General features: G+C 44.2%; 1 protein-coding gene across 2 annotated transcripts; it reads left to right on the top strand.

The window, feature by feature from the left end:
• Nucleotides 1–9,824: 9,824 nt before the first annotated feature.
• On the top strand, nt 9,825–102,962 carry FBXO30 (F-box protein 30). 2 transcript variants are annotated; one of them, XM_069606721.1, is made up of 4 exons: nt 9,881–10,053; nt 27,840–27,915; nt 44,559–46,635; nt 101,657–102,962. In XM_069606721.1, the coding sequence occupies exons 3-4, from the start codon at nt 44,572–44,574 to the stop codon at nt 101,858–101,860; spliced, it is 2,268 nt and encodes a 755-aa protein (XP_069462822.1). In that variant the 5' UTR covers nt 9,881–10,053; nt 27,840–27,915; nt 44,559–44,571; the 3' UTR covers nt 101,861–102,962. The 2 variants fall into 2 exon arrangements, with proteins under 2 accessions (XP_069462821.1, XP_069462822.1); XM_069606720.1 differs by lacking the exon at nt 27,840–27,915 and having other exon boundaries at nt 9,825–10,053.
• The last annotated feature ends 41,217 nt before the right edge of the window (nt 102,963–144,179 follow it).

Consider the following 144,179-nt stretch of genomic DNA (forward strand, 5'->3'; position numbering starts at 1 on the left):
GGGGTCTATGTGGAGCTTGATGGTTCGCCCTTTCAGACACCCGATGCCTTGAAACAACTTCTTATGTTTTCCTAGCAGGTTGTCAAGATTGTCCTGTTGGAGCCCGAAGGTGAAGTGGATCAGCTCTAGCTTTTCTGCTGTCCTGCAGCTCATCAGCATTTCGCAGCCGGCGTCTACTACATAGATGCGCGCTCTGTAGTTAGTGTTTTTGTGAGCAAAGTCCGACTTGAACGATCCTTGTACGGGCAATGGTTTCTTGCTTCCGTAGGCACATAGCTGAACTTTTTTCCTCTGGAGCGTGGGTTTCGGGCGGAGTTTGTTGAATGCCGTCACTGGCATGACGTTCACAATTGCGCCGGTGTCGATGACTACCTTCAGGGGTGCTCCGTTGGAAAGAACTGTGCACGATGGTCTTTTCCTTTTACGTGCTCGATGTGGTTCGATTGCTGAGATCAGGTGTACTCTGTGAATCCGTCTACTTCCTTTCTTCCGTCTAGGTTTGTCTCTTCTCTCTGGGGACGAGTCGTCATCGCTGTCGTCGCTGCTGCTCCTGTCCGGGGATCTTTGGAGGTCGTCGACGGCTCTAGCTTTACCTTTCCGTTCTTGTTGGCGGGGGAATTCTCTAGGCGCGAACTTTTTCCTGCGATCTTGTGAGGGCTGTTGTGTTGTGTCATTTTTGTTCGGTGGGTTCAAACAAACTGCAGCGTAGTGGTTAAGGCGATTGCATTTTCTACACGTGGAACCCCATGCTGGGCACGAATCACCTTTGTGCCATGGGCCTCCACACCATTTGCAGTTTCTGTCTCGCCCTTGTGTCGTGGTGGGCCTTTGGCTTTGTTTCATGCGATTGCTCTGATGCTTGGAAATGGCTGCAACGTCTTCCGTGGGTTTGGGGTTGTCTAGCGGCAGTCTTTGGATCACAGCTTCCATGATCGCTACTTGATCATCCGTTTGTTCACGGAGGCGTGCCATTTCTAGGATGCGTGAGAGACGGATGTTTTTCTCGGACAGGATGGCTCGTCTTAGTTTTTCTGAGGATATCCCGTTGATGATCTGGAGACGGATGGCGAACTCCTCATCCGGGAACTCGCAACCTACTGCCATTTCTCGTAGGCGAGCGTGGTATTTGTCTACGGTCTCTTTCTCGTGCTGCCTCGCCATGCAGAAATGAAAGCGTTCGTAGTCTGGGTTGAGGTCAGGTTTGAACATATTCGTAAGTGCAGCTTTGGCTGCGTCATAGTTGTTGACGTTGCCACGGTTTGGGGTAGCGTTGAATAGGCGTAGGGTGGCTGCTCCAATAGTGAGTAGGGGGAAAATGCGCCTCTTTTTCGCTATGGTAATGTCTCTCGCATCTAGATGCATCTCAAATTGTTGTAGCCAGATCTCCCACCTAATGGCTGCACCAGTGGTAAAGGGGTCGAATGGTGGCATAAAAGTTGTTTGTGTTGGGTCTGGAGGGTCCAGGGTGAGGCTCCTCCTGGATGACAAACCTATGCTGGCTCTCGTGGGGCTGGTGTTTGGGCTGGACATGTTTTAAAACGCACCTTGCTGTATTGTACTTTTGCTTCTTCCTTGCGAATTTACTCCTTACTTGGTTTTAGGGCGTGGTAACTCTTGTGGTGAGGTGGGTCTTGTGCTCTTGGTTCTCCGCATGTGCGGTGCCTGGAGGTGTTGGAGGAAGAGATGCTTGCTGTGCGTTAGCTTGTTGAGTTTCCTCCACTGCTTCCCATGGAGATAAAGGAGTCCTAGGAGTGGTTGTGTAGACTTGTGGCATGCAGGAGTAGTGGTTCGTGTGATGCACCTGCACGTCATGGGGTCGTCGCGTGGTCTCCCTGGAATGGATTGAGAGGAGAAAAAAAAATCTATTCCTCTGCGTCGGTGAGCGGATGAATGATACGCGGCACCGCATGTGTTTTGGAATGCGGGCCGATCCCGCTTCGTCGCCAGTGTGATGTTACGAGCGGGGGCGGCTTGGTTTGGAAACGGGCCCTCACCGCTCGTAACGTTCGGGCCTCTATGGGCCCCCTGTCGCTGCTCACAACGCAGCAGAGTCGCCAGCATACAAAAAGACACGACCACCGTGATCGGGTTTCAACTCCGGACTGGCGCCGTGACGCCAGTTCCGGTTAAAACTTTATTCTTCCTTCCGTGTCACGTGACCTCCGTCTCGCGGGGCACGTGACACCACAATAGGTACAACCTCCCAAGTGGAAGGCAATCCCAAGAGGAGTGTGGTGAAACAAGACAGAACCAGTGAAAAAACTGCAATGCCGCAAGAAGAGAATGCAGAGAGCAGTTGACCACAGAGAGAAAGACCAGGAAGGTACACCGGCTACTTGATGGAGTAAGACAAACCTTGTACATCAAAAGGAGGTATGTAGAGTAAAGGACTCCCAGGAAGTCCTGTGCCATGTCTTGCAGGAACCACTGCGAGATTATGAGCGGAGTTTCCCACTCAGGACATTATGAGAGCGGCAAGCCAGAGAAAGGAAGGGTGCCCAATGCTCTCTCCAGTAACCTCCTGAATACGGACCCTTGACTTACCTTAAATACATGAACTGCCAGCAGAACTAATTTAGCATTACCACTTATTACTGCACTGTATATGCTGAGAGGTACTTTGGGGGTAAAGTCAGTTATGTGTGCTATGTAAATAAAAGAGTACTAACTCAATCTCCTGCCTGCGTGTGATCATTTACATGATCACAACACCAGCTCAATCCCCCCGTGATAAGCGTTTCTATTCACAAGCAAATAATGTATTACCTCCACGTCCACTCTTCCCCGTCCCAGTACTTACTTCATGAGGCCCCTGCCTCCGACACACAGGACCTTCTTCTATTTCTTTAAATTCCTATAACTCCTCCCCCACATCCACGTCACTCAGTTTAATTTTTCCTGCCTCCTGCAGGTTGGACTTTTTCTTCCCGGTGCGGGGCACTAGGGAGCACCGATTGCTGGCCCCCTGGGGGGGGGGCTGTGTGGCGGGGCCCTCGGCTCCCTCAGGTGCGGCGCTGCTCCTGGGCCACCTGCGGGGCTTGGGGTCACAGTTGAGCGGGATTGCCTCGCTCGGTTCCCTTGCTGGGCTCCGGACCGCAGCGTGAGCATTGTGTCCCGGGTCCTGCATGGCCCGGGGGAAGGTAAGGAGAGGGGAGGACTGGGCTTGATGTTTTTCCCCTCTCCTCCTGTTTTGGCCATCTTGATTCGACTTGGCAGTATGGGCTAGCCTTCCCTTTTGTTGTGTGGCCTCTCTGCTTCTTGTCGTGGGGTGACAGTGGCAGAGAGTCTTTGAAAGTGCGGGGGCTCTGTTCTGTCACAGGCATGTCACATACCACCCGCTCCTCAGACACAAACAGCACAGGATGCACCGGATGTTAGCTGCATTCTCTGGGGGAAGGTAAGGAGAGGGGAGGACTGTGCTTGATGTTTTTCCCCTCTCCTGCTGGTATGGCCATCTTGACTCCTTCAACATGCCGTTTCCTTGTGCTTTATGTACACATCTTTGTTGGAAATGATGGCAAGCACTTGGCAGTATGGGCTAGCCTTCCCTTTTGTTGTGTGGCCTCTCTGCTTCTTGTGGGGTGACAGTGGCAGAGAGTCATTGAAAGTGCGGGGGCTCTGTTCTGTCGCAGGCATGTCACATACCACCCGCTCCTCAGACACACACAGCACAGGATGCACCGGATGTTAGCTGCATTCTCTGGGGGAAGGTAAGGAGAGGGGAGGACTGGGCTTGATGTTTTTCCCCTCTCCTCCTGTTTTGGCCATCTTGATTTGACTTGGCAGTATGGGCTAGCCTTCCCTTTTGTTGTGTGGCCTCTCTGCTTCTTGTCGTGGGGTGACAGTGGCAGAGAGTCTTTGAAAGTGCGGGGGCTCTGTTCTGTCACAGGCATGTCACATACCACCCGCTCCTCAGACACAAACAGCACAGGATGCACCGGATGTTAGCTGCATTCTCTGGGGGAAGGTAAGGAGAGGGGAGGACTGTGCTTGATGTTTTTCCCCTCTCCTGCTGGTATGGCCATCTTGACTCCTTCAACATGCCGTTTCCTTGTGCTTTATGTACACATCTTTGTTGGAAATGATGGCAAGCACTTGGCAGTATGGGCTAGCCTTCCCTTTTGTTGTGTGGCCTCTCTCGTTCTTGTGGGGTGACAGTGGCAGAGAGTCTTTGAAAGTGCGGGGGCTCTGTTCTGTCGCAGGCATGTCACCTACCACCCGCTCCTCAGACACACACAGCACAGGATGCACCGCATGTTAGCTGCATTCTCTGGGGGAAGGTAAGGAGAGGGGAGGACTGTGCTTGATATTTTTCCCCTCTCCTGCTGGTATGGCCATCTTGACTCCTTCAACATGCCGTTTCCTTGTGCTCTGTATACACATCTTTATTGGAAATAATGGCAAGCACTTGGCAGTATGGCCTAGCCTTCCCTTTTTGTTGTGAGGCCTCTCTGCTTCTTGTCCTGGGGTGACAGTGGCAGAGAGTCTTTGAAAGTGCTGGGGCTCTGTTCTGTCACAGGCATGTCACATACTACCCGCTCCTCAGACACACGCAGCCCAGGATGCACCGGATGTTGGCTGCATTCTTTGCGTGCAGCCTGTGAAAACGGCGCAGATTTGGACGCGTCTGCAAGCGGCCTGAAGGGTACCGGCCTGGCATAGTCTCCACTTCGGGTTTGAGTCTCTGCGGTGCTGACTCGGCATTTCATCCTTTCTAGACCCACGCATTGGAACGATTTAGAGCTTGGGGCTACCAGCTACTGGATACAGGGCTCAAGCAACCTCTCAGTAATGTGGCGAGTTAGTGGTGTGTTTGGATCTGTGCTAGCTATGGACGCAGAATCCTTGTCCTGTCCTCTTCCTCTGAACTGCACGAGGGAAGGTCAAAGGAAATGATTTTCTTTTCCCTTGTCCGGTATGGAATTATAGAAAATGCATCATGGAAGTAATGGCCATTCAGAGGGTTCCCAGTGTCTCTTCTTTTAGGACCTAGGTCCCCCGGTGCTGACGTGTTGCTTTCACACCTCCTCTCAGACTTGTGGGAAGTGATATGGCACATGGTGGCACATGTCTGTGCTTAGAGGGGTTCTCAGAGCCCCTGGTGCCGGTGGAGGGGGATGTCACTTCAATGGGTTTTTCCAGTGTAGGAATACCCCAGGTGGGGGGTTGCCTTTGATGTCTGCTATCCGGGATGGATTGCTTTGCCCTGCTTTGTGACAGTACTCTGCCCTTTTTGACGCCAGCCTGGTGGATCCTCTGTCGGCTGGGGGGGGCCTGGTCTGCTGGACTTCTGGGCTGTCCTGTATCTTCCTTTTGATAAGTCGGATCTTTTTGTGGGCTGACAAGCATGCTGTTATATTGTGGCGCAGGCATGCTTCAACGTCCTGTGATTTTCCTCTGGTGCAAGTGCAGTGACTGGCGGTTTTCCCTGGCTCCTCGTCTCTATCTTCTCTGAGGTGTATGGGACCGGTGGGGTTCGGCTTCCTGGGTAATGGGCTCCTTCCGGTGGGGGGTATCGGTTGCAGTTCCTGTCTCCTCCTGTCCAGGTTTGCATGGTTAGGACTTTGGTACCCAGCTCACGGTCCAAGTAGTTGGCCATGGGATCCGTTCTCTAGGAAGGATTGTTGTGGGTTACTGTCTTGCCCGTTCCTCTCCCTGTTCAGGGTCAAGCTTTCTACTTGCGGGTGTTCCTGGTCCCTATGCCTTCTAGGATGTGTCACCTGCTTATAGGTCTCAAGACCCTGCACTGCTTGTCTGGGGAGAGTGTACTCTGGATGTTGTGCAGGGGGGGCGCTTGCTGGCTGGTCTGGGTTCTCAGAAGGCAGTGTGTCTCGGCTCGCCTGTTGCTGAAGTTACGGGGCACGTGGCGTCTTGTGTTTTTTTCGGTTCCTTGAGCCCGTCTTCGGTTATGTCCCCTGGTGTCTTATACTCTCTCCCACTGGTTTCCGACGTCTCGGCTTTCGTAGTTGTGTTTTCGGTGTCCCCAGCGCTGCGAGTCTCCCTGCTGTGGTGGCGGGGGGTTTCAGGTCTACAGGCTGAGGTGTGCATGGTCCATCCTCCTGTGGCCTCTCTTACTACCGACGCCAGCAGAAAGGGTCTACATTGGGGGTCCTCTCAGCTCAAGGGTTGTGAGATCTGGGGAGAGCCGGCGATCATCCAATTGGCAAGAGTTGTGCCATTGTCCAAGCTCTGGTGTACTACAAGGAGTTGCTGGACGGTCGGCGGTTTTGATCCGATCGGACAATACGACGGCCTTGGCATATGTCAACTGCAAAAGGGGTTCCGGCTGTTCCTTGAATGCTCTGGCAGCGCTGATAGGCACCTGGGAGAAATCTCATCTGGTGTCTCTGGTGGCCTCACGTATCAGAAGGGTGGACAATGTTCAAGCGGATCTTCTCAGATGCCGGTTTTCACTCCTTGGCGGAACTGGTCCTGTTGGCCCAGGTCTTTGCAGTGACCTGTGTCAGATTAGGGTCCCCGGTTCTAGACCTGTTTGCATCCCTGGCCTCAGCAGAAGTTCGCCTCTTCTGCTCTCGGTTTCAGGCCGGGGGGATTGGGGAGTGGACGCCCTCTCTGTACAGTGGCCTTGGGGTTTTCCTTTATGCCTTTCCGCCTATTCCCCTTCTGCCCCGGGTGGTTTGGCGCATCAGAGTGTCCAGGGTGACTGTGTTGTTGTTAGCTCAGTTCTGGTCCCGCCGGAGTTGGCTCCCCTCTCTGTTGGAGCTTCGGTCCTAGGAACCTTGGCTGATTCCGAGGTGGCCGTGTCCCCTTCAAGGGGATCTGCGGTTGGAATTCCACTGGATGCATTGGGCAGTGTGGCTATTGCTCAGTCTAGGTTGATATCTCAGGGGTTCTCAGATCCTGCAGTTGAGTACATAATGGATGCTCTTAGACCCTCCACTCTGAAGGTGGTCTGATAAAGGGCTTCCCCCTTGGGATCTCCCTCTTGTATTACGGTTCCTTCAAGGGCCTCCTTTTGAGCCCTTTCTCTGAGATTGATATCAAACATCTTACACTGAAATCTGCTTTTCTTATTGCCTTCGCTTCTGCCCATAGGCTTGGGGAGATTGGGGCTCTCTTATGTCACCCTCCTTTCCTGAGGGGACTGTCAGACTCGGTGCTGCTGAGGTGTGGTCCGAAGTTCCTCCCTTAAGTTGTGTCTCGGTTTTCATACCTCTCAGGATCTGGTTCTCCCTGACTTCTTTCATGATCCGAGAATGCATGAGGAGGTGGCTTGGCTTAACATTATGTCCGGCGGGACGCATACTTGCCAACCCTACCGATTTAGGCGGTAGGATAACGCTTTTTAAGCAGTCCTACCGCCTACCGACTTCTGTGGCTGCACTGCAGCCTTTTCAGGCCTCTGTCTGAGACCCCAGAGCACTGGGGGCGTGACGGCCCCATTTCAGATTTTGATTGATGACAGAGGCGCTGGCGTGCGCGGGCGCACGCCAGCGCCTCTGTCATCAATCAAAATCTGAGATGGGCGGCCGTCACGTGACTCCGGCTCTGCCCAGCTGCGCACCAAGCAAGGCTTGGTTGTGTGTCAATATGTCTGCATTAGTGGCAGTGCCTGCAGTGCCGTCAGTGCCATCCTTCGGGCAGTGCTGGTCACAGTGCCTATTCTCACTTTGCTGAGAACCAACGCAGCCTCTTGTTCGTCGTATGTCCACCCTCTATCTAAACGAAACGGCGCTGCTTGCGGAGTCTCAGCTGGCTGAAACGAATACGGCCTGGAGAAGGAGGCGTGTGAAAGGTATTTATTTTTCAAAAGAAAAAAGTCATGGCATTAAAGACATAAGGAGCTTAGAAACCCATACTGCAACACTAGCAATGCTCCTGGCAGTTAGTTTGTGGCACGCCTACTATTTCATTGTGTAATGGGGAGACTCAACTATGTAGACTAGTGTAAAGGAATGTGTTCCGACGTTGTTCAGAGTTCAACCTGCACTATAGGACTAAATATGTACTGCAGGAGCTGCCACTTCAGAGTAGTCGCAAACGTTGCCTACCAGCTCTGTGTGGATTATCTTCTGTGAAGTTAGGTAATTGAATTTGGTGATAACTTACCATTCACAATTATACATTTTAAACATTTGAGACTCTTCCATGTAGTGCTGTTTGATGGGTTGTGCATTTTGGGACACTCCACTGGTGCGAACAATGTATGTTTTGTAATTTTCTGTGATGTCAGTGTTATGCTATGTATTATTTTTGAAACTTGAAAAATCCTACATCTTTTTGGTCACATAATGTTGGCAAGTATGGGGACGTGTTGGAGTATTTGGCTAGGTTTGCTTTTTCCCACCAATCTGATAGTCTTCTGATTGCTTGTGGTCCGGCTGGGGCTGGGCAAAACGCATCTGTGGTTTCCATTTTCCGATGGTTCCGGGTTGTGATCCCAGTGCCTATATGGCTTTTGGCCTGCCTGTGCCTGTGCACGATCAGGGGCGGTCCGCCAGGGGTTTGGCGGCTTCCTGGGCCGATGCAAGGAGGGTTTTTCTCTGCAAGAGATTTGTATGGCTGCCGCCTTGGCTGGTCTAGGGATTTCCATCAACCGCTATGGGTTGAGTTTCTCCCACTCGGGGGGTTGGTTCCTTCGTGGTTGGAGTTTTATCTGTGGGGATGTGAATTAAGAGTTATCGTGGGTGTGTTTGCTGCACTGTTTTTAGCTCTGTTTCTCATTGGGACCTTTTCCCCGTTGCTGCTTTGGTATACCTCATGAAGTAAGTACTGGGACGAGGAAGAGTGGACGTGGAGGTAATGCTCTGATTACTTACCGGTAATCTTCATTACTCCTAGTCCTACTCTTCCTCGTCACAGTACTGACGACCCTCCTCACCCTCTCTGCGGGGAAGGTCCCATGCTCTGGCTTGGTAATATGAAACTGAGTGACGTGGATGTGGGGGAGGAGTTATAGGAATTTAAAGAAATAGAAGAAGGTCCTGTGTCGGAGGCAGGGGCCTCATGAATTAAGTACTGTGACGAGGAAGAGTATGACTAGGAGTAATGAAGATTACTGGTAAGTAATCAGAGCATTCTCTACGCATTGTGTAAACCACTTTAAAAATGTTCACTGATTTTTTCACTAATTTACATTTTTGGGGTAAAAAATACATGCCTGTGTAAAGTGTTTTGGAAGCCGTTTGCTTAGTCAATCCCTTAAAAATGCCTTCTTTCATTTAAACAAGGGGGTAGTTGCTTGCTCGACGGTACCTTCCTTTCTTATTCTTATTGTATTCGAATAGTCTTGGCGGTTTCACCAAATGTAATCTATTTGTAGGTCAGCATATGCACTAGTAAAGAGGATTTTTTTTTTACAATGACACTGCACACTGGAAATGCCTTGCAGAATTCGAACCTATCACGGCCTGCCCCCACCTTCTCCAAGCGTTTATAATTTACCTCCGGAGTCCGGGCTCGTGAGACTCAAATGATCTTCCCAATTCATCTCGAGACACTATCCCTCTCACATACTAGCATTGAAAACCCAGAGATGTGTGAGTTACTCTTGCTTAAGTCTTTATTTTTCACATAAATCACGTTCCTCTCTGTTTAAGAATCAAACTTGATATATATTGTACTATTTTAAGATGATATAATACATTTTAATAAGTAAGATCAAGTTATGATTTTTTAAATAAAATATTCTTAAATAATACACACTGTTGTAGTATTTGATCTGAAACTATTCCTAATAATATAGGAAAACTCCCATTTCATGGATAGCGCGCGTTAAAAACCCCTTTTGAAATGGCCACTTTGTTGACATTTCGAACGCCGTGTTCACGTTCACATCAAGCGTCTTCCGGGATTGCCGAATGTTTCCTCTTGTCTACCACTTTATGATTGGTTGATAGTTGTTCCTGCAGCGTGCTGACGCAATGCGCAGGCTGCCTGGAAGTTCACTGTTTTGTTCACTGGGACTGTGGTAGCTGAGTTGTCCCGGTTGGGAGTACACAGCAAGCGGTCCTGTATCTCAGGGAAGAGGGGACTGTTCAAAGTTGGCTGGTGTTAGGAGGAGGCGGTGGTTATGGACTGTCCGCTGTGCTGGTAAGTGCGAGCTATGCGCTCCCGACTCTGGTCGCAGGGACTAGGCTTCAGGGGGATTGAAAGTTGACTGACTCTGTCCCACCTGGAGGTCGCTCTTCGCCACCTCTAGTCTGCAGGAGACCTGTCAGCACGAAACTATTGAGTGTAGGGGCGCCCGGGCAAATGACTATCATCTCCTGGCCATAACTACGTTTTGAAGTCGAGCAATGCTGGGGATATTTCCTTAATGGGAATCTTAAAGGCGCTTGCTATTGCTAATATACTGTTCACTTACAAGTTAACAGGATATTAGTAATGGCAAGCGCCTTTTAGTAATTTTAACTATTAAAGTTGCGTCTTTCATTTACATCTTGTCCGCGTGTTAACGTACAAAATGTAAATGAACGACTCAACTTTCATAGTGCCAACTGAATTAGTTCTAGCTGCTTCTTCGCTGAAGAAGAGTGCAGCGAGCCGCGCAACAAATTGGACTATTCCTTCTAGGCGCATCCAGATTGACGAGGACAGAAAGACCCCCGGGCTTCTATAACAGATGCTGTAGAGCAAGTGTTCACCCCACTGAGCCTCTTGGCACTTCGGACATAGAACAGATGTTCATTATTAACCAACTCTTTGGAGCTTGGTATATTGAACTGAGAAGGATGAAGGTTTGAGTGGACATCAGTCTTTATTAGAATGCAGTAATGCCCAGATTTGACAGCTGGCAAACATTAATACCCGGCAAGAAAAAAATGAGGCGTTTGGGACCTATGGGGTTTATTATGGTCCAGACTTTGGGCTTCCGCAGCTAATGCATTGACGGGCTGGGCAATTTAAGAAGTTTGAAAAAGTATAAGTTGTTGTTTTCTTGACACGCTTTCAAAGTTAAACTGTCGTTTTCACTGGGCTAAATTCGCGCACATTCCAATATTCGCTTCCTCTGTGCCTTGCTGAGTTAAACGCCGTGATAGGAATTTCAAAACGTGGGTTCTTACTGAAGAGGACGGGCACTGAAAAGGACCCATGTAGCGCATTGCCGAGAAATAAGCGTTCGCCTGATCCACATGGATGGACTGACAATGTCACAGATGGGTAGATGGATTCAAAGCCCAACAAATGGACGGCAATATTGATTGATATATGCATCAAAATATCAGTTGTTTAATGACCCATACATTATAGTTGTACATTATTCTCAGTAATGTATGTGGATTAGGCAATTTCCATGAATTCATAGTTGCTCCTATGTGTGTGTTTTCCTCTAGGGTTACCTACTTATCCAAAACACCCCAGGAGGACAGGACAGTAGGAGTGTAGCCTCGCAGCGGAATCAAACTTTGTGCGAACGCCCTGCTTGCTCATTTACCCTCCTCTGTTTAGCCACTCTGCAGGTGCAGAGACGCTAACTAACGGTGCCGTGAATTACCACTCGGATCCCTAAATATTTACACACACACGCACACGCACACACGCACGTACTGTGGTCTAATACCACATTTGTTTTTGGTCCGTTATCATGAATCGTTTGGCGCAATGTTGTATCATGTCACAAGAAATTGCCTAATATAATATGTAAATTACAACAAAACATTCATCTCCACAAACATAGCCGCTCAAAAGTCAACTGTTGTGTATCTTTGTGCTGGAAACAAAGTAGGCAAAGCACACAACCCCGCCCAACGTAAAGTATATCGTGCTTCACACATGTTCATGGTTACCTGCTAAAGGTAACACATCTGCCAAGCGAACTGATTGACAAGTCGGTCCTCATCGCAAAGTTAAACGACGTTTCCGGAGCATCGTCCTCTTTTCGAATTTCTGGCAGGCAGTGGGGCTGCAGCTAGGTTCAGTTAAAACATTCTCTGCAAGACCACACATACAGCCCTGTGTCGACCGCTGTGAAAGTAAAACGGTGGCACATCTCCAATGCACTGGTGCAGGGACGGCGTCAGGGCCTTCCAACCTTTTCAGTTGAAGGGGGGAAGGGTCTCGAGCCTCGTAGGGTGAGTTGGTGGGGGGCAAAAAACGACCCCCAGGTTGTGATAAAACGTTCTTAAAGCAATATATCCTTGTCTGTTACCTTTTTGTTCTTACCATCCAAGCTGTGTTTGCTGGAGCCCTTCTGGCCATCACTTTCCTTTGGGTATAGAGAAGAAGTGTTATCACCTCGTTGCCTGTTTAACACCGGATTCTCCACGGGCATTTAGTGTTTCGGCTCCCTGCGTGTTGTCTTTCTCGTAATAATCAGCGGCTATTACCCCCGCCTGTATTTCTTTCATTCCATTATACAGTATGCACCCCATAGGTGCCTCAGGCTTGTTTTCTGCTCTAAGCAAGCATGGCCTCCCACCATCTTGTTGAAATGGGACCCCACACCTCTTCAGCCGGCCTGCTTATACGGATTTCTTCAAGTCGGTGTGGGGGCTGCATAGAAATATCCACACAACTGCCCTCCTGTTTTTTGAGTGGGGGCACCATACTGCACACTATTGGGATTGTCTGTGCACTACTGCGCGCTAACGTAACTGTGAACGTTCACTTGTGTTAACAAATAACTCTTTATCTTTGGTTACATTCAGTTGTTGACTTTAATACCCAAGCTTGGGTGTGGTGTGTATATATATATTTTTTTTCTTGGGACGCAATGTGAGTCCTTGGGTTGGCAATGAAAGTGTACAGAGTCACTGCCAGCTCTCGGTCTGCCTGGAAACCGCCTCCTGTCTTCTAAACATTGTTATGAAATAGTCCGCACATGTCCCTGGCAGCTGCAGCAGCATCAGGCACTCTTGTTGCTGGCGAATGGAGACAAAAATATTTCTTAGTGTAGGAGCCCCTCCCGCCACCTAGACCATTTGTGGGTGTGAGATCAGTCACGCTAGCCTCGCACTCCCTTTGGGAATCCCCTGTGCGACCTAAAGTGCTGTGCGCTTTCCACCGCATACGTGTCACTCGTAACCACTGAAATACTGTAGGTCCGATGTTTGAAAGGTACTTTCCTTTGTGCCTAGGAGATGTTCGGATGAAGGCCGACCCTCCTTCTACCCCACCGTTGGACGGAGCGTTTTTACCCTAGACTTTTAAAACAAATCTTAAGTATCCCAAAGATGTATTTCCTTATCAGATCTCAATGTTAGAACTTGAAATGGATACTACGGAGGATGGACAATTGTTTCACGACCCATTCGCCCCTTGGATTTGAGATTCTTTACCCCAACCAAAACAAAGCTGGATGCTGGACATGATTTAAACAGATGACGCTAAAACCCTTCATTACAGTATCTCAAACCCCAATTTTTAGTTTGGGATATTAGGTGGCTCTTGCGTTACCTATAAAATGAAACTATTGCACAAGTGTACAGATGGGGAGAAATGGCATGTGGAGGGACATGCCGCTCTTGGGTTTTCATTATTTGCCCAAATATTGACTGGTCATGGTCCTACTAATCCCTATGGCTATATTCTCCCAGTTCTGCCCCGTACCGCCCAAAAAAAGCCATCCACGTTCATTTGAGCTCGCTTTAATCAAGCCTAAGCATCAAACTTTGTTCTCGAGTGTTTTTTTCAAAGCAGTCTTTGCGAGTTAATTACTTATTTGGAGCTTTAAAACAGCTACTGGTGTGATAAAAATGTCTTAATGAGGTCTGCCTTTCCCCACTCTAGAAGTACTATGCCTGTCCTTCACTTAAGCCCTATTCAGAACAAGCATTGGAAAAGGCAACCGTTTTGGCTAGTGTATTAGGCGTTTGCCAGGCACTGCTATCAGATGCCCAGGTACTTGTACATTTTGCACCTGATACAATCAATAGCCAGTTAATGCCACTACGGCAGTGCATGCTAAGTGCCTTTCCCATGCCCAAACGGTTGGCATTGCCAATGCTTGTTGTCTGGCTGCATAGTTTCAAATCTCTTGGCAAGGTGTATTGTGGGGGAGGGCACAGCTGAAAGTGGCTCTCAGATACATAGTGCCAGCAGATAGTCCGCCTGTCAAACGTCGTTGTGTTTCTCTGTGCCGTGCTATTTAATTGGTGATTCAGTCATGGGCGTAGCTTAGTAGTAATTGAGGAGGGCTGGTACTGAGATTTTACCAGTAAAATATACGCTGTACCCGACTGATACCGACTCTCCAGTTTATAGCAATTTTGCGATCCCACAAAATGCTGTGAAAACCGGCCGTTTTGTGCAAAAACAGTATTTTTTTTAAAAAAAAATTACAATTTTTTAAAAGTAACCTGAAAAATGACTGTTTTAAAAAATAATACACAGGGTGCCAGTTTCTCAACTTTTCATTTACACAAGAAATGAAATGCGCTAACAAAGCTCTTCACTTGCGCCCCAAAAAAGTGCAGCCCAATCCACAAGGGACACATGAATGGGCACATTTTATATGCGCGCCCATTCAGATGGCCTTTTTCACCTCCTTAATCAAATAAAGTGGCGTTTCTGTCAATTTAAAAGCGCATCCCTCATTTCCAAGCAAGATGCACTTTTAAATGTGCAGAAATTCTAGGCAACCCTACGCGCACGGGATGTGGGGCTGCCACTGCATGACAGGGTCTTTCCTGACCCTGTCATGCATTTCTTTTAAGGTCTGAACCGCTGCTCTGTCACTTGCACTTCTGTTCCTCAAACAGGATAAGAAATGCATTTTTTTGGGTTGCATTTTACAGCAGCAGGCACCTGGAGGGCCTGTCCCTGTGAAAGGCATTGGGAGCTTGCAGAACACTGTCGGGAGAGCGATTCTATTCAAAGTACTGCCCATTTTGATGACAAAAATCTATCGAATGTTACAATTTGACCTATTTCGTCCAGTACTATTCGATAGATTTTTATAAATACTGAACATGTGTTGCGGGGGTGTCACCCGCTCCCCATGTTCAGTATTTTTGGTCTAGGGTGGATGCAGAAGTGTTTTCCCCTTTTTCCTTAAAATTGGAGTCGGGGACAGAAAAAAAAGAAAAAGGGACCCTGCGGAGTCGGATCCGACCCGCGCTAGAGGGACGGATCTGGCACCACAGGGTTGCAGGGGATGCGGCAGCGACCAAGCAGTTAAGTAGGGGAGGGGGTGGGGTGGTGGTGAAAGGTACATTTTGGGTTGTTTGGCTGAAGTGCAAATCAATTTGCAGCGAAATTGACTACGGTCAATTCCGCCGCAAATAATTACACTTCGGTCAAACAACCCAGAAACCATTCAAGGCAGCTGGCCAGCGCACAATTTGCGCTACAGCTCAAGCCTGTGGAAATGCGCAGGTCACCTTTGAGAATAAGGTGACCTGCTCATTTCCAAAAATGGGTTGTCTAAAAATAGCATATCCTCCGTTCTTTTTTTAAATGCCCATTATTTGAGGAACTTAGTCAAAATCTACATTTAAAAAAAATGGTTACACTATGAGAGCGAGGGAGAGTGATGCGTCAGATGCAATTTGTGATAGGCAAGAAAGCAGAGGGAGAGCAGTGGGTCAGAGGAGGAAGCGCTGCACAAGAGAGCAGAGGAAGCAGTGATGCGGTGGGCCAGAAATCTGAGAGCGAGCAGAGGTACAGAAAGTAGAGGGAGCATGTGGTCAGTGAGCCAGAAAGCAGAGAGGAAGCGGTTGGCCAGAAAGAGGCAGTGGGCTGCAGATTTGGAAAAAGGATGAGGGAATTACTCTGCTCATGAGAGGCCTCCTCCTGTCGTTCTAAATCCTCGACAGAGGACGTCTTTTTCGGCAAGTTTCAAAAATGGATGCGTTCCGATCCCATGAAGGAGTACTTTCGAGGCTTGTTCAGGGAGATATACCCGCCTGTGCCGACTGTCCCTGCTGCGATTCCTGTGCCCCCACCGGTGCCGCCCTTACCGGCTGGGCCTCCCACAACTCTTCCACCCCTGCCTCCGTTGTCCCCAGTGGACAAGGCTATTGTGGTGCCGGATGTGACTCAGCCTGACCGGACCTGTCGGACGATGTTCAGGGCGATCAGGACCGCAACGACCAGCCCCGCTCTGTCAGAGCTTTTCATGACAGGGTGCTGGACATGTCTGTTGGATGTTCCAGTACCCGAGGCACCCGCTCCACAGGAGGGTGTGCTTTTGGGAGTGTTCACCTTATCTCCTTCTGAGCGTACCGGCTTGTTCTTGCAGAAGGACGTTTTGGCCGAGGTCCGTAAAGTTTGGGAGAAACCACACTCTGGACTGTTTGTCAAAACGAAGATTGACATGCGTTACGGGCTCTCTTCTTCGGAAGAGGTGGCCTTGGTGTCGTGTCCGCCCCCCTCCTCCACGGTAGTGGCTGCAGCCACTTTGCAATCCAGACCTGCGCCATCTTCTTCTACAACGGCTGCACAGGTTCTGGCCAAAGAGGATAAGCTTCTCGACTCCCTTGGGAGGAAGATTTTCGCTAACTTAGCCCTGCAGCTGCGTCAAGCCAATGCGGAACTAGTGTTAGCACGGGCGAATATGAAAATGTGGAAAGGTCTGTCGGAGTTTATTCCCGCTGGAAGATTTCAAAAATGTCAGTGTGTTTGTCGGGTCTCGGCACCGGATCTGCTGAAGGCTGCGGCTCATCACGTCGACACCTCGGCCCGGGGCCTTATGCTTGGTGTGGGTACCTCTCGTCAGATTTGGCTGCACACCGCCAAGTTCTCCAAGGAGGTGCAGGATAAGGTTTTGGTCCCGCCTTTCAATGCAAGGAGCTCCTTCATTCTACAACAGATGTGGAGCTGACCAAAACTAAGGACAGCACTCAGACCGCCATGTCCTTGTCTATCCTGGTAAAACCTCCTTTCAGGACACAGATACTTGTCAAACACTCGGCCTTCCTCTGGCTTCAGGGTTTTTATTAGATCGGAAATCCCGCAGGGTTGACACCGTTTTGGGAAATTCCCGCCAAAGGCAGCAACGGAGCCGGTTTTTCTCCCGCTCCTCCGCCTCCTCTTCAGGTTCAGGTGGTGCTGCCAGTGAAACCAGCAAAATGAGGGTTTTCTCCGCTTGCACGAGACCCCAGCGGGAGGCGTGGCAGACCATCACAAAGGACTGGTGGGTCTTGTCAGTCGCTCAGGTGGGCTTCTGCTTACCCCTTCCCCTACCCCACCCCACCCATCAATCCTCCCTTCCAGCAGTTGGGGTCGGCATCCCTCACAACCGGGATTCAGAAGTTACTGGATCTCAGGGCGCTGGAACCCGTTCATCTAGGGGAGCGAGAGGAGGGAGGGCTTCTATTCCCGGCTGTTTACGGTGCCCAAACCCAACCAGGCTGGCCTGCGCATCACCCTAGACCTTTCCCAGTTCAATCTCTCTACCCCAAGGGAAATTCAAGATGATCACGCCCTTTCAAAGTCCTCGTTACAGAAGGGCGATTGGCTCAGCGTGGGGGACCTCCAGGATGCGTATATGCATATCCTGATCTGGAATCCACTTCGGAGATACCTACGGTTTTCCGTGGGGGAGGAGCACTCCAGTTCAGAGTGCTCCCTTTTGGCCTCAGCTCGGCACTGCGTGTCTTTACGAAGATGTCTGTCGTTTATTGCAGCTTATCTTCGGCTACAGGGTATCCATGTTTATCCGTACTTTGACGATTGGCTGCTGCGCAGTCCTTGTCCGCTGAAAGCCACGAGCAATCTTCAGTCCCTCCTCCAGCTCCTGTTTCACCTTGGGCTGTCGGTGAACTGGCAGAAATCTTCCATGATGGTCTTTCAGGACTTAACTTTCCTGGGTTTTCCTTGGAACACGATCGACTGCAGAGTTTACCTGACCGGGGACAGAATGGCGGATCTGTTGGCCACGTGTCAGATGTTTACGCAGTCGGAGAGCATGTCGGCCTGGTGGTTCCAGAGGCTTCTGGGTCTCATGGCCTTGTGTGTATTGACTCTTCCCCTTGCTTGGCTGCAGATGGCTCTTCGGAGTTCTTGGCGTCAGGCTGTGGATACGGACTCCAAGATAATATCGATTCCGGCTTTCATGAGAGTGGACCTGGTGTGGTGGTCGTCTCTCAGCAACCTGTCGGTAGTTGCGGGTTTTCAAGAACCCGCTCCGATGGTGATGATCACGACTGACTCTTCCCTTCTGGGGTGGGGTGCAACGTTGGATCTTCTTCAGGTCTCTGACCTTTGGTCGCCCAAAGACCAGTTGCTTCATATAAATCTGGAGCTTCTGGCGATCTTCCAGGCGCTCAAGGTGTTCAGGCCAGTCAATTGTCAACAAAGTGGTTTGTGTCTGCACGGACAATGTGGTGTCCATGTTTTACATCAACAAGCAGGGGGGCACCAAGTCTAATCCTCTTGTGGATATGGCCATTTAGATTTGGGAATTGGCGGTTCAGCATGGTGTCTGGCTGGTGGCAGTAGACATCCCAGGCCAGCAGAACGTCACGGCAGATGCCCTCAGCTGACAAACAATGGTCAGCTACGAGTGGGAATTGAAAGCGGAGGTCCTCCCAAAGATATTCCTGTGTTGGGGCACTGCGGAAGTGGACCTCTTCGCAACATCGGCAAACAAACTTCCTCTGTATGCCTCCAGAAATGGGCTGCGAGCCTCCTCTCTGGGAGATTTGCAAGCTGAAGAACACATTGAACTGTTCTCTTCTGCTCATAGCTCTGTGGTGGCCAGCCAGGTTCTGGTTTTCAGAGCTTCAACATCGATCGGTGTGTGCACCAATCAGGCTTCCGCTAGTTCCAATCTGCTTCACCAGAGAGATCGGCAGCTGTGGCACCCCTTCCCACAATCGTTCAGCTTGGCGGCATGGTGCCTGAGTTCATATCTTGAGAACATCTCAACCTGTCTGCTGACAACATACATATTATTCAGGCAGCTGGGAAGCCCTCGACGAGGTCTCTGTATAAGAGCAAATTGGCTTTGGTTCCGTCACTGGTGCTTAGCCAAACAGTTGGACCCCAGGGTGGCTACGATTGACACAGTGCTGTCCTTCGTCTCTCAACTAGCAGAGTCGGGCATTCATGTTCTGTCATGCAGGACTTATATTTTGGCTGTGGCCGCCTACCTATCCACGGACCAGTGCTCTTTCTCACTGTCGGATCTAGTGATTAAACAGAACTTTCTGGGTCTAATGCGTCTTTACCCTCCTGTTCGTAAACCGCATCCGACGTGGGATCTGAATGTGGTTTTTACGGCTTTGTGCCATAAGCCTTTTGAACCAATGGCTACGGTAGATCTTAAGCACCTTTCATGGAAGGTGGCTTTCTTGGTCGCCGTTACTTCGGCAAGGTGTGTGAGTGAGCTCCAAGCTTTGTCGGTTAAGCATCCCTTCTTGGTTTTCCACAAGGATAAGGTTGTCCTTAGGACAAATCCTCCTTTGTTACCAAAGGAGGTTTCCGATTTTCATCTAAATCAGTCAATCTCGCTGTCTGTCTTCTTTCCAAACCCGGCTTCGGAAGCTGAGAGGGTTTTTCATTGCCTGGATGTTAGAAGAGCTCTTAAATTCTATCTGGACAGAACTTCTGAACTTGGGAGTTCTCAACTTTTGGTGACCTTTGGTAACCCGCAAGGCAAGCAGGCATCCAAAGCGACTATCTCCAGATAGATTGCTGACTGTATTACGGAGTCTTACACTGTTTAGGGTCTACAGCCTCCTAAACGGATTAATGCACATCTGGTAAGGGGCAAGGCAGCTGCTGTTATGTCCCCTGGGAGACTACTCCCAAGCGGCTACTTGGGCCTTTCCCATCGGCTTTTTGTAAACATTACTGCTTGGACTTGAGCTCCAGATCTGATGCTCAGTTTGGCCAGGCTGTGCTGGAAACCTTTTTCAGTAAGGAGGTTTCCATCCACCCGTAGTTCCTGTGAGGAGTGCTTGGGAATCTCCCAGAAGTATGTAGGAAAGGGGACGGGACGCAGGAGTATAACAAGGTTACTCACCGTAGTGACCACCTTACTCCTAGTCCTTAGTCCCCTTTCCCCCATACGCCCGCCCGCTGCTCCCTCTAATAAGTTTCCTCTATTATTGCTTAAAGGTCTCTGACCTGACGATAGGAAAGGACTGATGGGTGATGCGCTGGGCGGAGCGAAGAAGGGTGGGGTTCGACCACGTGCAGTACCCCGCGTAAAAAGAGAGGAAGGGCACATTTTTGAAAATGTTGATGCTTTTTTACAAAGTGCTCCGGTCCCGTCCCACAGGACGGTGGAATGTCCCATAAGTATGAAGGAAAGGGTGACTATGGGATAGGAGTAAGGTGGTCGCTACGTGGAGTAACCTGGTTAATCTACTATAAACTGTTAATGCTAAACAAACAACAATTTTTAAAATCCACCCGTTACACTGCTGCTTTTTAATCTGTCTCAGTCTGTAAATTTTGCAATTACCATGTGATTTTTTTTTTTTTTTCTTTTTTTTTTTTTTAACTGACCTGCACGGCAAAGGAGTTGGAATGTTATAGTTATTGATGTCTCTTCCCTACTCGCCAGGAGAATGCATACAAAAACATCTAAAATTTGAATAAAGGGTATCGTGTGCATATATTTAATCTTTAGAGAGGGGCACTCCACTATGTGTTCTTGTTTGCACTGATTACATACCTCCCACCCCTTCCATATCTTGAGATTTTGACCTGATCTTTTCAATCGCTCCCATAGGTAGTGCGTTCATTCTGAACCAATCACTGGGTCTGCCAATGCGCATTAGGATGGAATTTTACCAAATAGTCTGGGATGGTTCCCATAGCTTTGTCTGAAGCAGACCCGACTGATCAAGTTTACAGCCACAAACCTTCTCAATGGTGTTTTATCCAAACCTTTCTGAACAAGTTCTCCCCACCCTTCCCCCACCCCACATAGTTCGGATTACGAAGTCACCTGCTTACACTCAGTCAAGTAGTTGATTCTAGTTTTTGCAGCTGAAGGAAAATAAGGCCAGCACCTGTTATAAGCATGACAGTGGCCTATTCTTATGCAGGGCCCTAGACAGGACTTAATTGCTCGCTTACTATCCTTCCTCTTCCCATCATTCTCAAATCCCTTTACATAGCCTGTCCTCTTCGAGCCTGGCGCAAGCCTAGTTACAAGTTGCCTTGCCACATTCCAATATTTTTAAAAATGTTATGTTAGAGTAAAGGAATTCATACCCTCACTCTCTACCAGACTTTCTCTACACCTGCCCACCCTCCCCTCTTGGCCCCACTCTCTACGTCACCCACCCATGCTCCCTCACTACCCCAGTTTCTCTACCCCTACCTCCCCCACCCTCTTGCCCATCATTGATGGCACCCTCTATCAAATGCTTCCTTCTTTGCTCTATTCCCCTTCTCATTCTATTGCAAAATTGCACCCCTCATTGCATCCTCCTTTGAAACCTTTCACTCTCCTCCTTGCACCCTGGTGTCTATAAATGCAAAGAAAAGCAGTAAACTCCAAAACCTTTGGTATTGCTGCTTGTTTTTGTATAAGAATCCTTCCCTTTGTGAAGGCGAGTAAAGTTTTTGAGAAGGCGTTTTAGTGTTGGCAAGTGCCAATTTTGAATGACTTTACTTAATTTGCAGTATGTGGTCACACAGGCTAATCGTGATTCATTGTCCTGTTTATGTTTAGGCTAGCAGTGTAAAAGAGCACCTCTATTGGAGTAACATGCTGTTTTCCAGCTCTTTCTCTAGTTTGAGTTGCCTCTCTGTAATAGTCTATTTTGTAGAATGTCTGCTTGACTTTAAAGTCGCTTATCTTGGTACTGTTTTCTACATGTACACAAATATATCGTAAGGTGAAATACTCGGCAAAGCCTTTCTCCTGCATAGAGGAGAGTGGTGTTCTATCAGTCTGTTTTCTAAAGTGGTCCACTTCTAGGGTCCCTTTTGTGTGCAATGATTAAATCAAGAAAGGATATTCTCATTTCCCCCCCCCCCACCTCCCCCTTTTTTTTTTCTGGACTGGCAAGTGAACTTCAAATTCCGATCCAGACAGACTTTTAATCCATTGGACAAATAGGTCTAGTTCATGTGCATCAATATATCTCTTGTAGAGGGAAATGGATTGTAGGAATGGATCAGTCAAAGCGAGAACATGGTTCTCCTCAAAAGAAGCTATATATATATATATATACACATTCAGTGAAAACTTTGTTAAAGGGACGTTATGGTTAGTTGCGCTACTAAAAACCTATGAAATTAAGTGAAAAAACTTTGTTAAAGGGACGTTATGGTTCCAAGTAAAACCGAAAAACCCTTGCAATTCGCCAGTTATGGTAAGCTAAGCAACCATAACTCGCGCCACCACCGTGCACTGCTAAGACTAACACCCAGGACATCACAGATGACATCACAATCGATGACATCACTGATGACATCACATGTCTGGCTCACTATTTTTTCTTTTGCTGACATATCTAGGCCACATGATTTTCTTCAGTAACAGTCAGAAACTAAATTTTATTTTATTTGTAGACATATCCTTCTAGTAGGTTCTTACAGTAATTCTCTTGGAGTACAGTCACATCATATGAAACATATACATATGGGAAAACACAAGCTTGAAAGACAGCAATCCTTTTTGTGCATGAAGATAATCACTAGACTTATGAGCACTTTCTGATAGTTCTGTTTTTTTATGGCTGTACTTTCCCTGTATATGGTCATATTTGTATACATTGTACTCACACTAATTTCCTTAGGGTCCAATAGCAGTTTTGAAACCGAGCAATCATTTATTTGCATGAAACTAATCAGTTAAGTTATGAATTGTTTCTGCTGCTTCTTGTGCTTTTTTGCTACCGTCACTTTCCCTGTATATACCCATATTGGTATGTGTTCTTGTGTCTTTGTGTTCTGTATATAGTAATGCAATTATGTAATACATGGGTTTTATTAGCTACTTATTACATATTTCACAGTACACAAAAATCTATTAAAACAATTATCATTTCATTATTCAACATATTAACATTACAAATATCATACCTTCATCTTGTACGCTGCACACAATGTTATGTTTCTGTATGAGTAGCTTAGTATACTAGATAGAACCCCATAATAGGATGCTATTTATATCAATGCATCGTTCAATGCACTTATTTGATTTTATTTACATGTCATATGGAACTGACTAGATCTCTTCTTATGAACTTGATGTCCGCGAACTTATTTAATGTTCGCGGACATGTTCGGAGAACAGTACCACTAACTAAAAACTGTGGGGGGGGGGGGTGGTGGGGTATGTTTGATTGTTATATCATAATATAGGAACATTTAACAAATTCAAAAAGCAGCACACAAACACATTATATATAAGTAATACATAAGAAATGTAACCCATATATGTAACACACTAACCATTCATTTAAATACAATATGTTCTGAAATGGAATATACCACAAGAAGATAAATTGGCTTCCAACATAATTACCTCACAGACACAACAGAACTGAGAACAAGACCAGACCCACTGAATACATAGGACTTATTTTACCAGAAATAGTAAGTGTACTTCATTTTACTCATACATTTATAAACTTTCTGTATTAGATTAAAAAAATATATTATCTTTTTTTTTTCTCACAGAAATGTCTAGTACTCTGGAATGGCTAGCGGACAATTTCCCACATGAAGAAATGTCACAAGATAGTGAAACTAATGGTAAACACTTTATGATATAAACCATTTATTTATTATTTTTTTTATATACATTTAACATGTATATTTTTTTTGTACAGAGCATACCAAAATAGAAAAAACTTCAAAAAACCCTGTTATGGATAAGTCTTCACAATATAGAAGACAAAATGGATGTATTGTTGGCTAATTTTAATAATTTAAAAACATTTGTAGAAAATCATTTCAAACCAAAAACCTCGTACCATTGCCCCAAATGTACTTGTCCCTCCTCACCGTATCCCAGTCAATTATCCCCAAACCCTCTCCATAATCCAAAACGTTTTGATGAGATTTCCATCCCTTCTTCACCTAATACCAATCATGTTGAAACCCCAAATTATCCTGTTTTTGTTTCTGCCTCACCTTCTCTGTCATAAATTATTAATATATGTTAAATAAAGTTTAATTTTTATATTGTATTGTGAATAGTTTCCTTTTTTTAAAAAAAAAAAACAAAAGTGTCCACGGACAGTGCGAGTGTTCTGAAATGTTTGTACATAAACGAAAATGGAGGTGTCCTGAAGAACACCACACCTGTTCGTACTGTTCGCTAGCAAGTTGAAACTGTTCTAAGAACACACATGGTGTCCTGAAATGTTCGTAAAGAAACAAAAATTAAAGTGTTCTAAAGAACACTATATCTGTCCGTAATGTTCGCTATCAACTTAAAACTGTCCTAAGAACACAATTGGTGTCCTGAAATGTTCGTAAATAAACGAAAATGATGTGTCCTGAACAACAGTACAACTGTTCGTAGTGTTCGCTAGCAACATGAAACTGTACTAGGAACACACGAGGTGTCCTGAATTGTTTGTAAAACAAACAAAAATTAAAGTGTCCTAAAGAACACTATACTTGTCAGGTACTGTTCGCTAGCATGTTCAAACTGTTCTAAGAACGCTACTGGTGTCCTGAAATGTTCGTACGAAACCGAAAATGGAGGTGTCCTGAAGAACACTATACCTATTCGTAGTGTGCGCTACCCAATTGAAACTGTCCTAAGAACACAATTGGTGTCCTGAAATGTTCGTACATAAACTAAATTACACGTGTCCTGAAGAACACTATATCTGTCCTTACTGTTCTAAGAACACACGCAGTGTCCTGAAATGTTCGTTTCACGTGTGACGCACTTTTAATTACTTCAGAACCCGAACAGTGTCCGTAGGACATCAATGCGCATGCGCTAACCAATCTCCGTGCACTTGGTGTCCTGCGGACAGGCGCTTCCTTCGCGGACTAGTTCGCGAATGGATCATATTACCGCGCCCACGCTCATCGTCTGTCCTAAATTGCGGACAGTGTTCGTGTCCCCGAACAATTTAAAAGTACATTTTCAGTTAATCCATAATATTTTTCAATAAAATCTCACCATGGCACAAGTCCCACATAGCAATCTTGAGTTTCTATATACCTTTTTGAAACTTTCCAATCCTTTTTTTGTGTTCGATCTGTCCGCGGACAGTGCGCATGTCCGCGAACTGCGCACAAGCACCCCTATAAAAGACCACGCCCAAGAGCTTATTCCCATTGTGTTTCTGGCTATTCTTGAGAACAGTGATTTTTGCTGCCACCTGCAGACTACACCATCATCGAGATGGCATCCTTGGCTGCTGAACTGCCACTTGGTGCTGCACCTGCTTCAGCACCACCCCCACCACCACCTCCCCAAGGGCCTGAAGAGGGGAACAGGAGTGAGGATGCAGAGGAGGAAGAAGAGGATGATGAGGTAGAGGAAAACCCTACTACCCGCACTAGGCGTGAGTCTTGGGTGTGGCGGTTATTTACCATTCATGGTAATGTTCCTAAGGCTTGTGCGAACCGTGTTACCTGCAATGAGTGCAAAATGATACTCAGTCGTGGGAAGCACGGTAAGTACAGCTTTGGGACCACTACTATGGAGCAACACCTGAGGTAATTTCACTCTGGGGCTATTCGCAGGGTTGTACCTTGCGAAGAACGTAGCAGGTTGATTTCCTCTACTTCATCCTCTGTTTCTGATCCTGTCACCACAAGGACCACCTCTGTGGGATAGCGTCTTCCTCAAGCTGCCTCACAAGCCATACAGAATGCTGATGACCCTTACCTTTCGAGGGTCACAGTTGTATGTATGTACTGTGACACAGTACTCTGCAGGGGGGAGCGACTTCGGAGTGCTTTTGAGACTATCGTCTCAGAGCACGAGAAGACCTGCTCACTACCCAAATAAAACCCACTCTACATCTTCCTCTCTCAGCTCGCCCTTTCTTATCCCTGTGGTTGGTGTCCCCCCCCCTTTACCCTCCTTTACCCTCCTCTCCTAGTGTGTCGTGTCTGAAAAACCAAAAAAAATACAAAATTACAAAAATCAAAAAAAAATAAGGCTCTTTTCAGAGCCGCCTTTCCCAGTTAAAAAATAGAAGTGAAAATAAATGAAGCAGGGCTCTTTGTATTTTTTAGAAGTCCGCGGACAGTTCGCGAACATTAAAAGAATTGGGTTGCTACTCCATCATAAACATTGTAATTTTCTCTGGAAAGAAGTGGTGGCTCTGAAAAGAGCCTTTGGGTGGTGTTTGTAAGTCAAAAATTGTAAATGCTTAACATCTACTTCAAAATCGTTGTTGTAATTCCAAAAAAGGTCGCAATGCATTTTTTACATTTCTCAGAAAAATCTGATTGCCAGCATAAGTAAGATGGACTCCATCTCTGCGAAAAATGTATGTACTAGAAAACATAATATTTTCATTGTGAAAAGAAGACATGCCAAAATCTCTTAGAAAGGCACAAACAGCCTTATTAACATGCGCCTTGCTTTTTCCATTTGTGGACCAAATGAAGAAGAACGAAGCCACATTTGTCTCTGCGCAATCCATGAAAATATCACTTGAGAATTAGGAAACATGTCGATAACCTTCCTAAGTCCTTCTTTCATAGCAAATTGCAAAAAAATTCCAGTCACATGTCCTAAACTGTTCCCTCCACAATGAATTACAATTATGTCTGGATGTTGCTCTGTCTCCAAAGTAGCACAGAGAGGTAGCAAGTCCAACCACTTCATTCCACGTACTCCATGCCAGTGTACTTCCACATGTGGGAATCCAAGATCTACAGCTACTCCACAGCTTTCTGCATGCACCTTCAACCAATGTATCCACGAATCTCCTAAAATCCAAACAATCTGTTTTCTGAAACACACAGCCATAGCTATCTTTTGTTCTCTCAGCAAAAAGAGTATCTGAGAAAATCTCTCCTGGCACAACACACCCACCAAACTTTCCTGACCAATCCCTTTCAGTGCTTATTCTCATTTGCATGACTTCTGAACCCAAAAATCCCCGGATGTAACTCCCGATGTCCGCGAACTACCGCCATGTCCGCGGACATATCGTAACATGAACAGCCCTTCTACCATTTCCGCTACACTCTCTCTGCCATTCCCTCATTGGATGTACCTCAAAAATCACAAGACCATGCACCAATCACATTCAAGACCTCTACATCTAACTGCATCATCATAGATCAGCACTGCAAATGTACTCTGAATCTCTGAGTGCAAGTGTCATATCATTGGCAAGCACCCTCTACCAGAAATACTGTACAAGTCTTCAAGATTTCTACTTGCAGCTCCATGCATATCCATATGCATGAACACAAACTTCAGGTATGCATATTTTCTGTATAGTAGATGAACACATTTTCAAACAGACTTTTACCTTGTAAAATCTGTAAAATGAATTTACTGTACTTTTTTAAATTTCCTAAAATCAACTATCACTTATAAACCTTTATACGATTTACTTTCTTTATACACACTCAAATCATGTTAAACTAACATTTTTTAAATGAAATATATAGACTACTTATATTCAAACAAAATTGCATGCAAACCCAATCTATGCTTAAACCTTTATAAAAATACTTATACAATTTCATATTTTTTGTTTTTATTTATTTACTTAATTACTTTAAATTAGACATGACATTGAGGCGCTATTACCTAGAACAGTTTACTTAGAGAAATTGTGGTATTCACTAATATATTATAAACTTCACAAGACATAGTAAAGATTTTTTTTTTGCTACAGTTAGTCATTCAATACAATTTGTTCATTAAGAACATATCATATGTACTGAACTGATGCGATGTATCTTATGTAAATAAATTAGTTTAATGGTTTTATAGAAGGCACTGAGGATTTCAATTAAAAAAATCAATATCTAAATTAAAACAGTGCTACAAAGTTACTAATTTGAAGCTTTTACAATTGCAGTGAAGACCAGTTTCCTGAAAAGAAGCAGCCGAATTCGAAGAAAGAAAAACTAAGAAGTTACCTGTTTAAAAAAAAAGTAAGTAAAATATCAAATATACTATAACATTAATACGAGCTATTTTGGTTTCTAAAAATAGAGATTTTGTACCATTTTGTCCAAAAATGTCCATGTCTTAAACAGCAATTTACAGCCAGAATGGCCCACAAATTTCTATTTTTGGACACGCAAATTACCCAACTGAACCACTACAATTTTCATATTATAGAACAAACAACTGTTTTAATTGTATACATTAGATTTACTATTTGTACTTTTCCACACCACTAGCTTACTTTTTTTTGTCATCTGAACCCCAGTTTAGTGACACATAAATTCAAGAATACCTATCCCTACTAGTTTTAGTTCCCAATGCACAATCACACACCATTACATACATCTTTATCATCTTACTTCAACACTCATGCACACAGCACACATACATTCCAGAACACCCCAACCCATATCTTCTTTATTTTTTTCAACAGACCCTAAAGACTGCCTACCAAAATCAAGTCCCTAGAAAGCAACGCAAAAGTAGAGCAAATGAAAATAAAGGTGTCCAACATAAGCATCCATCTCTAGCAGAATTTGTAAAAAAAAAGTTGAAACAAGACAGCTAATACAATCATTTAGTGAAACACAAGAAGTTTCAAGTACAACAACTTCGCTTCCTCTATCAAATTGTAAAACAAACCAAAAAACAATTAACAGAAAATCAGCTATCAGTACAGATAAAACTACTTCTTCAAATTTTAATATAGTGCAAAGTAAGCATACCAAGAAAAGTATTTTAGCCAAAATATACCGTCAAAGTCCTTCAAAATCTTATAAAAACAGGAGAGAAATCAGGTTCAAAGCTTAAAACCTATCGTAGGAAATTAATCTTGGAAGCATTGTACGACAGTGCAATTCTTCTCAAAAGAAATGTATTTATTTTACTGTTAAACAAAATGAAACCACTAACAAAACTAATAACTAAATTACAAAAAAGACTTCTCAATAAGCGAAATGTCAACAGAAAGAACTTCTTAAGTATCTGTGGAGGTGAATGGAATCACACTACGAGCACAGAACCATATTTTAATGAAGAAGCGTACAAACGAAAGCAAACAAATACAATTGCCATAAATAGCAGTGGTCGAGGTTATGAAAAAGTGAATAATACCATAATGGAACAAGAAGTACTCCCTACAAAAATATGCCCTGAAAACTTAGAATTACCCCTCCATTCAACTGAATCAGAACGTCTAGTGTACAAATGGCCATGCACGTCAATGTGTAACATTCCCAAACAATGTTTCAAATCTGTACGCCAATTCCTCTATAAATATGTAAAAAGCAAAGACAAAATCAAAATTAAATTACTGCAAAATATAGATACCTGTCCAGTGCGCAAGTACACAGGACTACAAGGACATTCATTGGCCTGCATTACAGGACCTACTTGTAAAACCACTTTCCATGATATCAACACATCATTCAACTATAAGAAACCAATAGTCTTTAAACTGTACTATGCTAAAAGTCCTGCTTTAGCACTAGCAAAGTTAAATAACATCCTTCTACATGGTACAGCAAAAGACCTACTTGAAGAAATTCACTATATCCGGAAAAAATATTTTTGAAGTGAAAGCCATTTAAAGAATGAAATAGCTTTAAACCAATTAAGCAACAATTCTACACATGGCAACCTTTTGCTAAACAGATACAAAAAAGAAATACTAAAATATAAAAGTACATCAGCTGAAGTACCAAACCATGTATGTGTATGTTGCCGTAGAATTTTTTTTTATAAAAGTAACACAAAAACTTTGGACCTATCATACAAAATAGACAATGAAGATTCTAAATGGTTTGAATTAGCTCTACCTTGAAGCAGAAAACAAATATGAAATAACTGAGCCCTTAATACTTTGCAGTTATTGCACTAAAAAAACTTGACAACAACCAAACTCCTTCACGTTCTATCACAAATAATTTGGAATTATACCCAGTACCAAAACCTCTACAACAACTTAATTTATATGAGAGCATCATAATTCAAACAGTACACCCATTTCAAACAATAATACGCCTTCAACCAAAAACCGCAGAATTACCTCCCTCTGAATTGGTAAAAGGTATTCGTGGAAAAGTAGTTTATTTACCATTAAATCTAAAAGAAAATGTGCATAATTTAGGAGTGCAACGTCTAATGCAGCAATCTTTAATTATGTTAGTAAATGGAGTACCTACAAAAGACAAAAAAATATGGCAACAGCAGGTAGATTTACATAAAGTTAGACAAGCCTTGCAATATCTTAAAGACAATAATGAATATTACAAAGAAATTAATATTGAAGAAAACTTGAAAGATACAACTGAAATAATTCAAGAAACACAAGAAGCTCGTCAATTTGAGCTACTAGATCTGCTACAATATCAAATACTTTACACCATTATACAATGCATCCTTTGCACTGTAATGACACCGTACAAGATGTACTGGAAACTTACCAAATGCGTCAAACAAAAGGATCGCCAATCAGTATATGGGAAAAAAGTATAGAAGCACATGCTTTTCCTCTACTCTTTCCTACTGGCAAAGGAGGAAGGTATGATGATAGACCTATTCAAATATCAGCTTCAGAAAACCGCTCATTACGGATGTATTCTGAAGATCCCAGATTTAGACAAAATGTGGAATACATATTCCATCTACTCTTTGAAAGTCAACTAGCAACTTTGTTACGGAGTTGCACACATATTAAAATCAGAATCACACTTTCTCTAATAATTGTGTAGCTGTCATATTTTGAAAGTGCAACAAAAGGATGAGGTTTTACAATCAAATATTACAAATCTATTAGCAAATATGCGTGGTACTAAAGAGTACCGGTTTCGACGTCCTGGAGATGTACGTTGTATGATCAGAAACCTTGGCCCACCCACTTGGTTTGTTACATTAAGTTGTGCAGAATAAGTATGGGAAGATTTACATGATTTCCTACGCATATCAAATAAAAACAAAACATAGATATTCTAACACCTGGAGAACTTTGTTCTTTGGATCCTGTTAATCTTTCAAGATATTTTCACCATCGCTTCATTGCTATGCTACATTTTATTTGTAATAAAACTGTTCCTCCCCTTGGAGAAGTGCAACACTTCTTTTGGAGAAAAGAATACCAAGCCAGAGGAGCACCCCATATCCACATGCTTTTATGGATTAAAGATGCTCCTAAATTTGGTCAAGACAGTGATGCCACTGTTTTACAGTTTATTGAAAAATATGTCACTTGTGAAATTCCATCAGAAGCCACAAATGGTGATCTTCATGCACAAATTTTACAATTTCAAAGACACAAATGTGGAAAATATTGTCGTCGCAAATACAAAAACAAAGGCAAATACTACACCAAATGCCGATTTGGTTTCCCTAGACCAGTTACAAATACAGGTCAAGTAAACAACCTCATGTCTTCAGTTAGACATAGTGTTAAAGGTAAGTTACCTAAAAATATATATTACATGAAAAGAAGAAAAATATATCAATGATTATAATGCAAACATAGATGTGCAGTACATTGCAGACAATTCTACTGCAGTTGCACGATATGTCACAGCATACTTAACTAAAGCAGAAAAGATAGAGCTCCAAGACCTCTGGAATGACCTGTCATCAGATAAAACAGTATCTCAGAAATTATACAGCTTGGGCATAAAAATGCTCACCCATAGAGAATGTGGATCTTATGAAGCAGCTGATCGTTTAACTGGTACATCATTGTATGGTAAATCTGAAAATATAGTATGGCTAAGTCTTGGTCCAGCTAAATCTAGAAAGAGTTCTACAATCATATGAAGATATAGAAACAATAGCCAAACATGATCCCAACAGCCAAGACATTTTAAAAAACAATTTTTGGACACGTACTACCCAAACAGAAGTAATACTTTGGAAAACATGTGTCTATACCAAATAGCCCAAAACTACACATATAAAAAATATGAAACCTGATGAAAAAAAAGGTAAATATAGAGTGTCAGACTGTGAAGGCAGCTTAGTTAAACTCACTAAACCAAATTTAATTAATCATATCAAATTGTCATTGAAGACTCCTCAACATAAAGAAGTATATTACATGTCCCTGCTACAACTCTTCAAACCATGGAGAAAAGACGAACAATTACTAGATAACTATGACTCATATGAGGATGCTTTCAAAGCAAATGAAAGCACTATAACTGATGTAAACTTTACACAGTACAAAACAATGTTGCACAATGAACAGCAACATGAAGAACTCCAAGCCCAACTAGATAAGGATACTCCTGACAGTAGTCAACCTTCTGTAACAGGAAGCCAAGAACCACTGGGAGAACCACTAATAACAAATGAGGCAGAATTAGCTATGATAGAAGTAGAAAATACCATGTGTCAGTATGAAGATAAGGAAGACTTAACTATGCTACAATCAAAACTAAGCAATGAGCAAAGTAGCATTTTTCAAGAAGTAACAAAACAAATTGCACGTGGTGTAAAACATGAAAATAAAGAATATTCCTGCCATAATTATAAACCTATACTACTGTACGTCAGTGGTGAAGCTGGTTCTGGCAAAACATTCCTAATCAAAATCATTAGTAAGTTCCTTCAACAATTGACAAACAACAAACTGTCTGCTGTTGTCACTGCCCCCACAGGTTTAGCTGCCTACAACATAGGTGGTGTTACATTACACCGATTACTACTATTACCAGTAGAACACCAGAACAAATTAGACTATTACAAACTTTCTGCAGAAGCTGCAATGGAATTACGCAGAGTATTGAAACAAATGAAAATGCTACTAATAGATGAAGTGAGCATGGTCTCCAACCTGATGTTAGCTTTGATTCACCTCAGATTACAAGAAGTACTCAAAACAAACTATGAAGAGCTCTTTGCAGGAAAACACATTATTGTTTTTGGAGATCTGCTTCAATTAACACCAGTAAAAGGTGAACCTATTTTTAAAACATTAGGGCACAAACTCTGCTGTAAAACTGTTGGCAGCATTGGAAATGTCAACCTTTGGCAACATTTCCAATACAGAGAATTAACAGAAAACATGCACCAATCTGCAGATCTAACTTATGCCAACATTTTAAAAAGTTTGAGAGTTGGTATACTTTCTAAAGAAGCAGAAGCAACATTGAAAACCCGGCACATTAATGCACTTTATGGCGATCATGCATGTGCTACAGATGTTATGGAACAATTAGCCCACAAAAATGTCAATTGTATGGCCTTAATGCCAACTCTTGCAAGCTGTCTCAAATTCAATGAAATAATGTTAAGTAAAGAAATGCAACCAATAATGGAAATTAGCGCCACAGACAAACTAGATGTACATGGTATGACACTACCCATGTGTGACCAGGCCACAACAAGACTAAATCATTTAGAACAATCTCAAACACAGCAGGCTTAGAAAAGATGTTAAAATTATCCTTAAATTGCAGAGTAATGCTTATTGACGTGGACCAAGGACTAGTTAATGGAGCACTGGGTACAGTTGTTGGCTTTCAAACATACCCACGTGACAACAAAATTCAGTTTGTCAATATAATCTTTGACAAACTTTCAGAAGTAAAAACGGATAGGACGCTCAACAGCTAGATTCCTTCTCTTCAAAGATATGTATGTACGCAGAGAACACTTTTCTCTAACTCTTGCATAGGCAGTCACGATTCATAAATCGCAAGGTTTTACCCTAGACAAAGCAATGATAGATATTGGTAACAGTCTTTAAAGAAGGCATGAGCTACGTAGCACTATCACGCTTACGTACACTTGACGGTCTATTTCGAATCAACTTTGATGCAAGTAAAGTAAACGCTGATATTCCTTGCATTTTAGAATATAATGGACGTCGCTCACTATACACTCCCCATCTAAACACATATTCTGTTCCACAAAAACTAAAACGTTGTAAAAGAAAACTAAATCAAACAGAAATGCAACAGGACGTCACTGCAAATCCTCCAAAGAGAGTAAAAGAAACTAATACTTCAAGTACCACAAACAAAAAAGAATCAATTAGAGAAGGTAAACCAGGTACTTCTTTAAAGAAGGAAGACAAACTCCAAAAAAAGCAGTTAGATACAGAACTACCTGGACCATTTAAATTCTCAAATATAGTTGGTGTAAGTTGCTATGCAAATGTAGCAATGAATATTCTATTTCAATTACCACCAATTGTTGACAACATTTACTTACACAGTACAGACCCATTGTGTTTGCAAATGTTAGTACTTCACAGAAATGCAGCAAACAATCCTGACAACAGTGTTTTTGGAATAAAACGACAATTGGACTACTGTGCTGGAATGGTGAAATTCACTATAAACTCACAGGAAGATCCACAAGAATTTCTAATGTACTTACTACAAGTACTGGAAAACAAAAAACATACCTATAAATGAAATCTTTCAGATTTCATACATGTGGAAACATACAAGCACTCTCTGCAACAATGTGACACAAGAAGAAATCCCCAATGAACGCTTCATATATATATATCAATACCAAATTGTGAATCCATTCCATTTCAGCAACTTGTACAAAATGCAAACCATGGTAGATTATGCTCTACCTGCAATTCAGATAATCGCTCCACGTCAGTAATACAAACACATAGTAAATACGTAATACTAATGCTTCTACGTTACAATGCAGATGGTACCAAAAACAACTGCAAGCTGACTGGATTCACACATGGTCAAATATCACTTGGTAAGAAAACCTTCACAACAGTAGGTATAATCTACCACGCAGGAGCCACAACCAATTCACGGCACTAGACTGCATATATAAAAAAGAAATGTGGATGGCTTGAATGTAATGATGGTACCATTACTCTAAAGCAGAGATTACCAGCAAATCTTACAAACGCTTATTTGATGTTCTTAAAACCAAAATTTGATAAACTGTATTTAAACCTTTAAGTAAATTTGTGTTAAAAAATATAAACTGTTAGAATACTCCAAAAACTGTTTGATTCTACCACAACTAATCAGATAAATGAATACCACTAAATTAGCCCAAAAAATACAGTTAGAATACGCCAATTGGGATCTAACTGTCCCAAAATTTAACAATATCCAAATAGATAAATCAAAACCACTAAAATATATTAAAAAAAATAGTTGGAATACGCCAATTGGTATCTAACTGCTCCGAAATTTTATAATATCAAAACAAATGAAGAATCTGTTACTGCTCCAAAAAAAATACAACAAAGCAAAGTATAAAGCATTAGCCAGAAACAAAAAGTGAACATTGAAAACAAACAAATAAACTGTAGCATAACAGAAAAAGGGTTTTTTTTTTTAATCCAACATGGATTTTTTTCTCCCACACACCCAATGATTTTAGCAACAAATAAAGAAACTGAGCAAATTGCACAGTACTCTGATTTGTACTCTACTAAATATGAGGGTCGAAAAAAGTATATTGCTTATACAATGTAATAAGTCATTACAAAATACTAATACTAACATGCTATTTTCTTTTATCACAAATGAAGAAGAAAAACATGGACTTCCATTACTAGACCAAACAGTAAGTATACAATAATAAGGACAACCATAGCAGCATATCACATCCGCAGAATCTAATACCTTTCTTCCTTATACATTTGTTTTTCACCCAAAGTTATAAGCAAATATGAATGTGATATGCTGCGGTGGTTGTTGCCAGGGCATAGATCTTGGGTGCATGGCAAATGGCCATGCACCCAAGACTCTATGCCCTGGCAACAACCACCGCAGCATATCACATCCATAGAGTCAAACATTTCAACTATGATCTATGGGAAACTTTTAATGTCCGCGAACAATGTGAGTGTTCTTAGAACACTTTGAACTTGCCAGCGAACAATACGGACACCGTTTTCAGGACACCCCCTACGAACATTTCAGAACAACGCGATAGTTCTTAGAACACTTTCAACTTAACAACGAACAATAAGGACAGCGTCCTAAGGACACCCCCTACGAACACCCCCTACGAACACTGGGAGTGTTCTTAGAACCGTCTTGTTTATTTGCGAACATTTCAGGACACCGCGAGTGTTCTTAGGACACATTCAACTTGACAGAGAACAATATGGACAGCGTCCTCGGGACACCCCCTACGAACACTCCCCGGACACCGTAAGTGTTCTTAGAACAGTTTCACTTTGCTTGCGAACAAAACGGACACATATTGAGTCCTTGGAACACCCCCCAGGCAGTTTATTTAGAACATTTCAGAACACCCGTGATGTCCGCAAACAAATCAAACACAAAAAACGTCCAACTATCTCATACACTCCCACCCTCCCCAAACACTCCTACACACCAACACACTCTACAAAATACACATTTTGAACAAAGTTTCACCGCGCTGTCCGCGAATCCAAGATGGCGGGCGCTACTGAAAAATCTGACGCGCTTCTCGTTCCACGCCGTCCAATCAGCGAACACGTTGTATGTCCGCGAGCATCACGCAAGAGGATTGGCCAATCAGGACACTGTTCGCGGAGCGAACAGGGAAGTGTGTCCGCGAACCGAACACAGATATCACTAATTTTTTTTTACCTACTTTTTGGTCATTTTAAAAAAAACTACTGGACGGATTTTCACCAAATTTGCAAAAGCACGCTTTCGGGACCAAGCCGCTGCTCCTGGTTTGGTGGAAATCCGTCCAGCGGTTTGGGCTGTAGGCGCGAGCAAAATGTTTTTCCCATTCAGTCTATGGGGAAAAAAAAGTTTTGGGACCCCCCCCCGGACGAATCCTCACCAAACTTTGCAAAAAAATTCAGAGTGACCCAAATACTTTTTTTGCAAAGTTTGGTGAGGATCCGTCCAGGGAGAGCGAAGTTATAAGCCACCCAAAAAGTGCTCTTCCTATGGAAACAGCAACTTAACCATAACTACATGGCCACTAACGTGGCCATGATATATATATATATATATATATATATATATATATATATATACATGGAGCCAAATAACAGCCCATTGCCATTCTTTCCGTTTAAAACTGTGCTTTATTACTAAACGAGTACGTTTAGTGGCACCATGTTACTACTGAATTTATCACTGATGTGTGTTTAATTCTTGCCACAGTATAAATAATGCTTGGTTTAGGGGAATATTAGTATATAAAGATGTGATGCCCATGGAGACAGTCTGGTGTTGATTTTCAAACGGTCGTCCATTTATTAAATTATAGGTAAGTTTTGATGGCCAAAGGTTTTAATTAAAACAAGTCCACATACTGTGGCAACGGTTCCATGATGGAGTCACACAGCCTGATAGTACAGCCCGGCCACGTGGATTCAAACTGTTTTTATGTGTTTTCGTCAACTTCTTAAATGGTGGCGTCCTAATAAGACTGGGGTTAGGAAATTCATGTGTGGTGTGTTTTTATTTTTTTTACATGTTCCTCATTTAGTGCTCGATCTGTTAATTTCTTGACCAGTTGTGTGGGTGGGCTTGCTCGTATGTTTCACATAATGCTCAAGCGTCTCATATGTTACTGTCCAAAATGACATTCCCTCCACCTTATTGGCGATCTTCATATCAATTGTCATGTAATGCGACTATGGTTTCAATTCTAATTTAGAAGAATTAGGTTGTTGGAATCTCTCGAGTTGTAGCATCACCTCTTGTTGGAATCCTCTCGCGTTGTAGCATCACCACTTTCTCAAGTGATTAGTTCAGGGGGCAGGTCAATGAATTGGAGGTAAATGCAAATGCTGGTCTCAGTCCACTAGCCTCTTTTAATGGCATATGCCTCATGATCATAAAGCATATTTTCAACCTAACTTCATTTACAAATTGGGTATTAAATTAAAGACTAGGTGTCTGAGTAGTGATGAAGTCCTCGACTCAAGACACCAATTTCAGCCTTGTTCAATTGTCCAGATGATAGAAAAACACCCTCTTCACCTTGGGCCTCTGCTTTATGATACTGTTGGAAAGTCCTATATCCTCTTGTTTCTCGCCTTCCTAAAAAGGCGATTGGCAGCTACATATGTTACTGGAAGAAGTGAAATGGTCACCTTCCTTTTCCATATTACTTGAAGATGCTTGAAAATGTGAGCCATTTTTTCTTGTCTTTCTGTTGGCCAAATTGATGGTTTTCAGTAAAGAAAGTCATCTGCTAAGTACAGATGGATGTTTTGTATTCTATTCTATTGAAATTGGCCCTGTTTTTAGTTTATTTACTTTCTTATAGTCCCTGTTATAAATTCTTCAAATTGTAATACAAATTCTAATTTCTCCTTGGGCTTCCTTATTAAGGAATCTGTGTGAAATGCGTGTTCTTGTTGGGATTTGTTGTGCTGTGATAAATTAATGCTAATAAATTATGATTTGGTGGCACTTGACCAAAGGCAATGTTAAATTCTAGATCGTCATGTTATGATTTTGAGTTGCACGCCTGTTGGTATCACAATGCACTTCAAATATTCTTCAAGAATCAAATATTTGTCAAAGGAAATATCCATGTAATTCCGTCCTAAATAGTTTTCTCTTGAAACGTAACTGGGCATCACTAGATATGATGTGCCAGTACCTCCTTGTGTTAAGATCTTCAAAAAATGCGGGTCTGTTTAGAAGTTCAGCTATTAGTTACTGTATCAAGATTCTACCATATTGCGTGACCAGTCTCAAATTGAATAACTGGTGATAGTCCTTTTAATAAAAGGTCAAAAGAATTTCAAGAATCAAATTTCTGCACAGCCGTGGGTTGATCGTAGAATGCCTTTTGGAAAGGCAGATGTCCATTAAATATGAATGACTGGGAAAAACATTGTGGTCACACAAGGGCTAAATTTATCAATTACTTCTCAAATTAATTATATATGAAAGATGAGAAAAGGATAATGTACGCCCTTATTATACATTGTTTATAATAAACACATCAATGTCAAATTATGTTTGTGTACAGTCAAACCAAACCGATTTCTATTTAAATGTGATAAAGTAACCAAAAAGGCCAGGATTAAGCTCAGAATTCCCATTTCATGTTCTACATAAAATCACAGCAAACTGTTGTGAAGTTGCATGCCTTGAGTCGAAGCCTCTGGTCGGACATTAAATACCACTTCAAAGTTGAATTTTCAAGACATTGTCTACTCCAAGACATAAGGTCAATCTGTTTTCAATATAATCTTGACATTTTGGTGGTAATCTTCTGACTGGTTTCGACATGCGTTAGTGCTGCCGTTTCTTCCACAGTGATTCGTATTTACAAAATTATAAATAATGATGCAATGTTGTGGAGGGTTCTCAAATTATTTAGAAAAAAGGGGTCAGCTACAAAAGGCTCGCTTTATATACTCTCAACAGGCTGCTAGCTGATGTCCATCTGTACAAGGCATAAATGACACCACTTCAGTAATTGTACCCTGAAACCGTGACCTTCACCAATGATGGAATACATACAAAAGATAGAGATCGCTCCTCTTCGAGTAAGGCTGCCATTTTATTAAAATGCATCGTTCAACGTTAACGTTGGCATATTACCATGTTTGCCGTGCTGAACAGACAGTGTAAACGTTATGAAATGGGCATTTTACGCCCTGATCAATCTTTCAAACCTTTTTAAAAATGCCATGCATTGGCAATCGTTGACAAAATGTTGAATGACAATACCAAACATGTGGTACATGAACATACAAAAGGATACAAAAAAAAACTATCTGCAGTAACATACACGTTTGCAGAATTGAGGGTAGCTGGGAGCTATTTAGCTTCGGTTTGTAGCCTACGAGAGCCTGGTTGACTTGATATCAACAGCTACCAGGAGCTACTTTTGGCTCCCCAGGCAAACTGATGCTAAACGAGCACACCTATGTGAATTTAACTCTGTGTGATTGGGACAATGTATAAATAATGGAGAAAATGTATGTTTGCATCTTATGTTGGATTTGAGGAACGCTATGCACTAGCTCCTCGATCGCCATTGATAGCTCCTGGTCACTGGTGAATGCTAGTTATCCTGGAGCTGCTTTTAGCTCCTGCTCATACAATCTTAAGTTTGATCTCTGCGTTTTGATAGTTTCTCCTCTCTAGCTAAGGGTTCAGGCATTTGCTGTGCCAGTATGAACTAACTCTGGTCAGTTTGTGGTTTTCTTGCAGGGCACGAACACAAATTGCCAGACACATGAGGCATATATTTAACTAAATGCTATATAAAGTATTTGATAACCTTAATGAGTCGTTTCATCTAGAAACACTTCCATCCACAGCAGTAATCTGGACAGTCCTGAATCGGGTGTTGTATATAGGAGGAACATGTATGAAATATTGACGGTCTTTTTGAGAATGTAATAAAAATGCAAGTTCTGCGCGGTGAAAAAAAATATGCACTTAGCAATTGCGAGAGTAGCACTGTAAATGGGGAGGGGGATCCTTTTAATCATTACAAGCCCAAAATGTAACTCTCATATAAAAACACAGGGGCACATGTAAGTATAACCAAACTATAGGGGGTAGGCTGAAACATGGTAAAAAAGCCTTACAGCATGCTTTAGCAGAAAACGTGCGTTAGCTTTCATTAATCTGCAACAAAGCCACAGTGGCTGGTAATACTTTGCAGGTCCCATGATCCTAGGCTGGTATGGTAAGAAGCAAACACATTTATTTCTTTATTTTTTTTTCTACGAGGTCACCGATTAGAAACAATGGGTCCCTCCGTTGGGCAAGGAGGGCATAACCATATTGTACTTCAAAATAATTTTAAAACACCATTTTTAGATGGAGGCAAAAGAACCACAGCGGTTTTAAATTGCCCCTTAGTAAGTTTTTCACCAGGGAAGAAGGTTGAAGAGTTCTTAATAATCAACATTGAATAGCAGTATGTCCGTGGTTCAAGTCTGACGGTGCCATGGTAGAGGGAGTTTCTCTTGAGAATCTAGATGAGATGACCGTGACGGATGAATAAAGTCATCTCAAATGTTTACGTGAATTGTCACTAATGTGGTGGTTGGATTGTGCCCTCCCAAATTATAATTAAGGGTGGGGTTGGGATGGTTTGTGGACCCAACTACTGAACATTTATTTTATTTATTGCATTTATTACACGGCCAAACCCAGCGGTATCACGACGTAGAATACTAGGCTTAACTGGATACAGTGATAAAAATAAATAAAAAAATACAGGAATACAGTCTGGTACTGGTAGAAAACCCCTTGGGTTACAATCTGGGGATTGATGAGTTACAATTCAGAAAAAAACATAGAAGTTGGACAGTAAAGCAGTACATTAGATAGCAAATTTAAAATGCAAGGTTTTAAGCAGCAAGGTTCATAATGGGATAACGTGGCATAGGTGAAGGATGTTAAGGAGGCCTTCATATTTAGAATTTATTGATTAGCCAGGTTTTGGTGAGGCTCTTGAAGCGTTGGTAGGAAGGCTCATTTCTGTTGTGCATGGGAGGGAGTTCCAGATTTTTGGAAAAGCTACCGGAAAGCTGCCCCCACCCCCTCCCCCTTGCTCTAATGATCTTAAATCTTGGTACAAAGAGGTGGGTACTCGAGCCTGACCTGAGGGATCACGTAATGTGTTTTGTTTTTTATTTTATTATCCCCCCCCCATTCCCCATGTTGCACAGTTACTAATGTTAGCTTGAGATTTAGGGGCATTTCTTTGACGGCGTCTTTTCACAGTTCTGTTCCGCTATCTGTTTCAATATAGCTCTCGGCTGCGTCTGGGCCCTGAATAAACCTGCATTATTTCTTGCCTGCGTACACTCCTTTTTTGGACTACTTTTGTAATTTTTATCAGTGAGTCCTGAGGCAACCCCCCAACACAAGTAAATGGTACAGATAACTAGGGTGTTATGAGACGCAATACAATAGTAAGCGGGACATGTCTGAGGGGAAAATGCTGACATTTTACCAAGTATCTGTTGAGTGAGTTTCTCCTTGTACCAATTCTTCCCAGTGCATGCATATATTATAACAAGTTTGCGATTACGCCTGGATGAATTGGCCTCCTAACTCCAACTCCACCCCTGCCCCAAAATTGACACCTATTTATTTGGGCGTTGGTGGGGGGGGGGGAAGCGGGGGAGTGTGTGGACCAACCATGCAAACCTGCATCTTATGAAGACCCCATGGCTTATTCCCCATCCTAAATGACACCCATAGAAATAGCAAGTGTGCGGACAATAGAAAACGAACAATGGAACTGCCTTTTTTATTTATATTGTATTTGTAAAGTGCACCACAACCCTTGGGCAACGAGGCGCTCTGAGAATATGAAAGTAGGCTTACTTCGGGGTTACAGGTGAGCGGCCCCAGTTGGACAACAATTGCTTAGTTGCAAAGAGTTGTGGACCTAGCACAGGTTACATTTATGGTACATTTTGTGGTACAGTACATGGTATGAAAACAACAGAATGCAAAGGCACAAACAGGTAAGAAAGGAAGGCTGTCAGATAAAGAGGTTTGTTTTTAGTACCTTACGGAATTCTGCATGATATTTGATCAGTCTAATTACTCTGGGAGGGTGTTCCAGTATGTCGCTGCCATGGTTGGGAAGCTGGAGCCACCGGCTCGAACTCTACGTGTGGGAGGGACAATGATGCGATTGGCGTAGGCAGTCCTGGACAGTCTAGAGGCAGTTTGTCTGATCCTTTGAGCTAGATAGGGGGGGGGGGCTAGTCCATGAAGACATTTGTGTGAGAGCCAGTGTTTTAAAGATAATCCTTTCTTTAACAGGAAGCCGGTGCACTTGTCTTCTGATACCAGAGATATGATTCCTATGTGAGATACCAGTTGCAGCCCTGGGGGCGTTGTTCTGTGCCAGCTGTAGTTTAGCCAGGTTTTTTTGGGATGTTCCAACAAAGAGGGCATTACAATAATCAAGCCTAGATCCAATTATGTCCCTTGCAATAGTGAGGCAGTTGTCTTGTGATAGGAATGGCCTGTTTGGAATGATAGGCTGCTGAGGATGCGATGGCATTAACCTGTCTTTCCATGGACAGGGTAGGTTCAAGGTATACGCCCAGTGTTTTGATTGCTTGAGACACAGTGATAGGAATGTTGTCTATTGTGAATGAGCAGTATTGCTTGTCCAATTTGCCCAGTGTTGCTGTGGATCCAATTGGCAGGAGTTCTGTTTTTTCACTGAGACAGAGCCAATTTTCAGCGATCCATGATTGAATTGTAGAGTAGATGAGGGTGTTCATGTCAGAGGGATAGTCACCGGTCAGGAGTATGAGCACCTGGGTGTCATCTGCATAATTGGGATATGAGATGCCAATAGATTTTGCTTTTCTGTAGGCATGTAAGGTTCTCTGCTGTAGTGATCACTGGCCATTAATGGTAGCAACTACAAAATTAGGAGTACCTGGGCATATAATTCTAGTTCCTAGAAAATGCCCAATACTTATACACAAGTCAACACTGACTTTGCAAATACTTGCTTTTAACAGGACTTCAGTCAAAGACGTGCATAGTGCTTATAACTAGTGGCTGAAGGCAGACCTAGTTAAGATATTATTAGTGTTTTTACAGCTCCAATTAAGTCATTAACTCCCAGAAGCCTGCTTTCGACAACCACGAGCAGGCACTTTACACTCAAAGTTTGATAGTAAGGCTGATGCACTGCTCGGAGAGATCACTGCATGGTGTCTTTTGGGGGGGAAGGGAATGGCCGTAGTGATTAGCATGGGCAGGGGCAGTCAATGGGTGGGTAAATGACCAAACTCCTACAAGCTTGGAATCCCTCCTAATAGCCAGAACTAAAAAGGTAAACTCCTCACTACCAGGAATACCGTGCCCAGTGGGGCAATGGGGCTTGTTTTAGGCCCCTCCTGGAGTATGGCAGCAGCACCCCTAGTGTGTTTTCAGAGAAGTTTGCAGGACCATGAACCTCACAATATTGAAGTGGTTAAACCTCTCCCCGAACAAGTTCATCCAGCTTCTGTATATGAGGGCTAATGTGTCTTGAAATGAGGGCTGGTGTGCTTGTCTCTCCACCGGAATGCACTCCCACGACCAGGCTTACCTAGACCTATATTTGGGGGTGTGATGGTGATGGGAAAGGGAAACCTGGTTCTCGCCAATCATCATTTTTATGGTTTAAAGGGCAGCGTTTTCTCTGGATGAAGGACCGGATTGTTCTTTTGTAGGAAGCACAATTCTGCGATGCCAGTTTGGTTGTGTAGCAGCTTAGCTTAGAAAATAAGCCATGATGGCATAGCCATAACTGGCCCGATGTGCAGTACGTGAAAGCATTTGTAGTTTTGCCGATTAATTTCTGGGTGAATTCCCCCCACAGGTTGCATTTACACTAAGTATTTAATTAAAAATGGTTCTCTATAAACTAAGTTCGTTTTTACTTTTTGATGTTTCTGCATTTTTAATTTGAAAATGTCTCTTATGTCTTGTTTACTAAAGAGCAAACTTGTAGTATCCTGCTTTCTACAAATCATAATATAACCAATGCGCATGAAGACAGTTTTTACGCTGTCTACATAGATCAGTTGATCCATAAAATTGTATGAACATTTAGTTTTTTTACTATGCATATACCACCGTTTTACTGTTTGAAAAGACCTTCAAGTAAATGGAATGCTAATGAATGTGAATATCGTTTGAAAACGTGCTCATTAATATATTCCCCCCCGCCTTTCTCTTTTTTTGTGTAGTTCTGAACAGGAAATGTACAAAGAAAAGCAACATTCACACTGTGTCAATTGTATCAGCCGGCGCTGCATGACAAGACCAGAGATTGGAGTTTCTTGCAATTTAATTTGGTGTCCTCTTGTATGCGGAGCAGTCTTTCATTTGTGCAAAGCCGATGAACATCGCATGTTGTGTCCACTTGAGAGAGTTCCTTGCTTAAACAGTGGCTTCGGCTGTCCTTCCACAGTAACAAGAAACAAAATTGCTGAACACTTAAATGTGTGCCCTGCAAGTGTTGTCTGCTGTACTATGGAGTGGAACAGATGGCCGCTGAGTTTTGCAGATCGAAAATCTTATGAAAGTTTAAGTAAAGATGTTGATGAAGTAGAACAGCTGGATATGGCCTTAGCCCTTCAAGACCAGCGCATGCTATTGGAATCCCTCAAAGTGGCAACCAACATGTCCAAAAGGACTGCAAAAAGGATGGAAACTAATCAACAGATTTCTGTCAATACCTGTGCATCTGATGCACCTCTTGGTAACTGTTTGCTTCCCGGTGACGAAGGCTCTTATAATGCACTTTATCAAGCAACTGTAGAAACTACAAAAAGCCTAACTGCAGCGCTTGATATTCTAAACACTGCTTCAAGAGACATTGATATGCTTAACGGCAAGTTAAATGAAGCAGATGGGGATGTTAACAACATTGTGAAAAGCAAAAGCGTATCAATGGAAAGCTTGGAGAGAAGGACTATGATGGATCAAGAAGGTTCAGAGGATGATTGTACAGGGGCAGTTGGGGGAATAGACTTTCCAGGTCAAAATTGTCATGTACAACAAAACGGGTCAAGTGATGTTTTCTGCAATATTAATCATTCAGATCTGAACAAGAATATTTTAAAATGCAGCAAGGCTGCTGGTTTGTGCAATGGATTTCACTTGGAAACCGTTTATACTGATCGTTTGGAAAAGCATGAAGTAGATTTAAGCTTGCGTCATTCTAAGCAAGCTCATCTTACAAATGGTGACTGCTTGTATTTAGAGGAAAGTGAAGTAAACGCATTGAAACCTTATTTATTACCAATTTCAACACACCTTCCAGAGGAAATGCCTTACAGTTCCCTTCCAAATGGCGCACATACTCTTCTGTTGCCCCAGGGCATGGGAAGAGAGCAAGTTTTAGAGCAAAAATTAGAAGAACGCGTTTTAAGGAATGTAGCTGTCTTTGGTCGGGAACCATTCCTAGTTGAAAGCTGTTGGTTTAAAACGAAAAAAGAGGACAAGTCTGTTGACACATCTGACTTGGAGGTTGTAGAGGACCCGATGGGCCTACAAGGGATTGATCTGATCACGGCAGCTTTACTGTTTTGTCTTGGGGACTCTCCTAGCGGTAGAGGCATTTCAGACAGTCGATGCGTTGATGGATATCGCATTGATTTTGGCACACAAACCTTTTCCTTTCCATCAGCTATATTGGCAAATAATACAATGGTTGGAGAAATTGCATCTGCTTCTGCATGTGATCATGCCAATCCACAACTTTCTAATCCGAGTCCATTCCAGACTCTTGGTCTTGACTTGGTATTAGAATGTGTGGCTAGATATCAAACCAAACAGCGTTCCATGTTTACTTTTGTTTGTGGACAATTATTTAGAAGAGATGAATTTTCATCGCATTTTAAAAATGTACATGGAGACATTCATGCTGGCCTTAATGGGTGGATGGAACAGCGATGTCCTTTAGCATATTATGGATGTACATACTCTCAGCGCAGATTTTGTCCTTCAACACAAGGGTCAAAAATTATTCACGATCGCCACTTAAAATCATTTGGGGTACAGCCTTGTTTCTCCGTACCTTTGGAATATTGTGTCAGCTTGTTCAGCTCTTATAGTGACCATCTGAGTGGTTTGCCTTTTGAGATTCTGCAACACATTGCTGGCTTTCTAGATGGCTTTAGTTTGTGCCAGTTGTCAAGAGTGTCACGGTTAATGAGAGATGTCTGTGCCAGCTTGCTTCAAGGACGTGGAATGGTCGTGCTACTATGGGAGAAAAGGCATTATGCAAATGGACGTTCATCATGGCAAATAAAAGAGAAGGTGAGTTTATTTAGAAGTTATTTACATTATTAATCAGTTGCGATGGCATTTAGATTGAGGCCTTCATCTATTAAAATTGTATTTTTGAGGAGGTACCTCTTGCTAGCAACATGATTGAAAGAGAACAATGCTTGTGTACGTCTTGAATTACATTACTTTTCTAGAGATAATCCTTTTTTATTTTTAGTTTGGGATATTAAATGGCGCTGAAAGTACTACCTTTAAGCCAAACTATTGTCATTAAAATGAGAGCTTTAATGGGTTTAGGATGAGGGTCTGTAATGCTTTTCTATGGAGATGACATTTGAGGAGAGATGGTGTATTTGGTGTTCAGTTATTGAATCCCTCCCATTCCCTGCCCCTAGCCATGCTAATCCCTCCCATTCCTGTCCATCTCTGAACTCGTTCTGAGCTCTTCCATGGTGGTAGCCATCTTGTTTATGCATGCATTCCGGACCTTGTGTCAAGCATTCGTCCAGTGCGGTGACCTGTATATGATTTCCGTTTCCTGATGTCTCCCCTGATTACAATATGAACTCCCTTTTTAGGTTATGGTGCACCTCACTCTACTCAGTTTTCTTTCTGTCATACCCCTCTCCATGTGTTATGCACATTTATTTTTTATTGTGAATCTGCCCTTGTTTTAAAGCACATTGACTCTTCCCTAGCATCTTCCATGGCCCACTGGAAGTTAAAATATGGGGCACCGTAGCCGTCCCATAGCAACCTAACTGTGCTAATTTGAAGGCACATGACAGTCCTGTTTCTTAAGCGAGGGGTCAAAACCAGGTTAAGGTTGAGCATGACCAGAAGTGAGATATAAAGTATGCTGGGCACTTCCTGCTTGGTCGGATGAGGAGGCTCAGCAGCGGAGAAGTGGATGAAGGATAGAGAGGCGAGTTCTATGCATTGTTATCCATGTAGCTCTTCTTAGGATGTCATGCTTTCTATGTGTAATCTTGTGATAATCTTCTGATAGATATTTAAGAATGGGGATGGAAAGGTACAATTTTTATGAATGGTAGCCCGATAATGTTTTTCTGGGAAAGCTTCCTACACATCAGAAACAGTGTGATCGCTACACCTGATGGTCGAGGGTTCCCGTACATCTGCAGACTGTGTACCTGTGGGATTCCTTCAGTCAGAGGTTTCGTTGATCTCTTCAATCGGTGGTTGCCGGGTTTCGATCATTCAGGAAGCAGGTTCTCCCGTAGGAAGAGCACAGAAGGCATGGGGGTTCTTTGAGTGGTTTGGGGGTTTCATAAATGAAGCCAGTGAGACGAGTATCCCTTCGGTCTCGGAAAAAGAGGGTTTTTAGCTCGTGGCCTCTGTTCACTCTGGAAAGTTGGGCCACCCATCCATGGTAGGAGCAAAAGCGTTCTTCGTACCTAGAAGATGCCTGCTCTGCTGATTTATCTGCCAGCCCGATTTTACTTTCGTTTTTCTGATGTCGTATCGCCTCGCTTTATCTTGTTTACACCTGGAGTTGCAGTTATGTACCAAGCTGACGGGTTTAGCCGAGTATGTCAAGCTGGTGAACTTGTATTTATGCGTGATCATTGACATTTTTGGATTTCTTTGAGTTTAAATTTTCACCATACTCTGTTTTGATGGTGTATTTACTGGTTGCAATTCAAATCTGTCATATATACGGTTGAAGACAGCGTAGTCTATTTTATCCCACAATATGTTGATCTGTGAGTGACTAAACCGAACAAAGTACTAGCCACAATGGCTCAACGTGAACATTTGCAAACACGTGTGCATGAGTTATTATGAAGTCCGTTATCAGTGGTTTCATGCACATTATTGAGCCTGTCCTATTCGTGTTTATTTCTTAAAATGGTGACCCACTGTCCTCAAACGCCTACAAGTACAGGCTGGCTGTCAAGCGCGGCTGGCTTCGTGTCACACAAACAGTGGTGATTAGCCTCGATATAAGATGACATGGTGTTCCCCTGTGCATCTTGGAGCGAGTGAAAACATCATCTGGTTGTCAAGGCGCTACGAGTTCAGACTAAAAGTCATGTGTACGCCTCACTAATGCCAGCAATACGAGTCTTTGCTTCCATTGTTTTGTCGGCGCATTTTTATTTTTTACAGACTTCTAAAAAAAAAAAAAGGCCTATGACGGAACTGCGCCATCTCAATCGAAAAAGTGTTAATAATGACTGTGCATGAGAAGCAGGCAGCGTAATTGACTACAGAATAACGGGATGTCGACATGCATGTCAAGGCAACTGTACAAAATCTGCTTCCAATAGATGATGGTGTTCCAGCTCTCATTTCACATGAAACTTTCACGTCTGTCTAAATGTTGAGCAACATTAGCCCCCCTCCTGCTTCTAGGTGTGGTGATCTTGGGCAAGAGATTCTCATGGCAATGCGCTTTCAGATTTATTTGGTGTCCATCATTCGATCATGTGAATTTTACATCGTCTGCTTGTCCCAATTAAACCGGGCGTTGGAAAACAATGGGCCCACATTTCCCATGACGTCAGAATCCTCTACCCAGCCTGCGTCGCATCTAGAGAGAAATGTGATTGTTAGCATATGCCAAACTTAGATGGAATTCTTACGTTTATTCTGCGCAACATCTAGATAGAAATGTGATTCAATGATTGACATGCGATTCACTGAGCCTGGACCAAGTGTACAATCTTGAATCAATAACCAACCCACTAACAATCTCACCCCTCTGCATACACCTCTCAAACACAACCACAACTCTATAGCACAACAAAACGCACAAACTTCACTACACCGCAACAACAAAAGACACATAGACCTGCCCAACAGTACACATCTACCGAACGGAAAGCACCCCAAGCCCAGCCAACAGACCCACCGGGCTGAGGCTGCCAACAGCACATCACGGCGCTCTTGCGGTTTTCCAGCTTTTCCCACTAACTTGCCCCCTTCCTTCCCTTTTTCCAGAGCGCCAGGGGACCACTCCGGTGGTGATAGTGCGCCGTACAAATATCCTTTAACAACATATTGGGGGTGCATATACATTAATGTTTTGCACTGGTTAATCATCAGCGCCTACAGCAGCTACCTGAGGAGAGGGCAGGAGCCCCTCCTCATCCTCGCACCAGAAGCCGGAGCGGGCATCGAGTCATGCGGACGCACGGCTTCAAGCTGCAAGCTACACCTACCCTTCTTCTGAGACGTCCGCCTGGGTAAGGCCCTTTTGCCCTCATTATCTCGACCCACACGCTGACTCCCCACAGAGCAGGCATCGCTGTAATCGCCCGCCTGACCTTCCTTTGCCTGACCCTGTGATGTCGGGCATGACGCGGCACCATAACGAGGCTGGTGCCCCGTTGATAAGCTACTAGCCGCATTTAGTAGCGGCCATATCCGCCGGCAGGCGGAAACGCCGGCGGCCGCCTACGAAGGCCCATACAAAGGCCCCTGTTCGCCTAACTGTGCGCATAAAGAAAATTCATAAAAGCTGAATTCCATACCCCTCGCTTTTGCACAGCAAGGCACACTGACTAGGTGTGAGCAAGTCTGAGACAGCGCAAGCTTTATTTGTCATCGGTACTCGGTACCTCGCCTGTCAAGACACGACTCAGAAGGTCGCGTTCTATCGAAGGGTCTCTTTCCAACAAGTTTGTGGAATCGGAATGAGCTGCATAGCCGACGTTCCATATGAGTTAACAGTGTTTCTGAACACTGGTTTGAGCCTTTCGGGAAGCCACATGCAGAGAGCCAGCGGGTAACCTCCTAAAAGATGCACCTCATGTTATTACTGAACTACTAAATAACTAGGGTGACGAGATTAACCACCTGATCCCTTCCTACATCCACCCAGCATAAAGCTGTATTTTTCCCAAGTACTACTACCCCTTGTACACCGCTGTTCGTGCCAGATCTTACTATTATGGTCCACATTCTCTATACCTGCCGCAGCACAATGAGCATATCTTACTTGCCCCTCTCCTTCAGGCTTCTCATTACATCCCCCATGACTTACAAGTATATTCTGTAATGCCTGCCCAATACCATTTCAAATCTAGATGCCCCCTGTGCTGTGCCTATTGACCTGATTTGCACTGCTGCTAGCTGCCTAATTGTGCCTTTCCAAATCTAGATGCCTTTACACTTTGCCTATTGACCTGATTTGCATCACTGTTGCTAGTTGCCTAATTGTGCCATTCGAATCTAGATGCCCCTGTACTGTGCCTATTGACCTGATTTGCTCAGTCCCTTGAGAAATACAAGCTGCGACATGCAGCTAAGAACCTGTGCCAGCACTGACCTTATATTCGCTGCAGGGGTGGGCTTATCTAGTTTCATGTCTGACCTGTCCATTCTGGGGTTCAGCGTACAGTTGAAATTGCCCCCCCAACCCCTATGACCACCCCTCCTATGTGGGGACTGATTTTGCTGTATAGTGTCTTAAAATAGACCACTGTGTCTTAGTTAGGTGCATGTGTTTGATACACACTTCTCTATTCTCTAGCAGCCCCCGAATCGCTATCATCCTCCCATCCGGCTCCACCATGGCCTGTAGCATCTGGAAGGGCACCTGTGACGGCACCCAGATGATTACTCCCCTGGCGTATGCTGAGTACTTTGCTCCTACAGTAGTCCCTCTCCATTTGTTCTTTATCACCTCTTGCTTCTCTTTAGTGAGGTGGGTTTCTTGCAATAGGGCTATGTCCACTCTTTGCCTTCTCAGGTACATCATCACCTTGTTTCTCCTCAGATAGCTGTTGAGTCTTCTGACATTCCAGGTTACTGTTCTAAGATCTCCCGTTATCAGTATCCTGTCCCCCCTTCCTCCCTCCTTGTCCCTCACTCCAGTTGTAGTTGGAGTGAATCATGCGCAGGGGCCCATGGGTGCAAGCTCGTTCCCTAACAACTATCCCTACTACCATAACCATATACACTGCAAACCCCCAACATCCCCCCCCCCCAATACCCAACTGTAGCCCCGCTCCATCCATGGATCTCGGGCCTTCCCGCATCTGGTCCTACCCTGTATGTCGGTGCTAGGAACCCAGCAGGAGATTACCGCACTACTGGCAACCTAACTAATCTGTCTAGTGGGGTATGAGATGGGTCTCCTGTGCCTTCTGCATGTGGCTTCAATATTTTCTGCCCGTCTCGTATACATCCTAACTTCTCCCCAATTTATGCGGAGCTATATTTCAAGTCCCATTGTCAATATATATACAGCACCAAGTGTTCCGGGCTGATTCATCGCTTCTCGGGTTGCTCCTCCGCCTCCTGCGGACCATTCTGTGCGTCCAGCCAGTTCATGGCTTCCTCTCGGGTCTCGAAGAACAATGCCTTGTTTTTTTGAGACTTTCAGTTTCGCAGGATGCATCAACATGTATCTGAGGCCTGCCTCCCGCATCCTCCTCTTAACTGCTCCAAAGTTTAGTCAGTGTCTTTAAACCTGAAGTATGTAGTCCGGGTATGCTGTTATTGCTGCAGATGCTCTCCTTATAGTGCCCCCTTTGTGAAAATACTCCAGGATTCTTTCCCTATCCCGGTAATTCAGTATTTTGGCGATTATTGGCCTCGGTGGTGCGCCCGGTGCCGGTCTCCTTGACAGTGCGCGGTGGGCTCTCTCCACCGCAAATCTTTGGGAGAGCGCCCCTCCCTCGATCTCTTGCAGCAGCATGGTTTCTATATAGTCTGTGGGGTTTGAGCCTTCCTCGCCTTACGGGAGCCCTACGATGCGTACATTGTTCCTTCAGGCCTGGCCTTCGGCCTCCTCAGCCCTGCTTTCCATGTTGCTCACTTGTTGGCACAATATGTGAATCTTGGATGCCTTCGCCTTGCAGGTGGTGGTGTTTGGCTGGACTTCTTTTTCTAGCTCACTTGTGCATTCGGCTATCGCTTTGACGTCTTGTCGCAATAGGTTGACGTCCACTTGTACAGCATCTATCTTGAATTTAAGTGAGGTATTGAGGTTTGCCATAGCTGCTTCCTGTTTCATATCCCATGTGACCTTTAAGTCTGCTATTGCTTCTGCCTTTCACTGCTCGTCGGACCGGTATCTGTCCATGGGCTCCTCTTTGTTGCTGGGATGACCTGGCGAATTAGTCCATGGTGGGTTGCTTCCCTTTCGTTTTGGGAAGTTTGGATGCCATTTCAGCAACTGCTTGTGTGTTCCCTCTGGCCTAATAGGGCTGGGTGTCAGTTGTGCGAGCGGCACTGGCTCAGTGCCGAGGGGCTGGTGGTTGCTCTAGTGGCGGGCGATCCTGGACCACCTCCATAGTGTGAGCGGCGCAGACGACGGTGGTATTCTTATCCGGGCCCACTAGTGACCTTTATTGTGCAGCTCTGTTCATAGGGGACAAGATTAAGCCAAGGGGTGCTGCAGCATGGGCCTGGCCTAAGACTGTTCTCGCGTACCTTAGCATTCCGCAGGGGTGTTTGACCTTCTGCTTTTGTGGATCACCGCTGGTAGCTGCTGGAGCCGGGACAGCCAGCAGTGCTGCTCATAGCTGTACGCTCCTCTGCATGGGCAGCCTCTACAAGTAATGCCTTCTCGTGCCCCACATGTTCCATTGGATCCAACTGCTGAATGCTCTTTGTTCCACTGAGCACCTCCCAGGCTTCTCTTTTACATGGGCAGCCACTCTCCAGAAGCCTTCTAGCTCATATATGGACCTGCAGTGTCCAACGCTGATCGGCATGGCAATAAACGTCGTGAGCACATCACATCCGTAGTTCCATTCCGCCCTTCACGTCCATTGTACACTCAAAGAAAAATGTATGTATCAGCACCCTTTGTTGTGCTCCGAAGTCAATCCAGCATTACGATCATGTACGGGGCAATCCACATCCAATGCAAAAGTAACACCATCGGTGCTTATATCGATTTCATAGCTAGCACGTCCGCGCTCTCTCCCGAAGTTGCGGTCCCATGTATCAATGCAGGCCTGGCTTTCCCAGCGTGCCCCTGCATCATCGCCATGGGCTACTTCAGAGGCGGTGTTTGTCCCTGCCTCGGGCTGCTTCAGGCTGTACGTGCATTAACGCTGCAGTTACTAAAGTCGATGTCTGCACGGGCTGTGCATCCCAGGGGCCCCTATCCTATAGAATATGTCCATGTTGCACCTGGCCGACGCCGCACACCGTTCCTGGCACCCCCGCTATGAGACTTAACGTTCCACAGCTAGACGTTTGATCTGCCTATGCTCGTTGTTCCTCCTTTGTTGTCGGGTGGCGGCCATCTTCCTCGCCGCCGCAGACGAACCTCAGTTTTCTCCAGCATTAATCATCAAAGTTATTACACGGGTCCACGCCAAAATGCAACTTCACATGCCTGGAAGCTTCACACACGTGATCCTTAAAGTATATGACTTTTGTATCATTTCTCACGCGGTGCCAGCAGGATAATGTAAGGATCTTCAGGAGCTCCAGCAGAGGCACGTCCTCCTACATGGCTCCTTAGCCACGCCCCCCCAAATTCTAGGGCTGTGTTAACCCTTGCTGTAGAGTCATAAAATGGTTTTATAGCAGACTCTATCCATGACCAATCACACTACGGTTGAGTGGTGTTTTCATCTGTTCATTAGTGCCAATATCTTTAGATTGTATATTGTTTTCTATATCCGAGTCTTTGGCTTGAATCCCTACAAATGTATTGGCTTCATGCATGGAGTTCATTGGATGGAGCTTATGTACCAGTCAGAAAAGCATTGCGTTGTTCCAAAATTTGTTTTGATATAATTATTGAATGAAATTCACGTATCCGAATGCTTGGGGTAAAGTGATCCAATCTGTATCATCTGAATTCCTAGATCTTAAAACAGGCATTTACTTAACAAGATCTAGCAAGCATGATCTGTTTATTCTGTTGGTGCCATTGATTTTTAAATCTTTCCCAACCCATCATTTTTGATGAATGATTTTCTTCTCTGGGAGATTGCAATTGTGTTGCAGCCGCACTTGTAGAAGGCAGCCGCACTTGTAGACGACAGTTCAACACCTGGGGAGTAGCGTTATTGACTCCTGCTCTAGAGGATTTGTAGTCTTACACGGGATGACAATAGTTTGACTAACAGCTTACAAATTGGGTCTAGAAGCAATCAACTTTATTTTAGTTGCTTTGAATTTAGAAGGAAAGGTATGTAGTTTTATGCCGGTGTCCCCATTTAGAAAAGGTAGTTTTAATCTACCTCAAAGATTTTAGATTTACTAGCCATATTAGCAGTACGTGTAGTGAGGGGCACTCTACTGCAGCAGAGACCTGTATATCAGTTTGGGTTTGTATCGATTGGTCATTTAAGGGGAGCGTATATGATCCCTGGATTTTTGTTGCTGCTTTTCTGGTTGTATCTGCACATTCAAATCAACAATTCCATCTACCTTGTGCAGATTACATACGTTTTTTAATTATGGAGTTATGGCCTACAATTTTGGTCCCTTGCATTTATTTATTTTTTTGTCGCACCATGATGTGGTTTTTATTGGCCTTTTATTTTTGACCGTATTATCTTTCCACCTAGTTCTCCGGGAGTTTAAATCCATACAGGTAAGCGAACCTGTGGACGCTGTATGGAATGTTCAGGGCGTTTCTGTTATCTAATTAGACTGTTCAATGATATCGGTCAAGGGTGTTGGACTATTGAGTGAGAGGTTATCCTCACACTCAAGTCTCGGTTTGCTATCCGATCTCTAACAGTTTCTTCATTCCTTCCCGTAGCACAGAAGAGGATATTCATGTTCTCTTCAAGTCTGGCAAGTTTAGCAACATTGATATTCACCATGTCCCATGTTTTCCCCAACTTCCTGAATGGTCTGATCCGACACAAGTCCATTTTGATTCTAAATAAGGGGTTCCTATCCTCTCCAATGAAGGTGCCTCCAATTGTCTCGTACACTTTGTTGCATGCGTTGAAGCCTGAGAAGTCTTGGAGACACACAGAACTTCACCCTTTTCTCTTTTTTTTTTTTTTCAGCCATTCTCTCTTTTGGTACTTTTGAATGATGGAGATTATTAGTCTCTCAAGCCAATGTGAAACCTAATGTATTCATCTTGGCAAGAATCCCTGATAGAGGGAGTTTTACTTCACAGATTTCGTAATGGGACACTGTCTTTTATCCGGAAGATTCAGGATTCTAGTAATCGCCGGAAAGGAATAAGTACCTCTGTAAGAGGATCTTGAGTGCTGTTGTTGGCCTGAGGTGTAGATAAGAGTCCTACGAGGGGAGTGAGAATTGGAATTTAGTTGTGGTAAATATCTCATTATTACCATTAAAGAAAATTGGACGCTCGTTGAGTATCGTAGAAGCTTGTTTCTTTCAATACCTCCCTTTTGGCATACTGTGAGCATTTATTTAAAGTTGTATCAATAGGGCTGTCTTCTAATTTAGACAAAGTAGCATTTAATTTATGAAACGGACACTTCATCCATAGCATGTGGCAATTTTGCGTGTGGGATAGGTGCCCCTAAAGATAATTTCTTGCCTTTTCCCAGCTCTACCATCACAACAGGTGCTAACATTGAGACATCGGATCTAAAATTGTCCATACAGTGCAATAGATCCGCAGGATCAACATTTGTTAGAGAGGGCAACAGATGATACCAAATGGGGACTGTGCTGTAAATGTCTTAGAATCGATGATACCAACAAATAAACTTAGGTTCTTGGTGAATCTTGACCGGAATCGATCCAAATTCAACCACCTCTGATTTGGGCTTTTTCAGTGTAACCTTTCCATTTTTGCTTCCCAGATGTTTCGCTTTTCCATCTCCCAAAACAGTTTTGTCCATCATGCATCAGATGTTTTAACTTGGATGGTATTAGTTAGACGCTGCACTTAATCAGACATGCTAGTACTAGTTTGCGGTGCAAAGCACTTATTGCTTCTTAGTTCAACAAACATGGTGCTTTACTAAGTTGGAAAACGGCGCTCAGTTTAGAGCTACTATGAATCGCAGCCCAATTTGATTAAAAACTTGCAGCCAGTTCCACAGTTTCTATTCACTCGCAAACGGCCTCGCTACACCTTTAGAAACCTCATATCAGCGCTTCTCTATGATAAAATCAAGAAACTCTCACCATCGATGTAAGATTAAATACTGTGAAACAGTAACGCTGAGCGGCCCGAATTATGGTTCATGGAACACTTATTCGACCGTCCCAGCTACCCCCCGCTTGTACAGTTGCATTAATAATCAGTTACGAGAATTCTCACATTAATAGCTTCTCTGACAGGACAGCTTGTAAACCATGCAATAATTATCCCTGAAAAGGAAAAGTTGGCTGGGGGTTATTCTCCGAGAAATCTTCTGCCAGTATAATACTTAATTATCAAATAGCAACCATAGAGTGAAAAAATATTTGAACGGGTTAACAGGGGCTCTTCAATTGATCTCCAGGGATTTTGATAAAAATGTGCTTCAAACAGGCTATGGCAGGCTATGATAACCATACTCCGGCACACACTCCCGTAGTAATTATTAGTAAATGCAATGGCAATTGCGCGAAAGATTTCATATACAGATTAACAGATCCTTACTAGATCTCCTTGGGATTTGATGCAGAATGATTGAATGTACAGGCTATGGATTGAATCCCACTTCCCCACACACACACACACACACACACACACACACACACACACACACACACACACACACACACTCTCTCGTAACAGTTATTTGGTAAGTCAAGTAGCAACTGAGTAACGCAGCCAACAGTCACACCGTCAGTCGAACACCCAGCACACTGTTGGCGCACTGCATAGTCCCAAAACATCAAATAACCATGAGTATGTAAGTGGTGTAAGGAGAGATGGTGTTTATGGGCTTAATATCATTTAAGCAGTGCCTAGAGGGGTGTAGCAATTCTGGAGCCATCCTCGTCCACAGTGAACACTCGCAAACACCCCTGAATACGCTCTGCTTACACCAGGCGCAAAGCTATTAAAGCAGGTGGCTCCTCCATTGTAGACAGCAAGTGAAGAAAGACTGAGTGTAGGATGCAGTAAAAACACTTGCAAGCACTCTCGATTGATACTTTGGAGCGTGGTCCGTTTGTGTGCAAGGCAACATTTTGTTTGCTGGCTCATCTTCTGCATTGCGAAGGGCTACAAATTCCAGAATCTCTCTCCCACAAAGGGCTTGTAAATGCACCCAGTGAGGGGAAAGATGCCTTCCTTGGCCTTATGTCCCTTTGGGCGCTATTGCAAGAGCAGCTAAATGGGCCTCACCATCCAGATTCTGCAGGTCCTCTTACATGGAGGCCCAGTTTGGCCAGGCAATGCTTCAGAACTTGTGGACTAGATCATTGTACGTCTTCCAGTGTATCTTGCTTGGTAATCCCACAGAGTACTCAACCATATAGAGTACTTAAGTTCACGTCCGTAGTCCTCCCACCATATGCACTGCCCCTTCTATCTATAATCAGACCATTGCAGGCCTTGCAAATTCCTATAAATCCCACTAGACCTGCAGGGCGAGTTCCTTATATACATACTCGACCTATGAGAGCACTTATGTGCCATTGTTACTTGTGACAATATTTATCAGTGATTTTAATAAAATGGTGCATGTCGCTACAAGCACACTTCAGTGCCAACCAGCATGCACAGTGAAACTTGTATGTGCCATTTACTGCAAACAGTGTTTACAGTAAATGAAAAATGAGTTTCTAACATCCCCCCCATATACTCGCCTGCAAGGTAGAGTATCATGCAAATGGTACTCGCCCTAATAAAAACTACCAGCCAATGCTAGTGGGCTAGTAGATTTTGTGAGCCCTGAATGTGAAGTGGGGTTGTCGGCCTGTACATATGCTCGACACACCGCATTCTATATTTCAGAGCAATCTTATTTTAGCAATACTTGTAAAGCTCAACGTATGCCCAAAGGCAGCTTGACACTAGCTTGGACAAGGCGGTGGAACAGAAGGAACCTAGAAGAGATGGCTTTAGAGAATGCCTAAATGGCAAGTAGCCGGCCACCCTATGGAGAGCAAGAAAATTCCACAAGGAGGCAGCTGCTACTGAAAGACCCACCACCAATCCGGGTCAATCTAAAACATGGAACCTCAACCAAAAAGGCTTGCGTAGACTGCAAGGTCCAGCAGGAAACCTAAACATTTCCTGTAGGTAGAGTGCCTGACCCACACATGGCCCGATGCACTAAACAATTTAAATTTAATGCACTGGCTTCCAGTTGCAAATCGCAGACTACACAAGATTGGAGAGACCTGGGCAGAGCTGGTAGTGGAGGTAGCCACACGGGCTGCAGAGTTCTTGAGAATTTGTAGCTGCCGACGGTATGCTGGCTGCAAAAGATCTAAGGAGAATAGTACCACAGAGTCCACAGGGGCACGAAAATGTAGGGAGAACCGTATACAGGCCTCCAGATAAGGTGCGTACAAGGCCTTTTTACCCATGAAAATCTTGTAAATACGACCGCTTTATTATTTTCCTGTGTACATTTACATAAAAGTTTAGAGCAGAGGGCAGTGCAAAGTCAGGTTACTTGACAGAAACCAGAAGACTAATTTTGATTTTTATCTACATGGATGTAACTGCAAGCCATGTCTAAAAGCCTCTGAAACAGAATGCATTTCTGTGAAGCCTTTAAAAAAAAAGAAACTGCTACACAGTTTGATAGGAACTGGTTTATTTCCATTCATGGAGCAAACGGAAGCACTGTGCTTATTTTCCTCTCATTTTAGGATTGTAAAATTAAGATAGAAAACGAAGTTGCAATTGAGCATTAATATATTTTTTTTTCAACTTTGTTTAAGGTTCATGTCGATATAACACATTACAATAATGTTCATTTACAGTGCATAGCATTTCCAACAGCATTTAACCATTTAGGGGTGAATACATCATGGCGTCGATGCAGGGAACGTCATTATTGGATATCATCTCACATAAATAGTTTCTGAAAGGGGCCAAGATATCTTTGGGGCGGTTCGTTAGGCATGGACAGTACAGAATTGTTCTTCACATTTGTTTACAAATTCTCATTCTCAGAGGAAATGGTCGGCTCATGGTGCATATGAGGCCTTCAAGCATTTTAGCATACATCTCTTGGCAACAGCACATGTGACCATTGAAAAGCCTTCTCGTGGTTTCGGCAACCGAGAATTAATATTTTGATAGATTCTGCTTTTCTTTCCAGTGAAAGCAAAGCGGTATTGCACAATTGTAGTTCCTGTGCTGTGTACATAATCATGCAGAGGCAGATCATTTTGTAACTTATTTAATTTACACTTTTTATAAACAGTGTGTAAAAATGTGCACGGTCTAGTTTACATCCATTCAACCTTGCAGTCAATGGGGTACCTTACCATAAATGGTCAGTGCCGGCAGAGTCTCTGCTGAAGTGTGAGCGATTGTCATTACACCATCAAACGTTTTATAGCCTGTCAAATCTTCAAGACTACAATTTCCAAAACCTGACTCTCCAGGAAGTGTAAGCGCCGTTCAAAAGTAAATGATCCATTTGTAATTGAAATAGAAACTCTGAAAAACCTGTCCCTGTGATTATCCAGATGGGTAGTTAACGTAGCGCTTCATACATGGTTTGTCCAACATCTAGGCACTGTTATTATTATACCGCAGTCCTTGGCTAACATCCTTCACCGGTTAGTTAAATAATAAGATAGCTCAGCCGGTTGAGCACACATTGCTGTGATCTGTAGGTTACAGGTTCGAACCCCGGCAAGGCCAACTCTAACCTTCATCCTGTCAAGGTCAATAAAGGAGTACCGCCTTTGGTGATATGATAATATTTTATTTGTATTGCGCTCATACACAAGTGTTTCAGAGCGCGACAAGGCAAGGTAGGGGAAAGGGGGGGAGAACAAAACAATGATCTTACTAGGCCCAGCAGTGGCTTTGAGAACGTGCATGCGAAGCAAAAAGGAGGAAGGAGGGAGTGCATGGAATGTGGAGAGTAGAAATTGCAGAGCAGAGGATAGACATAAATAGTAATAAATACAACAATAAAATAGATAATGGAGCAATAAGCTGGGGTAGTGCAGCCAGCAAGTGGCAAGTGCTGTGTTTACGGCAGCATACTGGGTAAGTCTAAGTGCATAAAAAGAAGAAAAAAAGGGGAGTGGGGGTCTGTATGGGTACAGATTCAGTCCCCAGTGCAAGGGGTGGCCGTAAGGCAGTGCAGAAGGGTGGCAGGGTGAGCAGGTACCTATGCCAAGGAGACAGAGGGTGGCCAGGTGTACAGTGCCAAGAGAGCAGATCAGCAAGGGAGAAGGGGAGCAAAGGCAGATGCAAAGAGGAAGGTCGTGGGGTGCTCCCGGAACCGGAGATGGTTCTCAAGTTTTAAAGTGGAAGGGAGAAGGCTGTTCCAGAGGGAGGACCCGGCCGAAGACCGAGATCTACCCCCGGCTCGTTTCTTTGAGAAACGACTGACCCTGAGGGAGTTGGAGATAGAGGAGCGAAGAGCTCGAGAGGGGAGGTATTTGCGCAGGTAATTGATCATTGTGATGAATATGTTCATGTACAACACTTTGCCAAAAGCAATATATAAATAACCATTTGACCACGAGATTAGATATCGAATTTAGCATGGTCCTTAGCTCTCTGCACTGTTGTATTATAACATTGACATACAGTAGCTCCAGCAAATGAGGATTTTCATTAAACATCAAAAGACCATTCTGCTATCGAACCTCAAAACGCACAATACATGTCATGTTTGCTTTACTATGTAATTGGCTAGGTTTTTGTGTTTTCCAACATTTAAATATATACAGGAGCGATCAAATGGCAAGACCTTGGAGAAATAATGGAAGGTGTATTCTGTAACAGTGGCAGAAAGCTGCTGCATAGTTATGATTGCCATACAGTTCTTGAACATGATGGCAGGGTGTTGCATACATTTTACTCTCTTGCAAAGGAGAAAAGTAATTTTTACTCTTAAAATCACATTTACACAAAGTTTAAAAATGGGGAGTAAAATACTCCCACCTCAAAATCTTATCTGGAGCACTGACTGTAGGTAAGAGTTTTATTTTAAGATGTCCTATTTTAGCTAACTGCATTAATCCGAGTAGCCATAGCAAAGTTTTTTTTAAATATTTGATAATTAACCCTTAATCTTTGACCACAGACACCGTTGGGCAGGGACCAAGAAAGGAGGTGGGGAGGGGGCAGCAGCCCATAAGAGGTGACCAGAGAGCAGCATCGGAAGAACCCACCACCAGTATCTCTTACAGTTTAAGCAAGTTGTTATACATCCATGGCTTCAAGACAAGCCCTGAACTGGATTGTGATTTCAGGCAGTGCCAGGTCAAGCTGAACTGAGTATTGTCGGCGTACACTAAACAGGAGAAGCAGTGGTAGAAAATGAGTCGGGTATGTGGCTGCACATGGACATTAAATAGTATGGAGTAGATAGCGGAGGCTTGGGGTAAACCACAGGTAAGAGCAGTGGAAGAGAAAGAGATTGGGAGCGCTCAGAAAGGAACGAAGTGAAGCAGGACAAAATGGCACCTGAGAGGCCAGCCCCAGTGAGGTGACCAAACTGTCCTGGTCAATGGTGGCGGCGGGCAAGTCAAGCAGTATCACAGCCGCCATGTTGGTCATTCAGCAGAGCAATGTCATCCACAACTGAGACCCGGACCCCCCTGCGAGCAATGAACATATTCTGCTGGAAATGGCGACTTTCCTGTCTCCTTTGGACTGGTAGGCCGAAGTGTACAAGTGGGGTAGTGTATGGACTAGGAGTAACAAAGTCATTAAGGTGATTTAACTGACCCCTGCTGAGGCGAGCAGCACCAAATACCAGAGGAAAAATCCTACACTCCCTTTCTACAGTCTTGTATTTGATCTATCTTTTTTAAAATCCTGTCGTACATTAAAGATTAATTGCTATGCTTCTTATCACGACAGTGGTGGGTTACTATTTTTGAGCTGCTGTTTGCGTTTTGTATGCACCTTCGTCCAGCTCTGCTTCCGATGCCCCTGGCGCCTGCACTGCTGAAGATGAAGGCATCCGGACATTGAGCCCACCGCAGCTTCTTGGCACGTTCTCACAGGCAAAGCGACCAGTGTGATGACCAGCACAAGCACCCAGTAGCTTGATTTTAACTGGAGTTGTGGATTCAGCAATTATTTTAAAATGAAAGCAAGGGATCCACCCCTTTACTGGTTAGGCTTCTGGAATTTTTTGTTGTGCCAGACTTCTGCGACGCATGCAAATCTGAAGCATCCAAGGTATAGGAAAGTCTCAAAGTATGCCTGAATTTCATTTTTTATAATTTTATTTTGGCCAAGACTTTGTATTACATTTTTCATTCCAGTGTGTGAAGACTATCCCAAGTGAGTTAAACTGTCTGTTGAAATAGCGTTTCATGGAGTAACTATCATGTTGAGTTAACTGAACTGCCAATGGTATTTGTGATGGAGGAGTGGCACGGTCTGTTGGGGACTGGATGTGTACAGCTGCCACCCAATTACCCTGACCCAGTGCAAGGAGTTTGGTCCTGCATGTTTGCCACCCACACCAAGGAATTTTACAAGACCAATAGCAGTGAGTTCCCAACATCTGTCTATAGAAATCTACCATCAAGGGTATTTATCATGTAAATGAACTCAGCATTTTCTTTACCAACCGTACCTAATCGGGAACTTGTGTTCAGAAATGCAGGTGCATGGTTCACAGAATTTGACCAGTAGAGTACACTCTCCTGGCATCCTGAGCAAGTAAGCAAAGTGATCACAAACCATGTGGTGGAAAGAATGGTGATGTCATGGAAGGCAGCATGTCCGGCTCCTGAAAACACTCTCCAGCCAGAAGAATGCTAATGGGGTAGGTTGCCAACATGGCGGCAATGTTGCATACTGCCTGTAAAGTTGTGGAAACACCAGCAGAGAAATCCTTAACCATTAATCAGTGCCGAAAGGTTCAATTGCACCAATTCAAAGATGCATTAGGTACACAATGCATAACCTTGAGCTGAGACCTAACACCAATGCTAATAGGCCCTACCTGTCACGTTGACTGACAGATGAAGCACATAGATGCTATAAATGGGGCTGGATAAGTCTGCTTCAGTGGATGACTGGTCTAGCATCCTCTGCAGATTTACTCCAGAGGAATCTTGTCCCCTGCTACTTCCTGCTGGTACAGGAAAAGTGTCAATTGCCAAAAGGACACTGCTGCATGGAATTGAAGCTTGCCATAGATCCAGCAGGGGACCTGAATGATTTAAGAAACCAGCTTGTGATGAGATATGTCAAGTGATAGTTGAAAGCAGGTTATTGTAAGACCCACAGAAGCTATGTTGTGGGCAGTCCATTCCACGAGATTGCTGATATAGAGTGTGCTTGGACGGGAAATGAACCAATCGTGGCGAGAACTGATTTGTGAATGCTGCTGAAGAAATCCAGAGACCATGCAAAGATTTATGAAGGTCTGGCAAAGACCAGAGATTGGTGACAAATCCAACAAAGCTTGGAGGGATGCTGACTGGCCAAGCCTGAAGGCCCTGGTCATTTGGAAAGCCTGACGAGAAGTTGAAGGCAATTTTGGAGAGCACAAAGTGGGGATTTGTGGGGTAGTCTTTGAGCACACTTTGAAAGAGCCTTCCCTGGAGAAGCTTTTGCATTGTAAGATTAGTGAATGGGCATTGTAGAGTAGGATTTGAACTCACTTGTTGGTCATGATTTGGAGCTTTTGTGTTTTAGGAACAGATTGGAGGCTGGTGTTAATTGTAGCTTTGGAACTCTGTTGTCCTGCCTTCAGATGACTGGTGTACCAGCAAATAATACAAATACTCCCAACAAAAATAGGAAGTGGAAATATGGGAGCCTGCTTTCACCCACACAACTACATGTATCTGTTTGGACCATAAGTAGTCGCAGTGCCATGATATTACTACCTTATTTGAAGAGGTAAACATATGTTTTTTCCATTCCGTTTTCATTGCAAAATGCAAATAGATTTGTGACAATACTATTAACAAACAAGACACAATGCTTCAACAGCAGGAATCCCTCCAAATTATGTTAACAATCCACTACGTATTCCCTCAATTCGGATGACTATTGCTCCCACATATCGGAAGTAGCCACAAACCTTGTCCTATGGGATGACCATACAAGAAACATTAGGCAGTAATTCTGGGCTGTGGCCTATTCTGATGGTTCTACCTTGGAGGTATAACACTTTGTAAACCTCCATTGGCTTGGGATGTGGTCTTTGGTAGAGGGAGTTTCTTCTGCCCCGTCAATGGTTATTGCCATCATTTTATCATTTTAGGCCTCTTCCCCCCCCCCCCCCCCAATTGAACCAGTCTGGACCCCTGTGAGTCACGTGGTGATTCTTCTCCCTTTTCTGTACCATACTTCAGTGAACAACCTCACAAATGTTCACATGTCGTTGTGAGCAATGTATGTCAATGTTTCCCATAAATATACCTCCTATATGTTCTGTAACCAATTCCCCTTATGTATGCTCCCATTTCTGTGCTACTGCTATCCTATCTGCATGCAGTAGGACCTCCCACATCTTTGGAAGTCTATACGTGTCATACTCCTTTGGACTAACGGGAGAAGAGCGAGAGGTTCTGACTGCAGTAGGATCTTCGTGATGTCTTTTATGCACCTCAAACTCAAGCCAAAAGATCCTAATCCTGGGTTGTTCCACCATATATGCACAGATCCTATTTCCCCACATCCTTTGGTATACAGTGATGAGACCTCAGGGAATATCTTTGAGACTGTCTGGGTCCCAATGCCACCTATGGTGTACCTTAAGTCTGTTCACTGGTTGTTGGTGAAAGGTTCCTGTGAAACGTTACCTTGTATATTTCCCTCGGACTATATCCCACAGCGCCCGATCCCAATAGGTTTTGAATGGCCTCTTCACTTGCGTTCTGTCCATTGCCAGGGCTCTGAGTAACTTGGAAATAATCCCCGTCTAGATTGGGCCACCTCCAGGATCTTCTCAGACTAAGTTCATATGTTAAATTGTCCCTCCATCTCGAGTCCAGGACCAACCCCTTGAGTCTAAGATGCTCAAAGATCTTAATGTATTCTCCCTTCCCAACATCTCATGCACCTCTTCAAACTTGCCGTTGAGGAGATGCGCCGCTCTGCAGGCCTAGATCGGACCATCTCTGGGCCCCTTTTACACCAAGTGACCCAGTGTGAAGGGGCGGAGGCATGATTCCCTATTTGTCGTATTGTTCCTCCACTATGTTCACAGGACTCCCAACATGGGATGTTCCCTCTAACCCCTGAGGAATGAGTTTCTGGACATTCTAGTCTTCCATATGTCCAATCGGATCCCCTGACACATGTTCTAACATGATCCTGAGTTGGGCTGCTTTGAAATATAGAGTGAAATTCAAGAATCCAAACACCCCCCCCCCCCCCCCCCCCCCAACCCCCCTTTCGGGAGAATCAAGGTATCCCACCCTACACATGCTTTCTTTTTCTGCCAAAGAAAAATGACGCACATGTTGTCAATCGTTTATTTTATTTTTAAGAATGGTGGGATAAAATAGCAAGCGATGGGAATACGTTAATCTTGATTAGTCATCCCTCCTGTCAGTGAGTCATACCTCCTGTCAGTGAATCTGACCATCTCCTCAAATCGTGTTGCAGCTCATCAACTATAGGTTCCTAATTGAGGCTGTTTAGGTCTGCGAGATTACTTTGACTTCTTGCTCCATCATTGTGAGCCCAGATTGGTCTAAGCTGTTCTATCGGGAGGATGCATGCCTTAGTGGTTTAGCTTTAGACCTGCAAAAAACCTGTATGTTTTCAGGGCCTTTGTCAGTTCTCTGGAAGGGACGCTGGGGTTTGTAATATTGCACAGCATGTTGTCTGCAAATAAAACCTTAAATACCCCCTTCAGTCTGCCCTCTATCCCTGGGTTGGCTCTAATCGCCGCAAGTCACCAGGGCGAAGAGAAGACTGCACTGCTGTCTCGTCGTAGCGAGGTCCCCCCTCCCCCTCCACCCTCCCCCCATATCCCCACCCCCCTTGCTGAGGGATCATGGTACATCGCCACCACCCTGGTCCTTGATCAAGACTTTATTCAGAACACCCTATTCCACCCTGTCAAAAGCCTTTTCTGCGTCTAAAGACACCAGGTATGCTTACCTAGCAATTTTGTGTTTGGTACAGAAGGTTTGGGTGTTTTCTTGATGTTATCTGGGCCTTGTCCCCTCTAATGACATCAACCTCATCTTTGTGAATAAGTGAGGGGGAATTTGTCAAGCCCGTTCTGTTCTAGCAAGTATTTTAAAATCTGTGTTCAGCAGAGAGATGGCCCTTCAGGGTGCACACTGTTTTAGGGTCCTTGCCTCCCTTGGGGACGGCCGGAATTATTGCTGTGAGCATAGGTTTCCCTGTCCACACGTCACTGCAGACCTTCACCAATGTTTGGGCGAGGGCAGATTTAAACATTTTATAGAAACGGACTGTCCTCCCTGGGGATTTAAAACGCTCCATCCCTTTTTGTCAATCACTTTCTCCTTAATTGGGGAATTCAGTACTAGTGCATCCTCCCGCGACGGCCCCTCCCCTATAAGTCTTTTAATCTCTTCCCCATCCCCCCTCAGTTGAATTAAGAGTAGCATAGTACCGTCTAAACTCCTCAGCTATCTCACAATGCTTCTCTTCGTTACCCCCGCCCCTTTCTGTATGCAAAACCTTCTCTATTCTAGACTGCATTTGTCCTCAATCTCCTGCTCACCTTTCTCATGGTACCTTTTTGCTTAAGGTGTTTAATGGCATTCTTATGTGCTAGTAGAACCTTGCATTACGCCTTTTATATTCTGAGCTCCTTCAGCCAAGCATGGGTCATACTCTTGTCAACCCTTTCCCCTCATACATCGTAGTTTCACAATCCTACTTCTGAGAGCTTCTTGTTTCACAGGGTCCCGTTTAGCTCATGATCCTATCCCAATTAGTCCCCTCCCCCGCTCCTCTAAACCCCTATGGTCTCCTTTTCCTTCCCACAGTTTCTGTACTAACAATCTTGTTTATCATTACATTTGTGTGAGAATAGATTCTCCCACTTTACCTGTTTAAGGGAAAAAGGGAATTACAGTTCCAATGCACTCTGATCTCTACCCACGCTGTTACCATCTCATGGCCAGAGCAATTGTCCATCCTCCTGACCCATGGCCAACACCAAGTCTATATGTGCGAAAGACTTGTATACTGCTGAGTGGTATGTAAATGGGGCTTGGGTTTGAGCCCCCCTGCCCTCAATTTGTTAGGAAAGTTCTCTTTTAGCATCTTTCCCTCCATATTCTATGGATGCCCCCCAATGTTTAGCTTTTTGTTTTTCACCATGTCCTGACTTTTTCAGCTTCACTCCTCCTGGGCTTTTGCTCACTTGTTATGGGGAAACTAGTCGTTCCCTTGGTCCTTTGACTTTACCTTTTTGGGTAACATTTTAACATTTCACAATGTATCTTCCAATGCAGTGCAATGGGGTTTATTTTGTATGACCCTAGACTATACTCAAAGGGATTTTTGGTTACCTTGACATATGCCTAGGGAGAAACAGGGGGCAGCAGTTACTTTTTCATACTTTTTACTGTAATGTTCTTTAGCCTTCGTGTTTACTGTGTTTGGCTATTACCAGTGGCTAGTGTCCCAACATGGCCGTGCCACATGTTTTGTTTTGATCTTTTGTTGTGTGTGTTCTTTGGCCATCTTGCCCTTATGGCCCCCTTCCTGTCTTGCCAGGTCAGGAATTTCCTCTTATGCACTTGCCTGGGAAATCCTTGCTTTTCACTGGCTAGTTCATACGACGTGTGTTGGGTCCCAGGAAGTGGGTTGTAACGGTCTGGTCCCAATCCACATACTGGTGCCAGTATGTCTAGAGTGTATGTATGTCAGAACCACAGTGGTCCCTAATTGGACCGCTGCTGTTGTGCATATGTGGGGCAGAGCTTTCCATTGGAGGACTCTGTTTGATCATTCACCTGACTTTGGAATAAGGGGTGCCCTGCAACCATTCCAGCAGATCTGGAGGAGTCCAGTATCCTGAGTAGCTGTGCAGAAGGAGGAAGAGCCGTAGAAGCATCCTGAAGAGGTCTGGTGACTCTTTCTGCAGTCCTGGTTGAGCCCTGCCTGGCTACTGATCTCCAAAGACCCTTGTTGGTGCCTCAAGCCTCTGGATCGGTGGGAATTGGTCTCCACTTCCTCTCTTGGCCCAGCAAGTGGAGTCTTCAGAATTGCCCCTGGGCCATCCATTGGGCTGACCAACTCCAGGTTGGGCTACCATGGTAGAAGATGCGTTGTTGGTGTCAGTCTTCAGCTTGTCCAGCAAGAAGCCCTCCTGCAAAATAGATTGTGTCCCGAGGTAGGAGGCTGCAACTTCAGTCCCCTGCTGTCGCCGTGCATTGGTGACTGCCATTGAAATTGGCTTTCATGCATCTGGTCGAGCGCTTGGAGACCTGCACTGTTGCATTGTTGCGCGAGATGAGGTTGCACACAGCTCCCGGACAGGACCAGAATTCCTCTTGCACCAGGAGCTCCTGAGCTTCTTTGACCGCAACGAACTATGGGAAAACCGATCTCTGGCAACCTGCCAAGTCTCAACAAAAATCTTAGTAAGGGTGGTAAGTTAAAACCATACTTGCCGGTACCCCTGTCTGGTAAGAGAAATAGTTTTGCAACTGTTTTGGCAATAATTGTTGCCTAAAGCTCTCCAAAATCTAGAAACCAGTCTTCCTCACTATTTAACGTCTTAATCTGATGTTTGTACCCACTTCACTTCCACAGGATAACTCACCTAACCTTTTCCCAACTTTAAATACTCCTTTTGAAACTGAACTTTTGGGCACAAGTTAGGGTTGGACTTCATATGTTAGGGTTGCAATTCCGCTTGACTCGCAGTGCTAAATAATTACTTGCATTCCTTTTCAGGTATTGTGGTGGGGGAATTGATTTATTCTGCACTGTTGATTTTGTCTATCTTTCATAGTTTTTAGTTTAGTCATAACATTAGCTGTTACTAGTCATTTTTCATAAGTGTAATCCATTATCAACCCCTGGCCCCCTCTCGCCTCTCCTGAGATTTAGCCTTGGCCTCTCTCCATGCTACATTAATTGGTTTTACTAGAACAAAGGTGACCTCCTAGACATCTGTCCACAAGGCCAGGAAAAAATGGTGTACATCAGTGAGGATAAGGTTTAGGGTAGCCCAGTGTTGTCTGCCGGTGCATTGCCCGGATTATTTTTACACAGAAGTACTGATTTTGGTTTTTCTGGTAATATAGTCACCTACTATACTTGGTCACTGCATCTACTTTCAATGAATCTAAAGTTGATCAATTGTAAAAGTTGTGTGAAAAGTGGCTTCCTACCTCTGAAAACAAAGCTAAACTAATACAGAAGATAATCGATAAACAAAGTAGGATTGTTCCTTTGTTTTCCAATGGTGATGCAGAAGGTGCTAGGGCTGCTCTGAGTAGCATTTATGATGTTACTGTGACTGCCACTATTGAGAGGAAAGAGAAGGAGGCGGCGGGTGATGCTACCAATTTCTCTTTAACAACCTCAGAGGGTGAAGTAATGTGGCAAAAGGATCGAGATCAACTGGAGCTTCCCAGAATGCAAGCTTCACAGGGACCCTCCCAGAGGGTCTGTGAATGGTTCTGGTCCCTCTTCTCAACCTAGTTTCCCCACAGATCTTCTCTGTGCATGATGAGAAAATGAAATCCTGGATTACAACTTTTGAGGGTGCGTGAGGTGCAAGAAGTGGGTGAGGCTGATGAGACTGCATGGTTGATCAGCAGACTACCCCATTCTGGCTGCGGTGCCATTATGGATCTCAAAAGCTGACAGAAAACACTTCATCTTTGCAGTTTGGGAAGACTTGTGCCCAGTACATGAAGAGCTTCAGGGAGTTTAAGAAAAAGGAAGATAATACTCCGAGGGCATGATGAAGTTGGTCATAATACTTTCCCTTCCTGCACCCTTGAGCTGATGCAGCATTTGGCTGACTCTAAGGAAATGGATCCAAAGATCAATGGTCAATGCTGCAGACTGTTCGGTGTCGCATAGTCGCATAGTCTCATAAGGACCAACCTGCTTCTGGAGCAGGGGAAGAGGAAGAAGCAGAAGGAGAAAGGGGGTTGGTCATCCGAAAAATCTTACTACCATAGGGCCACAAAGTTGAATAAGGTTAAGTCACAGGAAGCTGAAAAGGCTAGTGGGACTAACCATCCCAAGCACAGCGGTTACTCTAAGCCGCTCTATGTACACAGATCTAGTGGATCTGGTGAAGCAAGTGACCATGTGAAGGGGGACCCCATAGGTTAACACCTTGGAAGAGGGTCCATTCTGTGAATCTGGCTTTCTCTCCTGATGAGGAAGAAGTGCTCATGGGGGCATTCTTCTCGTCAGACTCCATACGCTATGCAGTGGTCAAAGTGGTACAACAAGTAATGGAACTGTTTCGTCTGGCCTGTCCTGCTACCCACAAACCCAATCGCCCCTCCCTCTTCCACAAGCCATACAAACCTCTAAACAAATGTGCCTGCTTTTTAAGGTAACACTCAGTTCAGTACAACATTCTTCATGCCATTTTTATTTTTTTAAATGTATTTTAAACCAAGTATAGGAACAGTAAAACTTAAACAAAAAGTAGAGGAGCACCGCTCCCGCCCACTTTGACCCCTGACCCTATGGGCTAGGATCTGAAGTAGTGTTTTTTTTTTTTTTTTTTTTTTTTTTTCCCCTGGGAGCATAGATTTGCTGAGGCCTATGCATCCATACCTGATAATGAAAAGCATTATTTTGAGGATAGTGTATTGGTAGATGGTGGGGCCAGCAGACCTGTAATGGATTCCACTTTGGTCAATTCAGAAGACCTGGTCAGAGCTCCTCTGTCCATTAAGTTGGCTGATGGACCTCCTCTCAGGTTTCCAATTATGCCTGTAACTGAAGCTGTGCATGGTGGAGTAGTAAGGATACATTTTGGTGTACAGAGGCGTGTCCCTGGAAAAATATCTCCTAGGGAATGATCTCGGACATAGATCTTGTGGGTGACATTGCAGAATGACCCCACACTAGGTCTCAGACCAAGGCCCCGCCCAAGCCAATGGGGGAAACCCAAGGCTAAGGGAGTCGGGGGAACAAAGGGGAAATGAACATGTTCCCCCCCCCCCCCCAGCTCATCTACCACTGAGGTGGAGTCACTTGGTCAAGCCCCTAAATCATTAGATGAGGGGCTACCTGGAGTTATCTCATATCAATATGGTCCACCCATCTGACCATATTGAGATGCAAGGTTTGCTTGCAGAAGGGGATCCATGTAGGTAGAGTTTAGTAAGGGCCAACGTGAGTGCCCATCTTTGGAAGGCATTGGGAGACTGGCTTGTTCCCAGCTTGAGGGGAACCTCCTGGGTAAATGTAGAATCTATTGGGAAGGAGAGCTCCTGTACAGTGAGCCCACAGAGACCTCTGAAGGAGACCATGTGAAGTTGGTGGTTTCCCCTTCAGGTGAGACTTTTCCTGCTAAGACTATGGCATGAAGTCCCTCCTTGCAGGGCATCTTGGGTTCAAAAAGATCAAGGAGAGGTTATCCATAACACTTCTACTAGCCTAAGATGGGTGCCCAGGTAGAAAGTTATTGTAGGAGATGTGCCACTTGCCAGATTTCTGTTGAAGTGGTGCAAATAATTTCGGGGGGGGGGGGGGGGTCAGGGGAGAGGGGAGGTTGCTGCAAGCTCCCCGCTCTGACACTACAAATGTGATGGACGATGTACTTGGTCTAAGGAGGAGGATGGCCTTACTGATGGATCAAGCCAATGATAAGTTGAGTTGAAGGCTGACCAGGCTTTGATGAAACATTGTTATGAACGGAAGCTTCTCTTCATTTTACTCAAGGCCAAGATGTACTACTCATGAATCGTATATGGCCTTGAACTTTGCAGGACAAATGGTCAGGCCCTTACAAAGAAGTGGAGCAACCTGGTGGGGTGAACTATTAATGGACCTTAGGAGACCTGGTCGGGCGCCTAAAATGTTTCATATAAATGGACTGAACGCATTCATCCCTATAGTCCAAATGGCTTCTCTGCTCCTGGGTTCAGGGAGGAAGTGTAATCCAAACCTCTCCCTGATTTGTTTTAGGACAGTCCTTCATATGGCTTCATTGAGGGTGTCAAATTGTCCCCCTCAACTGGCTTATAAGCAGCAAGTTGAGGTGAAGCTTTACTCAAGCAATTTTGCCCCCTTGATCTCACTTACTCTAGGTTTGACACCTTTGTGCAAACATGACAATGGAGATGGTGTTTGTAGTTGTATATGTCGGATAAAAGATGATCCCACATCAGGTCTGAGGTCTACAAGATGTGGGATTGAGCCCTCTAGCAGTCCTTGGTCCAGTCCTTTGGTTCTGGTTGCAAAAGCAGGTACATCCGATTTGTGATTCTGCATAGACTCTAAAGCCCTGAATGCTGTCCCCAAGATGGATGCTCATCCACTTCCAAGAACTGATGATTCGGTAGACCGGTTGGATGCTTCCAGGTATCTCTGTACATCTGATCTCACTGCAGGGTATTGCAAATATCCCTGCCAAAGTGCCAAGGAGAAGATCACACTGAAGGGCTTTACCAGTTATGGGCAATGCCTTTTTGGGTTGAAGAATAAACCTGGCACTTTCTAAAGCCGTTTGTTATACTGCTTTTTGCTTCAACCAATTCTTATGAATAAATAGGAGTTTACACTCCTTTTACTTTTTACACCATTATCATCAAAGTTGCATTTGGTTCATTAGAAAGATCTGATCTTTAATTACTACACATTGTGTTATAATATTAACATTAAAAACTGTATGCCCTTGTGGCGTATCCCCAGAGTGTGCAGCAGACCGGAGGACTCCAATCTTGGGTCCACTGTTCTGTTACTTTCTAAAGGCTGGCTAATCATTTTCTGAATGGCTTGGATGAGATCTGTATAGCATATCCCGATGATCAAGCGGTCTTCAGCCCCACTTGGTAGGTACATGTGACTTGGTCTGAGTAGTGTGAGAAGACCTGCCAAGGCATGAAAGATTCCCTTTACCCAAGCCGCTGTTCTCTGCACCTGATTATCAGAGACCTTTCATGGTGCAGACCATGCCTCTCTTATGATCACCAGTCATATGCACCAAAGAAAACGGTAGTGAAGACATATGGGGGTTGGGCTGCATTCAAACACTCCGGGCTGCTTAGCAAGCACTACTGTAATATGGCCACCAAGGGAGAGAGGGGAACCTATTCCTCCAAGGTGACTGACATTGGTGAGACAGTGTCTCAGCTCTTACTAACGCTCTAGCCATTCAGCCTGGGCCCAGGGCTATATAAACCACACCCTGGGCCCACAGCATTGCTAAGTTTTGTTCCAGACAACACCAGTGTCCCTCGCTCGTACACGCTCTTGATTTCCTTTTTCTGCTTCCTGCTCCTGATTACACAAGCTCCTCCGCTCCGTTGCCACCAACTGTTCCTTCGGGTTCCGTGTCTGCTATAAAAAGACACCAAAGGTTAGTTTGAATGCACAATGAACTGTGCTTCTACAGAATGTAAAAGGATTGTGACAAACGTCTGATTCTTTGGAGCAGAACCTTTTAGGCATAGTGCATCTAATGCGCACAAGCACAAAGACCAAAAAGTAAGCCTAGCGCGGCTAGAACACGCAAGACAAAAACAAACTCTTATTTAAAGGCACTAACATATGGCAAGTTTAATGCACATAAGCTAGGACAACTGTTAACCACAACTGACATGAGCCAGTCCCAATCTGGCCAGAACTCTTCACCAACGCGAAGGGTAACTAGTAAGGAAAAGAGAACACACTAACAAATGGAGAACAATTTGTTTATTTACCCTCCACCGCAAGAGACATTCACACAGCCATATTAAAATGACAAAAGTGCATTACACATCTGTGCAAGCGGAACAAAAGCAACAAAAGGCGTAGAGGCCTTGCTGAGCTGTACTGGACTGGCACCAGTGACGTAACTGAAAAGGTGCCATAGTATTGTATGGGGAGTCTTCTGCCCCACCCCCTACCCCTTGCACCTCATGTGCGTGGGGTAGGGAGTGAGGAGGGGCAGGTCAACGCAGAGCACAAATGCGTCGGCCCCGCTAGTCATAAGGTAAGCGTTACTGAATGCTAAGCCCGCATTACTAGTCTTGCCTGGATGCCATGGAGACTTCCAAAGTGAACAAGTTGGTTACAGTCGTTGGGGTCATGCGGCCAATTGGTTAGTCCTGTTTGTTGAAAGATACAACCCACTATTCCTTTATTTCCAAGACTTTCAGCGGGATCTAGAAAAGCTGTTTGCCTGAAAAACCCAGGCCCTCAATGATCTACTGGCCCTCCGGCAAGCATCGCAGGATCTGTTGGCTTATATCTTCATATTCAATCGGTTAGACGCTGACACAAATTGCCCCAAGGAGAAGTGGACCACACTCTTCCATAGGGTTCTTCGGGGAGAGCTCAAGGGTGTTTTGGCCCAGGTTGTCAACCCACCAGATAATTTCTCTGAATACATTGATCTGGTAGTACAACTGGATCATCGCTTTCAAGAAGGATCCGACCGCTCGCATGCCGACCCACGCGCAGTGTATGTACGTCCCAAATCCCAGCCGCGCACCAGAGCCACAACCAGAGCTGATGCAGTTGGGCAGAGTTTGGGGACCATTAACCAGAGAGGAAAGAGAAGGATGCAGGCAATAAGAGCTCTGCCTATATTGTGGCAATGCAGGGTGTTTTCTGAAGGGGTTTAGTCATAATATCGAAAAAATAATGCCGAAATACAAAAAATGGGGGGGGAAAAAAAATGTCAAACAAATAAATCAAACATATACATATAACTGAAAGTCAATTTTTCGACAAGCAAATGTCGAAAAAAAGTCTACCAACAATGGTAATATACCAATGTAACATGTCATCAATAGTACCCCCTCCCCTCCTACGCAGCACATACCCATTTGTTTTTTTTGTACATGAAATACATTATGACTAACGAAGACCCCACAGAATGAAGGGTGGAAAGGGTTAAGCAAATAGGTGACAACCACGAGTAAAGAACCTTGCCTAAATACAGAGGAACAGTTGACGGTTGTGTAAAACCGTCATTACCTGACAGAACCAAACGTCAAAGCGGACTACAGTGAATTGAATACAGTTACTTCAGGCTAAAACAGGTAAAATTAACATAATGCATGTAACTAGATATTGAAATATCTTACTATAAATAAATGTGTGACAGGAATAATAAAAGTTTCTTTTCTCCGTTGTTTTAGACTAAAAAATGGAAGACAAGGTGGAGTATATAGCTTCACAAAAGAGAGGAAAACAGATTGTTTACAATGTGTATATATTTACTACAAAGAAGCAGAAAAAAAACGCACATATTGGAAGTGCACTGAATATCGCAAAACAAAATGTAGCGCACAAGCAATAACTGAGGCTTCTAATATAAAGATAAAAGGCGAGCATAACCATCTGCCGGATAAAGCAACTATTATAATTAAAAAAACACTTCTCAAGCTCAAACGAAAGGCAGTAGAAAACCAAGGTGAAGCAAGTGGTTCAGTGATATCAACTGTGTGCGACAAATTACCGTTACACTTATCGGCACAAATGCCTGGTGAAAAACTAATGCAACGTACGGTAAACAGAAAAAAACAACAAAAAAGAAAATCTGCCACCGGCACCAATGATGTATACTGATGTAAAAATACCAGAAGTGTTTAAATTGACTACAAAAGTAGACAATTTCCACCATGCAACCATAGAAAAAAATAACGAAAAAATACTAATATTTTCAACTGCTACAAACTTCCAACAATTGAGTCAAAGCCAACAATGGCAAAGTGACGCCACATTTAAGGTCTGCCCCCAACCGTTTCAGCAATTTTTTACCATTCCTGGAACAATAAATAACAATTAAACCGCTTGTTTGTTTTGATGCCAAAGAAAAGCGAGGAAACTTATAAAATCGTGTATCAAAATTAAAGACACTGTACCAGATTCACAACCCACAAATATAATCATGGATTACGAAAAGGCACAGATTAGAGCATTTTGTACAATATATAAAGATACAAGGGTGTTTTTTTTTTTTTCATTTTACTCAAAGCATTTGGAGGAAACTACAGAAAGTGGGACTAAGCACAAAATATACAGAAGACAGTAATTATCAATATAACATAAAAAAACATTTTGCTTTGGCGTTTGTTAGAGAGAATCAAGTTATAAATTTTTACGAACATTTAATTGACAGTGAGTATTATAAAAATCATGAGGAGGAAAATTCAGACTTGTTAGATTATATGGAGGACACTTGGCTAGGACAATTAACACGGAGTGGGACAAGACGCAGGCCCATATTTAATATAAAATTGTTGAATTGCTACTAAACAATGTTAGAGGGGAAACCAAGAACAAACGATGCATTGGAAGGATGGCATAGCCGAATAAATAGAAATTTCAATACAAAAAACTAAAACTTGTGGCATTTTTTAAAGGAATTGCAAAATGAACAAACACATCAGGAATTTCGACTTTCGCTAACAATTTCATTGGCAAACGCAGAAACAAAGAGAAATGGAGACTACGAACAAAATCTTGACCAACTGGTACACCATTTTAACAAACAAAATAAAGAAAACTACCTGGATTCTGTAGCATTTTAATTTAAAATGTTAAAAGTACTTAGGTTTTCGTTGAATCAACGATCCAATATGGCAAAACACAAGCGTATCCAAATACACCAACCTGAGAACTCCATACATCCCAAAGTCCAATAAGCAATCAATAGGAAAATCACAAAAAAAACAAGCAAAATCCAAATCTGCAGTTTGAAAAAGTTAAATCCATCCCAGATGAAAAGGTGCAAAAGCCATTGGGTCCAAAAAAAGTCCAGTTAAAAAAAAAAACAAATCCATGAACGGAGAACCGGAGACCCGAACGCAGCGGAAACGGTTTCAGAATTAACTTTAAAAATGGCACCCACGCATACGTACACTCGGGTAATGTACGTACAAAACAATAACAAATATAAAAAACAGCATTATGTACATTTCCAATGCAATAGCGCCATCTAATGGAAAATAGTTATAATGAATGTTCAACGTCAGGAAAGCATGCTACCTATTTATTATTTAATATTTATTATTAAAGTTCTACTGCACTTTGAATGCTCCTGTTCCAACAGGGAATCCGGAAAAATAACTAGCCCAGTGGGCAAAAAGATCCATCTGTCGAGCAGTGAAAAGGAACCAGGGGTCTCCTATTTTGTCATACCCTTAGTTGTAATGAACTCCCAACAATCGTGCAAGATGCACGCCCTGGATCCCTTCATAGGTGGCAATGCTATTGGCAATTATATGGACCATGCAATGGCCAAGCAGATGGGTGTACCTCTACGGAACAGGCCAGTGGATGGAACACCATGTCACCCTGCTATGCCAAGATGGACATCAGGGAAAATATTTCGTTTGATCTGATAATGCCTCACAGTTTCAGATCATTCTCAGAATCCCACGGTTGGCTCATAATACCAGTATAGATCGACTCGAACCCTGACATTCTTGATCATTGTGCCAGATCCTGTTACACTAAATCTGTCCTGTTGATTGAAGTTGGCACGCACCTTAATCCAGCGGCATGCGTTTTGGGCTTAATGGGGTTCTACTGGTTGCTTATCAAAAGGAACAGGCCAACACCTCACTGCCACACAGACCCAATAACTGCCAAATGGAACTGTATCCCACAGAACACGTGCCATGCAGTCGTATGCACGTGTTGCCAGAACAGGATAACGAGCACCTCAGTATGTATCTGGATCAGTACTTGGCCAATGGCTTTATTAGTCCCTCAAAGTCCCTGGCAGCCTCACCTCTCATTTGTGCCAAAAAAGGAAGCGGTTCTCTGTACCTGCATGGATTACAGAGCTCTGAACCAGATAACGATAACTACCATTGATTCCGGTACTTCTGGATCAGGTTAAGACAGCAAAGATATGCACCAAATGAGGGGCCTACCACCTAGTGTGCATGAAAGGTGATTAGTATAAAATGGCCTTCTGCACAAAACTATGAATATCCGGTCATGCTTTTTGGGTTGTGAAACGTGCCCGCAGCGTTCAATATTTCATTAATGATTTGCTGTGGAATTCCTTGATGTTTGCGCCATCGTCTATATAGATGACATCCTGATGTATATAGATGACATCCTGATCTATTCAGAATCTCCACAGAAGCGCGTATGGCATGTGAGAGCTGTCCTAGACCAGTTGAGACAACACCACCTCTACTCAAAGTTGGAGAGATGCACGTTTCATGTCACTGAGGTTGAATTCTTGGGCTTTATTTTATCTCTGCAATTAATTAAGATGGGATCAAGATGGAGACAATTCTACAGTGGCCCATCTATCAAGACAGTACAAAGCTTAAGTTTTGTCATTTTTTATTTTACTGGAGTTTTTTTCCGGACTTTCGGACATCGTGCATCCCATCACCTCTCTACTCCGGATGAACAAGCCTTTTCAGTGAAATGAAAAAGCGCAGCAGGCGTTCCTTATTCTGAACGATTCACCACTGCCCCAGTCCTACAACGCCAAAATCCAGAGTTCCCCCTACTTAGGTGATGCACCTCAAATGTGGCTATGGGGGCACTTTTGTCCCAAAGAAATACGGATACAGGCAAGTTAAACACCATCCCGTTCTGGTCCAAGAAATGTACCCCGTCAGAACTAAACTATGCAATAATCCATAAAGAGCTTCTGGCAATCAAAGGTGCATTTAAGGAATGGTGACACTACTTGCTTGGCGCTAGACACCCTATCGTGATTCACAGAAACAATGCCTGACAACTGCCCGTGGCCAATCAGCTAGACAACTAAGGTGGGCATTGTTTTTTGCTGAACACAACTTCACAATTTCTTATCGGCTGCTGTCCGAAATGACAAGGCGGATGCCTTGTCCCGATTGGGTTGGGGAAATGAGGAGGTAAGTGCTAATGCAACACCAGAACCAAAGGTCATAGTCCCAAACCACAAGTTCCTAGGAGCTGTAACGTCGGACCAAGTGCTTCAGCTACATGATTGCATTCGACAAGTCTTCACACCGGAGGAGTTGCATAAATAGGCTGTTCAAGATTCTGAATGAGTAATTGAGAACAATCTGGCCAACCACAGAGACTGTACCGCCCTACACTGACTATGCGCTCTTTAGTATTGCAGAATTATCATGACACCCTGCTGGGCGGCCAACCAGAAATATTGAAGGCCATGGATGAAATCAACTACATTACTGGTTACCCACATTGCGAGACAACGTCACTGTATGTGAACACGTGTGATGTTTGTGCACAACATAAGACACAAAAGGAAAACTAACCACAAGGACTGCTTTAACCAGCACCTCCGGCGCCATGTCAGTGTCATTGTACTTTGATGTACTGACATGTCAAGGCTTCAATACCATCCTGGTCATAGTGGACCTTTTGTCAAAAATGGCACACCTCGTGGCCTTGAAAGGGATTCTAATTGGCGTACCCCTTCTTACAAGTATTCAAACGTCATGGGTTCCCATCCGCTGTAATCTCTGATAGAGGAGACCGTTATCCCTTCTGGAGGAAATGCTGTGCCTTAACTCAAATCGATGTCCGTTTATCCACCAGTCATCACCCTCAAACAGACAGAAAGAAACAACCAAACTCTTGCAATACCTTTGCTTTATGTTCACACAAAGGCTTAGATTGGGTATACCTACTCTGGGCAGCAGAGTATATAACACTGCTCAACTGGCTATTCATCCTTTTGAATTTTTTTTATTTATTCCCCCCCCCCCCCCTCCATGCAAGGCACCCATGTACCTCCAGCATACAAGTCCGCTGAGACCCTGGAAATGTCTGCTGTTCAGACCATGCACAAGATAATTTACCACACCATGAAGCAAGCCACAAAGCATCAGCAACAAGCCAAAGACTTGTACAAGAAATGTGCAGACAAGGATAGGGAACCAACACCGCATATGAGGTAGGATACTGGGACTGGTTAGCCACGAAACATCCTGTTGAAGGGCCCCAGAACATTTTACCCTCACTATATAGGCCCATATCTTGTCTGTCCAGTCAAATTAGAGCTGCCTGCCACACTGCATACACCCAGTATTCCATGTATCACTACTAAAACCAGTTTACCATGGAACAAGAACCACAATGACTCCACCATCACCACAGATCATAGACCCCAAACCAGAATACGAGGTATTACCCATTCTACATTAAAAAATGCTGGGGGGCTGGGGATATCTTGCATTACCTAATCGACTGGGAGGGGTAAGGAGTCCTAGAAGTGTCTTGGGAGTCAGCCCTGACTGTCCATGCTTGGTAGCTCGTTTTCACTGGCATCACCCAGATGAACCCAGATCTCGAACATTGGAGTGAGTGGGGGACGGGGAAGATTCCTGTGATCCCCAACTGTAAGTTACATGGGGGTTGGACTGCATCCATGCACTCCTGGCTGCTTATACAGCACCACTCTAAGATGGCTGCCAGAGAGAGAGCGCCAACATTCCTCTAGTTGACTGACATTGGAGATCCATCATGTCGGCCCTTCCTAATGCTCTCGGCACTTAACATGGGCCCAAGGATATATAAACCACACCCAGGGCCCACACAGGTGCTTAACGTTGTTCCAGGTACCAGACAACACAAGTGTTCCTCACTCGTACACTTGTATGATTTTTCTTTCCGCTCCTGATTATGCAGGCCTCTCCCTCTCCGCTCTGTTGCCACCAGCTGTTTCCACTGGGGTCCATTTCGGCTGTAAAACGAAAGAGCAAAGGTTAGTTTGAATGCACAATCAACGCACGCTTCTACAGAATCTAAAATAACTTTGACAGACGTTGGATTCTCTGAGGCAGAACATTGTCGGCATAGCGCATCAGAAGCGCCCAACCCAGACATGAAAGGAAACATTAACTGAAGCATAACGTGGCAAGAGCGTGCAAGACGAAAACAAACTCTAATCGAAAACCACTAACTAATGCCGAGTTTAATGCACACAAGCGCTGTTATCCACTTGCCTGACTCTATCCAGTTGCAATCTGGCAAGAACTCCTCACCAACGCGAAGGGTACATGGGAAGGAAAAGAGAAGACCACTATTTTCATATGGAAAGCAATTTCCTCATTTAACCACAGCAAGAGACATACACACTAAGGATAAAGTGAAAGTGCATTATAGAACTGTGCAAGTAGAACAAAAAACAAAAGGTGAAGAGGTTTGTTGGCCGGGACCAGCACCAGTGATGTAACTGGAATGGAGTTCGGCCATAGCATTGTATGATTAGTCCAACCCCCTCAGGGTGGTCTTGGGAAGTCGGTCGGTATTAAGATTAAAACCAATACTAAAAGGCCCCATCCCCCCTTTTTTACCCTTCATAATTTACCTGCAGAGGTGTTCTGCAAGTCGATGAATACTCGTGTACCAGGTTGTTGAAATACTGGATGGGTTTTCCATGATGGGTCACGTCTTCCAATTCAAAGCCGCTCGAGAGCGAATCAGCATGCAGTTCTAGGTATTTGGCACTACCCTCACGATAAGAATTATGACGTGCTAAGAGGGGGGCCTCCATAATTGCCCGTAACCCCAATTGTAACTAGATTTCTTTTTGCTGAGACTTTTGTTTTTTCCTTCATGTTCCGAAACCTCCACGCAGTCAATGTAAATATTCACTTAGCCCCCCCCCACCCACCCCTCTTTTTCTCTTTACAGGGTCGTGTAATTCTGCCCTAAGAAGGTGGTTTAATTTGTTAAAATTCGCCACCGAAATGCGATAATGGTAAGGGGGATACAGGTGGTTTTCTTGACTGCGCCCATACTAAATAAGGAATTGCGTTCCATGTTAACTGATTACTCCAGAATTGTTATTTCCCATACCCGCGTAGGCAGACCAATGGGGGTTCCCATTTGAAAATAAAATGGCTTTGGACATTCTGTGGCAGACCCAAAGGGGGTTTCTTTCCTTTCTTTTTTGAAAACACAATTGACATTGACTTTCGTTTATGAATGGAAACTATAAAGTACTGGAGTCGTGTACAAAGAATTTTATTACCTTTTTGATTAACTTTAACCTTTTACACAACAATGTAAAATCGATGTTGAATATCACATTGCAAAATGGAAAGAATAACCCCTTCTGCCTTTGACAAAATGTTAATGAGTATAACTTTGATTACAACTGGTCAACTGTTTGGATTCAGTTGCAAATAATTGCCTGATGAAGTAGGTTTCAAGCAATATGTCCTCTATTTCTTTTTTTCATCCTATATGACCTACTTGGGGTCATTCATTTCATTTCCACACTGGTCATAGTCTACTTTTGAACCTTCATTTTCTCTGTTTAGTGGGGCTTTTCCACCTTATTTACAGAAATTTAAACTTCGCAAGCGTGAAATGTTTCTTGTATTTATTTTCCATTTCCTGTGTTCGAAATTGAGATTGATCAAGTTTGTTTTTGCTCTTTTTGTATTGACTGCTTTCGTTTTGGTGCTCCTTGGTTTTATGAGTATGAATTGTTTTTTTTGTAATAGAATAATAACTCTTCATTCTTTGTAAACTGTCGAGGTGTGGAGTTTTTTGGCACATAAGATTGATTTAGCTTGGGAATTGGCCTTGTCCAAACCCACAGGTCGATACTGTGCAAATAGTGTACTAGAAGTATCAACCAATTGCAGCGTTTTCTCCTTACACTCGATCTCGAGGCAAAAACCACCCCTGCACATTCTCCTCTGCCACCAACTCCACTCCCTCTCAGCCTGCATGCGTCTGAGCATTCCCAGTTGCGCCTCACATGCATGGGGCAGGTCAGTGCAGAGTACAATATGATGTCCTCGCAAGTCATAAGGTAAGCGGTACACTGACACTGCGATAGGAACAGTATTATCACACCTAAATGACAAAGGAAGGCAACATCCTGTTTCATCAGTCACCGGCTTATGGACAGAGCTGAGGTGGTCTACTGTGGACATTTTCCTATTGTGTGGAGCCTTTGGAAGTTGTGGCCCTACTTCTGTGGAACCCACTTTGCTGTGCAGACTGACCATAGTCCTTGGAGAATCCGAAGTTGCTCAGGTGGTCCATCACCCTTCAAGGTTTTGACTTCACCATTGAGCATAGTTCAAGTGTTCAACATTGCAATGCTGATGGGTTATCCTGAATGTATAACTACCTGAACATGACCACCATCCAGGGGTGGATTGGTTCCTCCTGTCCATAGTCTGGGAGGGGTTGAGTGTTGGAAAAACTTTCTCTTTTAGCAACTTTTCCTTCCAATTCGATGGACCTCCACACGTTTTGCTTTTTGTTTTTCACTATGTCTTGAATTTTTACAGTGAAATGAAGCCTTCAGCCTCACTCCACTGAGCTTTTGCTCATTTGTTATGGGGAAAAACTAGTGCTTCCGGCTGTCGGTACTGGTTGGACTTAACATTTTGGGTAACTCTTTCTTTGCACAAGCCATCTTCCAATGCAGTGCAGTGGGGTTTCCTTTGTATGACACTAGACAGCGTTGTGATTACTTTGACATGTGCCTAAGGTGAAACTGGTGGCAGCAGTTACTTTTCATAATTTTTCCTGTAATGTTCTTTAGCCTTACCGCGTTTACCTACGAACAGTGACTAGAATCCCAACATGGCTGTTCCACAAGGTGTTTTGATTGCTCCTTGGCCAGCTTGTCCTTTTGGCCTCCTTCGTGCCTTGCCAATCAGGAATTTCCTTTTCTGGTCATGCACTTGACCGGGAAAGCTTTGCTTTTCGCAGGCTAGTGCATGCTACATGTGAGGTTCAAGAAAGTGGGTTGGGACTGTGTGGTCCCACTCTGCATACTGTTGCTGGTGCATGCGTGAGTCAGAACCACAGTGGTCCTTGATTGGACCACTGCTGTTGTGCATGTGTGGGGCAGATCTTTGCATTGGAGGGCTGAGTCTGATCACTCACCTGACTTTGGCATAAGAGGTGTCCTGCAACCATTCCAGCCGATTTGAAGAGGAGCCAAATATCTTTACTTGCCGTGCAGAAGGAAGATCTATAAGCATCCCGAAGAGGCCTGGCGACCAACTTTTGCTGAAATCGCAGTGAAGCCCTGCCTGGCTACTGATCTCGGAAGACCTTCGTAGGTGATTCAACCCTCTGGACCGGTGGGAACAACTGGCCTCGACTTCTCGTGACCCAGAAAGTTGGAGTCTTTGGGTGTCCCTGTCCCATCCAGGGGGCTGTGTTTGGACTACTGCGGTAGAAGAGTAGTTCAATGTTTCGGTTCCAACTCCAGGGGTCTTCAGCTGGTCCAGCTAGAGGCCCTCCTGCCATGCATCCATCAGTCCCAACCTCTCATTAGTCTCTTTGAATTTCATGAGTTTCCACTCCTGTCCAATTCCCCCTGGCCTTCTTTAGCTCGGAGCCTGTCTGAGGGTTCAGGACCATATTGAAATCTGCACCCACCATCAATATGTCTTCTACAAACCTTTGAAGGTGAAGTCTCACCTCCTCCCAAAAACCCCTGCCCCATACATCAATGTCTCCCATCAGTTTAATACCCTGGTACATACCCTTCAAAAAAGGAATCTCCCCTACCGGTCACTCTCATCCACCTGTAATCTACAGGAGGTTCCCAAGATTATTACCAACACCCCCTTTTTTCCACTCCAGCAGATTCTTAAATTCCCTTTTCAACAGTGACTTCTTAAAAGGCAAATGCAAACCCCCACTCATTTAGTCTACATACTTTTAGAGAAATTCCCTATTTGATCATTTCAGTTGCATACAAGATCTCGTGGCCACCGCACCACTCTGCTCTCCCTTTCAGCCTGCCAGTCTGTTGTAACTAAACTGTGAACTACCTCCCAGAGCAAAACCATGCCGGGTACACAAGGCTAGGGGAAACACTTAACACAAAAACGGCGACATCGCACTTCAGTAATTCCAAATGTCCCCCATCTGTGGGCCCATCCAGCTGACCCACCTTTGCCAACAGGGGTTCAGTCTCCTTCACTCCCCATTTTAAAGGCCCAAACCACGAGGCAATTTCCCCCGCCTCCCCATTTCCCAACTGTAACAAATATAACTTCTCTGGCATAGAAAATCCACCCCCACCCTTTACTTGCAGTCTCCCACCCCATTGGTGATTTACCTAGAGCCCCCATTTACACCCCACTGCATTACTGTCTTCCGTGAATATATTTTGGAGGATGCTAAACTGCCCCTCATCCAACCAAGCTCATCACCCCAACGCTGAACCTCCCCACCCACCCCCCTGCCAACTGACCTCTGGGAGGACTCCCTCCCAAGGGCTGCAATAACCCAAGCAGAAAAAATTGACCCAGAGGGCCACCACTGTCCAGAGGTACAGGTGTTCTTGTTCCTGGATGAAGGCATGTTCAACTTTTTTAAACTTCTTGCACCTTGAATTTTGCATCAGTCTTTGTTTCCACTTTCTTGAGTTTCCTCCTTTCTTCACAGTATTGGTTTTATGGCAGTACGATAACCTTCTTGCCAAATGACGGTATATCATGGTTATCGCGGTATAGCAGGTGGAGTTAACTAATCTTAACAAATATTTTCTTAAAGGTCATAAATTGTCAGATTCATCATCGCAAATGAAACCAGCCACACAGGGCCAGAATAGGGCTTTTCAACATACTTCCCACTGAAAATCCACCTCTTGCTTCCACCAAACACAAACGCACATTTGGAGAGGAGGAGGGCTGCGGGTCAGGAGCCTGTCGTGACTGGCAAAGCAAACTTCATAGCTTTTCTTAAGTGGTCACTTAGGCTTCTACTGGTGAAGATGAACATGTTGCCATCTTGATAATCAGCATGCCCTCGAACAATGAGGGTTAATGGTAGTATGCGCGCACGCGCGCGTGTGTACACACTTTACAGCCTTTAGTTTACTTCCGAGCATAAAGGTGTTCAGTAATCAGACATGTTACGCTTTGGTATGGCAGCAGGGAATACCCGCAGAGATGAGTGAATTTCGCAGTGTGACCTATAGGTAAATTCAATGATCGAACCAGGTAAATCCCCCATTGTCATATGTTTAGAAATCATTATCCATTATAAATATATACATCCCAGAGCCACCAACCCAAAGTAAATCCTTTTCCTGTTTGGCACTTTTATTCTTCCTATTGCTAACATATTGATTTTGTGTCGGGCACATGTGGTTTACGGAATGGCATTAAAAACTGCTCCAACTGAAACTACTTGTACCAAAATAAATTATTTTTTACATTGCCTTTTTGCATTTGAAGTTCTTAAATATTTGGTCAATGCTTTTTAGTTAATTTACGAATACGCAGGTTGGATTTTCCAGCTGTTGTAAGGTAGCATTTTGAAACTTGTCTGCACATATTTAGCTGATCTTCCAGGAACCTAAGGCAGCTGAAGAATTGGTCTTTCATGGCACTCGCTCGTTGATCGCCTTGAATGAAAGAGTGACTAGTGGAAGTATTAAAATGCACATTTTTATTATTTATTTTTTTTGGAACCACAAAGCATGCACATCATGGCCCCATGCTGTGACTAAGTTTGTTTTGATAACGCTTTCTTTTGTCGATAATGCCATAGCCAACACAGACTCGCAGAAATGTTGCATATCGATCTAGTCACTATAGCTTGTTTACCATCTGCCTGGTGTATTATGAAGGTCTGATGTCTGAGTCACTACTGACCAATATAATCCTAAAGGGACAACGGTCAGTGGACGTTGATTTCTTTCTTAATTCCTGCAATACATGTTCATTTACGTTCTTAGAGATGGTGGCAAACAACACTTTGAAAATTACAGTTAAAATGCATATCGGCACAAATATGACCTGGACCACCACCTCACCACAGCCCCATCATTAGTGTTCCCCAGTTCTGAGTGCATTAGGACTCTTGTGATGCTGGTTTAGTTAAGACAGAGGAATGCTTTCATGGGCGGTGTCAAAAACTGAGAATAGACGGGAGAAATATCTCACTCCCTTTGCTCTGGATACTTCAAATTGAATTTAGACTCTGTCCTGCCTGCTTGAGTCCAGTGCCATATGCAGAAGCAAGGAAGGAAGGAAGGAAGGAAGGAAGCAAGGAAGGAAGGAAGGAAGGAAGGCAGGAAGGTGAAGGATCAAGCGGAGCTAAAGCTTGTTTATTAATTTGGTAATGCGCACCAAACCCTGGGCGCAACAGTACAAGTAGTCTTAAAGCTTAGTTACAATGCATATTACATATGCATACATATACATACATGCTTTTATGTGCATTCAGGCAAGATATAGTACGAACGCCAGTGGTTACAACATGATGGCGGCAGGTGCTTACATATTGAGTGATGCCTAGGCAGATGCAATAGATGCGGTAGTCGTGCCATGTAGGGGAGAGTGGCAATTAGGGCTAAGGAGGATCTGGTTGAGTCATTAGTGCGAAGCCATTTGAGTACATTATGTCTAAATTTAGGGTAGGGCTGTTCCAGTCTGAGGTCAGGTGGGAGCATATTACAAGATTGCGTAGTGCCGACAGTGAAAGAGGGGCAGATTATTTACTAGCAGAAAGCACTGATGGGCCCAGTGTTCAATGTACAGCAGGGTCGGACTGGGGTATAAGTGAACCACAGTTTCAAATGGGAATTAATTATTATTATTTTTTTTTTTTGGGACACTGTTTGAATAGTACCCGTGGGGGAGGTTTTTGATAAAATGTAAATTGTACACTATTTATTCAGCAAAAGTGGTCAAAACTATTAGTCGCATAGTGAAGTCACTCCGCAAACTGGGCCACATTGGCCAAAACAAGTGCCCCACTTTGACCCAAAAAACTGCCCCACACAAGCATTTTACATTTTTGTTTCGGGCATGGGCCGATTGCCCTAAAGGCCAGTCCATGTCTGGTCTACAGACCTAAAGCGGTTTGTGGACATGCATCAGAAGGGCATCCAGTTCCCCCCCCCCTTCGAATTCTGGGATGTATAGTTCCCCATCTTTCAAATTGGTGGGAAAACTAAACATCCCAGAATTCTCAGCTAAAACAGAACTGGATGGCTATCTGATCCATGACCATGAGAAACTTAAGTTCCTTGAATCTAAATCTTGGGCAAAGGAATTCGATATGCATGCCTTCACTGGCTGTCCTTTTTTTTTAAAAAAAAAAACAAACAAAAAAAAAAAAATTGTACAATTTGCACAGCCCAACCGAGAGCTGTTCAATGTGTTTGGTTTGCTCAGTGCAGTAGGAACTTAACTTGATGAACCAATGGCACATGATGCCGGCCAAGTGGTTGCTAAGCAATGTGCTCCTGGCTCCACTGTTTTGCAGTTCACTGATTGTTATTACATTTGTTGACTACATACGAACAAAAGGAAAAATGAAATGCTCACTTTTTAGTTCAGGCCCTCCGCTCACCCTCATGATGTCCCTGTGGTCTTGCTGATTGCAAATTGAAAATCAGGACACTCGCCATAGATCTGACCTGTAGCACGGTGCAGCACGACTGTGAAAGTTTTAAAATCTGTGTGCTGCCTTTCAAATAAATGATGCCTGAAACAAAATAACTTTGTTCTAGTTTGCCCATGAAATCCAGGTCTGGCAGTGTCTATGAACTGGAGTCTCCGCGTCTCCGGTATTCTTACAGAGCCAGTTAGCTCATCTTTACCAGTTTTGCATGGGGTACTGGAAGGTTCAGGCACTGGGCAGCTTTCAACACAATTTGCGCAAAGTCGGCTGATCTTTGACCTGACTCTACTGATCACAGAAAAGTCATAGTAGCAAAGCTGCGTTTACTAATGTGGCCTCGCTTTCCCTATGCTCTTGTCTGCCAAACAAGGCCACCTTGGCAGACGCCACATCCCACAGTGCAAGACCAAGACTGCGCAGCATATGCTTACTATAGCCTTTCCAAATCAGATTGAAAAGCACACTTAACGGTATACCGGTATAAACAACGTGACTGTTATTATTGTTCAATTAAGTTGTTCACAGTATCTATACCGGTATACCGTTACATCCTTATCGTTAACTTACTGAGGGTTCCTCTGCTTCTCAGCTGATCAGTTATTCAATAACCCTCTTCATATCATCTTAGGTTAGTAACTGATTTTCCTGTTCAAAAGAGTGAAAACTGGTATCCCCACCTGTACCTTGTCCCTCTGTCCCAGCAGTTGCATGAGGTTTGCGCATTTCTTACGACTCCATATATTGAGACCCTAGAAACTCCATATTTGAAAGACAAACCCACCCCCCTCCCCATACTCCTTGCGTTGATGTGTCCAGGATCCGAGCCTTCTCATAGAAGTAAAGAAACTGCCTGCTTTATGGGCCCTCGATGACACTGCAAGGTCTGTCTTTCTCCTTTATGACCACAGAGAGCATGTCCTGGATTGTCTGAAGGCCCTGTGGCGTCTGCCCCCCTCCTACTGTATTCCAAAGAACCTCCTGTTTTTGCGCTTTTCCTGATTTTCGATGTCCACCTTGAGTTTGAAGAATCTCCATCAATGTCAATTTTGTTTTCAACCCTACCAGCCTCTCTTCCATGTCTGCCACCTTACACATTAGTTCCCCGACCTTGGGCACCATTATCTGCCATTATTCCCCCTGATTTCCTCTAGTATTGCCTGAATGCCACTTTTTGTTGCCCCAACCTCTTGCATCTGGAACTTTACTCACTGGGTCTCCCTTTGGCCTGTCCATTGCTGCCTGGTAGTGGTATTGACGCCCCCCCCCCCAAACCTCCCCACCTACCTGGGCTCATTCACCTCCTGGCCCTGTGTGAAGGCATGAACAGCTTTCCACCATTTTCTCGCAACCTCCCTGGGTTTACACAGATCTTTGCATGGAATACCTGGGCTTTCCCAGCCCTTAATCTCCACAGCACCTTGCCATGTTCCTCCTGTAAGAGCATCACACGAGGGGCCTGCACGTCCCTCCTTGGCCTCACTCCAGCATGCCTCTAACTGACCACTAGGGCTGCCACCTTGTGGTATGCAGCCTTATAGGCCTCCCTGCTTGGATATGTAGCACTGCACTGCTTCCCTTCCAACATGCCCTTGCCTCCCAGGGCTGTTTACTCACTTCTCGCGTCAGCCTCCCCTAGGACGCTTGTCTGTTGCAGCCAACCTCAGGTCACTGTGTCCTGGCCTGATAGTGTCTGTCACCCTACCCACTCTCGTTTGATGGTTCAGGGCAATACCCCACAAGTATCCTTCTGATCAATAGGCTGCTCCAAAGGGCCTTACCTCTGCTCTTAATTACGCCGCCGCTGCTGCTCGTTCATCCGCCCGCCCTCACCCGATGGTAACATGGGGACTACAGTTCCCATGATTGGTTGGAGTCCTTTAGGAGAGTGCCAGGATTGGTTGGAGCAATGTGCTCCAGCTACTCCTCCATAGGTGCCCAGGCTTGGGTCCACTATCGCCCGTGGCTCCTCCCCGTCCAGCTCTGATCTTGTCATGACTCTCATTGCTAAGCCATTCATCGCAGGCTCACTGTTCCTCCGGCGTGCCTTTCAACATTTACTTCAGCTCTACGTCTAGGACACGGGTACCACGGAAATGCACTTTGGGATGCTCTTGCGTCTAAGCTCCACATTCGGACCATCGGGGCTCTTCAGGTGTCAGTTATTTGCCTCACCACTGTGTTTTGGGAAGGGGGCGTGGAGCTCTGCTACCAGGCAGCCATATGGCCCCATAGATATTCATTTTGTCCAGGGTGATTGGTAGACCGTGTCTGTTCAGTCATTTTAGAGCCCTCACTGAGCTGCTTGAAATTATGCTCCGTTTGTATAGTGATATATCTTGTCTATATCTATATCTAATGCAGGATTTCTCCAAGACCACTAAATGTGTGATGTTGGGCTTATTTTTGATGTTTCAATGCAGTACACGAACTGAGGAAGCTTGGAGCTTCCTGGAAACGGAGGCTTGCTGAACATGTCAAATTAGGAGTTTATTCTGAATATCGGGCCATGACTGTTTGAACCATGGTTGACTGCATACAGACCTGAGAACATTCAGAGTGTGGCTCGGGGGAGCTTGTCTGATGTTTGCATCAAGTTAACCATGCTCTGCAACATTGATACTTAAATTGTAGCTCTTTTTCATGTTCCCAGTAACACCAGGAATGCAGATACAATGGAAAGGCACACCAAATTCATTATACTTCCAGAGACTGGTATCCATGAAACCACCAGCACTTGAAGTTGTGATAACAGATGCATGTGGGTTTGGTTGGACAGCCACCTGGAGGGATAGGAAAACCCATGGAAGATGGTTGGTGGAGGATCGAGTGCGATTGCAGACATGGAGGTTCCGGCAGCATTAAGGAACACAGCTATAACCAGGAAGTGAGCTTGAAGAGTGCCTATCTCAATGCCCGCTAGCATGACCCATGTCAAGTAATAAGGTGACATTGTAAGGGTAGGCTCCTAATCGCCTTAACCCAAAATGGACCTACCACATAAGAAGCAAGTGCACGTTTTGTACTTGGAGCAAAACTGCCGGGAGGGGCTAGATGACCCTATGGAATCAAACTAACCCAAGTATCCGTGAACCACACAAGTTGACACATTATATACATTTATGAAACAGTTAAAACACTAGAATGTATTTTATAAAAACCTCGCCCCCAAACCCCACACATGATAGGTCAAAACCTATTCAAAGAAATTCCATATTTTGCCAATTCCCCCATTTTCATTGGTGGCCGTCACCTTACCATCTTCAGCTCAGGTTTAGTTATTTGTCCGTGGTAGGTCATGACCTCACACAATTAAACAATTGTATACAAACATAAAAGTCCCAGCTGGTCTGAGACATCTTAATCCTAAATGTAATTTGCACATGGTTTCCACAGATACTTCAAACGACATGAGGGAGCAGAATAAAAGGATTCCCTTTAATGCCAACACGCATGGCACTTCCTGGAAAAAAATTGAAACGTAGGCAGTGTAGTCAAACTCTGGCCTCGGGCGTCCTTCACTCCTGGGTTTGTTAGTCAAAAGTAAATGTTCGGATCTCTCTGAAAGCCCTCCTGCACTGAAAAAGATTACATCTGCCTTCGCAATACTACCAGATCATAAAAACCCTGGCCGGTTTGCTAGCTGAGCTGACCATCAAGGTCGTAATTATTACCCTTCCTCTCACCTCAAACTCTGCAAAACCAGTTTCTCCAAGTCACTTAACATTCATCTCGCAAACTGCTAACTACCGAGTTTAATCTATTCATTAAAAAAGCCCACTACTCTGTGTGCATGCATATTTGTTTATTCATTTTTTTTTTCCACAATGCGTTCTCTGACCAGTTCCCTTCCTTGCATGCACATTATAAAACCTCTTGCTGCCCAACCTCTAGGCACTTTATCACACATCTGGATCGGGTTTTAAATTTCATTTTTGTTGTTTTGGCATTTGTCTTTCTAACCCCTTGTAAATATAATGTGTTGTCTTGAACACTAACATATCCCATTCACCTTGAACTACACTGGATACATATATAAAATTGCAACCTTGCGCTAGCTTTGTAGCACCCCCAGTAACAAATATTGTGTGCGCAACATGAACCCTGCTTCATCATTGTGATCTTTCCTTTCCTGACCATCCCCACACATGAAAGTTCAATCTCTGTCCTTTGGTGGCGATTGAATCTCATGGAATAGGCCAATGCAGCTGATGGATCTCGTAGCAGTCCACAACCAAGCATCTTGAACACAGCAGTTGGTAGTTTGAGCTTGATGTAGTCTCTGTTCTGGCGCATAGCCTGTCTGTAGAATTATTTGCGTAAATATGATACTTTTGGTGTTCCTATGATTGATTGTTTGACCAAATTGGAAAACGTACAGTTGATTATGTATTGTTCTTGGTCACTGGACCCCTTTGCATGGGGGACACGGCTGTAAATATTGTTTTTTAGTTCTTAACCCCTTAAGTGCTAAGGACGAGATTGCTTGTCCTCAGCACTACCTTTTTGGAATGGTACGAGCAATCTCATCCTTTTTAACACTTACTGTTGGGGTGGGGAATTGCCCATCGTGTTGCAGCGCCAATCTCCCTGACCCCCAGTTAGTGAAGGGGGAGGACTTCCCCTTTTGTGCCTGGGATTGGGGTGTTGCAGTGACGCTACGTGCACGGACGTCGTAAGGAACTTAAATGTACATGCTGAAGCCTTTTGGCTTCAGCATGTCAATTTAGCAGGGACGCATTTGTGTACTGCAAGGGCCTTTTTGCCTGATTTGGCTACATACATGAGGGCTGTTTGGGAAGGGGAGACTCCCCTTTACAACGAGCACTCACTCCAGCAGATTGCTGGTCGAGGATCGTTTGATCCTTGACCAGCAATCCCCACTGGACCACCCGGAAAATTATTTTGACAGTTGTGTGGTGAGGGTGGGGGGGGGATTCCACCCAGTGCTAAAGGGTGGGGGTGATGACCTATGCTGGGCTGGGGGCAGTCGACCCAAGTGTCAGACCCTTCCGCCCCCCCAAATCCCCCCCACAGTCCTAAGGGTGTTACAGCTTTTCCCTCCGCTGAGGCATGGGGACCTTGCCTGGGCTCTCAGACCACCGCTGGGCTTGGGGACGGTCAAGCCATGTGAGGCAGACCCAAGGCTGGAGGCAGTACCCCCGGCCGCCGTAGAACTCTGGCCATGCCGCGTTACAGCTTTCTCCTCTTGGTAGGGATGGGGACCCTCCCTGGGACTGCCGTTGAACTTTGGGACGGTCGACCCAGTTTTCTTTTTGGACCAGGTAAGTGCACCCACACATGAGGTACTGTTTTTGTTGGATACCTGTGGGAAGGTAGGACATGTGTGTTTATTTTTTTTTTTTTTTTTTTTTTTTGTGGTTTCCTGGTGGCAAATGTCTGAAAATGTGTTCTTTTCCCTACATTTTGTACTTGGCTGGGCCTTGTGGGTAATGCATTCTAGGGCGATTTTATGAAAGTCAGACCTTGTTGAATTCCCACAGGTGTCTTCTTTTCAGAACTGCATAAGTTTCCCTGTTTTACTTGGTGCCTGCAACACCCTAGGCCCAAATCTGTGCGTTGTCCAGACGACTAAATCCAGTATTCCCCAGGGCTTTTGATATACCAGTGGTTTAGCCTGTTCCCTTTGTGCCCAGGTCAGTGCACCCACACATGTGAGGTACCATTTTTATCGGGACACCTCTGGGAATGTAGGACATTTTGTTATTTTCTCTTGGTTTTGATAACGTGTTCATACATTTCCTACTGCACTTATTACACAACCCTTTCATTTCCCAAATGTGACCTACATTTAGTCGCTGCTTTAGGCACTACTCTTTTGTAACCTGCGCAAGCCACCTATCCTTTAAAAGGTCTGCCTGTGCTTGTTCGAAAAATTTATGCTTGCTGTTCACCATTCGTTTTCCTCATGTTCAAATGCAAGTATATCTGCCGTCCGCTTAAAAATCTTCTGTACCATGGCTCCGTTTTTGACTTGTGGTACTGCTTGTTTTGTGAAACATTTCCTAACTAGAAGAGTCTGGGGTAATGTAGCAGTGCATTGCTTTTTTCAATATTCACAGAAGCCATTACCTTACAAGTCCCAAAATGTTTGTGGTTGAATGCTGACGTACTGAAATGTCCAAAAAAAGGGCTTGGCAATGGGAGGGAATACCCTCAGCAGTTAATGGATTAATCATTGTCCCTTTGTATTTTCCTTAATCTCTTCCCCCATTGCACTTCCTCTCATGTTGGTAAGATAAAAATCAGAACTCTAAGTGTGAGTTGACCTGGTTTTAGCAAAGTATGAGTTTGAAAGCTCTAAATTCAGGGTGTGTTGCTTTCACAATAAGTAGCTTGGAGGCATCATTTATTATATGGCAAAATGACGCACCTCTGCAAGCACTTGAGCATCTACAGAACCTGGCCATATGTGGCATGGAGCAGTAAGTAGACTCTGCTCAGACCGACGTTTGTATATGTGCCAGAAGAAAGCACACAAACCAGGGCTCTGCATTTATAGCGGGTCATACGTCAGGAGTCAAACGAAATATGGAGAAATGCTGCAGCCATGGTGACAGTTAGCTGTTGTGTGTGGAGCATACATATAAAAAAGCAACAAGAGGATCATTGGTTTAAACATGGCAGCAGAATTTGACTTCTGATTAGGAGCACAGAAGTGGTGTAGTACGAAGCTATTCAACTATCAAGATCTGAGAAAAAGAGAAAAAAAATATTTCGGAAATACAATCCATTAAAGTATAAAACCACATTAAAAAAAATAAAATGAACCACAACCATATCTGACCGAATGGATGGTAAAATAACAGCATACAAAATTTAGGTTCAAAACATCATACCAAAAACATTACACACCTTCACTATTAACCACCTCAAACACATTCTTAATTAAAAATGGGCTGCATCAGTTTAAAACTTCACAAATCATGATGATATGCATAGTGTCCCTTGGTTGATTTGTAATAAGGACAGGCCTTAGCCATTGCTTCCTTAATACAATCAAACATTTACAATCCACTAACAAAATGCCTTAAATCGTCTCCTCCCCGGGCAGACATTTTCAAGAGCCAGCCATGGGGTGCTTGATCTCAAAGGAAGCACATTTAACCTTGTCCACAGAATAAGTCTTCGGGTTTCAGAGGTCTTGATCTGAAGTACAATAGGGACTGCTGAAGTACAATAGACACTCGTCTAGAAGGAAGAAAAAATAATTTGTTTTATAAATTGTGGTGTGTGGGCACATACGTTGTTTTGTCATTTTCTATGGTCTGATGAAGGCCTCAGTTCGAAATGAGGGGGAATCCTCTAGGGATATCCTCTGCAATTGGCCGAACACAAAGTGACCAAGTCTTGTCTCAGAGTATACATTTGACCACCGGGGTTATCTAATCTATTGATGTTGCAGTACAACAGTAGACACCAGATAGAATTTCAAACTCTGCTCTGGAATTGACTGGTCAAGCTTGTATTTAACCTGTGGTTGAATTATATGTGGGAAGAAGATCTATATTGAGCATAAGGATGACACTTGATCTTGCACCTTTAGCACTTGCACTTTAAAAAAAAAGTAAAGTAACTACTTTCTTTTGTGTGGAAGATGTGTTGTAATGTTTGGTTTTAAAACAATGTGCTTTGAATAATGGAAGTATGTTATTTGACAGTATGGAGTGATTGATTATCTCATGGTCCCTCAGTGTTTTTCAAAAAAAGAGTGATCACTGCGTTGGCCATAATGTCGACATTCAAAAAGCTGACTTCCGTTATGGCGTGGCGCATGCATTACTGTGTCCGGCATCCACCTTAACCACTTACCTTTTCGGGTGTGTGCAGCCATCTCAACTGTATCCCTGCAGCGCCAGTTCTGTCGCACAATGTGTGTCTGAACCGGTGCTGCGAGTATTTTTTAAATTTTTTTTTTTTATTTAAACGTATCTTGATTGTCCCCCGCTACCATGCAATAGATGCGGGGGACACCCCTGCTTCCATTAGTAGAAGTAATGGGGGTCAGAATCGATAGGCGACATTTGTTTTAGTCGCAGTGTTTGTATGATTAAAAAAAAAAGCAATTTCACTTGAAGTTCTTTTCCTTTATGTAATACTTGAGTGTGATGAGACTTTTTGTTCAGTTGCCCCCTTTTTTTTTTTTATAAATGCAGGAAGTAGAAGGCCTTGACCCACTTTGAAACCATGTCCAAGAAAAAAAAGTGCCTAGGCTTACAATGGCACCCTGTCACTGTGGAAGCCTGTAGAGAGATTATTCCCATTATCTTGGGAGAAAGATTCCTTGGAGTATGTGGGGGTCCACCTAATCCAAAAATTTAATGAGCTGTATGAAGTGAATATAAACCCCCCTATGGAAACAACTGCAGGATGATCTCCGGTGCTGGGACAAGCAGGAATTGTCTTGGTTTGCCCGAATAACGGCTGTGAAAATGACTCTCCTACCCCGTATGCTATACACAGTTAGTTCCCTCCCAATAAAGATCCCTCCGCGGACCTCGAAAGCCTTGCAAATAGCCATTTCGGCCTTTGTATGGAAATGTAAAAAGCCCAGGGCACAACGAAAGCTCGTGATGCGCCCCCTGCTACTTGGAGGCCTAGGATTGCCGCACATACAGAGATATATCTGGGCTGCGCACATAGCACCCATGCTACAGTAGGAGGCCCAAAATCCACACCCGGGTTGGATACAGATAGAACAGGAGGCTACCAGGATTCCACTAACAATCTTGCGCACCCTTCCACTGCACCATCGACACATAGGAGACAAATTATTAGAAACTACCAAAGTGGCGCTCAATAGCTGGGACGATGAGCTAAGAAGGAGGAAAATTCCTTGAGGCCTGAGCCCACACTCCCCAATAGCCTATAATCCGGAGTTCACCTCAGGTCTCCAAACTAAGTTTTGGGAGGGTTGGACAGCGTCTGAATCTCTGGTTCAGACATGTATCAAGACGGGGAACCACTCTCCTTTGAAGAGTAAACAGAAATTTCACGTGGGAGAGAGCCAGAGATACAGATAAACCCAAATAAGACATTGGATCACTCGTCCAACTGTCAGAAGGGTGGCCAATAGACCCCTAACAAGCCTCAAGCAATCCATACAAGAGTTTGAAAAGTTAAAAACCGCGAACCCAGCAGAGGCTATAAATGGGAATATAAAGGTGTAACGACTGCAATTGTAAGATAATTTATGCATCCGTTGAAAATGTGTTCTCTGTATTCTGCGGAATAAATTAACCTTGATTTAAAAAAAAAAAAAGCGACTGCTGCTGAGTCGGACCATGTCCTTGCATGCTTTTCACAAAAATACAAGGCCTAGGTTGCTATGAGACTACTCTGTTGTCGACTATGTGCAGAATAAAATCTTAGCATAACCTAAAGGTGGCACAAAGTGCAATTTTGCTATTCTGTAAGGGATATTTGAACTTGGCAAATCTGAATTTCTGGCATAACCCCTCTTGACAGCGAGTCATTTTTGGGCGTCTTCTGTTACATACCCATTTTCTCCCCTCTAGCTGGCTGAGGCGCCCCTAAGTCTGGATCTGTGTGTGCACTGGAGTTCAGGCGTATTTGCTTATGACCTGAAAGCTTTTCTCACTCTTAATCAACCCTGTAAAATGGCATTATTGTGGGATAAAACGCTGTACAGTATTTCATACCCACAGATCGAGCATAGTAACTGTGTGCCAGGCTATCACTGTATACAGAAGGACAGGCATCTGGCCATTCTCTCCCTATCCTGTATCGTCAACATCCACCCATGCCTTTTGTATAGTCTAATAAGCACATCATTTTTTTTCCAGTACTGACAACATTCGCCTTTTTGTATTCAGACTAACCAGGACTAACAGAGTTAACTTTAGCTTGGTATACAGAGTATACACCGAACAAACTACTGTTATTACTGCCTGATGGGAAGAAGCAGAACTATATTTTTATGTGCATGATTAAGGTGCAAAGAAATTAGAAAACATTTCTGTTTTCCAGTTTAAAAATAATTTTACCCGCTTATAAAATACTCCCATTGGACTTGGGTTTGTACTCCCTACAAAACATATTTTTACTCCCAACTTAAAAAAAATAATAGGCACTTCCAGATTTTATATGGAGCATTGCGCTTAGCTAAATAAATCGCCGAACTTCCAAAATTGCCTGTGCATACACTCCAGTCCCTTCTAAATCCAACATTGCTGTGTACGCGAGTACGTTGCTCCAAAGCTGCCTTGGAAACACCCAATTATCACAACTTTAGGACCCATCTTCTGCCTCCCTTTTGCCAAACCATAGCCTGTTGAAATAAGGCCAATCTAACTGAATAATGAACACCCATGCTATCGCAAAGCATTCATCCTTCTCCTTGTTAGTGGCATCTATTTCCCACTTCCCACCGCTCCTGCTCTTTCAGCAGTCTAGCTGGATGCCCGGGGGTGGGGGGGAGCACAGTATCCCACCGGACTATGCCTATGCACTATACTACTATGGTGGTGATTTGGTGCAGTATAAAAGAAAATGGAGTGACTTCTCATTGTAGCTGCATGCACTTTATTATTGTGTGGCCCAAGGGCCTTTGTACATGCCTTTCCTGCTTTCAACCCAATTGCATGGCTCATTCAGATGGTGGGGAGGGCAGATCTGATCTATTAGTGTCTTAATCGATAAAGTGGCCATGATTCCCGACAGTATTAAGGTATCCTTGGATGAGATACTAATATAGAGTGGTCCCGTCCATGTTATCTTATAAAAAGGATGTTACATGTTCATCTAGGAGCCAGGAGACTGAAAGACAAGGGTTTTTAAATGTAGGTTTCTCTGGGTACTGCTTACTTTCAAAACCGAAAGGCATACTGTCATCAATGGCTTTGATTTTTGAAAGTGGATCTTGGACGATACTGTGGAGCAACTAGGTGCAATTGATATCGTGTTTTCTCTTGGAGAGATACGAGTTGGGTTGTTTTACTTTTCGTTTTCAGTGGGTGTCTAAAGTGTTTGTCTTCCATTAGGTACTCTTTCCATGCATGATGGGGCCTTTGACCCCTAGTGGTCTAAAGGAGTTTTTATTTTATTTTAATTCTCCCTCCGTGTGAAGTTGCTCTGCCTCCTGGCTGTGGTCTCTTCACATAGGCTCATGTTTGATACTTTTGGTGTGGCACCGCCCCCTTTCTTTATCTTACTCCAAGGCCTTTGTGTTAAGGGCGGGGTCCAAACCTTCTCAAGATTTCCTCAGCATTTTATTTACACCAGAAGGCTGTTCTCTTCATTTGGTTGTGCATCCCAGATGACGTTGAGGCGTGATCATTTCAGAGTTCTTCTTCATTTTGTTTTAGCTAATGACATGCTTTATTGTCCGAGCAAGAAATAAAACAAATTGATGGGTGTTTCAAAAGTACATATGCATGCCAAAATTGAGGCACCCCAGAGAATGTTCTGCTTTTTTCATATTTCTTGGGAAACATACACATTTGCTTTTATGTTGTACTCTGTTGTGTGTAACACGGTATACTAGAATTCTAGCCATGTTGGCATGTAGCTGGATTCATTTATTTATTGTCCTGCCCCTTCCTTTGTCTGCCGGTTCTAAAGTGATTCGAAAAACTATTATCTTGTCTTGCTGAGACATGTTATTCCATTCTGATATTATAGTGGACTTGGCGATATGCCGTTTGCAAGCTTTACTTGTCTTTTTAGAAAGCGCCTCTCAAGAAGTGACTGCCTGCCTAGTGTTAACCACAAAGTCATTCACACGACTATAGCTAGTTCATAATGTCACCATATCCAGTCACTGCTACACTGTATAATAACGCTGTTACTCTTCCACTTAAGCACATGACACCTGAGCTCAGAAAAATGTAAGCTTGTATTTTGTTACTATTGGGATCATATTTCTGTATTGGCACCTTGGCATGGGGAATCTGATGGCTAGGAATGCAGGCTTGAAGCACCGGTGAAAGCCAGCGCTCCATGCTGCCTGACATCCGCCCCCCCCCCCACACTTCCCTTTTTTTTTTTTTTCTCGCCCTCCACTTGCCTTATTTCTGTGGTGGTAAGTGCCGCAGCTGCTTCTTCTCCCTGGCTGCCATAGGAATGGAAGAGGGGCTCAGTACAGATCCTTCCCTTTTCATGATGGCCATCTTGGAAAAGTATTTCCTTCGTTCAAGGGGAAGCATGCAGCATCCTGTTGAATAAAGGAAAATACTTTAATTTTAGCATCCCAGGTTACCGCTTTGGCAACCCGGGGTGCTAATAGCCTTAATTCTCTCCCCTCCCCCTGTTCCCAACAGGGGGCGGGGGGGTTTAACGGGTCAGAGTCCTCATTATCCACCCTTGCGTCGCTCGGGCCGATAAGTTGGGCTGTTGCCACACAACCCCATTCCAGCCTTTGGAACGGGGGATTAACGCCATATTATAAGGTAGACAGTTAACAAATACTTTGTATATTGTATATATAGTATTTAGTTGATTTACGTAGCATCCACCTATTGAAATATTGTTTCCAATGTGATGGATATATGTTTGTTTTCTTGTCATTTAAACTCCTATATAATTTTTTTTTTTTTTTTTTACCTCTAGGTATGGCGTTTCAGTACTGCGTTTTGTTCAATCTCGGAATGGAAGTTTGCGAACATCATCAGCATGTCTGATCATTTGAAGCAATGCAGCTTTAATACAATAGAGAAAAAGGAAGAAGCTTTCCCACTCCCATGTATGTGTGTATCAAGGGAACTCACAAAAGAGGGACGCTCTCTGCGATCAGTCCTGAAACCTGTCCTTTAAATTCAGGCATCCTTGCCCCAAACGGACCATAAAGCACCTGCGAAGGAGACGATGTAATATTATACAGTACCTGACACTTTATTCGTTTACTCAAGATTATTTCTAATTGATGCACACTCACGGTTTTTAATATATATTTTGAAGTGATTATTTTTTTATATAAGCACTGGTGAGGGAAAGGCCTTTATGTTTAAAATATGGAATATCTGAGGTGGGATAGTTCTTCCTCGCTGTGTTCCTTTTTACCATCGCATTTCACTTTCTGGCACCGTGTTAATCTCCAAATGAAATAATTTTCTGACGCGATATGCTTTCAGAGCCCGAGGTTTTAAAATGTTGTTTCAACAGAATGGTATTTGTTACAGTAGTTGTACTGCTAAAAGCTAATGCTTTTAGTCTTGCAGATATTAAAGTAAACTCTTCAAAGGTTGTCTTACACTAATTTCCATTATTCTACCAGTTTTTCTTTGCTACAACACTGGTCGAAGTTGTGCACTTTAAAGTTATTAGTGAGTAATGCTCGCACATGCAAAACGGTTTAAAAAACGAGGATGCTACTACATGTTGGCACTTTTTGGAAGAGTCGGGAAAAGCTTATATTTTTTTTATTGCATTCTTTTAACAGTAAATTCATTTTTGGAGCAAAGTTGCATCAGTATTCTTAATCAAGTTTCCTCTTGTGTGCACTTTTTCTAACTTCGTGTGGCTCTCAGTTTAAGGTCAAGTTAAGTGTTAAACGTTGACCAGACCTGATGGACTGAAGGGTTAGTAACTTACAATTTACGTGTGTTTTGCAAACGTTTTGTTTGCAGTTTTAAGTAACTGCAAATCTGCAGTCTCATGGCCGATGATGGTTACTGGAATATCGCAATGTTTCTGTTCTGCAGAAGTTCACTGTAATTGTCAAGCATGGAGTTAATTCTGCTTTGTATCCAGTTTAATTTTTCAACCAGTCCAATTTATGAGCTACGGTGCATTTTAATTGTAATATACACGTTAATGTGACCATTATCTGGCAGATCACAATTGTGTAAGGACTCTTTTCACCACAAGGGAACAGTTTATTTTGTAATTCCTTGCATTAAAGGCAGCATAAAATCCATGCGTAATGGCTTAATGTTACTTAAAGTGATTTCAGCCCTTAACTGGTGTATACAAATTGCCTCTCTTCGAAGCCATGTGAGCCTTCCTGTTGCACTTGAGTGGTTCCACATCTCTAAGCAAAATTATTTGGGTGGTTTTCAAATAGAAAGTGGCTTTGCTTACATGGATGTAAGGCTTTTAATGTTGCCCAACCTGTGTCTTACTGGTCGTATTAGTGCTTTGGCAATCTGTATTGTATATCCTCTGATTTTTCCTTTTGGATAACAATCCTCCCGTTAATTACCATTTCTCTTTTTGCATCTCAACTATTGGATCTGCAGCTCCTTTACACTGCCAATCTTCTCTGTGGGGGTGCACCGACTAGTGAATTTGCTACTCGACCGAGTAGTTGGACCAACCATTTGGCAGGAGCGGAATAGGTTTTTTCTTTTACTAAACATTTTTCTAACACTTCATTACAATCGGGAGACCTTCTCCTCTGAGTATTCGGGTTTATTAATTGTACATTATTGCACTAAGCTTATTAAAAACCAAAAAAAACGATTAACTGAAAAAGATTCAAGTTCAGTTTATCACATTTCACTAATAGGTGAAACATGTAAAGGGACGGTTGTGTTTAAGGTCTTACAGTTTCTGGTAAAAGGTTACTGATTCTGAATAAATATCTCCAGCTGTACTAAATACCAACACTGGTAGGAGTAGCCAAATTACACACATGCAACATTTTGCTAACCCCGGAAATCGCACACGCATAATTTCCCACCACTTCAGTGGGCCTTCAGTTTTAGGGAGCAGCGGCTCATTCAAAAAGAGAGGGCGTTCAGTGTCTAAACAACTAATTGACTCAAACCAGTGGTGAACTGCTTAACACTGTCCTAGAATCCAATATGCCATGTGGTGGAATAATTCTTTTAGTGGCTTGTCCTGCAGGCCAGGATCTGCAGGTTTCCCAACCGTATGATGCAAGGCCTCTTCATACAGGGGTTTGGGCAGTAGAGTGGATTGCATATTTACACTATTTGCCACAGCATTGTTTTGTTGCTGCAAAAAATGTAACTTGCACCGAGGCTAGATTCCTATTGCCACAGCCTAGATGGGTTATAGCTTCAATGTCTTTAAACCTTGCTTCTACTGCCTTCATTGCCTGTTTTGACACTCTTGACATCATTCTTAACCTCACCAGAGCCCAGGTAGGACCTTCAAGCTTTGACAGCAGGAGCAACAAAGGAGACGCGTGATGCATATGAACAAATCTGTGAGCTCTGCAAAGGGTGCTGCTATCCAAACTAGAACATTTTCTGCCAAAAGCCCAGAAAGATTAGGCACTTTGTCATCGCCCTCCATAGTACAAACGCACTGGCTGGCGCTGTCCTGGCAATCGCCCCAAGCATCAAAAACAAGTGTACCGCTGTGCTGACACATCTTGGATTAACCTCAGTTCAGGAAACCAAGATCTTTTTGCATTCAGTGCAAGCGAGATGTGGCGGAACTAGGATGTTTGAAATGGCTGACACTTTTTTGTTTGTTTGCATGCAACACTATGGGCCTCATCACGAGTTGGGCGGTGGTAATCTCATTACCGCACTACCCATTTATGAGTTTGAGAGAAAGTTGGAGGATTCAGCTCTGAGCTGGAGGAGAATCCACAGAGTTTCTGCAGATATTTTTGCTCAATTACCACAGTGCAATTACTGTTGCAGTAATTGTGTGCTGAAAATGTCTTAATAGGGATTTAAGCACCGCTTGTAATCGGGCGGTAATGCCACAGGGCCAAGTGGCGGTAAGGGTAATTGCATTGGGTGGTATTCCAGTGGATTTACCGCCCAACAACTTTTTGCTCAAAAAGACCATCATGAATTCATAGCTTTAGGGTATGTGGAAAACACCCCACAAGAAAATCTGCATCTATGAAAGCTTTACACATCTTTGCTGCTGCATTATCTCGAATAATGACATGAAATTAGCTAATTTTCCACCTATGAAGTATTTACTGGAATTCAAAGCCTATTTTTGCACCAGTATGGCTTCATTCAAAAGCCTAACATGGCAATAAAACTGTTGCTTGCTAACCAGTGGCCTTTTAAACTCTGAGGTCGAAGTCTACAGGAAATGTGATTTTTCTCAGCACTCTGCAACTTGGCTGCATTCGACTGGCACACTTTTTTTTTGAAAAATGTTATATATAGGTCTGGGATGATACAAGTTGAAAAATATTTTCCAGAGGGTACTTTGTACTGCGGCTCCAGCTTATTTAGCAAACGCGCAAAACCATACAACAGAAAATGGTGGCTAGTCTGATGTAATTATTCTACCAATACTAAAATGCACAGCATTTGCTGAAGAGTTGTCCTGAGGCCAGACTTGCTTTTTGCCCCTGCAATCATGGATGGACAGCTGTGACAATGCCCTTTTGCATTTTACGGCAGTCCCCTGGCTTCTCCCTCCAGCCCCCTATGCCCTCTCTAGGTTCTTTTACAAAAGGCCTGTACTTTTCTTTTTTTTTTTTTTTAAGTATTGAATACAAATAAATTCACAGACTGAGACAAGTGTAATCTAGCCCAACCAAGTGGTGCCCTCCAACCTCCCCTGAATAGTACATTCTTGCCCATCTTCCCCCAGCAGCCCCATAGTACTTACCAGGTTTGTAGGCAGTAGTTGCATAAGGTTGGAATGGGGTGCTTGTCTCTTAGATGGGCTATCTTATGCTGTGCCTTCAAGACATTAGCAAGACAGTGGAACACTAAAGAATCATGTATGAGAGCAGGGTATACCAATGTTTGGCATAAAAAAATGTGCTTTCCGCCCATTGCACCAGCTGCACAGTAGCTCTGCTCATGTCCTCCAGCACATCAGGTCCAGAAAATACTTCAGACGATCCAGCCATGTAACCCCCTCCCGCTCAATATACATGTGCATCTGTTAGGCAGAAACCTGTGCAGTTCCCTCTGGGACCACTGCAAAAGATTTAAGACTACAGGTGTTTGGCAGTAAACCCACTTGGTAGCAGTCAGTACCACACAGATTCACTTGGTAGATGTGGCTGAGCAGTCAGACTTCCCTCAAGAAGAGTTAGGCAGTATACAGAGTATTCACAATAGGTCACAAAGAACACAGTAGAACAAGTAAACACTGACCACAGCTTGGTGTAAAAGATATATAATTATTTATTTAAAACCACACAGGCACTAATAGTAAGCAATTCAAAAACACGGTCACTAAAAGATATACACTCCCTCAAAAGAATATTAGATAATTCTTTAGTAAAGCCCCACTTATTTTCAGACAGCGGTGAGCGCTTAACACAGATGGCACTCTAATAATTAGTTTAAAAAGGGAAAGAAAAGCAGAGTATAAATTGAAACAGATCCCAACACTTTTCTTCAGAACACGACAAGAGTAAGGCAAAGTAAAACCGTGAGTTTAGAGTCAGTAGGCCGGATCCACTTTAAGAGGATCAAAACGAAATATGTCCAAGGTCACACGGTTGCAGTGCACAAGAGTCTTGCAAAGGTTCAAAAAGAGTTGGACCAAAAGAAAGGGAACAGTGAGAGGGTCAAGGCGGCCAGCCCAGTCCAGAAGGTTAAGGGGTTATTATTCCCTTGTAGCAATCTTTAGAAAGGGAGGCCTGGCGGACACATTACCTTAAAGTGGTGCGAATACTCCAGCGGGGGCAGTTGTTCCTGGCAGCGGATGCAAGTCAGTGTTTCGTCGGGGAGGAAGACAGGAGTCCGTTGCACTGCCAGGGAAGAAACCAGCCGCGGAGTTCAGGTAAAAGGAGCGGTCCTTTTATTCGCGGTCCAGTGGTAAGTGGCTATCCGGTTGCCGGGGTGCTTGGCACGGGCAACTCGACCACAAGACGGCCTGGGATGCGAAGAGAAGAAGGTAAACTGGTTGTGCCCACCAGTCAGGGGAAGAAGCCTCTCCAGCTGGGGGATCTTCTCTGTCGTCGGGAAGTGGTGAGTCGGTTCCGCAGGGCTCCACCGGTGGTGTCGTCGTGGTAGGTCGGCTCAGCTTCTCCCTCGTCGGATTCTGAGGTCCTGTGGCGACTTCTGAAGTTCCAGTCCCCAAAGCCCTGCTTTTATGCAGCACACCCCCATTCACTCAGCCTAGCTGTCCATGCTAAGTGGTGAGCCAGCCGGCTCACCACTTGGGCCAATCGCACAAGAGTGCGACTTGAGTTACCAAGGTAACTCGGTCCAGGGTGCCTAAACCCCCTCCCACACCCCCTGTGGTACCCAGACAGAGTGGCACCACTTTTGGAGGCTTCTGTGGAGAAGCCCACCAAAAAGTGGAACAAAGGGCTCAACTTGGGTTGGAGTCACAGAAGAGAACACAAACACCATTTTAGAATCGAGTCCTGCAAAAAATACCAACAGTCGAATTAATATTAAATAAATAAACCAGCGGTATGTTCGAGGCTATGAGAATTAAATAATTAAAGTTGGTAGCCTTGAACAATGGGAAAATCCCATAGGGATATATTCACGGTCGAATATAAAAAGTAGTATCCACTGCCACCAGCCAAAACTCAATCGGGGGGGGGACGGAGACGTGCCCCCTCGACTAACAGACCCCGGGGCAATTGAATTGCCCCGTCCAGTATGTCCACAATATGATGGTTTGTACTGGTTTATGGTCATAATTTGGGACTAGTAAAGCCAATGGTGACTTTACATGCCCTGTGAGACAGTAGTCAGTCCCAGGGTATGCAGTCTATGGTGGGGTGTCACTATGACACCCTGTCTTACTGCACGGAGGGTGCTGTGTAACGCACAGTAAAAACACATGAGACCCTATGGAGTAAAGGACCCCATAGCCCATAAACCACTAACAGTCAAAGGAACACCAAAAATCATGTCCAAGAGTGGGAGAAAGAGTCTCACTCTTGGCAGGAGAAAAAACAAACTCCAGAAATCCAGCGAAGCTGCTGGGGGACTCACTAGGTTAGGAAATTCAGCCTAAAGAGAATTCTCCCTAACAGCATCTACTATGCAATAATTGGACATCCGATGTCTATATGAAGTCAAAGCTGAATTCAAAAGGAAGAGGTGAAACAAAAGATTCTGCATAATATGTGACTGTCCCTCCACCCCCACACACACTAGGCCTATCCTTAAAACTGAATCGGCTCCTGGTGGCACCATAGCTCTAGAATAAGGTAATTTAAGCTACCTGGCGCCCCAGCATGTAACATGGCATTCCAGGCCTGCCTGCATCTGGCACGGCGCAAGTCTATGGTTGGGAGTCTGCACACTTCACTCCTCTGGTGTTTGCGTTGGGCCTGACTCTCCTACTTTCTTAGCGCTGGCCCACTTTTACTCTTTACCAGGATTTTTCCTTGCTTGAGTGTAGGCAAAGGGCCAGGAGCTGTCTTTCCTTTTAACTTGTTTGCTCTTGCTTTCTCTGGCACGCATGCACACTTTCTCGAACTAATACATCAGGGGATGCCTCCTTTTTGTTTTTATATTCTGGAAATAATGCAGTTTTAGGGGCATTGCAGGGGTCAGCAGATCCAAAGTGCAGCGGATCAGCCTTGCCCTCTTGATCTGCTGTTCTGATCAGATTCTCTCCTGCAAGGTAATTATGAGTTGGCAACATAAACCTAAGTGATGGTGAAAAGGCATGCAGTCATTGGAGCCAGCCTTTCTGGAAGCCGAAGTCTTTCCGTTGTTACTCCGAGTAGTAGTCTGGCTTCTGCCTACCTCTGATCCAGCTCTGTGTATATGTTCAACAAGCTGACCTGTTTCACGCCTTACAGCCATTGGAGGAACTTCACCAAAGGGGTGTGTCAGGATCATGGCTGCAGAATAAAAAGTAGCAGACTTTTTTAAAGGGGAGGGGGGTGAGTTGCTTGTTGAATGAAAGGAACACCAGAAAAACAACTATGTATTCCAACATCCTATTATTGGATTTTTAGAAAAAAAGAACATGATGTACTGACCTCTAGTGGGAAGCTGAATGTTAAATGTGACCTATGACTGATGCCAATCCTTTAGAAATACATTATTGCAGGAGGAGAAAATAGTATGTGGTTTCATTGATAATATGAATAATACCCCCAGTGTGAAGGCGAGTAAAACAAAATTGTTGTGGAGGGAAATAAAAAAGGAACACATTTACCTGATTGTAACCTGTGAAGGTCCTTGTGTGGCTGGATACAGAAGGATTCTAATTCAGTTGTGGAAGGAGTGTAAATCTACACAAGAAACCCAGTGAAATTAGCACAGGGTGTTATGGAGATGTCCTCATAGTGTAGCAGAATGTGCCATGAGCAAATGGTAAACCAATCCCATGTGTCACTGACTATTTTGAACTCTATTATCTAGACCATGGACAATGTTTATTCGCACTTAGGGTCGAGTGGTCAGCCAATCGGGTGCAGGAACAGTGGGCGAGATCACACAATCACTGCCTGCTGTCCTGGCCACCCAAACCCTGTCCCAGGTAGTTTTTCCTTCCTTCTCGTTCTTCTTCTAATGTGGGGAGGCAACCGGGAGGCTGTCCTTATTGCCTCCCCGCATTTGAAAACCCCAATTCCCCTTACCTTGCAACTTACCTGCAGGAGGAGCATCCGGGACAGGCACACAAGGCTCTGTCCCTGATGCTCCTCTTGTCTGGCTGCTGCCATTGAAATAGAGAAGGGTCGAAGTCCCCTTTTGAACATGTTTTCAATGGCTGCTTTCATCTGAAAAGGGATCTGGTCCCTTTTCTATTTCCATGGCAGTGGTCTTTTTTTAAAATAAATTTCTGACGGGAGATATGCTTGTGCGGAGCACATCTCCCATCGGAATAAAAAAAATGATATGCACCCTGGGAAATCCAGTTATACACGCCCTAGTTATATTATCTTACAGAGAAAAGAGGTGATGACTAGCAAAAAGGTAAACTGAAGCAGTCTCTGGTTGTGGACCATTATAAACTAAATTGTCTCCTACAATGAAGAGAATTTTAGTAGTGCCATAATGGTTTACAAAAATGATATCAAGGCTGACCAGATGTATTTGCAAGGTAAAACAAGTCCCGAGAGATGCCCAGTACTGCCAGTGTGGGCAGGGTACATATAGTAAGACTAGTCCATGCATTCGGTCAGGCCCGTCAAGTGGCTCTTAGTTCAAAAAACCATCTCATTGAAATTGGTAAACATCTTCTCTGTCCTTTTCTAGATGCACAATTCTTTTGGTCACTGTCTGTTTGATATCCTAATCATTATTATGCCTGCTGTTTATATAGTGCTTGACCATGAATGCTGTAGTGATAGCATTTTGTATGCAACTACAGTGTTTACACATACATGACTTTACTTTTTTTCGCTTATGTATAGGAGATTGCACAGACACAAAATAGCATATACTGTCATTGTAGTATTGGTTCCAGGTATGTTTAAAGCCAAGATTGTTAGAACAGATGTTCATAATTCCACACAAAAGGACTTAAAACTATACATTGGGCAATACAGAAACGCCAACTCTTAGTGCAGGCATGTACCACCTAATATATGGTAGCCATGAGAGAGCAGCCAGGCTTATCTTAGGTGGGAGAGAGGACTGTACAAAGGTATAAATAACTGGTAGCATACATATAGTCCAAAGAAACACTTATGCACTGATGTATTGTAATGATTTCTTTTATATATTCACAGGCAAAGAGAATCCTTCGGAAAGGTAAGTACTATTATAAGTCATGAACGCAATGTAAAAACCAACACAATACTTATGTACACCAACGTATAAAAAAAATTTGGAATAGATGTATGCAATTCAAGGGGAGTAAAACGGTATTAGACTTTTAGAATGACAGTAAGTAATTCCAGGTAAGCATACCCCATTGGTAGTGAAATGTTACTTATTCAGTTTCAGGATTACTATAGTTATACTATTAACATTACAAGTAAGTACCTGGCCACTTAGCAAGTTATTCTGTTTTAGGAATATTCCAATTACACTACTACTCCTTACAGGAAAGTACTCATTTATTCTGATTCTCCAGCATGGGGTCTGGCATGGATTCACATGCTCATGAATATTCCCCGTCGTCAGGCCGGGAATCCTCGGTAAAGGAAAAAATCCGTATCAGTTTTGTTTCTGATCTGTCTTTCTTAGTAACCAATCACTGATCTCTGGGTCATACTGTCCCCAGCCAATGACTGCCCTCCACCTAAGCCCCTCCCCTGGCAGCCATCCTCATTTTTACCGCACGTTCAAGTGTTGGGAGTCCTCGTGTTTTAGCTCTCGAGCTTTTACTGCGTTTTCGCGCTTTTTCAGGAGATTTTTCTCTTTTTTTGGTTAATCGAGCCTCAAGCTCCACCGTTTCTACTTCCGATAACGGGGACCCGTTACGGAATTCTTCTACGCCCCTCAAGGGTGAAGTTTTCGTCGAGTTTCTTGGAGGATTCCAGAAGATCTGTGGCCTAACTCAATGGACATGGCCCAGGACAAGGGAATCTCGATGGCCGGATCCAAGCTGTTCAGCAGCTGCCCAGGATGCTGATTGCAAAATGTTTTCAAGGAGGACGAGCATTTGAGATGTCTCTACTGCCTTCATGAGGACAAGACGCACGTGGAGAAGGACTGTGCGTTCTGCAAGAACCTGTTGGAACGGACCAAGCAAGATAGTCGTTCCTGCCTCGCCGCCTGGCTGGAGAAGGGCACAGCAGGTGAGGAGGCGAAGAAAAAGTCTGAACGGTCTTCTAAGTCCTGTGAGGGCGCCCTGGTGACGGGGGCCCAACAGAAGGCCAAGCACCGAGAGTCTGCGGGCACCGGGAGCGCTGAAAAAGGTTGGGTTCCTCGGCTGCCAGGCAGGGCGCGACTTCCCCGGCACGATCAACCACGAGCCAGTGCTCTGGTTCGGGGAAGAAGTCCGAGAACCTGGGTAAGTTTCTTGAGAGACCCCGGTCGATCTTGAAGGGAGCCGAGGGGGGGGAACGAGGAGATGACCCTCCCCCATCCCCCCAAAGCAAAGGCCCAGCACGCACCTAAGGTGGTGAGGGCCTTGATCCACCCGGCAAAGGCCTCTATCGAGGTTGTTGCAGTGGCCCTGGCGAAGCCGGCAGAGGCTATGCCAGTGGAGGCGGCCTCGGGGCCCAGAGTTTCCTTGCCACCGCGGAGGGAATCCTCTTTCCAGACCATTGTTAAGACCCCCGTGAAGACCCTGGCGGAAAAAGGGGGGCCAGTGGCCATTACGGACTCTGATTCAGCCTCCGAGGAGGATCCGGTGGAAACCGTGAAAGGCCTCAATGAGAGGTTCCCACTGATGTGATTGAAGATGGCGACGACGAGGGCCCAGTGGAGCAGCCATCCTGTCCGTCGCAGTCATTACCCGAGCCCCATTATAGCTCGGTGCCATTTTGTTGACTATCCAATCCTTATGTACTGAGATAAGGACGAGATTACCACGGACCCCGACGGAGGATCCAGAACCAGGCCCATCATGAAGCCCTCCAAACAAGCGGAGGAGAGTCCACCCCGCTCCGCCCTTTGTGCCTGCGAGGCCTGTTGACCCCTCATCCCCCCTCGCCGGACCCTCGGGAGGATACGGCGACGGATACAGCGACTGGGATGGACGGCGGCAATGACGCAACGGACATCCTGTTATCACCCCCAACGCCCCCCCCTCGGGCCTCTCCTCCGACGAAATTGGCTCTTTTCACGTCATGATAGCCCGGGCATCCGAGCTCTTCCAGCTCTGCCCTGAGGAACAGAAAAAGGAAGGTTTTCTTTACCAACGACGAGAGGCCAAGAGAAAGACGGTCCTCGCGGTGCCGTTGCTTGACGACATCTGGGACGAGGGGCTGGCTATCCTCAAGAACCCTTCCACGACACCCGCCAAGAGGGACAGGTACGAGAAGAAGTACCGGGTCCCCGATGCCACCCCCTTGTGCCTCAGGGCCCAGCCCACGCCGGACTCTGTCGTCTCGGCAGCGGCCAAGAAGAAAGCAGCGGGTGTGGCGGCTTCCACTTCCCTGCCGGACAGCAAGGGCAAGAAGTTGGTCTCCATGGGACGATGAGTCATCGCGGCGGCGACGACGATTAAGGCAGCCAATGCCTTAGCGATTGTGGCCCGTTACGACAGGGAGCTTTGGTTCAAGATAGCTCCTCTGCTAGACTTCCTAGCGGACGACAAGAGGGCGGAGGCCGTACAGATTCTGCAGGAAGGTGAGGTGGCGTCGGATCACGCCATAACTGTGGCAACGGACATTGCCAATACCAGATTTTGCCAACTGGGCAAGGGGGTTTGCCTCTGACGACGAGGATGGCTCAAGGCGACGGACTTTCGCCAGGATGTCCATACCAGAGTGTTGGACATGCTGTTTGACGGCAACAACCGGTTTGGAAAGATGGTGGACGAGTTCCCTCCAGGCCATCAAGACAGACACGGAAACAGCCCGAGCCCTAGGAGTCCTTCAGCAACGGCGGCCCTTTCGGAGCTCTGGAGGCAGACAGGGAGCCTCCAAGGGATCCAGCGGTGGCTCTTCTACTTAACGCCAGACGGCCTGCTCCTCGTCCCAGGAGGCATACAGAGGCCGCGGCAAGCAAGGAGGGTCTTGCTGCCGTCGGCAAGGAGGCCGAGGCGGCAAGGCCTCTTCCAAGCAGGACTGAACCGGCCGTAGCGTCGGGCCCCCACCGAAGCACCCCGGTGGGAGGCCGGCTGACGAAGTTAGTCAGCGTGTGGGAGTCCATCTCCATGACCATTGGGTGCTGGACACCCTGGCCCGCGGACACTCGCTAGAATTTCAAAAGAAGTGTCCTCGCATTCCTCCCGTGGCCAGGAAGGAGAATCACGTCCCTCAACTGCTGTTGGAGGTAAGGGCGATGCTCAAGAAGGGTGCCATCGAGCTTGTCTCGAAGAGGCTCCGGGGCTCTTGAGTATACTCCAGATACTTCCTCGTCAGAAAGAAGACAGGCGGTTGGCAACCCATCCTGGACCTGCGTCGGTTGAACAAGTACATCAAGGCACAGAAATTCAGGATGGTCACCCTCCAGCACGTGCTGGGACAGCTGGAGGAGGGCGACTTCCTATCGTCACTGGACCTGGAGGATGCTTACTTCCAAATCCCCATTCTAAAAGGACACAAAGTTCCTCAGATTCGTAGTCCAGGGGCGTCACTACCAATTCAGAGCCTTCCCGTTGGGATTAAGGTCGGCACCCAGGGTGTTCACCAAGTACCTCGCACCTGTGGCGGCGCGGCTGCGCCTGCCAGGGATCCACGTCTACCCCTACCTGGACGACTGGCTAATCCGTGCAAGGTCAAGAGAACTCGCCGTCGAACACACAGCGAGGACCTCACGGAGCTGGGATTCGCCATCAACTACCCCAAATCCCATCTGGTCCCGTCGCAGGTGGCACTGTTTCTGGGAGCAAAGTGATACAGTGAAGCGATTGGCATCTCCGTTGGAAGAAAGGACGAAGGCCATTTTGGACAAGGTGCAGCGCCTGTTAGCCACGGATGTGGCCAGAGTGAGGTCCATCAAGTCCCTCCTCGGGATGATGTCCTCATGCATCTACCTTGTGCCCCTTTGCAGACTTCGGATGCATCCACTACAAGAGTTCCTCGACGCCCGCTGGATTCAAGGGGCGGGCAGCTTCGAAGACAAGATCCCGCTCAACGAGGAGTTCCGTCGGGCGATTCTATGGTGGGGTGCCTGTGCGCACCTCACGGCAGGCATGGACTTTCAGGCCCCAGCGTATCAGGACCAGAGATCACACCAGAGATCTCCACACAAGAGGCTTCTGGCTCAAGGAGGAGAGGTCTCTTCACATCAACATCCTGGAGCTACGAGCCATGTTCTGGGCACTCAAATCGTTCATTCCGTCCCTCAAGGACAAAGTGGTGAGGATCTTCACCGACAACACCACCACGATGTTCTACATCCGGAAGCAGGGAGGCATCAGATCTCCAGCCCTATCCAAGGAGGCCCAGGATCTGTGGCACTGGGCTGTCGCCCAGGGGATGTTTCTGGTTCCCTTCCACCTGGCAGGAATAAAAACACCCCATCGGCGACTCACTCAGCAGGGAGCTGCGCTCGTGCCACGAGTGGGAACTACGCCAGGACCAGGTGGATCAGCTCTTTCAATGGTGGGGGAAACCCCAGATCGACCTGTTTGCGACGGCGACGAACTCCCAAGTGGCAGAGGTGCGCCAGCAGGTTCGCACAACCGAGGAGCATGGGCAATGCTTTCTCGTTCCCTTGGGACGGCCTGTTCCTGTACGCGTTCCCTCCGTTGCCCTTGCTGCTCCGACTCATCAACCAGCTCAAGAGGTCCAGGTGCAGGCTGATCCTCGTCGCACTGGCGTGGCCGAGACAGATCTGGTTCCCGGACCTTCTAGACTTGTCAGCGTCCCCACCTATCAAGCTGGCGACGGACGCGGATCTTCTCTCCAGAGAAGGAGGCGCCAATCTCCATCACGACCCGGAGTCGCTGAACTTTCAGGCTTGGCTCCTGCAGCACTAGAGTTTGGAGGATATAATATCCCGGCTGACTGCAGAGAGGTTCTTGCAAAAGCCAGGGTGTCCTCAACTCTGAAATGCTATGGACATGAGTGGAAGAGGTTCTCTCTCTGGTGCCGTGCACAGAAGATTAACCCTCTGCGGATTACGGCCCCTCAAGTATTGCCGTACCTACTGTCGCTGGCCAAAGCTGGACTGGCTCATGCCTCCATCAAGATACAGCTGGCTGCCATCTCCCGATACACCAGAACTACAGGACGGGCGTCCTTGTGGTCTCATTGCCTGGTGAAGGAATTTATGAAGGGACTATTCTGATCGTTCCCGCCGGTGAAGGCCCCTTCCCTGGCGTGGGAGCTCAAAGTACTGCTGACCAGGCTCATGGGTGCCCCATTCGAGCCGAAGAAGTTCCTGTCGTGGAAGACAGCATTTCTTGTGGCCATCACCACCTCACGACGAGTGGGAGAGATCCAGGCCCCATCTTTCAAGCCTCCATACTTGACTTTTCAAGACACGAGGGTGGTGCTGAGGACGCACCCCTCCTTTATGCCCAAGGTGCCGTCGGACTTCCACCTCAACGAGCCCTTGGTGGTGCCAGTTTTCTTCCCTTCGTCTCCGGCCAAGAGGACTTTGCGCTTGCTGGATGTGGCTAGAGCGCTGAAGTTCTACGTAGACAGCACAAAGAGTTTTCGGAAGACATCACTGCTGTTTGTGAACTTTGGACCTGTGAATCAAGGGAAGGCTCTCTCGAAGGCTTCCATTTCCAGATGGCTCTCCGACTGCATCATGCACTGTCACGGGTTGGCAAACCGACCGCTGCCTGAGACCCCATTTGACCAGAGCGATCGCGGCTACCATGGCGTTCCTGTCTGGTGTGCCCCTGCTGGACATCTGCAGGGCTGCTACTTGGAGGTCGACGCACACCTTCACAAGATTCTACTGCGTCGATCGGGACTCTAGGGTCGGCCAAGCAGTGCTGCGCAACCTGTTCGCTTAAGGTGAGCCTGGTGAGGAGGTAAGAGATGCTTAATGTTGAATTGTTGTATTGCTTAATGTTGAGCCTGTTGCCACCTCCCGTGGCTGTGCATGTGTATACTGCTATGTATTCTTATATTCATGAGCATGTGAATCCATGCCAGACCCCATGCTGGAGAAGGAACAAGTTACTTACCTGTAACTGTTCTCCAGCATGGGTCTGGCATGGATTCACATGCGAACCCTCCCTCCTTCCCCTCTGTGGCTCTTCACTTGGTCATACTGCCACTTTACGTGCTACCAAATCTGAGGATGGCTGCCAGGGGAGGGGCTTAGGTAGAGGGCAGTCATTGGCTGGGGGCAGTATAACCCAGAGATCAGTGATTGGTTACTACTAAGAAAGACAGATCAGAAACGAAACTGATACTGATTTTTTTTTTTTCTTTCTTTACCGAGGATTCCTGGCCTGACAACGGGGAATATTCATGAGCATGTGAATCCATGCCAGACCAATGCTGGAGAACAACAGTTACAGGTAAGTACCTTGTTCCTTCTTAAATATAGCTACTCCAACATTACTTTTTAGATAGTGGATCACAATTCAAAGGTGGATCACAATTCAAAGGTAAGTAAATACATTAGTATTACTTTCCAGAATCGCAGTAAGCAATAACTTTGTAACACTTGTAATGTATTTTATTTTAGGAATATGCAGTTACAGCACCAACACATGGCAAGTAAATACTTTGCCATACTTGTTATTCTTCAGAGGCCTTATACTTTAGCAGTCCTTCTATAATCTGTCCAGCTACCCACCTTTATATGCATACAGGCGTGAGTCACCACACTAGACGGGGAGCTAAAGACCCGTCTTAATTCATTTAGCCAGAGGTAGAGAGTCTTATAAAATACACATTTTAATCATTATATACATTTTATTTTATGTTGTATGACAGATTCTTATTCACAGGACGTGCTATAAAAAAAATTAAATTTGGTTATTAAAAATACTATGTGCCGATGTCTTATCTCGCTATACTGCATGGTTGGTGTATATCACTAACCTTTAATTTCTTTATTGCGCATGAGGTATCATTTCCGGGTGATATATTGGAGTTACTGAGGCAGTGGTGTTTATGGCGCACAAAAAGAAATCTAAATATATATTTACTTTTTACACTTTGCTATGCTACAAGGCTCGCTAAGTAGGAATTCCCACTTTGGCCACGCTGTTATTAGATTCAAATCAGACTCTCACTTCTTAGTCTTCTATTTATTTGTCCATGCTAAGGCTCAATTCATAACATTAGAGAAATTACCTTCAACAAGCTTGGTAAATCTTTAACAGCTATTTGCTATTGTTGTGGTAGATTTTTGTTTAGGCTCTGCACTAATCATATGACGTGCTGTATAGATCTAAAGCAGGGTGCACAGAGCGAACTGGACATTTTGTAAAAGCAGCCTGTTAAATTCTCTATTTGAGGCATGGATTAATAGCGTTGTGTAATTTCGTGAATTAACTTGTTCATAAATGGTCAGAAATCTAGGCAATTACCTCATTGGCCTGTGATTTATATCTGATGGAGCCTTACTGCTGATTTATTCATGCGGGAAAATGTTCTTTTCTACGGTACAGCCCTTTGTTAGTCAGTCATGCCGTTTGTAAATTGTGCAATCCCTAGAGATGAAATAGACATAGACTGGAGGAATAATCCTGTTCTGCATGTTTTCGTTTTTGAGTCAAAACGGTCAGTGCTTACTTGAAATCGGTATTTGTTTTTCGCATTTGCTTGCAGCGTATTCTCAAAACGAAAACTGTGTGATCGAGCATAACTTTTGTCATGTTAGAACGTTCATTACGAACACTAAATGCTAGGTCTAAAGACGCAATATTGAGTGTTGTTGGATTCATTTATTGGATTTAAAGACAGCTAAAATGAGGCAACTGACATCTAGCTGGAATTTACATTTCTAATAGTAGCAATGTCTATCTTTTTGTGGAATTATTCAAAATGTCTTATCAAATATGTTTTGTGTGGCCACCTATCTAAACTGGATATTAATTATTGGATAAGACCAACCACATAAATCTCATCCGTTATATCTAATAGTTATTTCCCAACTCACTCAATTGACATGAGTATGGCAGACTCATATTCAACTGATCACAAGATCCTCGTTATTTTTCAGGGCCATTGTATTTGTTACTCAAAATATAGGTTCGCCCAGGAGACTAAAACAATGACTTGATCTTCGTTTTGTTTTTCTTGTTCGAACCATACTCCCTGTGTTTCTGTCCCTATTATGATGTCAATGGGAACATAGCTCTTACTGAAGTGTAAATCCCAGCAAATATGTAACGTCTCAGTCCTACATAAGTATTATGCCTATTGGGAGTTGTGGGTGGCTAGTGAACAAAAAGATTCCACTCAATGGCAATATTAAGCTGCTCCTTCACCGAGTTAAGGTCAAAAATCAACTTTTGTTCCAATTGTCGAAGTTTAAGATCTCTATCCCCACCATGAGGGTGGGCTTGGACCGTTTGTATAATGAACCAGAAAATGTCATCATACAATGTTTGGCTAGTTTATTATGAGCCTCTAAGGGCTTATCTGCTACTGCTTTTTTCACGCATAAGCAGAGTTCGCAAATTCTTTGCAGTACTGGGTTTTTTTTGTTTTAACAATATAAAGTAACCCACATAGGTACCTTATACTGCCCATTTGGTGTTGCAGTTTGTAAATGTTTTAAATTGCCATTTGCAGCCTTTCAGAGCTATATCTTTGATGTTACTAGTGAGGAAACATACTGAGCAATTACTACATTTAGAGTGGCCAATGACCGGAGGCAAGTGCCATAAGGTGGTTTGTTTAGAAAGTTCTTTGCCTTCCTTAGGTGTATATGTGTACCAGCTTGTCACGTAAATTAGGCATGTGTTTAGAGGCAAATTGTGGTTTGTTTAGTGTGAAATCCTCTGTGTGAATCATCCCCCAATTTTTAAGGTCATGACCGATCATGGCTGATAGGCTAAAAAGTGGTAACGCATGTGATTTTTATCCTCTTTGGATTTTGTCGGTTTCATCAGATGGTCTTCTCGGGTCACATGACGAGCACGTTTCAATGATCTGCGAATGGTATGGGCAGAGCATCCCTGTTCTGTTAGTCTGGCAGTTAATTGTTTACTATAGATGTCATAGTCCTCTTTTTTTTTTTTGCTACAGTTGCGTCTGATTCGCAAAAAATGGACCAAATGGCAGGTTTTTGTGTAAGCTTTGGGGGTGGAAGCTGTTAACAGCAATGTGTTCTTATCAGCGGGCTTTTTAAACCGGGTTGTGCCTAGTTTATCAGCCCTATTCAGTTCTAGATACGCAATCTTGTCTGAACTGAAAGTCAGTGAAATTCATGCATGCGTTCAGCCACTCCAAAAAAGGCTGTTAACGTATCTAATCCACCCCCATAAGCATAAAGACCTCATTGATGTAGCGATGCCATGATTTGATCTGTTCTTGAAAGCGGTTATTGACTGCATATATTGACCTGTTCTCCAGCTCATCCATAAACAGATTACCCAAAGTTGCACTCATGCTTGTGCTGTAGCTGGTAATATGTTCCTTCTGCATTGAAGTAATTGTTAGTTAGAGCCACCTTGATGCATTCAGTGATGAAATCGGAAGGGACTGTTTTGTTGACGCTCTTCTCTAGGTAGGTATACATAATCTGAATACACGTCATCTGTGGAAAACTGGTGTACAAAGACTCCACGTCTAACTTGACTAAAATATCTTAAGTGTTTATCTCAGGATCACTTAGAATTTTGATCATAGTAGTATCTTGAACGTATGATCGCATTTTCTCAACAAAAGGTCTTAGAAAGGTATCCGCATATATGGATAAAGGTTCAAGTACACAGCTACAATTGGACGCCACGGGTTATATAGTGGTGTACTTGTGCCTTTTTGGCAGACAATAGAAGGCCGGTGTTACTGGGTTGTGTTTTACCAAGAAGGACTTCTCGTCCTCCTCAATCCAACCTTCATCTAATGCATGAGTCATTAAACTAACGATTTCCTCTAGGATCCTAGTTGTAGGATTCCCAGCAAGTTCTTTGTAAAACTTCCTATTGCCTAGTTTTTGACTTCAGCAGAACCACACCACTACCTTTATCGGCCTGCTTGATCACAAATTAGTTGTTTCCTTCTAGATATTTCAATGCATTTCTTTCTGCTTTTGACACATTTTCCCTACAATGGTTTTTTGTACTGAACAGATGGTGCATGTCTCGAAGTACTCTATTTTCAAAGCCAATGATTTCAGGTGAAACCATTAAGGCTAAGGGGATGAAAGATGGAGGTTTCAAACAAGATGTAATCTGTTGTCTTGGATCCTGAACTTGCGCATCTCGAAAGAAGTATTTTAGTCTTAGGATGCAAAAAAAGTTTTGCATCTCAACTTCAGTTTTGAATTTGTCTGCCTTGCTAACGGGAACAAAAGGGAGCCCTTTACTCAACAGAGTTATTTCAGTTGATGTTAAAGTGGGGTTACTTAGTTTGAAAATCTATATCACCAGGTTGGATGCGGCGGCTGCCACTGGTGTCTGCATGGCATGGATGTGTGGCTGGCAGGCTTTGCTTCGTCTGCCCTGTCCCTGTTTTTCTCTCTGTGCACTCTGGTTTCGATCTGTACAGCACATGAAATGATTTAGTGCGGAGACAAAACAAAAATCTACCACAATAATAGCGAATAGCTATTAAAGATTTACCAAGCGTGTTGAAGGTAATTTCTTTAATGTTATGAACTGAGCCTTAACATGGAAAAATAAATAGACTAAGAAGTAAAAGTCTGAATTTGAATCTAATAGTGTGGCCACAGTGGGAATTGGATATTTATAAATTGACATACCTAGTGAGCCTTGTAGCATAACGTCGAAGTGCAAAAAGTAAATATATATTTATGCTTTTTCAGTGCACAATTAATGCCACTGCCTGGGTAACTATAATGATATTTCACCCGGAAATGATACCTCATGCGCAAAAAAGAAATTAAAGGTTAGTGATGTGCACCCACCATGCAGTATATGGAGTTAAGACATTGGTACATATTCTTATTCACAGGACGTGCTATAAAAATACTGTCTGTCATACATGTCATTTCTGATCATCTTATACCATTGAGAAGTGTCGTGAAGACGGACTCAAAGGTGCATGTTAATTAGATTTACTCAAACGTACCTTTCCTTTGGTTCCAGAAACACCACTAAGTGTTGACCGGCAAGATCAACAAGAAACTGAGGGTCAAGATATTTTCATCATTATACCCCTCACTTCACTTTTTATTTTATATAACGATATGAGATTTTCTTCTGAGGTAGTAATACGTTTGTGATTAATTTCTCTGGTTGACAACAAAAATGTGTATGTTTATGTACGTTTTAGTATGTTTTTTGAAAAATAATGTATATAATTAAAATATGTCTTTTATAAGACACATGGCATTTGTAACGCGCCTATACACAAGTGTTTTGAGGCAAGGGAGGGGGAAGCAGAGGGAAGACAGACGGCGATCTTACTAGGCCAGGTGTCAATCAGATCGCGTTGATTTAAGATCGGTCTTTATTTCCCTGCCTAGTGTGGAGACTCACGCCTGTATGCGTATAAAGGTGGCTAGCTGTATTGTGGAACTCATATGTATGTCACATTGCCTGGTCTTCATCCACACAGCCCCCTAATAAAGAGGACTACCTATTGCTCCTTTGTAGCTTTTTCTCTTCTGTAATCTAGGGCATGAGTGTTCTTGGAGGCAGAGGGAGAGGGAGAGGGGGAGGGGGAGACGCTGGTGGTCCAGTGGCCAACAGTAGGGAGGCCAGGATGAGGCACAAACTGTAAATGTTGGAGTTCAAGTGGATTTTTCAGCTAAAAAGTATCCGACTAGAGTCGGAAGAAGCAACCAGGAACTTTGTAGAAGGGTACCTAGATGTGTTCCAGCATTAGGCCTGGGCGAATGATATGGATGAACTCCCAACTACACAAATAGCCACATAGGAGTGACACAAAGACTTTAGATAGTATTACCTCAAGCCACACAGTACCTCAGCAGTGAAGAAGAGCTTGCAGGCAGATGCCGTCGTCTCGGTCCAGCACTTTACTGAGTGGACTCTAAGGGGTGGAATCCTGCTTCTGGAGGGCCAGCAGGAGTCCACTGAAGTTTCAATGAGATTTGTTTACAGGAAGGTGTTGCACAGTAGTCGTCCTCAAGGTCCCAGGGTATTTTGGCGGTTTGCAGCCGAGAAAGGTCACAGCTTGTTGTGGGATGGCTCGAAATGCAGGTCTTCTAAGATTGATTTCGTCACACCAGTCTAGGTAGGAGCCATCTACGGGACTCCTCTGACGCAGGGAAGAAGGGGTCTGCACAGGCAGCAGCTACACCGCATGCATTGCCGGTTGCTTGAGTCTGCTACAGCGGTCTTCTCTTCCTCATTGGATTCAACTCCAGTGGCTGACTTCTTTTCAGCTTCCAGATCCAGGCTATTTATCCCAGAACTCAGCCAATCTGCACACCTGTGACATTCAAACTCTGGGGGGAGGGGTGGCTGTCAGGACAGTCAGCCTCTCAATTAGGGTTGGTTCACAGGCAGGCATGCCAGAAGACAAAGGGCTGTGGAGGCTCAGACTCTTCCTTTGTTTTCTGTCTTAACAGACACTCTGGCAGGCTTCACAAAGGATTACTTCTGAAAACAAAACCAGGTACCGCCCCCTCCCCCCATCCCCATCCTATGATTTCAGAAGGACAAAGAAAGGACAAGCACACTAAAAATGGCGAAAAAAGAATACATCCACCATGGCTGCGTTGATAGCCTGCAAGTAAAAATAGCACAAAAGTCAATGGAACAAGATCCACTTCCGCCAGTCATTAAGGAATGCTCGTCACTGTTACACACAGTGAGACTGGATACAATGGATCCCCCTCAGCACTCCACATAAGGTGGTGTGTGCTGATCTCGCAATAGGGATTCTAGAAAGGATGAAAAGTATCCTCCTGCTGTTGGGAACATATAGTAGAACATAAAAATTACACAATGTAGTCCTGTGTCTCTGGGGTGCACAACATTGAAACATAATTTTGGTGCGACATGTTGGAAATAGAAGCTGAGTTTTCTGATTATTTTGAGACAAAACATTTAGCGTAACAAAATATTTAGCACTTAGGAAGGATGGTAGTGAGAAGGCAAAGGTATTGCGAGCAATGGAAAATGAAATATTTAGGATGTTTGATGGAAGAACCAAAACAGTGGATCATTACCAGTCATAAATGAATGAATTGCAAGGGCTAATGACTAAAGTGAGTGAGAATTCTGCACTTGAAACACAACAGCTTCGTGCAGAGAAATGAAGTGACAAATCTCACATTTAGAATCCCAAGTAAAGTGATGGTGTATCATGTTCACTGAAGCTGAATTTAATCCCGGCTGTTGTCAGGGAGACTTGTCTGCATCTGTCCACTCTACAAAGCCTGGCTATGGCCCAATGTTCAAGGCTGACCCACCCATGACTGCACACTCACAAGACAATGGGGGGGGGGTGGGGTGGTTACACATTCCGCTGTGCAATGCATTACAAATAATGAAGTCTAACAAGGCTTTGATCAAAACATTCAAAAGGGATAAGATAGCTGTATCGAAGATCACCTTGAAGTTGTCTGAGTTTTTCCAGTATGGCTGCTATTTTCACCTTACGTTATACTCTGCTTCTGTCAGTATTATTTGATGCCTAAATGAGCAACAGAACCGGTCTTGGGAGGATTTTGTGAAAGAGATTACAATGCAATTCTCACCCGATCATTCTATTCAGCAAGCCAAAAAGGCTGATTATAGCATGACAAACCAGCCAAATGATTTGCCTTGTCAATTGATTTAAATCTTAAAAAGGCCATTCTCACGGTTTGATGTGACATTTAACCTGCCATTTAGCCTAATTCAAAACTGCTTACTTTTATGGGCTCCAACGAGATACTATATCTCAGCTAATCTGTGAATTTGACGAGGAAATCCTACTAGAATGGATGTTAACAAAAATCTGAGGTAATATCTAATGAGAAAGACAAGACAGCTAGGAGTAGTGAAACTACACCAAAAGCTAAAGAATACCCACTGGTAGTTCTAGAGGTAAAGTCTGTAAAGATACCACTAGAAACAGCCCAAATTCAGGCAAAGAATAACACACTTGACAATCAAAGGGGTGTGGCTCCACATAGAATACCGCCCCAACTCCTCTGTTCCAGTCCATGACCCCAGTGACAGAAGCACATACATAAGTCCTCTGTGTCTTGGTACTTCTCCCAAGGCGGGATTTCGCTATGATATGCTAGGGCTAAATAACACCCAGAGTCCGATGTACAAGCACCCATTTCAGGCATTAGGGGCACAGATTAGCTTTGACCCGGCAATTATGGTATATGGAAATCAAGCGAGACCAAGATATGTAGATGGGTTGATTGCAAATTGAAGTCAACAGAGAGAACAATTCCCACCACATGAAAGACAGAATATGAATTATACACCTTGCCAATATAGTCCGTCCCCACCACAGGTTAACCATGTTCAAAGCTGGTTACACCACACTCCCCAACTCCTGTCACAGGAATTCAGGGGGAACACAAACAGAATATCTCCTGAAAGGTAGCAGAACAGGCCTGATCAAGGTGAATTCAATCACTATTGACCTAGAGCACAGAGGGATGAGTTTAGGAACATGGACGGGTTCCAATGCTTCGAGGTGCAGGTTAAAATGTTGTCTGAGCAGATAGGGAAATTCTGTGCAGTGTAAAAACAACCAAATGAAAATTGTGTGCAGTGCACAAACAGCCAAATGAAGTGCAGAATGTCACAGGAGTGATATTGCGCGCAGTGCCAAGTGACTAGTTAGTCACTTTTGCCGTGATGAGAACATGACCATGAATTGCCTTAGAAGAAAGACACTTTGTTGCTTAGCGATTTAAAACTAACAAAACAAATAAGCAAACGAGATGCAGGGAATGAAAACGCACTCAAAAAGGGTGTGTGGATTAACTTAGACTTAAACCAGACCATTCAGGTATGTGAAAATGAACAAGAAAAAAATAAAGAGCAGAATGGTAGATGGCAATTTAAAATAGAATGTGCAATATGTCAAACAAAAGATGGTTTGTGACAAAGTGGATCATTGCAGGGTTAATGGTACACTGAATATCTCAGCAATGGGAAATGAATAGAAAGGGGCAAGTGACCTATCCTTTTCTGATAATCAAAATACTTTTCATGCTTCCACAGAAATGAAAATGCCCCAAGAGACGGGTGCAGTTCAGTCATGAAGAATATTTTGAACCACGGATATTTCAGGAGACAGAAATGACTGGTACCATACAGAATTTAGGTAAACGTCACACCCCAGAAACTGACATATTGCCATGCAACAATTCTGAAAATACAGATTCACTATGTACCAGAATAGAGTTAAGTGGAAAAAGCAGCAGATGAAAGGGAAATTAACACTGGTGGCCCAGAGACAGGGGCACAGTCAGTGGCTGTGCTGCAAACGGGTTCTGATCCCAACAAGATAGACAAAGAGATTCAAAGAAGATGAATAAAAAGAGGGATACTGTGTCATTTCATATGCCAGTCTGCCTAGCAAGAAGCCAGGCAGGCCTAAGGAAAGTAAGCCCTGAAATTGGTAACAATTCACTTTTTTTTATGTATACTGGAAGAATGCGAGGACAGATATTCTTCCCCTATTACTATTGAAGAGAGGTTCAAAGCATTAGCAATGATTGACAAAGGTGTTCAGGCAACTGTGATGTCCCTGAAATGAATGCAAGCATAAATGTGGAGAAAATCCCAAGACATGCTGATACTGAGGCAGAGTGAAGCCCCCATGCATAATTTCATTGGGGAAGAAATACCAGTGGTGTGTTTCGCTGTAGTTGACATCAAGATAAGGGAGACCTAGAATGAGACCGGATGTTGTGGTCACGCCCGTAGATGAGATACCATTCCTTATAGGAACAAACTGCCACCTCTTATTGATGGGGTAAACTGGGCATTATGGTCTTTGACCAATTTAAAACTGAGACCTAAAAAGGTAATGAGCCAGAGCAACAGTGCAGCTTGTCACACCATCGCTAGATCCGACAGTGCAGTGGAATTTTATCTTCAAAATGGCGGTGTGCCTAATGCCACTGTCATTCTCAGGTGCCAGAGTGCAATGCAGGGAGGAAAGGAAAAGCAATCTGTAGAGATTTTTCGGGACCCCAAGAACTATTATTGGGAGACAATTGATTAAAATACATTGTGTTTCCATCTAAATGAGGAGAATTGTAGACCAATTGCAGAGTGTGATCAGGAAAAATATATTTCAACAATTGAGGAGATACACCTGAAAGAAGGGCAGGCCTGGATCCTGGTGCATGTGCATGGGCATCCAGAAATGATTGAGGCAGTGTTGGCCCTAGAGCAAGAAAACAGATTAATTAATGAAAGGGTGGTTAAACAGATACCTGACAGAGAGGAAATACCAAGTTTTAAAAAATCGTCAGAAAATCATTGGGCTGGATGACCCTGAATTGGGGCAAATCATTGTGGGAAGGTGCATGTTGACGATCACAATTGGTTCCAAAAGCATTCATCACAATGTTTGGATTGTAAGTGGAACAAAAAATAAATTCTACTTTGGGAAATGGCTACATGCACAGAATGTGTATTGTTATATTTCTTGATCCAGAAGGCTTGGTCTAGGAGAATCGTCTACATTTGAGAACAAAATGCAAGCTTACCATCGTGCCCAAAGAATGCCATATGCAGTTGAGCTTCAGGTAAAGAAGGATGTCACTATTGGTGCTTTCACCAGACAATTCACAATAGCATTAAAGTACAGGAAGGGACAACCTGATGTATTTGTGTGCCTCAATGAATTCATAAAACAGCAAGGGCTACAATTCAAATCTACTCCATTGGCAGAGATTGGGGATGGCCCCATTCGAATACTGGTGGATAACACGGGATGTCAAAACATTGATATTGAAAGAAAATGCAGCATTAGGGATGGTAATACATGAATCCCACTACACTGCTAATTTAAATAACATGGTGATCTGGGATATCCCTGAAAACAATGTAACTTCACAGGGTGAAATGCCTGAGTCACTACATTTTAAACCAAAGGGGATTTTCAGGATCCAGTTTACCCCTACAAACCAAAAGATCTGATATGCGGTCATCGGGGCAACTACAACCTATTAAGAACAGATGAATCTGAAAGAACAGCAAGGTGAAATGCAGATAATTGAGATGTATGTTAATGTTCCAAAATATCTGAGGGTGGTGGCTCTCCAAAGAGACACTGTCGCACAAGTAGAGGAGAGCACAGTGGGTTCCTCCTCTGGATGATTTCCCAGAATGTTCTAAAATGGTAGAGTAACAAATTCAAGCTGCATATGCTTGTACAAATGAAGAAGATGGAGGTTAGTTGAGGAAGATATTTATGGAGTTCAAAGAGGTTGTTGCCAAAGATCAGTATGACAGTGGGCTGAAAGATTTACAGCTCGCTACACTACCTGAAGGGTATGGTAGGGAGCCAGTATTTGTGCAACAATATAGGTTACCCCTGGCCTGCCTGGAGTCCCTGGTGGAAATATTAAAAAAATCTGGAATCCAGAGGCATTCAGCCTATTCGCAGTACTTAAAGCCCAATGGCGCTTGTGTGCAGACTTGAGAAAACTAAGTAAGAAGGTACCTGTTTAAATGTGGGCTCTCCCATTTATTGATCAGAGTCTTGCACAGGTGTAAGGTTCAAAAGTATTTACCACTCTGGATCTTAGAGCTGGGTACTGCTGTGTGCCACTAGCTGAGAATATACAACATCTATTTGCCTTCTCCTTTAATCGATTACTGTATGCATGGTCCCTGACCCACTTTGGCTATATTAGTAGTGGAAGTGAGTTTGTGATATTCCTAAGTAAAGCACTCCTAGGCGCAGCTGAGAGAGGAACTGTGATTTATGTGCATGATGTTGTAATAAAACCTTCAATTAAATTAGACATGTGCTCGGTCAGTTGCAAATGACTGGAGCAAAAGTATCTTTACAGAAAGCAAAGTGGTGTAGAAAAAGGGTAAACTTTCTAGGGCAGGAAGTAACAGAGCTTAAATCCACAAAAGAAAAAGATGGAAGCTATTCAGAAACTAAAAGATCCCATCAATTTGAAAGGTCTAAAAAGATAGTTAGAAAGTTGCAACAGGAAATTAATTGAAGATTATGCAGAAATCGCACAACCTTTGACCTAATTACTGACGCAAGGGGTACCTTGGAAATGGGGAAAGGAACAAAGTGAGGCAGTAGCCAAGTTAAAGGGCTGTTTGATGAAAGCCCAATGTTTAACTTATCCAATAAAGAACCAGGACTTTTTTTAAATTTATATAGAGATGGGATTCACTGATCAATGTATGTCAGCAGTACTGTACCAAAACACGATGTAAATAACCATTGCATATGCCAGTAAGGCATCGTCACAGGTAGAAACTAAATTCAGTGAATGTGAAAAAGCACTTTTGACCACTGTCTGGACATTAGAACATTTCTGTCCCATTATTTGAGGTGAACAGGTGATTGTTGAAACAAGTCATCAGCCTTTACAATTTTCACAAAGTAAAAGGATCAGATCAGGGAATTTCAAGAATGAGCTAAGGGGACTGCTTGCTGGTCACTGTTAATAATAGGTTCTATTGAATGGAGTGCTCAGATAAAGATCTCTGCATTTGACCAAAGTAAAGTGGGTGTGGAAAGTGGTCTGTTGTGGATGAGGCGAGGAGACTGCGTCCTGAAGTTCTACAGTTTCGATAAGCTAGCTGCCTCAACAATGACTGAGGGGACCTTGAATGAATCGAGTGGCTCTAGAGGCACGTTGGAGGAGGATGGTAACCTGCAGATTAACTGCTTACTGTGCTGGAAAAATACTTCTAAACAGCCAATGCAACTGACTGTTGGACTGCTTGTTTACTTTGGGCCGTGTAAGAACACGGCAACCTGACAACCTGGATAACTAGAAAACTTGGAACGTTGGTTGCCACGAAATTGAATATTTGCAATTTAGCAGCTTTCGGTAGTTGCAATCCTGTCCCTCACTGAAAGTAATATTTTTTTTTTTAATAACTCTGTTTATTGAATTTAAACAGAACATAAGAGACGTATGAGAATAAGACATGAATCAGCAGTATACATGTTGAAGGCAATCGTCCATATCAACAGGGCCCGTGGGGCCGAGGACCAAAAGACAACAATAGGACCAGGCAGGCAAACAAGACAAGCAGCACTATCGGTGCACTCCCACCCGCAGAGCTTATTGAGCATCTAGCCATTTACCCCATATTTTTTCGAATTTGCGGGGGCAGCCCCTTGCATTATAGATTCGGCGCTCTAAGGTTGCGCATCTGCCCAGCTCGTTACTCCATCGGTTCAGGCTCAGTGGTTCGGCCGATCCCCATTTGGCCGCTATAAGTCTTTTGCCCGCCCCCAACGCCGTTGCCAAGAACATTTTCTCATATTTGGACAGGTCTACTTCCCCCCCCGATGCCCAATAGTACCATCTTGGGGTCCCTGGGAATTGGTGTCACCAGAGCGGCTGAGATTGTGTTAACACATTCCACCCAGAAGGCCTGTATCGCCTGACAGTCCCATATCATATGGTAAAAGGTGGCGGGTTCGGTTTTGCATCGGACACATGTCTCGTCTTCTATTCCACCCCATCTGGCCATTGCAGTGCGTGAGTGATATGAACGATGTAAGATCCTCAACTGTATTAGTCTAAGCTTGGATTCTATTCCAATTTCTCTGGGGTACATTAACGCCTCTACCCAATCTTCAGGTTCCAGGGGGCCCAGATCCCTTTCCCACTTTGTCTTCAGCCCGTCGAGTTGTGGAGCCCTGAATGAGTTAAGGGCCTGATAGAGAGTGGAAGTGACCCTAGAAGGGATGTACTGCGGGAGGATATTGGTGTCGATGGGAGAGCAAGGGGGTAGGACCGTCGTGTCGGGGAATTGGGCGCGGATTGCGTGGGACAGTTGCGCATGCCGAAACCGGTCCATGGGTGCCAGGTCGAATTGTTCGCGCATGGTCTCAAAGCTCAGGAGGCGGCCCTCTTGTATTACTTGTGCTAATGTGTGTATTCCTTTGGTCAGCCAGTGATCGAAGGAGCCCATTTTTACCAGTTCCGGGAGGAGCGCATTGTGCCATATGGGTTGCGGCAGAGTTGGCTGACCTTCCCAGCCGATTAGTTTGTGTGCGGCCCGCCAAGCTCGCCGGATGTGGTGGGTCATTTTGGGCAGCACCGGGAGTTGGTCGCGGGTGGCGTAGAGGGCTTGGAGCGGTGTTAGTGGGGACAGCTCTATACGGATGTGTGGGGTCTGCGTGCATCCAGTCATTCACTACTCCTATCTGTATGGCCAAGTAATAGGTGCGTATGCAAGGTAACCCGATGCCTCCCTCCCACACCGATCTCTGGAACGTGTCAAGGGCAATCCTGGATTGTTTCCCTCCCCATAGCAGTGTGCGCAGATTCTTGTCGGAGTGCGAAGGTTTCTCGGGGGATGGGGAATGGGGCATTCTGGAGGACATACAAGTGTCTGGGAAGGGTCATCATTTTGAATAGTGCGGCCCGGCCCATTAGCGACACTGAAAGTAATATTTAAGAATCCAGGAAAACTATAACCCCTGTAACTGGAGCGAGTGAGTGAGAACGGCCTCATGGGTTTGGTCGTGTTCTCTAGGCAATTGGTGTTTTTGTTACCCAACTCTAGTATCTGCTCTTCCTTTGACTGTTAGGTGCCCCAGGGGAGGGGGAGGATGCACTAGGGCAGCCCCTTAAGCCAGTTGTGCATGCCCTGGGTGTGTTTAATAGTTCTTTTTCTCTCGCCTTCTCTGCCTCTTGCTCTCTGCTATTGCACGGCATAGTGACCTACATTCTTGAAACACCTATGAATATACAAAAAATATAAAGGTTGCAACAACTATCAACGGGGTCAGTTGACCTGCATTGGAACGCACTGTACTATTTTTTTTTTTGCCTTGATCTAATACAATCTCATCATTTATATTTCATTTCAGGGAAAGCAACATTGATCGCTCTTTTTAGCATGAAAATCTTTTATGAATTTTTATGAACTTCTGTCATAGTCACTTTTTATGAACTCTGTTTTTTTAAAATAGAATTCATACTCTGTTTTTGCTAACTTTGTTGCTATTGTATGCGGATTTGCACATGTTTGCATAGTTTGCACATTTGAGTTAGTTTAGCAAGTTGGTTAACTGACACCACTTAAGTGTGTTGCCCTGCCCAGCCTTTTTTGGTGCATGGTGCATGCTGATTTGTGCATATTTGTACACTTGCATAATTAGCACATTTGCATAATTTGCATATTCTATAGAATTTATATAACTCACACACTCCTTGCTTAACCTCTTTCCTCGACTGACCCGGCTGTGCATTGGACCCTTGTTCGAGGGGGCCCAGTCTGGCTCGGCCTGGTCAGCTTTGGTCTGCCCTGGTGGGCGTGTGCTGCCGAGTTGTGCGGTTGCATAGCTGTGTTGCCCTGCTTTGTCGGCAAGCATCATTGGTTCCTCTAGACCTGTACGTAAAGACCTGACTAATTAGATTAATTTGATAACAGGTTGTCTTGGTTTATCCTGGTGGGTGTGTATTGAGAGTGGGACCTACCATGACCAAACGTAAGGCAAGAGATCTGCTGCCGGCTGAGAGTAAAGCCAAAAAGAGCAAGCAGAGCCAAATTGGCTCCAAGACGCAAGGTGCTCTTATTTCCCACCAATCGAACCCTGAACAGATATTTAAAACAAATGGCGGGGAAAACGAATTCTGAACACGGAGAGGGCAATTGAAGTAGCCTCAACCCACACAAGTGATCTGGAGGGCATATTAATTGTTTCATCTCGCACCAACTCTAGTGCTCATGCCCCCCCCTGCACAAATTTGAGCGGCATGTCCACAGGAGCTGGAGCAGACCATTGTTAAATCTTGCATTGTCAGATCCTGCCCCAGACAGCCCTGCAGAGAGGGGCATTGAGAGCAGAGGGTTGTCACATTCATTGCTTTTACAGGGGGGATAAGAGCATGGACTCAGTATCCAGTGATTTTAAGAGTTTGGAAGAAGTCTTAGATAAGAAATTGGCCCCCTAGATTGAATAGTATTTCATCACTAAAAAACTCCCTGAACATTTCTCTGAGTATCCTAGATGATCTTATCCGAGGGATGTAGAATGACGTCCTGGATCTCATCCTGGTTTCCCCCTGTAGTGTAGCCATTGGCAGGGGTGAAGTATTGGGTGCCGGCTACTGAGGCACAGTCCAAACCCCAAGTAGACCCCATGCATATTCCCCAGAATAGGGTTGGAATACTAATGAATGAGGTGACAGGGTTCACATGTTGTCGCCCGCCTCCTAGTTACCTTTATTGCTCAGCTTCACACAAGCTCATCTTCTTGTCACAATGACCTATCTCTCGCTCGCAGAGTTCCCAAAAGCAACAACAAATATGACCAATTCTGCCATACCAGGGATTCAACCCTCAAAATTCCTACCTCCCCTTACTTAAACATCAGACCTACCACATTCTTACCTGAACTAAGCAAAACCCCTTATGCCTCCAGTGTCTACCCAGACACAAACTCAAACAGTAGTTACCCTAACGCCAGCACAATGGAATAACCTATATGCCAGGAAACCTACTCCAAACCAACTTTGCTCTATTAAGGACAGAAATGCCAAGCTTGACCCTAGACTTTACAGAAACCTTCCCATACAGTCTTATCCTCTAGACAAACCTTGTACTCCCAGAATGACTTAATATCGCGGCTCCAAAGACGCCTAAGAAAAAAAAAGATAACTTAGGAAAGGTTCAAAATAAAATCCCGGGCGTGATTATCCCCCACCTAAAAGGTGCTCTAATCAATGCCAGATCACTGGTGTTCCATGCCACAGATATGGCCGATCTAATCAATACAGGAGACCTAGACTTCCTAGCTGTATCCGAGACCTGGCTACATGAGGCGGCAGGACCCTCCCTCGCATTCGCCATACCTGACGAACTACACTCTTGTGAGAGCTGACAGAGCCATCTCGAAAGGGGGTGGCATTGCCATCATCGCCAAGACAGGCCTAGGGTACAGAGTAATCCCTTTGCCCACCATTAATTCCTGCAAACTACTCTGTTAAACTTCCAAGACCAGTACCTTAACCATTCACTTAATCTGTAGACCCCCCTGGCACTATGGGCTCCTTCGAAGAAAGCATCATGATATTACTTTCAGACAGCACCAAGCCCTCATCGCAAATCTTGCTGCTAGGTGATTTCAATCTAGGTTTTCATAACCCCAATGACATACAAGCTAAGGCATTATGCAACGTCTTAACTGCACTTGGCCCTACGCAAAGAGTCAATCAACCTACTCGCGAGAAAGGCAGAACTCTTGTCTGGGTAGCTGCCCTAATGCTGAGACCTCCATCTCATCGATCCTACCCTTACCCTGGACATATCACTATCTTATCTCCTTCACCACTCGGACCAAACGAATAGACACCAAAACCGATCAAATAGTGCCACCCCTCCCCATGAGGAGCAAACGTAGTAGAACTACTGATAAACTCATGCCCCTCCTATTACCTACCCTGAACACCGCTCCAGAATCAGCTGACCCAGCCGAGGTTGCTGAAATGTACAACTCCACCATGACCCTAGCTTTAGACGCCATTGCCCCACTCAAACTCTGAAAAAGTAAACCCAAAGCCCATCAACTCTTGGTTCACTCCCCAGTTAAAAATCATATGCACAGAAAAAAAAGAAACTCCTAAAGTTTTATGGAGAAACCTCCCGTCCAAAGAAAACAAACTCAACTGAATTAACCAGCAAATACAAAGCTGAAATCCTGCGAACTAAAAGAGAAACTCACGACCAGATCAACAAAGCCAGTTCCAGCACCAAGGAACTCTATGATTTTAAGGGAGTTGGAATCCCCCATAGCCCCTGAAGATCCCTGTACCAAGAATAAAACATGCTTTGTCAAATAAAATAGCCACCCTCCAAAAAAAATCGTAGCCAAAAGACTAAATATATCCAAACCTGACTTAGTCCAAGAAGCTGAAAAACTCCACTTGAAATGCATACCTGAATTCAAATTTTCTCAAGTTGGAACTAGAGAGGTAGAGCAAATAATCACATCACTGAAGCCTTCTAGTTGGCAAAGTGACAACTGCCCTCCCCTAATAATTAAAGAAGCTGCCAAAGACCTTGCTCTATTCATTACTAAACTCATAAATGCATCATTTTGACCATGCAAAGTCCCAACTAACCTTAAGGACTCCTGGGTCTTACCCCTGCTAAAGAAAGCCTCCATAGACCCCACCATACCCACTGATTATAGGCCTATTAAAATGGTCCCATCTTCCTCAAAATAAGGCAGCATACTTGCAGATCCAGGATTATCTGGAAACGAATAAGCTCCTAAGACTTAGACAATCGGGCTTCAGACCACTTCATGGGACCAAAACTGCACTGATCGACCTGAAAATGCAAATTGATTTACTTGAGGACAAAAGGCAATGCGCCCTGCTCCTTCTACTCGACTTGTTGGCCGCCTTCAATTTTGCGGACCACTCTTTTCTCTGCAAGCACCTGTCTTCTGCGGTTGACTTCTCGCAAGAAGCTTCAGAATGGATCCAATCCTTTCTCAACAACAGGTCAATGAGGGTCTTCACTCAGTCAGCAGACGCTGACCATTCTCCGATTACATGCAGTGTCCCCGCCATGTATAGTATAGTCACTAAACCTCTTTTTGACAAATTGGACCATCTGGGGATCATCTACACCAACTATGCAGATGATACCGAGATACTACTCCCCCTTTCAGGCGACTATGACCTAGACCTAGCCTTCCTAAACAAAATTTACCAAATCATTCAGGCATGGATGGCGGCCAACGGACTATGCCTGAATGACGACCAGACAGAAATCCTAATCCTAGGCGCACCAGCCCACCTCAATAAACTCGATGCACAGTACACTGCATTTACTATTGATAGTATTACCATCAAAATGGCTAAAGGGACAAAAACTCTAGGCTTCTACCCAGACTCTACCCTGAACATGGGTAAACAAGTCAATGCCACGTTCTCCGCCAAAGCGTACACTGGCACGCTGATTCAAGCCTGCAAACCCTAGCTATGCACCAAAAGCTGTACAACCCTAGCGAGAGCCTTAATTATGTTGAAACTCGACTACTGCAACGCCCTTTATGCAGGAGCTAGCAAACGGACCACCAACAAACTACAAATCATCTGCATTAAGCATTCCTAAGAGAGAACACATATCTGCAGCTAGAAGAGAAACCAAATGGCTTTCCATTAAAGATGGGATTCTATTCAAACTAGTCTCAATCACCCACAAATGTCTGAACAATGCCGCTCCACTATGCCTCCAAGACAAAATCCTCAGAAAATCCTCATCTCGCCCCACGAGAGCTGCCCAATCTTAGTGTATAACGATGCCCAGATTCAACCTGAAAAGAGCAGAAGGGAACAGCTTCCCGGTCGAAGCCGCTTTATACTGGAATGCACTTCCTCTGCACCTACGAAAAGACCAAACCTTCCGAAGCTTCAGGAAAAATACGAAAACCTGGCTAGTCGCAAATGACAGCTGAATACAATTTCTTTGCCCCGCTAGCGTCATATTCTCCCATTCTGTATTATATTGTGCTCCACTTGTAACCATCATGTACTGTAAATACCATGTTTACCTGTAATTAGCATTTACTGTATCTAAAGAAACTGCATAATCTTGTCGCACCAGATACCTTCGGGTGAGGAGCGCATTATAAATAAATAAACAAACAAACAGAACAAAAGCAATATACCATTCCCAAACAGGCCACACACTTCAGTACAGCGATACCACGGGGCAAATCAAGTTGTCATTGATGTCTCGCCTGAAACTGCACCACTGGTAGGAGTTATCACTGGTGTCCCTATTTTGGCTGAAGGGGTGGAGGAGACAACAGTTTCACTAATAGACAAAACAACACATTGGATTAAAACCCGTTTACCTGGTATGAAGATCAATCCTCGGGGCATCTTGATGGCAAGAAGTGCCTTGTGGCTGGGTAACACTGCTAAACAGGGAGAGGGTGACTGTGTGATAGTTACAGTATGTAACTCCAGCTATGCTTGATTGTTTAGTCTCTGCAGTCAGTCGTGCTCTATATAATATGAAGAGTATTAATAATGTGAGAACCTTTATTCCTCTTGCTACCTTCTATCCACCGCACACTAGTTTCCCAAGTTCACAGTCGGACGATTGGGAGGTGGTAAGAGGGAGGGCAGGGATAAGCTACCTTCCTAACACAGGTGCAAGTAGTGCCCGGAATGAGGGTGGGGCAGTTATTACATCAAACCGCTTTGAGACCCTGTCAGGTATTGAAGAATTGGACTGACTAGGGGCCCCTGAGGGAGGAACTCAAAACCCCTCGGAGTTAGAGTAGGTCCCTCAGCTAGTTGAAGAAATTGCCTGTCTACTCCGCCGAGAATGTTGTTACCATCTTTATCTGGAACGTAGCGTGGGCTGCGTCTAAATTTGAGAGAATGGACGTTGTGGCACATATGATGTCATATGATATTTATTTTTTCTACAAGAAACTTGGGCTTTGGAACCTGTACGCTTGGATGGATTTGTTTCACTTTCAATTCCAGCGCGCCAGAACAAAAGAGGTCGTCGTTATGTGGGGGATGGTGATTTTGAGCAAATCATCCTTGAAATATCATATTGGGGTGAGGGAAGTGAACCTCTCCAGTATTCAATATGGCATTGCGACTCCTGAGCAGTGAGACACACTGTTGTTGGTTAACTTCTATAATAGCCCACATGCCTCAAAAGTCAATTGGCTTGGGGCCATTAAAAGAACTGCTCGAGTACACCATCTTAGACTTATTGAGTGAGCATACAGTTCTGGTCCTAGGGGCGAATTCCAATGTGCAAATGGGCAATGGATTCCAACTGACCTTGTTGAAGTGGGTGAGGACTTTGCATACAGGATTGCTCGCCCACAGATGTCTGATGAGTGGGTGTGTTCCAGGGGTTTACAAGTGAGCATGTGGCTCAGGGAATGGGTATTGCGTTCTCTGAATGGATGTGACATCCCTGGCAAGATGACATTTATAAGTTCCCATGGGTCATCAACCATTGATTATCTCGGCATGCATGTCCAACACTGGAATCTAATTGTGGATTTCATGGTTGTACAGGAAAATATCAGCAACCATGTCCTGCTGAGGCTGGTGCTAACACAGTACCTCCCTAATGTGCCTGTTGTCCTCCCACAGCTGGACCCATGTGAAATTAATCCACATTGCAAACATAGGGTAGAATGGGCAAAGTGCGATCCGATAGTAACCCAAAACAAAGTAGTGTCCACCAACTAGAAGCACATCCTGCCTATTCTTGCCCAGGGCATTCACTCAAACCAAATAATTATCTGGTCAGAAGAACTGTGGAGGTCCCTGACAGCATTATTTCAGCACGATTTTAAACAAAGCAAAAGGAGGCTGAACAGCTGGTTTGATGATTCGTGCTAGACTGCCCGGGGTACTCCAAAGGGGATTTTAAGAAACAAGGATAGCACCAGGGGAGAACTCATTAGGTCCAGGGCTAGTTAGATTAGGAAAGATTTTTGGGAATGAAGCATAGGAAGAACTTCTCCTAGCCGTCTCTAACAAAGATTCCAAGAAATGTTGGGACTTCGTTGCAGGAGGCCCGCCCTATAAGAGAGTGAAGATGCACAGGGAAACTATGTGGGAGCTATCCTGGTTCGACCACTACACATCCCTATACCAGGGTCAGGTCTCTAGGTATGAGGGTGGAGATCGGTGTTCCCCAATATGGTTGACTTTGAAGGAGGTGGAGACAGCAGTAAACCAGCAATCGCACAATCATGCTTCAGGTCTAGACGCAGTCCCAGCAGATTTATATAAGGGTGAACTAGAACTATGGGCTCCACTCTTGACAATTTGTTTCAATTTCTATTTGGAAACAGGAGTGTACCCACAATCCTGAAAAAGCGCAATTATTCACCCTATATTCATAAAGGGTGACCCTGGAAGCCCTCTGGTTTACAGGCCAATCTTATTGCTGGACACCTCCTTCAATGTCTTTGGACATGTTATGCTATAACATTTAGAGGACTGGATTTTGGACAGCCAAGTCCTTTTTGGAGATCCAATATGGTTTTATGCCAGGTTTGGGCGCACATGATCAAGCACCCAATCTCTACCTGATAGGAGCATCCTCTGTCTTTGTAAAGGACGAGACGATTTATTTGGCCTTCATGGATTTGAGCACTGCATTTGATAAAGTGGACAGGGCACTGTTATGCCAGGTGCTTGGGTCTATGGGCTGCCCAGCTGAGTTATTAAAAGTGCTTCAAATGATTCACAAGGACACTAGGACCTGTGTTTGTTTTGGGGAACATGGGCAATGTACAGGTTATCATGAGGTAACATCGGAGTCCGCCATTCCTGTGTCCTTGCTCCACTATTATTTACTTTGTATATTAATGGTGTGCACAGGGCCCTGGTGGACTCCAAGGCAGACTATCTTCCGGTCAGTGAGAAAGCCGATGATCTGGTTTTAATTGCCCTTGCCCCGAAAGCCCTCCAAAGTTTATTGATGTTTATACTGGTTTTATGACTAATTTGAAGTTTACAGTAAACACTAGCAAGTCAGCAGTGATGACATGCAGTAATGGGAGGGGCAGCATAATTAAAATGTGCAACATGGTAAGCAATGGTGCCATCATTCCACGGGTGTCAAAATTTGACTGTCTAGGCATATGTTTTTCTGAAAATTGGCCGGGGTAGGCCCATGTGCAGAAGCGGAGTACGAAAATGAAACCGACACTGGGAGGAATTTGTCGCTTTAGGTATATGTGCCCAGGCCAACCACTTAATTTAATTCTGGAAGTGTATCAAGTACAAGCAAAAGCAGCAACTAAGTCTGGGGCAGCATTGAGGGGTGACGAAAATGTAGCGTCCATTGAGGTAACTGAGAACAACTTCTATAAATTTTTACTTGGGCTCCATAGCTCAGCGCCCAACTATGCTGAACTAGGCACACCCCATATTGGGGACGACTAGTATGTGGTGCCATTTGTAACAAAGAAAATGTATTTACTTGTTTGTAATCAAAGAGCAATTTGATTTTTACAAGACATTGTTTCACATAGAAAACGCAATATAAAAAAAAGGTGGGTAGGAAAAGATGAAGAAAAAAAAGATAAAAAGGAGAGAAAAACCAGGAAGCATAAAACATGGAGAACAAGTAATGTCCGGATTAACAGAAACATCAAGATTCATTTTAGTCACAGTTGGTTAATTGGCGGATTCTGGTTTAAACTCAATGCCGCTTCTAAAATCTTTACAGCCGCTGTTGACCATTTGGTTTTATCTCCTGCAATCAGACGGCGCCACCATGTGTCTTCTTCTCGGAGCGATAAATCATATATCAGGGGCAGCAGGTAGGCCTCCCGCAAAAACGCGGTTCTGGGACAACTCAAAAGTAAATGTCTTAAGGTTTCCACCGTTTCTGGTTCTGAACAGAATCTACAAGATCGTGATTCAGTTTTCGTACGGATGGCTATAATTTCCTGCGTTGGCATTTGATTAAATCTTATTTTCATAAAAGTTTTCTGCATTTTTTTGTTGGGGAATTTTATGCAGTAATTCATGGGTTGATTAAGTTTGTTTGTTATTGCTGGTAGATGGGCGAGTAGCTATTTCCTATCGCTTTCTCGCCAGTTTGAATCAAATCTTCTTGGGCTATTTTTGTCTTAATTCTGTTCGGATTCAGGATAAGGTCCTCTGCTGAACAGGCCAAGTCTGATAGCTTTTTTGTACGTTTTTGTTCCCAGTTGTTTAATACCTTGCAGCGCCCTTGATTGAGTTCTACCTGGATCAGCTTGTAAATCGGAAGAGTATCTGATAAGATGATTTTCCGAAATAGTCTCATTTGACTTTGGTCGACTGATGCTTTCAGCGATAGTAAGCCCAATTCACGTCTAACAGCTGATATAGATGAGGATTTAGGCAGGCTTAACACGGCTTTCCACAGGTAACCTTCCAGCTTTGCCCATATAGTGTCGTCAATATTCAGGGCAGCGTCCATGCCATAGGTTATCGATGGAACTACCTTTTGTTTGTAGAATTGGATTGCCGAGAGTAGGGAGAATTTTCCATATTTCCAGTCTACTAGTTTAGTTTGGGTTGTCAGGGTTTTGATTTTTGTCCACAGAGCTATATAAGTTGCACTTTCCGATCTTTTTGAGTCTGTCATAATTCCCAAATATTTCATAGTAGAGACGGTTTCTACTTTTATGCTGTTCACATACCAGCGGCCTTGATCTGTAGTTGTTGATCGATTTTTCCCCATCGTCAAAATCTTTGATTTAGCGATGTTTATCTCCAGATCGTTTTCATCGATGTACTTTACCAAGTCGGTTAGTTGGGGCTGGAGGCCAATTTGAGTTTGATCCATGAGGATCAGATCGTCCGCATTTAGTAATCTAGGTATTGCGGTATTACCCACTTTTGGCGGAAAGGCTCTAACCGCTGGTTGTGTGTGTTGGAAATCTCCCGTAAAGGCAATGAACAAAGCTGGAGCAAGCGGGCATCCCTGCTTCACACCGCGCTCCGATGGGAATTGATCCGATAACATCCCTTGCTGGTTTAAACGGACTCGGAGTTTGGTGTCCATGTGTAATGCGATCACAGGGCCTTATATTTCCGCAGGGCAATTCCAGTTGGTTAATTTCACCCAAAGCTTTTGGAGACTGATCTTATCGAAAGCTTGCGTCAAGTCTATAAACGCAATGTATATTGTTGGTGCATTGTTGCTTACTTTTTCTTTTATGATGTTCAAAATCATGATGTTGATACTGATGCTTGCATTCTTAACAAAGCCCGTTTGAAATTGGTCCAAGCAAGGTGCAGATCTCGCCGCCCATCTATGAAATCTGGTTAACAGAAGGGTAGCAAAAATCTTGCCCATGATGTCAAGAAGGGCAATAGGACGATAATTTGCCGGGTTATCTCTATTACTCTATTACCCTTTTTGAAAATGGGTACTATTACCACATCTGTCCATGTTTTAGGGATTTGCTTAGTGATTTTACATTGTTTGAAGATTTTTATTAGGGCGGCCCATTCCTCAGAATGTTGTTTTAAGTCTATGTTGGTTAAGCCATCTGGTCCCGGAGCCCTGCACGTTTTTAGTTTCAAAATTGTCGCCAAGATCTCATCTCGATCAGCCAGATCTACCCACGGCGATGTTGTACCACATGTGTAATTACTGGAGGTTTGCGGTAGAGGAGCGAATTGAGATGAGAAAAAAGTTATCCAAGTCTGTTCTGATACAACGTTAGACAATTGATTATTTGTCTCGTTGTTTTTGTGTTTGATCAAAGCCCAGAATTCTCTTGGATTCTTTGACGTCAAGGTCTTAAGCATTTGCTCTGCGTCATTCTGATACATTGTTGCTTTATGATGTCTCAGCCATGATCTATATGATCTAGTTGCCGCTTTGGCAATATCTTTTTGCTCGTTGTTATTGGAGACTCTGGCTAAGCGATTCAGTTTGCGCATTTGTCTTCGTTTCGTAACCAGTTCGATGTCATACTCATATACACCATTTCCTTTAGATTGGGTACGGTTTCCTTGTTGTTTCCTATGTGGCAGAAAAAAGGGAATATAGTTTGGCCTGTTTGTTGGATCCATAATGCTTTTTCTGACTTCATCGAATTTCTTGGAGATTTCCTTGATATTAGTCGCTGTGAGTTGAATTTGCGACAACTTCCGTGCTAACTTCACCTCGAATGTATAGGCTTGCTTGGAGGTACTTTCTGTCTCAAGAGTCATTGTCAGAAGATTGTGGTCACTAGTTTTAGTTCTGTAGACCTCGAAGAAGTTGACAAACGGGAGAAGGGAGTATGAAATGAAAATGTGGTCCAACGTTGCTGATGTTTCAGCTCGTTCCCACGTTGGAATCCTTGGGAGCTGGCCTCGAGCTGATGCTGCATTGCGGAAATTTCTAATGTCCATTAAGTCAGACCACAGTGCGCCTCTCATGGAAGAGGGGCAAAGATAGCTAGTAGAGGAGAATTGATTGACTCTAGCATTCAAGTCGCCACAGATTATGATGTGGTCCGTAGCCATTTCAGTTGAGAATTGGTCTGTGTCAGACCAAATCTAATGGGAAGTACCTTTGTCATTTTGGGGATTGATGCTACATCATGCCCAGGATGCTGTAACTGCAGGCCACAGAAGTTCCCAGAAAATCTTGGACATTTTAAAAGATGATGCCTACTGGCCATACATGTCCCAAGATTTAGAACTCTAAACAAGGGGATGCTTGGTGTATGCACAGTTTCAACCTGCTTCCCCGCAAAAACAAAGAGGTGATGGCTGCAAGGTTTAGAATTAATTTTAACCACTGTCGTTGCTCTGGGCAACTCTCCAGACCATCGTTCTTCGCCTGCCAAGCCATTACAGAAGGGGAAAGACCATATGCAAATCAGACTTGGCCACACCCCAAAAGGGGCAGTGCAGCCCGAACTGCTAGGTCACATCCCTTCTGCACGAGACCACAAGCATCCCCAAACATGTTTCGGCCTTTTTGGGCCTCATCAGTGAGGAGTAGCTTGGGTCTCTAGGCCCAGCAGGCACGGGACCCACGTCTGGGCATACCCGTCCCACTCGGGGTGACATAGCAAAAACAAAGAGGTGATGGCTGGAAGGTTTAGAATTAATCTTAACCACTGGCGTTGCTCTGGGCAACCCTCCAGACCATCGTTCTTCGCCTGCCAAGCCATTACAGAACCTGCTTCCCCAACACACTGGGTGAATGAAAAGAGGTCTGACACTTCCATGATCAGATTTGCAAATCGATTTTGTAGGTCCTCTGCAAATGTCAGCACGAGGAAACAGGTATTTGTTCATGGCCAATTGTTTAGTTTCCAAGTGGCTGAAATGCATTGCAGCACCTGAATGCAGCACGCAAACGGCAGCCACTTTGTTAGTCAACTATATTTTATCTAGGTTTGGTTTACCTCAAAGGTGAGATTCAGATTGTGCAAGTTATTTTACCAGTGCAGTGATGACAAAGATGTGGAAAGTCTTGGGTGTAAAAAGGAAACTGCACATTTCATACCGGCCCTCTTCTTCTAGGGGTGTGGAACGCTGCAACAGAATTGTTGATATTTTAAAGAAGTTTGTAGCTGAGGGAGGGTCCAATTGGGATTTGCAACTCCCTCTGGTGCTAAAGGCGATTAGGTCAACACCATCCCGATCCACAAACCTCAGTCCGCTTGAGATTCTAACAGGCAGGAAGATGGTTTTGATACAACATTTACTGCACTCGGACCAAGGAACAGGTTCTGGTAAATGCAGCCGCAATTCACAAATATGTAGAAGAGCTGATAAAGCACTTGCAACATGCATTTGCGCAGTGCAATTTGGAAGAAGCGGCTGATAGTGTAAAGTCATACTATAACAGGAAAACATCTGCGAGAGAATATGAGGTAGGTGACCAAGTTTGTAAGTTTGACTTTGGGAAAGGTAAATAAAAATGCCAAATTCCTCACATCCTGCCACTGGCCATTTAAAATTGTGGATAAGGTTTCACCTGTGGTCTACGGGATTGCTGTAAAGGAAGGAGTGTTGACTGTGGAACA

Source organism: Ambystoma mexicanum, chromosome 4p (genome assembly GCF_040938575.1).
Source record: "Ambystoma mexicanum isolate Mex_15411 chromosome 4p, UKY_AmexF1_1, whole genome shotgun sequence".
Taxonomy (NCBI): domain Eukaryota; kingdom Metazoa; phylum Chordata; class Amphibia; order Caudata; family Ambystomatidae; genus Ambystoma; species Ambystoma mexicanum.

Bases quoted from the DNA above. Each gene is read 5' to 3' on its own strand.
- FBXO30 (XM_069606720.1), top strand. From the start codon at position 10,034: ATGGACTGTCCGCTGTGCTG. The intron at 10,054-44,558 runs GTAAGTGCGAGC...TTTTTTGTGTAG, and splicing joins ATGGACTGTCCGCTGTGCTG to TTCTGAACAGGAAATGTACA. The intron at 46,636-101,656 runs GTGAGTTTATTT...TTTTACCTCTAG, and splicing joins CATGGCAAATAAAAGAGAAG to GTATGGCGTTTCAGTACTGC.